The 144179-nt window shown below is 38.9% G+C and overlaps 1 protein-coding gene and 3 pseudogenes across 1 annotated transcript; 2 read left to right on the top strand and 2 right to left on the bottom strand.

Annotated features, from left to right (window-relative positions):
- Positions 1 to 39100: 39100 nt before the first annotated feature.
- Positions 39101 to 39398, top strand: LOC101596278 (annotated as a pseudogene).
- Positions 39399 to 65589: 26191 nt separating this feature from the next.
- LOC101595991 lies at positions 65590 to 66226 on the top strand (annotated as a pseudogene).
- A 3832-nt stretch (positions 66227 to 70058) lies between these two features.
- On the bottom strand, positions 70059 to 134602 carry Klhl6 (kelch like family member 6). Its single transcript, XM_004670146.2, is given in 8 exon segments — positions 70059 to 70866; positions 72135 to 72348; positions 73566 to 73768; positions 74705 to 74942; positions 77551 to 78000; positions 96860 to 97025; positions 134317 to 134581; positions 134584 to 134602. Coding segments are annotated over 8 exon segments (1857 nt in total). The 3' UTR covers positions 70059 to 70564.
- LOC101606147 lies at positions 109642 to 110757 on the bottom strand (annotated as a pseudogene).
- Positions 134603 to 144179: the final 9577 nt, after the last annotated feature.

Raw genomic sequence — 144179 nt, 5'->3', positions numbered from 1 at the left:
TGCCACAATGGGGCATGGGACAAGACATGGCAGCAGGGAACCCAGCTATTTGGTGGAATGGGTGTTCTACTCGCCTGCAAGGGGATCCGGGATTCCCTGTTTTCTCCCCCTCTGAGCCCTCCCACTGACAAGAAGACCCAGAAAAACCTTAATGTCTTGTCTATCTTTCCCTGGGATTTGCAGCAAGACTAGGCAGTTGCCATCTTGGCCCAGCTCCTTGTATCTTGATGGGCCTTTCTATTGAAAGAGTGAGAAAGTTTTCTTCGATTATTTTGTTAAATAAGTTCTCATTGTCTTTGGTCTGAACTTCTTAGACAAGAAGGAGTTCATCAATGGAATCAGTGACCAGCAAAGAAATATGTCCCCAAGAAATTTTACATGCTACTAGATTTTGAGGTTCCTAGCCCGTTCACCCTTGGATGCTACTTATTGCTAATGGTGAGAGCAGCTCAGCCACAGCATAGAGAAGAGAGGATATCGGCTTATAGGCTTTAGGGTGGGACCACTTGTTCAGTTATCAGCAAGTTTTTTCACCTCTGTAACCCTTAATTTCCTTCTTTGAAAAACAGAAGATGTATATATATATATATATATATATATATATATATAATTTAAAGAGATTTAAGAAATTTATAGTGTATTCTCCAATGTCAATCAATGGCCAAGAAAACTTTATTGTGGCCATTTCCTGGGCGTGCAGCCCTGTATTCCACTTTGGATAGCATCTTGAGATGGAAGCCTACTAAAGAAAAAGAAAACTAAGAGTTTGTACTTGTTGCACCAACTGTCTTGCCCCACAAACTAAGCTCTTGGTCTGTTGATTGATTTGGGTTCACATCAAGTAAAGTATTTGTCATGCCATTTTGGCCCTGATCACGTGTTCTACCAGGAAGATTGAAGCTGGCAGCATTCCAAGGCAGAAGCCAGACAAGTGCTTATTGAAGGATAATTGTTACCAGCTCTCTAGGTATTTTTATCTTGACAAGTAAACTGTCTTCCTCAAAGAATTTAGACATACACAGCTAAACATTGAATACCCAGATGGCCCTTCACAATGAAAAGGTGATAAATTTGAAAAGTCCAGGATAATCAATGTTACTGTCTTCTAAACTACAAAGAGGAAAATTCCAGTCAATATTTGGGATAGTCAGCTCTTTTGCACTCAAGGAATGCTGAGAAAGACGGACTACTCCTTACCAAAAATAATAATAATAATAATAATAATATGAAGAGACCTTTATTCTAATATAAAATGTTTTCACTTTTGCAATCCATGGGATTTTTTTCTCTGTAGCAGAATAGGGAAATTATTGCCCATAAGCTCTCTCTGTTCTGAATAAAATTTTGCAATGTTATTTTGTGTATAGAAAAACAAGGGAAAATAATAGCTAAAAAATAAAGAGAGGGACTTCCGGTTAAGATGGCGGCGTAGATACCACGCCAAAGCAGCCTAGGGGGGGAAAAAGACCAAAAAACTCAGCAAAATACACACTTTTACTAAAAAGTGAGGTGTATAGGAAATTGAAGTGGCAGCGGAGAAGTAGAAGAGTTATAGAGGATCCAAAGCCTGCACAGGTGGGAAAAGCGGCTCCGGCAGCTCGGCCAACCGCCGCGGCCGCAGCGCGGCAAAAAACCGCCAGACTTGGCTCGAGCCGCAGGAAAAGCCAGGTGCGGGATTTTCCCCTCACACCGCGCTCTCCGCAACTCGGAAACGTGAGGGGAGAGCGGCAGTGAGCAGCGGAGGAGTAGACCGCGAGGTAGAAGAACACGTGGAACAGCGAGACAACCAGAGCAGCCGCGGCTCCCTCTCCTCCCCCACCGCCCGAACCCAGCTCCAGCGAACAGAGCAGCAGCCTGGGACCCGGCCACGCCAGCTTGGGCTGACAACGGGACCCAAGCAGGAGCAGAGTACGGCAGCAACATCAGCAGCAACAGCACAGGTACCAGCAGCCCCAGCAGCAGCAGACCCAGGAGCGGCAGCAGCAGCAGATCCCGCAGCAGCAGCTTCAGGGGGAGCAGCGGCAGTGGACACAGCAGCAGCAGCTTCAGCAGCAGTGGCAGCTACAGCAGCAGCAGAGGCAGCAGCAGCGGCTCAGTTTGCCCCATAGGAAAAGAAAGTGCCCAGCTCCAGAAATCAGAACAGCAGCCCGACGACCCAGGCAGCAACTTGTCTGAGACCAAAATCACCCAAGGTAACTGGGATTGCACCAGGGAAGGGTCTCACTTGGACACAAGCTGACTTGGACCCCTCAACAGACCAGAAATCTAAATCTCTTTGTTGATAGAGGATCTGGTCATTATAATAACTACTCTTGAATACATACTCGGGGCTGTTTTTGATTGAATGTGTACAGTGTTTAGTTAAATTTTAGAATCTACCTGTATTTTATTCTACTCAGCCTGCTTGAATACTCCTATAGCAGGGAAACTCAACACCTAAGAACATCTTTGTAGATACTCTGAGAGTCTTAAGAGCCACACCTAATACCTTAAGGTCCTACCCTGAAAATATATTACATCAAATCAATTGCTACAGCTAAGAATACACAGCTAGCTAGAAAATCCAAGCATTAACTTAATCCAAGATGCAAAAATATATACATTATCACACAAGAAACACTAAAAAGCAAGACGATATAAATCCACCTAAAAGTATTAATGCATCAGAAATGTCCTCCAGTGAGAAAGAGTTAGAGGAAATGCCTGAGAAAGAGTTCAAAAGAATGATTATAAATATGTTCAGAGAGGTCAAAGAACACATGAAAACAATCAAAGAAGAAATCAAAGAGGAAATCAAAGAGGAAATCAAAAGAATCAAAGAAGAGGCAGGACACCAATTTAATGAAATAAAGAAGGCAATACAAGACATAAATAGGGAAATAGAAATAATAAAGAAAAACCAGTCAGAATTACTAGCAATGAAGAACACAGTTAATGAAATAAAAAACTCTGTAGAAAATCTCACCAGTAGGATGGATGAGGGAGAGGACAGAATATCTAAGCTAGAAGACCAGGTGGCAGACCTAATGCATTCCAACAAAGAGAAAGACAAACTTATAGAAAAGTATGAGTGGGAATTTCAAGATATTCAGGACACTATGAAAAGATCCAATATAAGAATTCAGGGCATAGTAGAAGGAGAAGAACTCCACTACAGAGGCATAGTAGGCATCTTCAACAAAATCATAGAGGAAAATTTCCCCCAAATTGGGAAAAAGGTGCCAATACAGATACAGGAAGCCTTTAGAACCCCAGCCAGACAAAACCCAGAAAGAACTCTCCTCGCCATATTATAATCAAACTTCCAATCACACACACCAAAGAAAAAATATTGAAAGCAGTTAGAGAGAAAAATCAAGTTACATACAAAAGCAAGCCCATCAGGATTACAGCAGATTATTCAACACAAACTTTTAAAGCCAGAAGGGCTTGGAGTGATATATTCCAAGTTCTGAAAGATAACAACTGCAAAGTTATCCATTCAAATAGATGGAGAAATAAAGACATTCCATGACAAAAGCAGGTTAAAGGAGTATTTGAAGACAAAACCAGCTCTACAGAAAATACTTGATAGAATCCTCCATGCTGAACAAAAGGAAAAGCACACATATAAGGATCCTAGAAAAAACAAGCTATACTCAAATACCAGTTAACAGAAGAGAGCACAGGTAGAACCAGAAACACACACACACACAAAAATGGCAAACATAAATACACACCTTTCAATAATATCTCTTAATATCAACGGTCTCAATGCCCCAACGAAAAGACATAGGTTTGCAGACTGGGTTAAAAAGCAGGATCCTACAATTTGTTGTCTCCAAGAAACTCACCTTTCTACAAAGGATAGACATTATCTTAGGGTGAAAGGTTGGAACACGGTGTTTCAAGCAAATGGGCCTAGAAAACAAGCAGGGGTTGCTATCCTAATATGAGACAGGGTAGACTTTAGGCCGACGTTAGTCAAGAAAGATAAGGAAGGTCACTTTATATTGATTAAGGGCACACTCCAACAGGAGGACATTACAATCCTAAACATATATGCACCTAACATGGGGGCTCCCAAATTCGTCAAACAAACACTATTAGAACTAAGGTCAAAGATAACACCAAACACAGTGGTGGTGGGTGACTTTAATACCCCACTCTCATCAATTGACAGGTCATCCAGGGAAAGAATAAACAGAGAGGCATCTGGACTAAATGAGGTCATAGAAGGAATGGACCTAACAGATATATACAGGACATTTCATCCAAAGGCTGCAGAATATACATTCTTTTCAGCAGCACATGGAACATTCTCTAAATAGACCATATATTAGGACACAAAGCAAATCTTAACAAATTCAGGAAAATTGAAATAATTCCATGCATTCTATCTGACCACAATGGAATTAAACTACAAATCAGTAGCAAGAAAGGCTATAGAGCATACACAAAATCATGGAAACTAAACCATACACTACTAAATGATGAGTGGGTCAATGAAGAAATCAAAAAGGAAATCGAAAAATTTATAGAGTCAAATGATAATGAGAACACAACATGCCAAAATCTCTGGGACACAATGAAGGCAGTTATAAGAGGTAAATTTATAGCCTTAAGTGCCTATATTAAGAAATTAGAAAGGTCGCAAGTAAACGACCTAATGCTTCGCCTTAAGCCTTGGAAAAAGAAGAACAAGGCAAACCAAAAATCAGTAGATGGGAAGAAATAATAAAGATTGGGGCAGAAATTAATGAAATAGAAACAAAAAGAACAATCCAAAGAATTAATGAAACAAAGAGTTGGTTCTTTGAAAGGATAAATAAGATTGATAAACCCTTAGCAAATCTGACCAAAAGAAAGAGAGAAGAGACACAAATTAATAAAATCAGAGATGAACAAGGTAACATCACAACAGATTCCAGAGAAATTCAAAAAATCATAGGGACATACTATAAAAGCATATACTCCACAAAGTATGAAAATCTGAAAGAAATGGATGATTTCCTTGATCTATATGACCTACCTTAATTAAATCAAAATGAGATTAATCACTTAAATAGACCTATAACAAATATGGAGATCCGAACAGTTATCAATAATCTCCCAACTAAAAAAAGCCCAGGCCCGGATGGATTCACTGCTGAATTTTACCAGACTTTTAAGGAAGAGCTAACACCATTGCTTCTTAAGGCTTTCCAGGAAATAGAAAAAGAAGGAATTCTACCAAACTCCTTCTATGAGGCCAGCATCACCCTGATACCAAAACCAGGCAAAGACAGAACAAAAAAAGAAAATTACAGACCAATCTCCCTCATGAACATAGATGCAAAAATTCTCAACAACATACTGGCAAACAGAATACAAGAATATATCAAAAAGATCATTCACCCTGACCAAGTAGGCTTTATCCCAGAGATGCAGGGATGGTTCAACATACGCAAATCTATAAATGTAATACATTACATTTACATATTTATATACATTTATACATTATAATACATTACATTACATTACATTATTATAATACATTACATTATTATAATTATTATATTATTAATAAATATTAATAAATATTAATAAATATTATATTATTATAATACATTACATTATAATACATTACATTTATATATTTATATACATTTATATATTTTATATATTTATATATTTTATATATTTATATACATTTATATATTTATATGTAGCAGGATACAAAATAAATACACAGAAATCAGTAGCCTTCATATATGCTAACAACAAACACACAGAGGATGAAATCAGAGAATCACTCCCATTCACAATTGCATCAAAAAAAAATAAAATACCTTGGAATAAACCTAACCAAGGAAGTCAAGAATCTATACAATGAGGACTTTAAAACACTCAAGTGAGAAATTGCAGAAGACACTAGAAAGTGGAGAAACATCCCTTGTACCTGGATTGGATGAATCAATATCGTGAAAATGGCAATCTTACCTAAAGCAATCTACACATTTAATGCAATCCCTATCAAAATTCCAAAGGCTTTCTTCATGTAAATAGAAAAAACAATCCAAAAATTCATTTGGAATCACAAAAAAACCTCAAATATCTAAAATAATACTGAGCAACAAAAAAGAGGCTGGTGGTATCACCATACCTGATTTTAACCTATACTACAAAGCCATAGTAACAAAAACAGCATGGTACTGGCACAAAAACAGACATGTAGATCAGTGGAACAGAATAGAGGACCCAGATGTAAGCCCAAGTAGCTATAGCCACCTGATATTCGATAAAAATGCCAAAAATACTCATTGGAGAAGAGACAGCCTCTTCAGCAAATGGTGTTTTGAAAACTGGATATATATCTGCAGAAGGATGAAAATAGATTCTTCTCTCTCTCCATGCACAAGAATTAAGTCCAAATGGATTAAAGACCTTAACATCAGACCTGAAACTCTGAAAGTGCTAGAGGAAAAAGTAGGGGAAACCCTTCAACATATTGGTCTTGGCAAAGACTTTCTGAATACAACCCCAATTGCTCAGGCAATAAAACCACAGATTAACCACTGGGACCTAATGAAATTACAAAGATTTTGCACCGCAAAGGACACAGTGAAAAAAGCAAAGAGGCAACCTACAGAATGGGAAAAATTCTTCGCCAGCTATATATCTGATAGAGGATTAATATCTAGGATATACAAAGAACTCAAAAAGTTAAATAATAAGGAATCAAACAAGCCAATCAAAAAATGGGCTATGGAGGTAAATAGAGAGTTCTCAAAGGAAGAAATACGAATGGCATATAAGCATCTAAAAAAATGTTCTACGTCACTAGTCATCAGGGAGATGCAGATTAAAACTACATTGAGATTCCATCTCACTCCTGTCAGATTGGCCACCATCATGAAAACAAATGATCATAAATGTTGGCGGGGATGTGGAAAAAAAGGAACCCTTCTGCAATGCTGGTGGGAATGCAATCTGGTCCAGCCATTGTGGAAAACAGTGTGGAGGTTCCTAAAACACTAGAGATTGATCTACCATATGACCTAGCTATAGCACTCCTAGGCATATATCCAAAGGACTCATCTCATTTCCTTAGAAGTACATGCTCAACCATGTTTATTGCTGCTCAATTTATAATAGCTGGGAAATGGAACCAGCCTAGATGTCCCTCAACAGATGAGTGGATAATGAAGATGTGGTACATTTATACAATGGAGTTCTACTCAGCAGTAAAGAAAAATAAAGTTATGAAATTTGTAGAAAAATGGATGGAGCTGGAAAGTATTATACTAAGTGAGGTAACCCAGGCCCAGAAAGCCAAGCGCCACATGTTCTCTCTCATATGTGGATCCTAGCTACAGATGACGGGGCTTCTGCGTGAGTATGAAAATACTTAGTAGCAGAGGCCAGTAAGTTGAAAAGGAGACATAAAGGGTGGAGAAAGGAAGGGAGGAGGATACTTAATAGGTTGATATTGTATATATGTAATTACAATGATTGTAATGGGGAGGTAATATGATGGATAATGGAATTTCAAATGGGAAAGTGTGGGGGTGGGGAGGGAGGGAATTACCATGGGATATATTTTATAATCATGGAAAATGTTAATAAAAATTAAAAAAAAAGAGAGAGAAATAAGAAGCCTCTGTTTGAGGAAATTGGCTCTGCAAATGCATTGTTAAAATTAAAAAAAAAATGCCTCAATTGACTGTTTTAGAAAGACAGTAGAATATTCTATTTTTTTTTAAAAAAAAGCTTTCTGGAATCTATAGATACTTACTTTAAATCACATTGGTTAAAAGACCTTTAATTTGCTGTACAACTCACTGACTAAATGTAAACACACTCATTAAACAGGCTACTTTCTTTTTTATGATCTGTTTTTTTTTTTTTTTTCTTTTGGATAAGGAAATTGTCTTCTTTCTGGTTAAGCTTCATTGAGTCAGAATATTGAATAAATATTTATTGAGTGTGTGTATTGTTTGACCCATGCTTGCCCACTGTTTAGACCTTACTTCTGATGTGTGTGTGTTTCCTGCTGATTTTGAATAAGCTCAAAGAATAATTTTTCTTTGCATCTCACAGTGTCCCTGGTCATATCTGCCTTTTTCACTATGTGTGGCGTACTTCAGTTATTTAGGTCTCCCAATTCCCTACTCCATTGTCTTTGCCCCCTGTTCCAGTATTGTTCTGTTCTACACCATCTGATCAGAGCTGAGTGAGGACTCAGGACATAGCTCAAGGGATAGCTTCATTACTCCTTCCTTTTCTGAATATGTAGGTGCTCAGTGGGCACTGTTCTATGCATTGTGAAGATAGAAAGTAATGTTTAGAAAAAAATGCTATATAATCTCACTTATATGCGGTGTCTAAAAAATGTTAAACCCATAGAACAGGAAGTAGTATTGATTTTCCTGGGCTAGTGAGAGAATGGTTCAGGGAGATGATAGTCAAAGGATAGCAAGGGACAGTTTTGCCTACAGGTGTCATGTATGATATCATAATCATAGTTACTATTAATAAATATCAGTAGTTAACTATTAGTTAATACATATTTTAAGTATGATTTGTGTTAAATTTTCTAGGAGAGGAGATTTGAGAGACTCCCCTCTTTTCCTCATAGTAACTGTGTGAGGAGATGGCTATGTTAATTAACTTGACTATAGTCATGAGTTCATATATCCTGTTGTGTACCTTAAATAAATAATTTTTATTTAAAAAGTAATGCATAAGCAATAAATAATAACAAATATGATTTCAGAGATAATGAGTGGTATGAAGTTGGGACAAGAGGTTTATAAAAGTTGAGGTTTTGCAAAAGGTCAATCTGAATATTCAAGAGAGCACTTTATGAAGATCTGAAGACAGAGGACATTAAGCACCAAGGTACTTAAAGTAAAAAGGCCCTAACTGGGCCTGCCATAGAGGATTTTTCCCAGCTACTTGGGAAGTTGAATCAGGGGAGCAAGTACAATACAAATACAAGTTAAAGGTCAGACTGATCTACAGAGTAAGATCATCTTAGCAGGAAGGTGAAATGTGGCAGTTTGAATGTGTAATGAACCTTGTAGGTTTAAGTGTTTTGAATACTTTGTCCCTAGCTATTGGCAATTTTGGAGGTGAAGAATTGCTGGATGAGGTGTGGTGCTAGAGGTGGACTTAGGAGAGTTATAGCTACCACTCACTTCTCAGACATAAGCTAACTCTTTTGCAAGAAGCAGTGTCCACTCTCTTCTCTACTATCCTTTCCCTGTCATGATGGAACTTCCCCGTTGAGATTGTAAGCCAAAATAAATGCTTTCCTCCCATCAACTGCTTTTGGTTTGAGCACTTTGTCCCAGAAAGAGTAATATAAAAGGTAACTACAATAGCAGGAGAAAGGGTCTGGATATTCAACTGAAAAATCATAGCTCCACACAGCTTTTTAAAATAAAATATTTAGTTAATTTATTTATCTGATAGAGATACAGAAATAAGTAGAGAGAGAAAGAGAGAGAGAGAGTGAGTGGGCATGAAAACAAACACCAGATGCATGCGCTCCCTTTTGCATCTGGCTTACATGGGTCCTAGGGAGTTGAACCTGGGTCCTTTAACCACTAAGCCATCACTCCAGCCCTCTGCACAGCTTTTTACCTTTCAGTCTTCAGATAATGATGGTGTCAATAAAAATAAAGACACAAAGAGATTCCTCAATGACTAATGTCTATTGGGAAATAGCATTTCAATGAAAATACACATGTGTATACTTGACAAGAAGACTGAAGCAAAGGGGAGTTAATAGTCATTTTGAATTAATAGTCTTTGGCTATAAGGATCAATAACAAAACTTTAGGCAGTCCATGTTTGGACAGACATCCTTGCAAAAGCATTTCCTGTGGAAGATTATGGTGCTTTTTGCATAATATGTGGATCTGGTAAAGTCTTTGGTAGTAGCTCCTGTTATCAAACATTTATGCATGAGATGTCCTCATTGATAACCTGGGTTTAGTGTTCTTCATTTGGTTGGGATTGCTGTAATTTAAGTGTGATTTGTTTCCTTGAATGAATGTATTTTGAAATTTAATCCTTATTGTGTTATATTAAGGAGTAGGCCAGCTGGGACTTTTAAGATATGATTAGGTTGATCCCCATGATGGACTAATTTATTCATGCAATTCATAATGAGTTATCTTGAGAATTGGATCTACTACAAGAGCCAGTTTGTTCTCACCTCATGCTACGTGATGATATCTACCACCTGAACTATCTTGAGACTCTGCCATATGTGGTATCTCAAAATTGGACCAAAACCATGAACCATAATAACTGTCTTTACTGTATAACTTAGCCTGTGGTATTGTATTATTAGCAACAGAAAACATATTAGGAAAGGGTTTGACAAAGAAAATGATTTCACTCTGACAACATCCATAGTAGCCACGCCTTTCCCAGTCTGAACTTTTACCTGCACTCCACGGTTATTAGCTCTGGAGACTCCACTATGCCTGTACTTTCACAGTTACCTTCCTGTACTTTCAAAAAGACTTCCATGCTCAATTTACAATTTACCCAATCTGACTACAATGCCTGTTTCTTGTGGCATGTGGTCTCATACAATTATATCAGTTGTGGAGACAGGAATGGATTTTAAGTACAGAGGAAAAACTACCAGAGATTTCAATTTTTAAAATCTTGAGTTATGGCCTGGAGAGATGGCTTAGTGGTTAAGCACTTGCCTGTGAAGCCTAAGGATCCCAGTTCAAGGCTCGACTCCCCAGGACCCATGTTAGCCAGATGCATAAGGGGGCGCATGCGTCTGGAGTTCGTTTGCAGTGGCTGGAGGCCCTGGCGTGCCCATTCTCTCTCCCTCTCCCTATCTGCCTCTTTCTGTCTCTCTATGTCTCTCTCAAATAAATAAACAAAAATAACAAAAAAAATTTAAATCTTGAGTTATCTTTATTGAGGTATAATTCAGATACAGTAAATTGCACTTGTTTCAGTTATATGGATTTATGAATTTTGGCAAAATCATATGGTTATATGATCACTGACATACTCAAGATGTAGAACATCTTCAACCATTGGATGGTTTTCAAAGGGAAGCAGGGTTACCTGACATATCTCTACTGTTAAAAAAATAACTTACTCAAGTTTAAAGAAGGATTGCAGGATGGCAAGAGAACAGTCTACTGAGGCACTCTATGACAAGATCATGGGATGATCCCTTGCTCTTCTGAAAAAAAGATAAAACTGGAGCAGGAAAAACCAATGGGGAAGCAAAATATTGCAATCAGTGTGATATCTGGGTTATGTGTTGTTGTGTTGGGACATCTGGGAAGGAAACACCATAGAGGATGATATCCATACATATTATGCTTCTGGTGACCTTGCTGGTCTAAGGAATCATGTTGACTTGGGCTAATATTTTCTAGAACAGACCAGATTCTGATACTACTGTCAGAAGGTATCAAAATTTTGGATTTATTCTAAATCCTAGTAGTTTGAGATATTAATCCACTCATTTGAATGTAGGACAGAAATTTGAGTACAACAATTTATAGATAACATGGATTAGCACCTCCTGACATTTTTCTTGTTTCAATAATTTATTTAATTATTGGAGATAAAGAGGCAGTTAGATAAAGAGAATAGATGTGCTAGGGCCACTAGGCACTGCAAACAAACTCCAGACACATGTGGCACTTTGTGGATCTGGCTTCCCATGGATACTGAAGAATTGAACTCAGGTCCTTCAGCTTGGCAGGCAAACACCTTAAATGCTGAGTCATCTCTCCAGCTCCTCCTGACATGTTTCACAGCAGCACATGGGGATGAGACTGGAGCAGCTTACTGCTGAGAGTGGTCTAACCAGCACATCTGGTTACATAGTTCCCATGTAGCCACCTTGAGAAGCATATATATGTTAGAAGCTATTGAGTGTGAAATGCTAACTTGTCTCCCACCTAACTGGTAAGTTGTCATAGGACAGTGGAAAGGCCTTTGGAATCTGGAATCATAAAAGCAAGTTGAAGACACAATATTGAACCAGCTTTATGGACCTCTCTGAGCCTTGGTTACCTCATCTGGAAAACGCTATTAATTTCTTCCTAGCTTGTAATATATGCAACACCTCCTCAAGTATCAGGGTAAAAGCTTCGGTGCTAGGAAGCACATGGAATCCTCAGGATTAATCATGGAGCTCTGTTTGCTGTCTGTACCTGGGAAGGTACATGTTGATTCTGACTGTCCTGGGAAAACATCTCATGAAAGGGCTGTAGAGAGGATCAGCAAATTCCTCAGCAGCTCTGCACCACTGATGCCCTGCTGTCCTTACTCATCACAGTTCCCTCTACCCATCGATTTCAACACCACCTATGCTAAGCACCTCAACTACAAAGTTTTTGAAGGGTACATGCTAGGGGAAAGTAAGAAAATGTTTCTATAAGTGCCATCCAGAATGATTTTAGGACATTAAGTAATAGTCTTGAAGAGAAGTTTCCATCCTTCTATTATATATTCAACTTTAGGTTATTCATTTCCTAGACTTACAGAGTTATGTGAAATACAATGTTAAAAGTATAGAGTACCTATTAAAATGTTATAGTCTTAATGAAATATATTCTTTTATGTGTTTCTAAGAAGATGGTATGCTAGGGCTACAGACACCTGAGATAGCATCTTGCATTTTACATGGGTTTTGGGGATCCAATATCAGGTATTCATACTTATGTGGCAACACTTTACACAGTGAGCTATCTTCCATCTCCAACCCCAAATATTTCTTTTCTATGGCAAAATAATGTGCTATTGTGCATAATAACCATATTTTCTTTATCCATTCATCAGTCAGTGAACACTTTGCTTGATGTAATATCTTGCCCAAAGTGAATTATGGTACAATAAATATGAGATTACAATTGCCTCTTTGATATGGTAATGGAATTTTGTATCTGACAGGATACATAATAGACATGTGTCTTGAATCTTACAAGATAATATATGATAATATATTATATGCAAGGTAATATGTGAGGGGAAAATTAAGTCAGGGAGAAGGCACAAGTGGCAATACCAAAAGCTGAGTGTGGCTATAATGGTAAACTCACTATCAAAAATATAGCACATGCACACGCACGCACACAAACACACACATACACACAACATTCACATGCAAGAATATGTGCGCATACACGTGTGTGTGTGTGTATGATGTATAATTTAGGCATGAAAATAGCCAATTGTTTCAATATTGCTTGCCCAAAAGGTTATTTTTTATTTAATTTAATTACTCTGAGAAGAGAGATACAGATAGAGAAAAAGAGAGAGAATGAGTATACCAGGACTGTAGCCATTGCAAACAAACATCAGATGCATATACTACCTCATGCATCTGGTTGGTGAATCAAACTGGGTCCTTAGGCTTTCCAATCAAGTGCCCTAACTACTAAGCCATCACTTCAGTCTCCATCCCCCATGAAGACTACTCTTTTCACATCAAAATATCATGGCCAAATGCGTGCGGGTCTATTGCTTTACTACAGTTCCATAACTCCCAGCTGAGTCAAGCTTTAACATACATCTTGAAATCAGAATAGTGCTCACTTTATCTTTCTTTATCAGCATTGTTATAGCTATTCTCGGTTATTTTTCTGGAGTTTGAATAGAATCATCTTTTTATTAAATACAACATATTGGGATTTTATTGGAATTCTGTTAAATATAGATCCACTTGGGAGAGAATCCATATTTTTTTACATTAGTGAGTTTTCCAATCTATGAGAATTAGAAATTTACTTCATTTATTAGTTTTATACATTTTCTGTATTCTGTGTTTTATAGTTTGATACATAGCAATCAATTTGCTTTTGTTGAATTTATTTCTATTTAATATTTATTTATTTTGGATAATTGGATAGTTTTATTATGCATAATGCATAATACATTATGCATTATACATAATATATTTTGTCATAATCACCTCTTATTACTTTCTTTTATTCCACCTCCCTCACACCCCTTCCACTAAATACCATCTCCTTTCCAAACTAGTCTCTCTTCCATATTTATGTCTTCTTTTTCTTTTTGACCCTCTCCATCATTCATGACAACCTGTTGTTGGGGCCAATCTTATGCAGATATCAATAGCTACTGTGAAGTCATTGAATGCAATGAACATTTTGTGTCCAGAAGCGATCCAAGGACACCTTCCCATTGTTTGGCTCTTACATTCATTCTTCTTGTCACCTCTTCTTCAGTGCTCCTTGAGCCTTGGCTGATGTGACAGAGATATCTCATGTAATTCCAATCATTTGGGCCATTCTTCTGATTCCTTTGACTCACTTTGAGTCTCCCCAGTAGTCACTTCCATCTGCAAAATCAAGGTTAACTGACCAAAAGTGAGAGAATCACTAATCTATAGTTATAAACATATATATTTAGAGGGCAATATGATGTGGACACCATATATATTTAGCCAAACAACCCCATTTTGGTTTATGAGGGTCACCTACTTTTTGAGGAGTCAAGTTTGTTTCCTTCTTTTGTCTTTATGCACTTGAGAAATCTCTTCTCAGCATAATATCTAGGTAATTCTACTAAACATATGTCATGCCATGCCCTTTGTGCCCTTGAACCTCCCAATAACATCTATCCTCTCCCAGCATAATTTCAAAACCCCACAAGGCCTTACATGGTGTTATATAATGAGGAACAGAGCAGAATCTGCCATAGAATATTCCCTGCCTTTGGTCCCCAGTGTCTGTATGTCCATTAAAGTTGGAGAAAATCCCTTCTTTTATGTGTTTCTAAGAAAATGGTATGCTAGGGTTACAGACACCTTAGACAGCACCTTGCATTTTACATGGGTTTTGGGGATCCAATATTAGGTATTCACATTTATGTGGCAACACTTTACCCAGTGAGCTATCTTCCATCTCCAACCACAAATATTTCATTCTTTATGGCAAAATAATGTGCTATTGTGCATAATAGCCATATTTTCTTTATCTACTCATCAGTCAGTGAACACTTTGCTTTATATAATATCTTGTCCAATGTGAATTATTGTACAATAAATATGAGAGTACAATCGCCTCTTTAATATGGTAATTTCCTTTAGTTATACACCTAGCAGTGGGATGGCTGTAACATATGGTAGAGATGTTTAGTTTTTCAGGAACCTGAACACTGTCCTCCAGAATGGTTGCACTAATTTACATCCCCACATTCCCACCAGCAGTGTATGAATTGCCTTTTTAATTTTTGACTCATATTTATCATCTTTCCTTTTTTGGTAATAGCCAACTGTGCTGAGATGGAATCTCATTGCAATTTTAATGTGCCTTTCCCTGGCAGTGAGGGACTGTTGAACGTTTTTATCATTTATCTGCTTGCCATTTGAATTTCTTTGTTTTGATTTTTTAATGACATCTTCCATAATTATAGAAAATAAACCATTGTAATTCCATCCCCCCACTTTGCCCTTGCAACTCCACTCTCCATAATACCCCCCCCCCCAACCACTCTGTCTGTTATTTTGGTGTCATGGTCTTTTCTTCATATTACAATGGTCTTGTGTCAGTAGTGTCAGGCCCTGCAAGGTCATAGATATCCAAGTCATTTTATGTCTGGAAGAGTGCATTGTAAGCAGTCCTACCCTTCCTTTGGCACTTACATTCTTTCTGGCACTTATTCTGCAAAGGACCATGAGCCTAAGAAGATGTGATAGAGATGTTTCAGTGTTAAACCTTCCTCTGCCACTTTATTTCAGCACTCTGGTGCCTTCTGAGTCATCCCAAGGTCACCACCATCTGAAAAGAGAATATTCTCTAACCAAAAGTGAGAGTACCATTAAGACATGAGTATGAGCATTAAGAGAATTGCTTACCAGGCAGTTCGGTGAATATAATATATACATTTAGCCAGACACCAGAAGTCACTACACACCCTAGGGATCATGACATCCCCTGTCATAGATTTTCAGTATCAGGCACATATTCCCTCCTGTGGAGCAGACCTCCAGTCAAATTAGAGAGCAGTTAGTTTCCCCATAACATGCCATTATTGCACCCATTGGCTCATTTGGACTGGCTGGGAAAATTTAATGCTTGCAGTACCTACTGTTTATTTATTTATTTTATTATCTCCACTGGTGAATTCCCTCTCCCCCATGGAATAGCATGCAGTGTGTTTTTTTCCAGCATTCTGTCAGCTGGTCTATAAGGCAGAGGTTTTCAGCTCAGATCCAGTAGGATTTCAGTGACCTTGCAGCCCAAGTATGTGTTGTCTTCACCAATAGGGTCTTACCATCTATTTCTGGTGGGAAACCAAATTTTGGGAGCATCAGGGACCTTCCTGGCCAACAACTCACTGGAAGGTATCCTATCTCTGGCACTGAAAATTTCCTAGGCACAATCTGTGGCTTCTTAGAGCATGAAGTAAGAGAGGTCAACTCTGTCAAAGAGAGTCAAGGAAAGTCTCTGAGAGAAAAAGCCTTTAGCCTGAGTCATAAAAACTGAGCAGTACTTCACTCTGATAGGCTAGGTGAAAAGAGCACAAGGAAATTCCATTGAGACAAAGACTGCCCCCCCCCAAAAAAAAACAAAAAAAAAACATGGTTTCAAAAGGGGATACAATTTCACCAGTATTCATCTATTAACCCAGATCCATTACTTCCCTATGGCCAGTTTTTCAGGAACACTGAGGCATAACTTGTTCATACTTGAGTAGAAATGTAGTCACATAAATTCTTGTCTAGATAGGCTCTAAAAGTGAGCTAGAAATTAATATTTCAAATATCAGAGTAATTAAATGTGCCTCCAAGTGAGAAATTGTGCTAATATAAGGTGTATTTATTTGGAGGGCATTTCTTTTTTTTTTTTATTTGGGTCTCTAATTCTTTTTATTTTATTTTATTTTTAAATTTAATTTATTAGTTTTCTTTTCAGCAAATACAGGCAGTTTGGTACGATTGTTTAGGTTCATCTGTGATCTACCCCCTCCCATTAGACCCTCCTTGTTGATGTAAATGGGTCGTGCATTGTGGAGTTAGCCCCCAGTTATTGGTATGATAAATGTCTCTGCAAATCATGACCCAACATTTGACTCTGACATTCTTTCCGCCCCCTCTTCCGCAAAATTTCCCTGAGCCACGTTGGGTTCATTTTTGGTCTGCTTCAGTGCTGAGGTGTTGGGGGCCTCTGAAGCTTTGGCTCTCTGATTTGGTAGGAGTTGATTTTTCTCTGCGTTGGTCTCCTTCCCCTTTGTGCTGGTATCTGGTTCACAGGAAAACATCACCCTTGCTTGTTTCGCCAGTTGTCCTTAGTTTCAGTTGGGCCCCTTTTGAGGTATGTTGGGGCAGCTCTCTCCTTAGGATCTGCATCTATCTGAAAAAGTGAAGCAGATTCTCCAAGGGAGAGTAAGTTAGCACCCAGAAAATTGAGATAACACTTACTTTTTTGATAGACAGTTTGATAGGTGTAGGCCGTCTTATACCCCGTGATTGATGGTAGCTTGATATTGTAGAGTGGGCTTGTGTTTGGGTATGGTTCTGACTTGTTTCCCAGATCCAGCTATGGGTCTAGTACCACTGAGTGGATCAGTTAGCCAAATCAAGAGCAGTTGGTTCCTCACCATGGCTGTGTACCACTATTGCATTTGTGTGGGTATCACATCAGGTTATTTGTTGCTAATTAGGTTAAACAATGAGTTGCTTGGACAGATCTTTGTCTTTTCCCCCAGTCGCCTATGTAGCACCTTCTGGCACTAGACACGCTGACTGTCTGGGGACTGACTCTCTCCTGGCTTCCAGCCATGTCATTCCATTTTACATGTCAGCTGTGTATGGAGTCTTCAGCAATAGGGTCTTACCACTGGCCTTTGGTGGGTCATCAAGTACTCTGACAGAAGTCTGTCATTGTTTTGGGAAACCTTGTAGATTTCACTGATCAAAAGCTCATTGTGGATGGTAGGCCCAAGCTTCAAGTGGGGGTTACAGGTCAGTGTCCACTTAGAAATTGAGGAAGAACATAACTAATATGCAAGAGTTAGAGAGGAGAGAGATAGAGGGGAGAAGGGGAGAGGGAGGGAGGGAAGATGTAGAAGATTTAGGTTAGTCTTGAACCTACCCTCTCCAGTGTCTTGTGGTTCAGGTGTCTACACAATGGAATTCTATACAGCATTAAGAAAAAACAACATAAAGAAATTTGAGGAAAAATGGTTGAACCTGGAATAGATCATTCTCAGTGAACTTACCCAATCACAGAAAAAAAAAATCGACACATAGTCTCACTCATCTACAACACCTAACCTGAATCTACCCAAGATACCTTACATACCCAGCAAGCACCTCATGGACTAGACAATAGGATGGATGGGAGGGCGGGGAGGGCATCAAAGGGTGGAACACAGTAATCCAGCCCCAAACGACAATGGTACCATAAAATTCTACTTCCTAAAAGACAGACCAAATGGCTGAACCTTCACTAGACCCTTGCTACTGAGTTTTATCTCAACTCACATAGAAGTCCAATCATTTGTAGCTAGGATCCACATATGAAAGAGAATATGTGACATTTAGCTTGCTGGGCCTGGGTTACCTTGGTAAATATAATCCTTTCCAGATCCATCCTTTTCCCTGCAAATTTTAAAATTGTGTTTTTCTCTATCACTGAGTAGAACTCCAATGTATAAATGTGCCACATCTTCATTATCCACTCATCTGTTGAGAGACATCTAGGGTCGTTCCATTTCCTAGCTATTGTGAATAGAGTGACAATAAACATGTTTTAGCAAGTAACTCTAAGATAGTAAAACAAGTTAAGATATATGCCTAGGTGTGGTATAGCTGGGACATATGGTAAAATTATTTTTAACTATCTCAGAAACCTCCACACTGATTTCCACAATGGCTGGATGAGATTAGATTCCCACTAACATTGTAGAAGAGTTCCTCCTTTTCTATAACCTTGCTAGCATTTATTGTCATTTTTTTTCCCCATGATGGTAGTCATTCTGACAGGAGTGAGATAGAATCACAAAGCAGTTTTAATTTGCATTTCCCTAATGGCTAAGGATGTAGAACAATTTTTTTAGATGTTTATATGCCATCTGAAAACTCTCTGTTTAGTTCCATAGCCCATTTTTTATATATTGTTTTTCTTTAATTAGTTTTGTACTCAGTGAATACAGTCACGTTGGTACCATTGTTAGCCTCCTCCATGTCCTCATGTACTCCCTGTACTCCCCGTTCCCGCTGGCCCTTCCTTGTTGAGGTATATGGGTCATGCATTGTGGATTAGCCCTAAGTTATGGACAGGAGGAAATGTCTCTGTGTATCATGACCCAATGTGTGGCTCTGACATTCTTCCCACCCCCACTTCTCAAAAATTTCCCTGAGCCATATTGGGTTCATTTTATGTCTGCTTTAGTGATGAGGTTTTGGAAGCCTCTGTGTTTCTGGATATCTGATTTGGGAGGAGTTGATTATTTTCTGTGTTGATATCCTTCACCCTTGTGCTGGTACCATGTTCACCAAGAAAACAGCACCTTTGCTTATTTCACCAATTATTGTTAGTTTCAGCTGGGGCCATTTTGAGGTATGATGGGGTGGTTCTTTCCTTAGGATCTGCATCTATATGAAAAGAGAAGCAGATTCTCCAAATGGAGAGTAATGGTATAACCAGATAAGTAAGATAACTCTTATTTTTTTAGAGATAACTTAAGAGGTATAGGCCCTCTTGTAGTACACAATTGGTGGTAGCTTGATAATGGAGAGGAGTCTCATTTTTGGATAATGTTCTGACTTGTTTCCCAGCTCCAGCTATGGTTCCATTACACTGAGTGGATCAGTTAGTCAAATCAAGAGTATTGCACTTGTGTGAGCATTACAACAAGTAATTTGTTTTAAGTAGGTTAGACCATGAGTTGCTTGGACAGATATTGGTCATTATTCCCCAGTCACTCATGTAGCACCTTCCAGCACTAGACATGCTGTCTAAGGACTGATTCTCTTCCACCTTCCAGCCATGTCACTCCATGTTAAATGTCAACTACATATGGTGTTTTCAGTAGCAGGGTCTTACCACTAACATTTGGTGGCTCATAAAGTACTCTGACAAAAACCTGTCTTTCTTTTAGGAAACCTTGTAGGTCTCTCTGATCAAAAGCTCATTGTGGATGATAGCCACCTACTGATACTAGGAGTTACAGATCAGTGCCCACAATGAGAAGGAAGAAAAAGAAAAACATAAGTAATATAAAAGGGTTAGAGAGAAGAGAGAGAGAGAGAGAGAGAAGCTGTAGAAGATTAAGGTCATTCTTCATTGTAACCTCTCCAGTGGTCTGCCATTTAGGATGTAGAATTTTATGGTACCCTTGCCATTTGGTTCTAGATTTGTGTTCCCCATTCTCTCCCTTCCCCTTCCCACCACCATATTGTCCAGTCCTCGAGATGCTTCCTAGATATGTTGGCATCTTGGGTAGATTCAGGTTAGTTGCTGTAGATGAATGAGACTATGTGGCGATTATCTTTCTGTGATTGGGTAAATGATCCATTCCTGGTTCAACCATTTTTCTTCTTCATTTTTTCTTACTGCTGTGTAGAATTCCATTGTGTACATATACCACATCGTAGTTTTCCATTCTTCTAGTGATGGACATCTGGGTTGACTCCAGCTCCTAGTATTATGAATTGAGCCACTATAAACATGGTTGAGCAAATCTCTATGAACTGAGGCTTGAAGGTTTTAGGGTACATGCTCAGTAAGGGAATAACTTGGTCTGTTGGTAACTCTATACTCAAGTTTTTCAGGAGTCTCCATATTGCTTTCCAAAGTGGTTGTATCATCTTACATTACCACCAACAGTGGATGAGAGTTCTTCTTTCTCCACATCCTTGCCAGCATTTAGGTTCATTTGATATTTTCATGTTTGCTATCCTTATTGGGGTAAGGTGTAATCTCATAGTTGTTTTAATTTGCATTTCCCTGATGATTAGGGATGATGAACATTTTTTTAAGTGTGTGTTTGCCATTTGTATTTCTTCCTCTGTGAACTGCCTGTCCAGCTCCTTGCCCCATTTTGTGAGGGGGTTGTTTGACTTTTTATTGTTAAGTTTTTGAGTTGTTTGTAGATTCTAGAGATTAGGCCTCTGTCAGTTGGGTATTCATCAAATATTTTCTCCCATTCTGTGGGTAATCTATTGGCTTTGCTTATTGTCTATTTGTCTGTGAAGAAACTCTTCAGATTCATATGATCCTTTTGTTTATTTTTTAAGATCCTATGCTGCTGGGGTTTTGTTCAGGAAGTCTTTTTCCATTCCTATATCATGGAAAGTTCCTCTCATATTTTCTTCCAGTAGTAGCTGAATTTCCAGTCTTATATTGAAGTCTTTGATCCATTTGTACTTGTGTTGTGCATGGCAAGATGTGTAGATCAAGTTTCAATTACCTACATATGGTTATCCAGATTTTCCAGCACCATTTATTGAAAATGCAATCTTTTTTCCAACCTATATTATGAGGGCCTCTGTCAAATATCAAGTAGCTATAGTTACTTGACCCAAAGTCTAGTTCATCAATACTATTCCATTGTTCTATGCTCCTGTTTTTATACCAGTAACTGTGCTGCTTTTGTTACTATGGATTTGTAATATAACTTTAGGTCAGGTATGGTGATGCTTCCAGAGGTATTTCTTTTGCTGAGGATATGCTTGAATATATGCGACCTTCTACCTTTCCATATAAATTTTTATTTTATTTATTTATTTATTTTTAAATTTAACTTATTAATTTTCTTTTCAACAAATACAGGCAGTTTGGTACCATTGTTTAGGCTCATCCATGATCTACCCCCTCCCAATTGACCCTCCTTGTTGATGTAAATGGGTCGTGCATTGTGGAGTTAACCCACAGTTATTGGTACAATAAATGTCTCTGCATATCATGACCCAACATGTGACTCTGACATTCTTTCTGCCCCCTCTTCTGCAAAATTTCCCTGAGCCATGTTGGGTTCATTTTTGGTCTGCTTCAGTGCTGAGGTTTTGGGGGCCTCTGAGGCTCTGGCTCTCTGATTTGGTAGGAGTTGATTTTTCTCTCTGTTGTTCTCCTTCCCCTTTATGCTGGTATCTGGTTCATCAGGAAAATATCACCCTTGTTTGTTTTGCCAATTTTTCTTAGTTTTAGTCGGGCCCCTTTTGAGGTATGTTGGGGCAGCTCTTTCCTTAGGATCTGCATCTATCTGAAAAAGAGAAGCAGATTCTCCAAGGGAGAGTAAGTTAGCACCCGGAATATTGAGATAACACTTATTTTTTTTGATAGAGAGTTTAATAGGTGTAGGCCCTCTTGTACCCCATGATTGATGGTAGCTTGATATTGGAGAGTGGGCTTATGTTTGGATATGGGTCTGACTTGTTTCCCAGATCCAACTATGGGTCTCCTACCACTGAGCAGATCAGTTAGCCAAATCAAGAGCAGTTGGTTCCCCCCCATAGCTGTGTGCCACTATTGCACTTGTGTGGGCATCACAACAGGTTATTTGTTGTTAAATAGGTTAGACCATGAGTTGCTTGGACAGATATTGGTCATTTCCCCCAGTCACCTTTCTGGCATTAGACATGCTGACTGTCTGGGGACTGGGACTGACTCTCTCCTGGCTTCCAGCCATGCCATTCCATTTTACGTGTCAGCTGCATATGGAGTCTTCAGTAATAGGGTCTTACCACTGACCTTTGGTGGGTCATCCAGTACTCTGACAGAAGTCTGTCATTGTTTTAGGAAACCTTGTAGGTTTCTCTGGTCAAAAGCTCATTGTGGATGATAGCCCCATGCTGGTAGTGGGGGTTACAGGTCAGTGCCCACTAAGAAAATGAGGAAAAACATAACTGATATAGAAGAGTTAGAAAGGAGCGAGGGAGTGAGGGGGAGAGGAAGGGAGGGAAGATGCAGCAGATTTAGGTTAGACTTGATCCTACCCCCTCCAATGTCTTGTGGTTCAGGTGTTTTCTGTAAGGGTCTAGTGAAGTTTCAGCCATTTGGTCTGCATTTTAGGAAGTAGAATTTTATGATACCATTGCCATTTTGAGATCACTTTTTTCTATCTCTGTGAAGAAAAATGTTGGGATTTTAATTGGAATTGCATTAAATCTGTATATTGCCTTTGGTAGCATTACAATTTTCACAATGTTAATTCTGCCTATCCAGGAGCATGGGAGGTCTTTCCATTTTCTCAAGTCCTCCTCAATTTCATTTTGAGTGTTTTTATGTTTTCATTGTATAGATTTGTCACTTCCTTGGTTAACATTATTCCAAGGTAATTTTTGGTGGTGTTATTGCTATTGAAAATGGGACCATGACCCTTATTTCTTTCTGTTTATCTTTGTCATTTGCATATAAAAGGCTAGTGATTTTTGTGCAATGATTTCATATTCTGCTACTTTGCTATAGGAGTTAATCACCTCCAGGAGTTTTGGGATGGAGTCTCTAGGGGTCTCTTATGTATAGAATCATGTCATCAGTGATAAGACCTAACTTAACTTCTTCCTTTACAAATTGTATCCCTTTTATTTCTTTTTCCTGTCTTATTGCTTGAGCTAGGACTTCCAGTACTATATTGAAGAGCAGAGGTGAGAGTGGACACCCCTGTTTTGTTCCTGATCTCAATGGAAATTCCTCCAGTCTCTCTTCATTAAGTATTTTTTGGGTTTTAGTTGTTTTGTAGATAGCCTTTATTATGTTAAGATATGAACTGACCATGCCAATTCTCTCCAATGTTTTGATCTTGAAGTGATGTTGTATTTTGTTAAAGGCCTTTTATGCATCTATCAAAATGATCATGTGGTTTTTGTGTTTAACCTTGTTTATATGGTGTATTATACTGACAGATTTCCATATGTTGAACTACCCCTGCATTCCTGGAATGAATCCTACTTGATCAAGGTGGATAATGCTTTTGATGTATTGTTGGATTTCGGGTTGCAAGTATTTTGTTCAGGATCTTTGTGTCTTAAGTTCATCAGAGAAATAGTCGAGTAGTTTTCTTTTCTTGTGGCATCTCTGCCTTGTTTTGGAATTAGGGTCATACTAGCTTCATAAAAGGAGTTGGGGAGCTTTCCCTGTTCTCCAATTGTGTGGCACAGTTTGAGAAAGGTTGGCTTGACTTCTTCCATGAAGGTTTGATAGAATTCAGCTGAGAAACCTTATGGTCCTGGACTCTTGTTTTGGGGGAGGCTTTTCATCACCTTTTCAATCTCAATGAGTGTGATAGGTTTGTTTAGGAAATTAATCTGCTCTGAATTTAGCTTTGGTAGATGGTTGTGTCCAGGAATTTATCCAATTCCTCCCTATTATCCAGTTTTGTGGAGTAGAGGTTTTTGAAATAAGTCCTGATGATTCTCCCAATTTCACTTATGTCTGTTGTGTTCTTTTCTTTTTCATTTTGAATTTTGCTAATTTGAGTGATCTCTCTCTCTCTCTCTCTCTCTCTCTCTCTCTCTCTTTTCCTTCATCAAATTGGCAAGGAGTTTGTCAATCACGTTTATTTTTTCAAAGAACCAGCTCTTTGTTATGTCAATTTTCTTAATTGTTTTCTTAGTTTCCAATTCATTAATTTCTGCTCTGATATTAATTATTTCTTTCTGTTTGGGGCTTTTTGGGTTAGATTTTTCTTGCTTTTCCAGTGCCTTTAAGTGGATGGTTAGGTTATTGATTTGGGATCTCTTTGTCTTTGTTAGGGAGGCAGTAAGTTCTATGAAATTTCCCCTGAGGACTACCTTCATTATGTCCCATACATTTTGTTATGATGTGTTCTTGTCATCATTCATTTCTAGATATTTCACAATTTCATTTCTTATTTCGTCCACTACCCATTTATTGTTTAGAAGTGTGATGTTCAGTTTCCAAGCACAGATGGCAATCTTGGTGAGTCTTTTGTTGTTAATTTCTAGCAATATAGCATTGTGATCTGATGTCATGCAGAGAATTATGTCAATCTTCCTAAATATATGGAGGCAGGCTATGTAACCTAGTATATGATCTATTTTAGAGAATGTTCCATGGGCTGCTGAGAAGAATGTGTATTCTGTGGATTGGGGATGGAATGTTCTGTAGATGTCAGTTGGGTCTAAGTGATCTATGGTTTTGTTGAGCTGTCTTACTTCCCTATTGAGTTTCTGTTTGGATGATCTCTCTATTACTTATAATGGTGTATTGAAGTCCTCAAGTATGATGGTGGTGTTATTTTTCTGTTTTACTGTCAAGTAGATTTTATTTTATGAACTGTGGTGCCCCTGTTTTTGGTGCATAAAGATTTATGATTGTGATATTCTCTTGATAGATCATTCCCTTGATAAGTAGGAAGTGGCCTTGTCTTTTTTGATCATTTTTGGTTTGAAGTCTATTTTATCCAATATTAATATAGCTACACCTGCTTGTTTCTTATTCCCATTTGCTTGGAATATTGTTTTCCACCCTTTCACCCTGAGGAGGTGACTGTCTTTAGTGGTGAGCTGGGTTTCTTGAAGACAACAGATTGAGAGGTCTAATTTTTTGATCCACCCTGTTAACTTGTGTTTTTTAATGGGTGAACTAAGGTCATTAATATTTAGGGTAATGACTGTGAGGTTTGATTTGATCTCTGCCATATTATGTTGTTATACGTGGTTTGGTGTTTTCATGGACTTTTAAGTTTGCTGTGCCTTCTTTGAGTTTGGTTGTTGCCCATTTTTAAATTGGGTTGTTTGATTTCTTATTATTTAGTTTTTTGAGTTATTTGTTTTTCCTGGATATTAATCCTCTGCCAGATGTATGGGTGGCAAAGATTGTCTCCCATTCTGTAGGTTGCCTCTTTGCTCTGTACACAGTGTCCTTTGCTGTACAAAAGCTTTGAAATTTCATGAAGCCCCAGTGGTTGCTCAGTTATTTTATTTCATTAGTAACTGGGGTTATATTCAGAAAGTCTTTGCCTATAACATTTATGTTGAAGGGTTTACTCTAATTTTTTCTGCTAGCAGTTTCAGAGTTTCTGGATGATATTTATGTCTTTCATCCATTTGGACTTAATTCTTGTCCATGGCGAGAAATAAGCATCTATTTTCTTCCTTCTACAAATACATATCCAGTTTTCTCAGCACTATTTGTTGATGAGACTGTCTTTTCTCTAATGAGTATTTTTATCACTTTTGTCAAAAATCAGGGGGCTGTATCTACCTGGACTTATCTCTGGGTCCTCTATTCTGTTCCATTGATCTATGTGTCTGCTTTTGTGCCTGTAGAATGCTGTTTTTGTTATTATGGCTCTGTAATATAGGTTAAAAGCAGGTATGGAGATACCACCAGCCTTAGTTTTGTTGCTCAAAATTGTTTTAGATATTTGAGGATTTTTATGATTCCAAATGAAATTTTGATGGAGATTGCATTAAATGTGTAGATGGTTTTTGGTAAGATTACTATTTTCATAATACTGATTCTTCCAATCTAAGAATATGGGATGTCTTTCCATTTCCTAGTGTCTTGTACAGTTTATGTCTTAAACAGTTGATTTTAGAGATCCATCACTTCCAAGGTTACGTTTATTCCAAGGTACTTTATTTATTTTATTGATGCAATTGTGAATGGGAGTGATTCTCTGTCATCCTCAGCATATTTGTGGTTAGATATAGAAAGGCTACTGATTTCTGTGTATTTATTTTGTATACGGCTACATTTCCATAAGTGTTTATCAGCTTAAGCAGTTTTCTGGTAGAGGCTTTAGGGTCCTGTATATATAGAATCATATCATCTGCAAATTGATCTCTTCCTTTCCAATTTGTGTCCCTTTTTATGTGTTTCTCTTGTCTTATTGCAATGGCTAAGACTTCAGTACTATACTAAATAAAATTGGGGACAGTGGACCCTCTTGTCTGGTTCCTGATTTTAGTGGAAAACCTTCAAGTTTTTCTCCATTTAGTACTATGTTGGCTGTAATTTTTGTCTTTTACTCCACTTATGTACTATATTACATTTATTGATTTGCATATGTTGAACCATCCCTCCATCTCTGGGAAAAAGCCTACTTGTTCAGGTGAATGAGCTTTCTTTTATAGTCTTATATTCTGTTTGCCAATATTTTGTTGAGAATTTTTATATATGTGTTCATGAGGGAGTTTTGTCTGAAATTTTCTTTTCTTCTTCTGTCTTTGTCTGGTTTTGGTATCAGGCTGATGCTGGCTTCATAGGAATTTGGTAGGATTTCTTCCTTTTCTATTTTATGTAAATGCTTGAGAAGCTTTGGTATTAGTTCATCCATGAAGGTCTTGTAAAATTTATCAGTGAATGCATCTGGTCCTGGAATTTTCTTATATTGGGAGACTTTTTATAACTGCTTGAATTTGCATACTTGTTATAGGTCTATTTAAGTGGTTAATCTTATCTTGATTTCATTTTGGTAGGTCATATAAGTTAAAAGAATGCTGACTCAAGTAATTTGTATATCATAAAAGCAAACTGGTTAAGTTGAGTTATTTTTCAGTTCCTTATATATTCTGGATATTATTTATCAGATAAATAGTTGGCTAATATTTTCTTTCATTCTGTAAGTTATCTTTTCATTCTGTTAGTTGTTGTCTTCATGATAAATATGACCCTTAATTTCATATAGATATATAAGTATTCTACATACTCAATGATGTCTGTGCTTATCCTATTAATTACTGAAAATGTGTGAAGATTGTCAACTTTTGCATACTTCTTTGTTTTTCTCCTTGGTTCTCTTGGTTTTGCTTAATGATTTTTGAACTCTGGCATTGAGTGCATATATAAATTTAATACTGAATTGGGGAGATTTCTCAGTAGTTAAAGGCACTGGCTTGCACAGCCTGATAGCTCAGGTTCAGTTCCCCAGTACCAAGTACAGACAAATGCACAAAGAAGAGCATGTGTCTGAAATTCATTTGCATTGGCACAAGGCCATGGTGCATACATTTTCTCTGTCCCTCTCTGCTCATAAGTAAATAAAAATAAATTTTAAAAAATTAATATTGTTATATATATTTGTGAACTATAGTGTGTCTCTCCCCTGCACAATTACATTCATTCCTATATTTAAATTCTAACTGCATATAATTTAGAACGTGATTGTACTTTGAAAAAGCATGTTTAAAAGAGACAAGTGCATAAAAATAGTTTATTAATGTGGGCTCTTGTCTAGTATGACTGGCATCCTTATAAGGAGAGGTCAGGACACAGACACATGCAGAGGGAAGGAAGACCATGCAAGAGTCAGGAAGAAAGTATCCAAGGTGAGAATCATCAGAATAAGCCAATTATGCTGACAATTTGATATTGGAGTTCTACACTTCAGAACTGTGAGAAAATAAACCATTTAAGCTATTTAGTACTTGGTTATGGTTACTCTAGGAAATATATACTGATGTTTTGATGAAACTTATTACAGAAAGCCTCTTTTTATTTATTTTTCTCATGCTGAATTTCCTCTGTCTTAATATGGTAATTTATTTTAATTAGTACATTTATTACATGTATTTTATATCATCTTTCTTTAATATATTTTCATTTAAAATGTATTCATATCTTTCTTCCTTCTGCTCATACCTTCTTCTATCTTCTTTAAATTTTTCTTTTTATTGTTTTTATGATACACAGTCTAATATAGCACAGACTGGCTTTGAACTCACTTTGTATTGGAGGACAAATGTGAACTTCTGATCCTTCTGTCTCTACTGGGCAAGTGCTGGGATGACATTGTGTGTCACCATGCTTGGCTTCCTCTAACTTGATCATATAGAGTATATTTATAATGGTAAGTATAATGCTTTATTGTTCTAATTCCATTGTCCAACTTATTTCTTGACTATTTCTATTTATTTAATTTTGGCTTCTTTGTATGCGTTATCATGTGCAGTTAGGTCTCTGATATTGTTGATGGATGGATTCTGTCATTTTCATTTTAAGAGTGCTGGATTTCATTGTCATGTGTAATTATGTCATTTGAAATCAGTTATATCTCTTTGGAATTTCTTTCAGGCATAGATGACCCCAGATCATCCTAGTCAAGCATCCAGTTAGTTTCCCTTCCATAGCAAAACTTTCCTATAAGATGTGCTTATGCTACATCTTTCTTTTTCAACCGTTAGAAACAAAAACTATTCCAACCTCTATACAAATAGTGGATTTTCCCTTGCTATGTTGATTCTGCTCTTTACACACATGTGCTTATTGACTTTTCCAAAAGCTCTAGGCTCTGGACTGTGTTATGTTCTTTCTCCATGTAACGAGGCTTGAAGCTGCTCCCAAACTGTTGGCTAGTACCATTGTAGGATTCATGCTATTTCCTTCTCTTCTCATGGGGAACACTTCTGTTCTTATATATATTTTTCATTTAATATCTGAAAGCCGTGCCTTTATCCATTTTTTGCTTTTTTTAAAATTTAAGATGTGAGAATAAATGCAGTTCTTACCCATTTTGACACACTTACTTTACTCCTACTAAAAACTAGCTTCTTTTCCAAAGGTTAACCCTATTCTATGAGGAAATTAAATATCTCTTAAAATATGCTTATAGTATTTCCTTCTAATTTGTTCTTACTTGGCTCAGTGCAAGCTCTATGGCCTTCCTGGTATCTGACTTATACAAGAATCTCTTCAATAGCTATGGCTTGAAGAGCTGTTAAGGAAAATAGCACCATTCTTGGACACAGCCAATAGTTTCCTTTTACGTCACATATTCCTAAAGCTCCAAGGAATCATCTTTCACAGAAATCTACCAAACTAAATATTGACACTTTAAGTACAAATTGTCTTACATGGATATACTTCCCAAGCAAAACAATATTTTCAGTGCTAAACACATATACAAGAACTTAGTATCATTTTTTGTTATTAACCACACACTAATACAGAAATATAGAAACAGAAAGACAAGAGAGAGAGAGAGAAGGGGGAGAAGAAGAAGAGTAGGAGAATAATTTGTTTCATCATAGGGCCAGGGTAAATGAAACCCATTTTCTCATCTACCATTTAAATACTCATGTTAAAAAAATTCAAGTAGAATAGGGAATTTTACAAAAATATCCTTACACTATGATTATATAATGCAGAGTGAGAGAAGAGGGGAAGATAATATGTACAACTCTTAAATATTCCCTTCTTTTAGTATAATTTCTAACTATGAGATGATGTAACATTCTCCAAGTCTTTTCTTTGATTTAATGTCCAAAATACATATTTTGAATTTATGAAGGAGGGAACTGAAATGTTTTCTATCCCCTCTGGGCTCCATACACTTGCAGCTTATCTCTAGAATCAATGCATTGAGTTAAGGCATGTCTCTTGTCATTCCATCATACTGTCAGGACCAAAGTGCACTTCACTATGTGAGCTGACCCTGGTCTTCTGTAAAAAGCTTTCCAATTAAAACTAAATCATGTTGTTTCAAGTGAGATCAGATGCATAATTGCTATTAAAATTTATACATGAGAATTTAACTTGCCTTAGACCTTTAAGATGAAACTTTATATACACTGAAGTGACTTTCTGAATCAGTTATTGAGAACATCTCCCAACACTGGACATATTTTTCTATCAATTCAAAACTCCTATGTGAAGCAAGCCTTCTCTGCAAATTTGATGTCTATGACTGATCCTATTTCCCATTTCAGCACCAATTTATAAACACACACTTCCACATGTTTTACTGGCATGGGTTGAAGCTAGGAAATTTAATAGTGATTGTGCCGACCTTTGATCAAAGGACACAATTACATGTGAAAACATGTGGGAGAGAGCAAAGGTGAGTGGCATAGCATTTTCTTTGCTATGACAAACACCTGACATAAACAACTTAAATTGATGAATTATTTTGATTCCTGATTCCAGAAGTTTTAGTTAATCATGGTGAAAGGTATTGTGGAGAAGAATGGATCACAAGCTGGTAGCCAGGAAAGAGAGGATGGTGGGGAAGGGGAGGCATACAAGAATGGAGGGAAGAAGGGGGAGAGAGAGAAAGGAAACCCATGCTCACACATATTCCTCATTTTCCCACTTTAATTCCATATGGTTCTGCCTCCACTAAAGCCATATGTTCCTCCTTATTTAATCGTCTCTAGAGCCAGTCTCACAAGTGTACTTACAGGTTTGCTACTCTAATCTTCTCAACATGATCAAGTTGATAATCAAGATTGAACTTCACAATAGGTATAAGCACCACATGTTCTTAACAATGACTTATTAATAACTAGATTTACCTAATGACTTATTAATAACTAGATCTTTGACACACACTTAAATGATCTCTTGTTTGGTGCACTGGTTGAAATGGGAAGTGAAAGTCAAAGATTACCCCTGGAGCTTCTGCTATACAGCCCAGCCTTGTCTTCTGGCCTCTGAGACATACTGGTTTCTTGCTAGTAAAAAGAGAATTGAGGTTATTCTTTTTAGATTAGTGACATGAAGTAAGCTTGAAGAGAATGAAGCAATCTCAAAAAAAAAAAAAAAAGTGCTAAAAGATCCTCACACATGGAATACGAGTTGATCTTTTCCCCATAGAAAATCCCACCTCTGGTTTGAAATGCTGCCAATCGTGCTGATTACATGAAGTTATGTTTCCCCTTGAGGTTATGGGTGAATCTATATTCTTTTTTCTAAGTCTAAACACTAACTGTCATTCAAAGAACCCCAAAATGGCTGAGGGAAAAAGTAAGCCAAAACAGAAAATCCAGTTACTTGCAGCCATTTTGAGCAAGCACAGAACCTGTTACCAGTTGGGCATACTCCTTTGTTGATACAAAGAAACACTGCATGGAAGGACTGTGCTGTAGGATGCATGGATGAGCTGATGTTTCAAAAGTAAGCATGAGACTAGAAGGAATATGGCTATTAAAACAAAAAATGAAGCAAAGGGACTATTGAAAGAATAGTTTATGAGTCATCAGTCTGGGGTTTTCACATGATAAGAATTTTGAATAAGAGAGTAAATAAAGGAATATAACAAAAAGAGAAGGTGGAGGAGAGACAGTGTGGATTAAAGGACACAATTGCATGTGACAACATGTGGGAGAGAGCAAAGGCCAGTGGTGTACGTCAGGAAAGGTCACAAGCCTGTGGACCATATGTGGCCTTGTACCTATACTTATGTACTTAGTTTACTGATGCACAGTCAGACTCATTTGTGTACATACTAGTTGTGGATGCTGTAGTAATAAGTTACCAGGATTAAATGGTTGTGACAATAATATTATGGAGTGGAGAGATGGTTTAGTAGCTAAGGAACTTGCTGGCAAAGCCAAGGAACCCAGATTTGATTTCTCAGAACCCTTGTAAACACAGAAGCACAAGGTGGAACATGCATGTAGAGTTTGTTGTAGTGGCTGGAGGCCCTTGAACATCCATTTTCTCTCTTGGTCTCACTTGGAAAAAAAATAAATAATGATAATGTGATCTGCAAAGTCTAAAATATAAATTTCAAATATGCTGTTGATATCTGGAGTAAAAGAGGGTAAAGTAGAAGAAAGCAATTAATTAATGAATTAGTCACAAACTGTCAGTTGCTGATGAAGGTGTCAGTGGTGGTACTGGTGCCCTGCTCAGATGCCCCAGATACTGTGAGTAATGCCAACCATCACAGATGTCCCCTGCTAAAAATTGACCATAGATAGTGGCAAGTGTGTGCTGCATCGTTCTGTTCTCTTCCCTCAAAGTGCCACTAACTCTATGGTGTGACTTTCTCCAATTTTCATAGGGGTCTTACTAAAGCTGGACTATAGCTGACAGCAAAGGATTGCCTTGGCTTTGTTCCCTAGCCCCATGCTAATTCCTTCCTACTCCTTCTCCTGAAGTCCCCCAAGCCCTAAAACAAATTTAACATATCTGGGTCCCTTTCTTGGGCTGTGCTTCTGTAGAACCTAATGCAAGACAGAACAATTTAATGCCAAAATGCATACTTAGCAAAAGTTTTAATAGAAATAAATGCAAACCCTGAAATACCACACTGAATTCTATAATTTATATAGACAAATATGATCATTAAGTGTTTCATTAATAATTTTAAATTATTGATTATTATCAGAGAAACATGGAAAAGCAATTTACTACCTTATACTTATCTTTGCCACAAGTGCTAGATTTGCTTGACCAGCCATTGGTGAACACAGCCATGACTGAAGCCTCGGCTAGTGACATAAGAGCTGTTCTGGGCAGCTCTTATTGTGATTGTGCAAGGGGCCTTGTTAAGTAACATGGCCACTGCAGATCATCAAAATGTCTTCTATGGCATGAAATACATGAAATAATTTGTGTCCTGACACAACAGGTAAAAAATGCTTCGGGCTCTGAACCAGCCAAAAGATTGTATCTTGTCATCAATATATTAATTTTCTGCTATTCCTTTTCATCTTCCTAAATATACCAGAAAACTAAGTAAACGACCTATCTTGCTCATGGCTCTATCTGCTGTGGAGGCCTAACATTATTAGGAATACACTCAAAAATCACAGCAGCAGTTTTTCAGCTCATTGAAGATTTTTCTCTTTCTTTTCTCTCACTGGCATGTCCTAAGGTATCTGATGTACACAACTCACATAGCCAAGAGACAGTGATGCATAAAGTTAATATGAAGTGACCTTTTTACACTATTAATAAGTATCCATAGGATCGTTGGCAGAAGCAGCAGGCACTAAAATTAAAAACATTTTCTTCAGGGTTGCTCAGTCTGAAATGCTATCTTGTGTTTATGATCAACTTGTTTATAAAAATCTTCTATTACTCCGTCAAAGATAAGTTTTAGTCCCATTTTTGATAGCCACACACCCACACAAAATCAAATACCTTGGAATAACACTAACCAAGTGGGATCTTGTGAAGCTAAAAGCTTTTGCACAGAAATATACCATAATCAGAATCAATAGACTTCCCACATAATCTGTATTTCTTTTTCAGAAGGTAGCAAGACCCAAGGAGATAAACTACCCACAGGCTTCAGCCAAGGCCCAGGTGAAACCACAAGGGAATCCGGAAGATGAGCAAGGGTGCAGGTTCTATGGTGGGCCTGACAATCAGCATCAGGTGAAGGGTACAGACACTGAGGATATTCAACACCTACCAAAACAGAAACCCAGAGGCTACTGAGAGCTTATCACTGAAGTAGACTTAAAACACATCCAGCACAGCTCAGGGAATTTTGTGGAAGAGAGGGTGGAAAGATTATATGAGCCACAGGTTGGGACATAATACCCACAGACATTCCCCCACACCCCTGCCACTAACTGACTGCTGATCTCACAATGCATAATCCACAACCCCATGGAGAATACCAGAAACCCCACTGAGCAGGGCCCTCAGCAGGTTAGGTGAAAAGAGGAGGGAAAGATGGTACCAACACATGATGTAGCCATGGAAAATTTGTTCTTAAAAAAATGTCAGAATGAATGATGCCTAAATTACTGGGTGCCAACTTTAAAAATAAATAAATATATTTTAATTAAAAAAAGCTGTTGGGCGTGGTTGCATGTGCCTTTAATCCCGGCACTCAGGATGCAGACGTAGGAGGATTGCAATGAGTTCGAGGCCACCCTGAGACTACATAGTGAATTCCAGGTCAGCCTAGGCTAGAGTGAGACCCTACCTCGAAAAACAAAGAAACAAACAAACAAAAAAATTATCATGCTCCTAATCAGCATCATTGAGTGGTCACTTAAACCAGTGTCTGTTCACCAAGTTTTACCTTAGCCCACAGTCATTTCTCTCAAATCATCTTTACCCACTTTTTCCCTTGAATGACCCAGTTTACATTTTTTGTCCTTGGCATGAACTTTTCAGGTTTTGGCAGGCATATTTTAATGTTATACAATTTTCAATTACTTACATTTTAAAAAAACATAATAGCAACTACTATTATAGCTTAGTTACTGAATTCTGGTACTTGGTGCATACAAATTCCCTGGTATGTATGACCATATATGATAAGCATTTAAAGAATTCCATTTGGTTGAATTCACTTCAGATCCAAGCCTGTTTGGCTGAGCAGTAGGTTTAACCAATATTTTTTTTTTTTGTAGTATCATGCCACATTTGTTTAAAATTATATAAAAGTATTTCTTGTCCTATGAATATCTGACAATCTTCATCTTAATTATAGAAAGGACATACATAAAATTATACATTCTTCAGAAAGATCTGAAAATATGTGCTAATTGATTTTTATAGTTCATGCAGATAATACTTAAGTAAATAAACTAGAATCTCATTTACACATACTGACTCATGATTTGGTTTGAGACTTATACTTTATCAAGATTCTTGAACCTGTGAAACCCTGGGTAGGTGTCTGTTTATTTACTTCATGGGTTCTGTCAAGCTGAAAGACAAGAATAATTCTTAAATGAAATCAATCTATACTTAATCCTAAAGTATTTGTAGCCAGTTTTCAATTGTTAAATGGAGCAAGTTTACCATGATTTTTGAAATTTCAGTGAGTGGTTAAATGGTTAGTGGTCAAATGACTCATCAAAGACAAGACAGTTTTAGTAGCTGAACAAGTTACCTTAGTAGTTCGGGAAAGGCTCAGAAAACTCAGTAATGAATTTCTATGAAAACACAGCTCTATGTCAGAAGACTGGACAAGCATTTAATAGAACTGCTAGAAGTTAAAGCCTTTTTTGCAGTATGGGACCCTATTTTGTAGAGTGGATGTTATGTAATATGATTTATCATATACTGAAAATTAGGCCAAACTAGCAAAACTTAAGTATTATGCTACTTCTTTAGAAATGAGGTAGGTTAAATGAAAGAGGAAAATCTTTGATCATTTTTAGCATATTTAAACAGCCATTAGTGCTGTTTTTTTCCAGCATGAATAAGAAGTCTCTCCTACTCCAATATACTTCATTTAAAAGAGATTTCTTATACATATCAGTTGCAAGGTTAGTGTTAGAGCTACACTTATGATTAGGATAAAAGATAGTGTAGGAGTAAGGGCAAGGTTAGAAGGGAACCTTTGTGCAATGATGGTAGATGGAGAGAATTATTAAAGACAATGTTCTTGGAGAACAAATTATGCTGAGTTACATAAGAGATTTTCCTTATACCTGGTACTACTTACCAGGAATGAATGAGAAAAGTATAAACATAGACTACTGACAACATTATTTTTATGATCCTAGGAAGTCTTTTCTTTAGCCAAGAACACTATTTTTTAACACTAAGAAATTCTTGCTTAGGAAACAAGCAATGGAGATTCTGGTGGAATGAATTATCTCCCATCATTTTTCTTATATAAAAGAAAGTTGATCTTTTGTGTCTGATAGTGGTATCTTGCAAATTTCTAAAAAGATATATTAATATCATGGATATCACAGGAATATACTATAAAAATGGGTGACAGAGAAAATAGAGTGGCAAAATCTCCCTGAAAGTTACAAGACAAACTAAGTTTTCTGAAGGAATGATAGAAATAAACACTTGTCATAGGCTTCCAAATTTACTGGCCTCAATATGCTTATTTAAAATGTCAGAAATACCATTTTAATACCTTAAGGGATGTTTTATTATGAAATAAAATGTTAATCCTGAAAATAAAATTCACTTTAGAATGCTTTCTTATTGGGTACAATAAGTTATAAAATCTTAAGCTGCTGAGACTGTAACTTGTCTAGGCTCAACACAGGCCTGTTTTCTATCAGACAACACATTGGACTAAAGCATATGAAGGTAAAATAAAAAAACACCTGAAGGAAAAGAAAATCAAGACAAGCTGAGTATGGTCCTCAGGACCTCCAAACAGCCTCCTAACCCTGATAAGTCACCACTGGGAATGCACTAGAGATTACAGGAAGCCAAGGGATCCTATTTACCACCCCCGGCACCCAGAACAGCTAATGGGAACCACTGATCATCAATTTAGCCAGCTGAGACAAGCCCATAATAAACCAAAGAATGATCCTGCCTTAAAACTCAACATAAAGGAGAAATAAATTCACCACAAAAGGTAATTGGGCTGATTTACAATAGGGCCATACATGCCACAAATCTGGGCATATAGATTTGACCTGGAAGTGATGATTGCACCACCATATCAGGGCAGGTAGCCAAAAACAGCCCAAGGAGGGAAATATTTCACAATCTATAATATCAAGGTAGAAATACTGACTTGTTAGATCCCCTGTGAATTTAGTACAATGCCATTTTTTTAGTAATTTTTATGTTAGGGATAACTTTTTTCAGTTTGGATATATTTTTATCTTTTAGTGCCTTTTTTAAAAGCAGAATCTCACTGTAATCCAGGCTGACATGGAACTAATTCTATAGTCAGGCTGGCTTCAAACTCATGATAGTCCTCCTGCATCAGCTTCTTTGGTGCTTGGATTAAAGGCATGAGATACCATGCCTAGCTTAGTAACTTTACCAAAAAAAGAAAAACTCCACTCATGCATATATAGTCCATGCTGTTTTGTTCATTTTTGTGTATTTAACAGTTAGATTTTAGATTTGTTCTGCATTTTTCTCCACCCAGTCTACTATTAGGATCTATTACTCTTCCCATGTACAACTTATATACTTTCCCTCTCTTTCCACTCACTTTCATGTATTCTCTGCTCCTTATTCCCTCTGTGTTATTCTCTATAACAATAACTTTCTACAGCCTGAATGACCTCTAGAGTCTGTGGAACTTTTGCCTCCCATATACTTGTACAAATTGTTCAAAGTTACTTCTAGTCCTCATCCTAATACATCATATATCCATCCCACTTTAACCAAATTTTTAGCACACTTCATATCAGCCTTTTTCATTAACCATAGAAATTATTTCAGTCCAAGACTATTGTTAATTCTCGATTAGGATGTTCAATTGCAAGTATATTTACCAGTTTGAGTTACTCCTTCTGTTAGTACACTACCCTACTCTACACTGGCAGCTTGAGCTCCTACCCTGAAGCTATAATTTCTGATTTACATGTATAAGAATACAGCTGATAAGAAACAGACAAGCCAAGAAATGAAATAACCTGAGATGCAAAAATACCAGTGCAGTAATAAAAAACACAGAAAAATCAATGCAAAATTACTCCTATAAAATTTATGACTCCCATAGGAATGATCTCCAATGAGACTGAATTAGATAAAATGCAACAAAAGACTTCAAATGAACCAGACAAAGAATTGAAATGAACTAGAGAAAAAAAATCCAAAGAAATATGAAAAGAGCATAGGAAATTGGCTAAATAAAATTAGGAGGTCAATACAAGATATGAATAAGGAAGTGGAAGCACTAAAGACAAATTAATAGGAAGTAAAAAATACAGTAAATCAAATAAAAAAAGAGAAACTTGTAGAGTGTCTCATCAAAAGAGGTATCAAGCAGTTTGAAGACAACCTCCATATTTGGAGGGATATTCTAACAAAAAGAATGATAAATTAGTAAATTATGATCATGAATATTAAGATATCCAGGACACAATCAAGAGATCAAATGTAAGAATTCTGGGCCTAGAAAAAAGAATGTATATCAAGTTCATGAAATAGTAATGATTTTCAGAAAAAAAGAAAAGAAAAAAAAGAAGAAAAAAATTTCCCAAAGTTGGGGAAAGTGATGTCAATGCAGGTGCAGGAGATATTAGAAGACCAACAAGACAAGACCTGCAAAGATCCGCTCTTCATCATATTATAATTAAATTCCTAAATATCTGGAATAGAGATTATACATGTATTCTTTAATAATAAAGAACTATATATATTGACAGTAGCATGAAAGAAAAACAAAGTCACATTTAAAGGTAGGCACTTCTGAATAATGACTGATATCTCAACAGAAAGTTTAAAATCCAGAAGAGCATAGAATGATATATTTCAAGCTCTGATAAACAAGAAATACCAACCCAGACTCCTATATCCAGGAAATATATCAGTCCTAAGTGAAGGAGAAAGAACATTTCACTATTAAAAAAAAAAAAAAAAAAGGCTAAAGGAACACATGAAACTAATCCAGCTCTACAGAGTATATGTAAATGAATTCTTCAGACTGAAGAGAACAAGCACATATATGAGACCACAGAAAAGAATAAAGAGTCTTATGGGTGTTCCCTCAGTCTGGACAGTCTGCAGTTCTCTCTTTCTCCTGTGGCAACAGCGAGACAGCAGTCTGAGCTGCAGCAGTGAGAGTCATGGTGGAACAAGCATTTAAAAAGTTCCTTCTGCTCTTTGGCAGAGTGTTGGTTAAAAGGTGTGCCACTGAAACTGTAACCAAAGGTGGCATTATGCTTCAAGGAAAATCTCAAGGAAAAGTGTTGCAAGCAACAGTAGCAGCTATGGGATCAGACTCTAAAGGAAAGAGTGGAGAGATTCAACCAGTTAGTGTGAAATTTGGAGATAAATTCTTCTCCCAGAATCTAGAGGAACCAAAGTAGTTATCGACAACAAGGATTATTTCTTATTTAGAGATTTGACATTCTTGGCAACTAAGTAGACTGAAATCACCATTAAAATGGTACCATATGAAGCTGCTCATTCTACTGAAGTTCTGCAATGTCTCAACATGTAAATAATTTTGATGTCTTCTTTTTCTAATAAACTAGTGATATCTAAACTACTGACATCCATTGTCTCAAATTTAGTGTTGCTGTACTGTTATAAATATATCCAAGTAACATAATGTAAATGAAAAAAGAATAAACAATCTATGAATAATAGCTAACATAATAGAGGAACAGAAAAACATCAAGCACTATACAATCAACAAAAATGATAGGAATTAAGATACATCTTTCAATAATATATGAACATCATCAGTCTCAATTCCCCAGACAGAAATGAAAGGCTAGAATAAGGGCTTAAAAGGCAGGGTATTTCTTGTAGGGTATTTCCAAGAAACTCACAACTTCATAAAAACCATATATTTATCTTAGGGTGAAAAGATTAAGAATGGTATTTAAACAGATAGGCCTAGGAAATAAGCAAGTGTTGATGTCTTAATATATGACAGAATAGACTTCAAACAAACATTAGGAGAGATAAAAAGGTCACATTCTATTGATTAAAGGAACCATCAGATGAGAAGACATTACAATTTTAAACATATGAACTAAACATGGGTGTCCACAGTTTCACTAAAAAAACACTACTAGATGTAAAATCACAAATTAACCCATGCACATAGTAGTGGATGACTTCAATATCCCACTGTCACCAATTGACAAGTCATCTAGGAAAAAATGAACAGAAAAGCATCTGTATTAATGACATCATAAAACAAGTGGACCTAACAGACATCTACAGACCATTCTATTCAAATATGAAAGAATACACATTGTTTTCAGTCCCACCTTGAACTGTCTCTAAAGTTTATCATTTATTAGGACACAAAGCAAATCTTAACAAATACTGGAAAATTGTAACAATTTCTTGTATTCCATATGAGCACAATGAGATAAAACTACAAGTCAACAGCAAGAAAGACACACAAGAAGCATATACAAATTTAAAGAAGTTAAACAATTAAAAATTATACTATTGAATGATGAGTAGGTCATTGAAGAAAATTCTAGAATCAAATTAAAATACCAATGAAATCCAGAAAATATAAAGCATATATACTAAATTGGAAAATCTAAAAGCAAGGGATGGATTTCTGAATTACCTGCCAAAATTAAAGAAAGATAAGATAAAACATTAAAACAGATTCTATAACATTTAATGAGATTAAAATGTTTATTTAAAAAATCTCCCAAATAAGAAAGCAGCACCCTTGCTTGTTTTGCAATTGTTCTTAGTTTTAGCCAGGGCCATTTTGCAGTATGATGAGGTGGCTCTCTCCTTAGGATCTACATCTATCTGAAAAATAAGAAGCTGCTTCTACAATGGAGAGTAAAGTTAGCACCTGAAAAATGAGATAACCCTTACTTTTTTTTAATAAAGAATTTAATAGGCCCTCTTTTAGCCCACGATTGGTGGTAGCTTGATAATGGAGAGTGGGCTTATGTTTGGATATGATTCTGACTTGTTTCCCGCTCCAGCTATGGGTCCCATACCACTGAGGTGATCAGTTAGCCAAATCAAGAGCAGTTGGTTTCCCACCTTGGCTGTGCACCATTATTGCACTTGTGTGAATATCACCACAAGTTATTTGCTACTAAGTAGGTTAGACCATGAGTTGCTTGGACAGATATTGGTCATTTTCCCCCAGTTGCCAATGTAGCACCTTCTGGCACTAGACACACTGACTGGGGACTGACCCTCTTCCAGCTTCCAGCCATGCCATTCCATTTCACATGTCAATTGCATATCATGTCTTCAGCAGTAGGGTCTTACTACTATACTTTGTTGGGTCATCAAGTAATCGGGCAGAAATCTGTCTTTCTTTTAGGAAATCTTGTAGGTCTCTCTGACGAAAAGCTCATTGTGGATGATAGCCACATGCTGGTACTGGGAGTTACAGGTCAGTGCCCACTAAGAAAAGGAAGAAAAAGATAACTAATATAAAGGAGTTAGAGAGGAGAGAGAATGAAAGAGAGAGAGAGAGGAGAGAAAGAGAGAGAGAGAGAGAGAGAGAGAGAGAGAGAGAGAGAGAGAGAGAGAGAGAGAGAGGCTGCAGGACATTAAGGTCAGTCTTCGTCAAACCATCTCCAGTATCTTGTGGCTCAGGTGTTCCCTCTAAGGGCCTGGTGAATGTTCAGCCATTTGGTCTGCCTTTTAGGATGCAGAATTTTATGGTACCATTGCCATTTGGGTATAGATTTGTGTTTCCCACCCCCTCCCTTACCATCCCTTTCCTCCCCCCCAACCCTATTGTCTAGTCCTCGAGATGCTTGCTGGGTATGTAAGGCATCTTGGGTAGATTCAGGTTAGGTACTGTAAATGAGTGAGACTATGTGGCAATTTTCTTTCTGTGATTGGGTAAGTTCACTGAGAATGATCTGTCACAGGTTCGACCATTTTCCTCAAATTTCATTTTGTGTCATTTTTTTCTTAGTGCTGTGTAGAATTCCATTGTGTAGATATACCACATCTTAGTTACCCATTCTTCTAGAGCCTAACAATGATACCAAATTGACTGTATTCACTGAGTACAGAACTAATTAATAATAAAAAAAAGCCAGATGCACAAGTTGTTGTATGATTCTGGAGGTCATTTGCAGTGTCTGGAGGCCCTGACATGCTCATTTTCTACCCATCTTCCTTTTATTCTTGCTCTCTCAACATAAATAAATAAAATATTTGTTTAAATGTTAGAGAAAAAAATCTCCCAAATAAAATAAGTTAAGGCCAAGTTACAATCACTGGTGAATCTTATCAGACCTTTATATAGGAACTAACACCAGTGTTTCCAAACTATTTTATAAAATAGAAAATAAAGGAACACTGTCAAACTCTATTTATTAACACTGATACCAAAAACAGATACCAAAACCAGATAAAGACACTACAAAAATGAAAATTACAAACTAATCTTTTCATGAACATGATACAAAAATCTCACTAAAAATACTTGCAAACAGAATACAGGAACAAATAAAAGACCATTCACCAAGATCAACCAGGGTTTAGTCTATAGATACAGTGATATTTCACCATTTGAAAATCAATAAATACAATACACCATATAAAAAGACTCAAGAACAAAAATCACATGACTATGTAAAAGGACTCCATAGCAAAATCACATGATCATCTCAATAGATACAGAAATTTGAAAAAGAAATCAACATCACTGAATTATAAAATTTCTGAAGAAACGGAATAGAAGGAACATAGGAACATAGCTCAACATACTAAAGGCTATATATGACAAACCACTAACCAGCATTATATTGATTAAGGAAAAAACTCAAAACATTTCCACTAAAAATAAAACGAGAAGGGTATCCACTTTCTCTACTTCTCTTCAGCATCTTAGGGTAACTCTTAGGGTAATGAGACAAAAGACACAAATAAAAAGTATAGAGGGAAAGGAAAAAGCCATATTTCTTTGCAGATGACATAATATTATCATATAATAATACTATAGTATTATGATAAGAAAAGATAACATAAGTAATCCTAAAGATTCTACCAAAAATATTTTATTTATTTATTTGAGAGTGACAGGGAGAGTAAGAGGCAGATAGAGATCGAGAGAGAGAATGGGCACACCAGGGCTTCCAGCCACTGCAAATGAACTCCAGATGTGTGCGACCCCTCATGCATCAGGCTAATGTGGGTCCTGGGGAATCAAGCCTTGAACCGGGGTCCTTAGGCTTCACAGGCAAGTGCTTAACCACTACACCATCTCTCCAGCCCTACCAAAAATATTTTTCAGAGTTTGTAAACATGTTCTGCACAGTAGTAGTAATAAAACTAGCACACAGAAATCAATTACCTTTCTATAGAACAATAACAAATATACTGAGGACAAAATAGGGAAAAAATCTTATTCACAATTTCCTCAAATATATATCTTGGAACAAATCTAACTAAAGATGCGAAAGATGTCTATAATGTAAATGTTAAAACATCTAAGACAGAAATTGAAGAAGACATTGAAAAAGAAAATGCAAAGGCATCCTATGTTCATGGAATGGAAGAATCAATATTGTAAAAATGGCTACTTTACCAAAAGAAATACACAGATATAATGCAATCTCCATCAAAATTTCAGTGTTAATATTTACTGAAAATGTCCTAAAATTCGTTTGAAGTCACAATAATATCAGAGAGCTTGAGCAATAAAAATAAAGCTAAAATAAAACAACAATTGCTTTCAAGAGCCAATCACAGAAAGAGCATGTTATTGGCTCCAAAACAAAAATGTAGACTGATAGAAGAGAAGATCCAGATATAAATTAGTATAGCCATCTGATCACTAACCAATTTAAAAGGCAAAAATAATTACTGTAGAAAACGTTACCTATTTAACAAATGATGTTGAGAAAGCTGGATACATAAATATAGAAGAAAAAAAAAAAAACTAGTTCCTTTTGTTTTTCCATGCACAAGAATCAAGTCTTAATGGATCACAGACACTTATGTCTGACCTAAAACCCTAAAACTGGTAGAGGAAAAAATACAGAAACACTTCAACACATAGAAATAGGCAAGGACATTCTCAATAGAATTCTGGAGCATAAGTCCAAAACCAACCTATGGGACTTCATAAAATTAAAAAGGTGTTGTACAGCAAAGCCTGCAATTCATTGAGCAAAGAGGCAGTCTAAAGACTGGGAGAAAATCTTTACCAGCTATGCATCTGACAGAATTATTATTTAGGATATACAAAGAATTCAAATAGCTAAGTAGTCATAAATCAAATAGGCTATTCACTATAGAACTGAATAGAATTCCCAAAAGAAGAAATACAAGTATACAATAATTAAAAATGATAAACATCTTTATCTATCAGGAAAATTTAAGTTACTTTGAGATGCCATCTCACTCTTGTGAAAATGGCCATCATCAAGTAGTCAAAGGAAGGCTGGTATAGTTGGGGTGTACTTTTAAACCTAGCACTCTGGAGGCAGAGATAGGTATATTGCTATTAGTTCATGGTCAGCCTGGGAATAGAGGGTAAGTACCACATCAGTCTAGAATAGAGTGAGAGCCAGCCTTGGCAAAACAAAAATAAAAACAAAATGAAATGAATGCTCATGAGGATGTGGGGAAACTGCCCAGTGTTGGTGGAAATGTAAACTGGTGGAACCATTATGGGAATCAGTATGGAGGCTTCTGAGATAGCTAATAATCAATTTACAAAATGAAATGGCTATACCAGTTTTTGTCACACATTTAAGACTCTACACTTTTGGACTTCTGGTTAAGATGGTGGCATAGGTACCATGCCAAAGCAGCATAGGGAGGAAAAAGCCAAAAACAAAACAAAACAAAACAAAACAAAAAACCCAAACAACAACAACAACAACAACAACAACAAAAACCCAGCAAAATACACACTTTTACTAAAAAATGAGGTGTATGGGAAATTGAAACAGAAGCAGAGAAGTAGGAGGGAACCAGAGCCTGCATGGGCCAACAGAAGCTGCGGAACAGGTCCACACATGAGACCACGGTGGTGCATGCCAGCCAGCCACCAGGCTTGGCTTGAGCCACAGGAAAAGCCAGGCAAGGGGATTTTCCACTTACACTGGAGCTCTCCACAAACTCAAGAAATATAAAGGGAGAACAGCAGTGAACAACAGAGGAGCAGATCTCAAGGTAGAAGAACACATGGAACAGTGGGCAAACTAAAGCAGCATTGGCTCCCTTCCCTTTCTCACTGCCAGTGTCCAGCCCTCAGGCACAGAGCTGCGGTCCAGGGACCTAGCAGTGCCCACTTGAACTGACAGAGCACCAAAGAGGGACCCAATCAAGAGTGCAGCTGAGATGAAAATCATCCCAAAAGGTAACTGGGATTACACCAGGTCAGTACACACCTAATACACCTGGTATATATTCCTGAACCAGACGTGCTAATTGCACCTTCTATATAAGGATAAATTATGTGTTAAATTGGATGGATGGTCACATTTGCCTTTTTAAATAAGCTGTAGTTGGGGCTTATTATGTGTTGCTTCTTGAGTTATAGTGGTTTTGTTTACTCTTCAATTATACATTAGGGAAGGGTTTCACCTGGTCACAAGCTGACTGGAACCCTCTACAGACCACAAATCTTAACTGTCTTGTTGTCAGGATTAAGTCAGTGGGTGAGGCAACACACAGCCTAAGGGACAGATAGAGGATCTGGTTGTCATAATACCTACTCTTGGATAAATACTCTGTGCTCTTTTTAATTGAAAGTGTATATTGTTTAGTTAAATTTTAGAATCTGCCTATATTTAGTTCCACTTAGCCTACTTGAATACTCTCATAGCAGGCACATCCAACACCTAGAGTCACTTTTCTAGGTACTCTGGGAGTCTTCAAAGCCACACCTAGAGCCTTAAGCTCCTACCCTGAAGATATATAACATCAGATTGATTGTTACATCTCATAATACCCAGTGAACTGTAAAATCCAATCACTGATTAATCCAAGATGCAAAAATATATACATTATAACACAAGAAAAACCAAAAATCAAGACAATATAAATTCACAAAAAAGTATTAATACATCAGAAATGACCTCCAGTGAGAACGAGTTAGAGGAAATGCCTGAGAAAGATTTCAAAAGAAAGCTTATAAATATGTACAAAGATTTCAAAGAAGAAATCAATGGAAGCAAAGAAGACACAGCATGCAATTTAATGAAATAGAGGTCAATACTACTCATAAATAAGTAAATAGAAATAATAAAGAAAAACCAGTTATAATTACTAATAATAAAGAACACAGTTAATGAAATAAAAAACTCTGTAGAAAATCTTACCAGTAGAATGGATGAAGGAGAGGACAAAATATCTAAACTAGAAGACCAGGTGGCAGATCTAATACAATCCAACAAAGAGAAAGACAAACATTGAAAAGTATGAGTGGGAATTTCAATATATTCAGGACAATATGAAAATATCAAACATAAGAATTCAGGGCATAGTAGAAGGAGAAGAATTTCATTCCAAAGGCATAGTAGGCATCTTCCACAAAAGCATAGAAAAAAACTTCCCCAAATTGTGAAAGAGGAGCAAATGCAAATACAGGAATCCTTTAGAACACCAGCCAGACAAAACATGGAAAGAACCTCTCCTTGCCATATTAAAATCAAACTATCAAACATACAAACCAAAGAAAAAATATTGAAAGCAGTCAGAGAGAAAAATCAAGTTAACTACAAAGGCAAGCCTATCAGGATTACAGCAGATTACTCAACTTTAAAAGCCAGAAGCACGTGGAGTGATGTATTCCAAGTTCTGAAAGATAACAACTGTCAACCAAGGTTATTTTATCCTGCAAAGCTATCCATTCAAATAGACAGATAAATAAGTACATTCCATGTCAATAGCATGCTAAAGGAATATTTGAAGACAAAACCAGCTCTACAGAAAATACTTGAAAGAATCGTACGTGCTGAAGAAAAAGGAAAGAACACATATAAGGAACTTGGAAAAAAAAAAACAAACAATACTCTAATACTAGTTAACACAAGAGAGCAAAGGAAAAACTGGAAGAACTACAAAAAATGACAAAAATGAATACACATCTTTCAAAAATATCTCTTATTATCAATGGCCTCAATGCCCCAACCAAAAGACATAGGTTTTCAGACTCGGTTAAAAAGCTGGATCCTTAAATTTGTTGCCTCCAAGAAACCCACCTTTCTACAAAAGATGGCCACTATTTTAGGGTGAATGGTGGGAAAACAGTGTTTCAAGCAAATGGACCTAGAAAAAAAGCAGGGGTTGCTATCCTAATATCTAACAAAATAGACTTCAGTCCAACATTAGTTAAGAAAGATAAGGAAGGCCACTTTATATTGATTAAAGGCACCCTCCAAAAGGAGGACATTACAATACTAAACATATATGCACCTAACATCGGGCCCCCAAATTCAACACACAAATACTAGTAGAACTAAGGTCACAGATGACAACAAACACAGTGGTCGTGGGTGACTTTAACACCGCACTCTCATCAATTGACAGGTCATCCCAGGAAAAAATAAACAGAGAGGCATTTGGACTGAATGAGGCCATAGAAGGAATGGACCTAACAGATATATACAGGACATTTCATCCAAATGCTGCAGAATATAAATTCTTTTCAGCAGCACGTGGAACATTTTCTAAAATAGACCATATATTAGGACACACAGCAAATCTTAACAAATACAGGAAAATTGACATAATTCATTGCATTCTATATGACCATAATGGAATCAAACTACAAATCAATAGTAAAAAAGCCTATAGAAGATAAAAAAATCATGGAAATTAAACAAAACATTACTAAATGATGAATGGGTCAATGAGGAAATCAAGAGGGGTATCAAAAAATTTATAGAGTCAAATGATAATTAGAACACAACATACAAAAATCTCTGGGACACAATGAAGGCAGTTCTAAGAGGAAAGTTTATAGCTTTAAGTGCCTATATTTAGAAATTAGAAAGGTCACAAGTAAATGACCTAATGTTTCATCTTAAAGCCTTAGAAAAAGAAGAACAAGGAAAACCCAAAATCAGCAGATGGGAAGAAATAATAAAGAATAGGGCAGAAATTAATGAAATAGAACCTAAAAAATAATTCCAAAATCAATGAAATAATTGGTTCTTTGAAAAGATAAACAAGATTGATAAACCCTTAGTAAAACTGACCAAAAAGAAGAGAGAAAAGACACAAATTAATAAAATTAGAGATGAGAAAGGTAACATCACAACAGATGCCAGAGAAATTAAAAAAATCATAGGGACACACTATAAAAGTATATACTCCAGGGCTGGAGAGATGGTTTAGCGGTTAAGCGCTTGCCTGTGAAGCCTAAGGACCCCGGTTAGAGGCTCGGTTCCCCAGGTCCCACGTTAGCCAGATGCACAAGGGGGCGCACGCGTCTGAAGTTCGTTTGCAGTGGCTGGAAGCCCTGGCACGCCCATTCTCTCTCTCTCCCTCTCTCTGTCTTTCTCTCTGTGTCTGTTGCTCTCAAATAAATAAATAAAAAATGACCAAAAAGTATATACTCCACAAAGTATGAAAATCTGAAAAAAATGAATGATTTCCTTGATTTATATGACCTACCTATATTAAATCAAGATGATATCAATCACTTAAATAGACCTATAACAAGCATAGAGATCTGAACAGATATCAAAAATCTTCCAACTAAAAAAAGTTCAGGCCCTGATGGATTCACTGCTGAATTTTACCAGACCTTCAAGGAAGAGCTAACACCATTGCTTCTTAAGCTTTTCCATAAAATAGAAAAAGAAGAGATTCTACCAAATTCCTTCTATGAAGCCAGCATCAACCTGATACCAAAACCAGGAATAAATAGAACAAAAAAAGAAAAAGAAAATTACAGACCAATCTCCCTCATGAATATAGATGCCGAATTCTCAACAAAATATTGACAAACAGAATGCAAGTATATATCAGAAACATCATTCACCCTGACCAAGTAGGCTTTATACCAGAGATGCAGGGATGGTTCAATATATGGAAATCTATAAATGTAATACATTATATAAATGAATTGAAGGACAAAAATCATAGGATCATATCATTAGACACAGAGAAAATGTTTGACAAAATCCAGCATCCCTTCATGATAAAAGTCCTACAGAGACTGGGAATGGAAGGAACATATCTCAATATAATAAAGGCTATTTATGACAAGCCTACAGCCAACATATTACCAAATGGAGAAAACTGGAAGCCTTTCCACTAAAATCAGGAACAAGAGAAGGGTGTCCACTGTCCCCACTTTTATTTAATATAGTCCTGAAAGTCTTAGCCATAGCAATAAGGCAAGAGGCACACATAAAAGAGATACAAATTGGAAAGTAAGAGGCAAAGTTATCATTATTTACAGATGACATAATTCTATATATAAAGGACCCTAAATACTCTACTAACCAACTGTTAGAGCTGATCAAAACCTACAGCCATGTAGCAGGATACAAAATAAATACACAGAAATCAGTAGCCTTCATATATGCTAACAACAAACACACAGAGGATAAAATCAGAGAATCATTCCCATTCCCAATTGCATCAAAGAAAATAAAATACCTTGGTGTAAGCCTAAGTGAGGAACTAAAGGATCTCTACAGTGAAAACTTTAAAACATTCAAATGAGAAATTGAAGAAGACACTAGGAAGTGGAAAAACATCCCTTGTTCCTGGATTGGAAGAATCAATATTGTGAAAATGGCAGTCTTACCAAAAGCAATCTAACCTTTTAATGCAATCCCCATCAAAATTCCAAAGGTAGCTGGGCGTGGTGGCACACGCCTTTAATCCCAGCACTCGGGAGGCAGACGTAGGAGGATTGCCGTGAGTTCTAGGCCACCCTGAGACTCCATAGTGAATTCCAGGTCAGCCTGGGCTAGAGTGAGACCCTACCTCAAAAAAACAACAACAACAAAAAAAAAAATTCCAAAGTTATTCTTCAAGAAAATAGAAAAAACAATCCAAAAATTCATTTGGAATCACAAAAGACCTCAAATATCGAAAATAATTCCGAGCAACAAAAATAAGGCTGGTGGTATCACCATACCTGATTTTAACCTATACTACAGAGCCATAGTAACAAAAACAGCATGGTACTGGCACAAAAGCAGACATGTAGATCAGTGGAACAGAATAGAGGACCCAGATATAAGTCCAGGTAGCTATAGCCACCTGATATTTGATAAAAATGCCAAAAATACTCATTGGAGGAAAGACAGCCTCTTCAGCAAATGGTGTTGGGAAAACAGGATATGTATCTGTAGAAAGATGAAAATAGATTCTTCTCTCTCTCCATACACAAGAATTAAGACAAAATGGATTAAAGATCTTAACATCAGACCAGAAACTCTGAAACTGCTAGAGGAAAAAGTAGGGGAAACCCTTTAATATATTGGTCTTGGCAAAGACTTTCTGAATACAACCCCAATTGCTCAGGCAATGAAACCACAGATTAACCCCCGGGACCTCATGAAATTACAAAAATTTTGTACTGCAAAGGACACTTTGAATAAAGCAAAGAGGCAACCTACAGAATGGGAAAAAATCTTTGCCAGCTATATATCTAATAGAGGATTAATATCTAGGATATACAAAGAACTCAAAAAGTTAAATAATAAATTAAACAAGCCAATTAAAAATGGGCTATGGACGTAAATAGAGAGTTCTCAAAGGAAGAAATGCAGATGGCGTATAAACTTCTAAACAAATGTTCTACATCTCTAGTCATCAGGGAAATGCAGATTGAAACTACATTGAGATTCTATCTCACTCCTATCAGATTGGCTACCATCATTAAAACGAATGATCATAAATGCTGGCAGCATTGAGGAAAATGAGGAACCCTTCTACACTGTTGCTGGGAATGCAATCTGGTCCAGCCATTGTGGAAATCAGTGTGGAGGTTCCTAAAACAGCTATAGATTGGTCTACAATATGACCCAGCTATATCACTCCTAGGCATATATCCTAAGGACTCATCTCATTTCCTTAGATGTACATTCTCAACCATGTTTATTGCTGCTCAATTTATAATAGATGGGTAATGGAACCAGCCTAGATGTCCCTCAACTGATAAGTGGAAAATGAAGATGTGGCACATTTATACAATGGAGTTCTACTCAGCAGTAAAGAAAAATGAAGTTATAAAATTTGCAGAAAAATGGATGTATCTGGAAAGGATTATACTAAGTGAGGTAACCCAGGCCCAGAAACCCCAGCGTCTCATGTTCTCTCTCATATGTGGATCAAAGCTATAGTGATTGGACCCAACATGAGGTCAGGGGAAGAGATTGAGTAAAGGAAAGGTGGAGGGAGGGATAATCAAAATCTAAGGGGATACAAATAAATCATATGGAATCCTCCAGTTTTGGACAATGGAACACTCAGGAGCTATAGATCATTGTTAGAAATTTTCAGTGCCAAGAATGGGATACCTTCAGTGAGTTGTTGGCCAGGGAGGTTTCTGATGCCCCCAAAACATTATAGGCCATTTTCTAGGCCCTTGGTTTCCCACCAGGAAAAGATGGTAAGATCTTATTGCTGAAGCCTCCACATACTTGGGCTGCAAGACCACTAGAAATCCTGCTGGAACTGAGCTGATAACCTCCTCCATGTAGACCAGCTGACAGAAAGCTAAAAGAAGCCATTCTACATGCAGTTCAATGGGAAAAAGAGATACCACCAGTGATAATACTCAACAGTGGACACTACAAGTCTTATAATTGGCCAGACAGGCCAAATGAGCCAGTGGGTGCAATCATGGCAAGTCTGTCATGGTGGAAACCAACTACACTCCAACTGGACTGGAGGGCCTCTCCATGGGAGGGAATACATCTCTGATACTGAAAACTTATAACAGGGGTAGTCATGAGCCCTAGGGGGTGTAACATTTGCTGATGCCTGGATAAATGTATGTACTATGCTTATCAAACTGCCCAGTAAGCACTTCTCTTAATATTCATACCCTTATATTAATGCTACTGTCACTTTGGGTAGGGAATCTTCTCAGTACTAAGTAATCTCTTGATCACACCTTCCAAGGCTCAGAGTCTAATGCAGAAGAGGTGGTAGAAAGAATGTAAGAGCCAAAGGAAGGGTAGAACTCCTTCCAATATGTTCTGTCCAGGCATAAAATGTCCTGGATATCCATGACCTCATAGTGCCTGACACTACCTACACAAGACCATCACAAGAGGAGGGAAAGATCATGACATCAAAATAAAGAGAGACTTATTGATATGGGGAGGGATTATGATGGGTAATGGAATTTCAATGGGGAAAAGGGTGGAGGGAGGGCATCGCCATGGGATAGTTTTTATAATCATGGGAAATGTTTTAAAAAATTGTGAAAAATAAAAATTAAATTAAATTTTAAAAAAGACTCTACACTTTTATTAGAGATACTATTCATTTTTGTGTATATTGCTCTATTCACAATAGCTCGGAAATGGAATCAGCCTGGATGTTCTTCAAGTAATGAATACAAAATGAGGATGAGGTACATGTTGTACACAAAGTAGTTGTATTCAACTGCAGGAAGAAATGCAATTATAGAAGTCACAGGAAAATTGATAAATCTGGAAAATATTATACTAAGTGAGGTAACCCAGGCTTAAATAAACAGTTGTTGTGTGTTCTTTTTCAAATGTGGTCCTAACATTGAAATTTTAGATTTGTATGTGTGTTGGAGTAAGCCAGTAATAGAGGCCAGGGAGCTAGTAAGGGGCCATGTGTGAGTAGAGGATTTAGTGGAAAGTAAAATATATATATAAGTAAAATGGTGACATACTGAGGGTGGAATGGTCTAAGTAGTGTCTAGAGGGGAGGATAGAGTAGAGCAGGGGATGGGAAGATGGTTGTGGTAGTTTGAATAGATGGCCCTCAATATATTCAGTGTTTTATTGGTTCATAATTTGGATCTGCAGGCACCTGGCAAGAGAAGGCGTCACTGGGCAGGTTAAATCTTAAGGCATGGTGGTGGGTTTGAAATTCCAATCTAAAGATATGCAAAGTGCCTAGTTCAATGTGTAATGTTTGGCTTTTGGTCTTGTGACTTCTTTCTCTCTGCTTAGACCTGTGAAAGCAGGGTCAGCTTCTTTGCCATTATGGAACTTCCCCTGGATCTGTAAGCTTCATTAAATATCCCTTCCTTCCACTTGGCTGCCAGAGCTGCTTGCTGTTTTCCAGCGTGGATTCAAGACCAGCATCAATTAAAGACCCATGTAGACTGAAAACCAGTGGCTCTACAGGAAGTCTACAGGCCTTTAGTGATGGATAGGGACTGCTGAGGCATCTAGCCATGTGGACAGAGCAGTTGCCAGTTTTTTTGATTCTTGAGCTTGTATCTACTATTGGACTACCAGAAGATGATCCAATAAATCTCCTCCCCCCACCTTTTTTTCATATAATTCATTTAGTGGTCCTATTCCTCTAGAGAACCCTGACTAATAAAAGGATTAATCAGAAATGAAATGTTTATTTTTGTTTTTTTCAAATATTTTATTTATTTGTTTATGAGAGAGAAAGAAACAAACTCTAGACACATAAGCCACCTTGTGCATTTGGCTTACATGGGTACTGGGGAATCAAATCCAGGTACTTAGGCTTTGCAGGAAAGTGCCTTAACTGCTAAGTCATCTCTACAGCTCCATAAATAAGATGTTTTAAATAAGCAATATGGGAAAATTACTTCTTTGTTAGCAAATTTAAATTACAATGTTTATATATTTGAAAACAGAGGTAGATAGGAGACAGACAGAAAGGGAGCACTAGGGACTCCAGCTACTGCAAATGAGCTCCAGATATACGTGCTGCTTTGTGCATCTGTGCTGAGGAATCAAACCCAGTTCATTAGACGTTTCAGGCAAGCACCTTAACTGCTGAACCACCTCTCCAGCCCTAAAAATATAATATTTTTAAAAAGAGCAAGTTTGGGCCCAGCAGGGGTATATAATCCTGTGTCTAGAAGTCACATGTTGTTACAGAAAAATCCCAGTGATATGGATATCTTTCAGTGACTTGTTGGTTAGAGCTCTTGCCAATGCTCTTTGTTGCCCACCAAATCTCGATGGTACAAACCAATTACTGAAGACATTATATGCTTTGGTAATAGTACACTGTAGAATCAAACTGGAACTGTGAAGAAAATCTCCTCTCTGCTAACTAGCTTTCATAATGCTGGAAAGTGTCATTCAGTTTGTTAGGGGAGAAAAGTGATTAATAGTCTTAACCAATGGTAGACCCTGAAGACCACACAAATGGTCAGAAAGGCAGGATATGCCCACTATTGCAATGGCGATACATCTGTTATGGGGGTAACCAACTGCTCTCATTCAATTTGAGGCTGGTTCCACAGGGGGAAAATCCATGCATGTTATTAAAAACCTAGTCGAAAGCCTATGGCTAGATATATATTATGCCCACCAAGTTGTCCTCTAAACATTTATGTTTATGCCCATATATTAGGGCTACTTTCACTTTTACATAGAGAAAATTCTCTTTTCAGATGGTGCTGACCAGTGGAGTGACTCAAAATTCATCAAAGTGCTGGAAAGAAGTGACAGCTGAAAATACAGCAGTAAATGACACATTCATATCACACCCTTCAAAGGGTACCATTGCTGAAGATAAGGAGGAATGCTTTGGAATGCTGTCTTCCAGACATAATGTGATTGGTGCATTCATGATCTCACAGCAGCTGTTGTTACCTACACAAGACTTGTACACTATTGGGACCATCAACATGCTGTCATGGATGATGGAGCAGGGCAAAAATATGACATCAAAATAGGAAAGGAACTAGTTGGAAAGAAGGTGTCAGTGGAAATGGCATGGGGAATGGATACAAAAAGAAGCATTAGGAAGGGTTTATGATTAAAATATATTATATATAGGTTTGAAAGTTGTCAATAAAATGTTTTTTATAGCACATAAATTTCTCTAATTGACTCAGAGAATGGAAGTCAACATTAGCTTTATCACTGCATTTCCTAAGGGCCTAAAATATTTTTTTTTTCCTTTGCAACGATGGTGACTTAGGAAGAAGTGATTCTACTCATGCAGATTTTAAAACAAATTACCATCTCTCAAGGATTGCAAGAGATTAACTCAATGACTTTGACTCTAACATACATAGAGTTAGGATTAGGATTAGGTTTAGGGATAGAGTTAGAGTTAGGTTTAAGGTTAGTTAGAGCTAGGTTTAAGGTTACAGTTAGGGCTAGATTTAAGGTTATTTTTAGGGCTATGGCAAGAGTTTAGATTAGGTATTGGGTTAGGGTTAGAAGAGAACCTTTGTTCAATGATGGGCAAATGGGAAGAAACACTAAGGTCAGTTTCCATGAGGAACAGTATGTGATAAGATTCAATGAAAGATTCTTCATATACTTAGGGTTATGGTTACTGTTAGGGGTAGGTTTAGGAATAGCATTAGAATGAGGTTTAGTGATAGGGTTGGGGTAGAGTTCAGATAAGGGTTAGGGTTATAATGGAGCCTGAGAGCCTTTCTATAAAGATGGTACCTTGAGGATAAACTCTAAAGACAGCTAGCATAGAGAGAAGTATGTGCTGAGGTTAAATAAAAGATTTCTTAGGTACTTTGTTCTTGACAAGAATGAAAGAGACAAATAAAATCACAGGCAACTGAATTCATAGATTCTCTAATCCCTTAATATGTTTTCATCAGCCAAAACCAGCACTTTTCAACACCAAGGGTTTTTGCTTACAGAACAAAAGGTGGCAAATCTGGTGGAATGTCTCAGATCACAACACCTTCTCTCATGAAGGAGAAAGATGACTTTATGCTTCTGAGAGTGTTATATTGTAAAATTAACTTAAAAACTCTTTTAATACCATGGCTATCATGGGATGCTCTAAATATGGGGATTCACCAAGATTAGAACTGTTGAATCACATGGAAAGTTTCATTGCTAATTTTTCTCAAGGGATAATAAAAAATAAACATTTTTAAGGCTTCCATAACCCACTGCTTGTAATACGCTTCTTTACCATGCCAGAAACAACACTTCAAAACACTAAGGAATATTTACTTAGAAAACAAAATGTGTTGATTCTGAAAGTAAAATTCACATTACATTGTTTTCTCACTGGGTGCAATAAGCAAAGAAAATCTTAGACCTCTGAGACTATTACCTTGTATGAGCTTAGCACAAATCTGTTTTCTGATAGAGAACATGTTGAAAAGAAGTACATTAATTTCTCTGGCAGACTCTGAGAAGAAAGTCAAATTTTAGCTTTATGATGGTCTTATTGCTTCTGTGTGTGTGTGTGTGTGTGTGTGTGTGTGTGTGTGTGTGTGTGTGTGTTTGGTGGATGTACTCTTGTAATGGCCTCTGAACCCACCAGTGGTATGTTGTACTAGTGCAAGATAACTGAGGTAGAAAGTCAAGTATGCCACCTGGTACATTGATCTTCTGCCCATTCTTGTTTAAGCTGAGATCTCTTACTGATCCTGGAGCTTGCTGGGTTTTTAAAAATTTTTTTCTCTTATGAGAGCTCCAGTGAATCCCAGATCTCTACTCTCCTGCAGTAGACGTCATGTGTGTCGTTGCCCAGTTGTGAGATTAGGGTTACAGGCACTCATTACCATACCCAGGTTTTTATGTGGGTTCTGAAGATTCAAACTCTCATTGGTCTCAGGGCTCCTTGGGCTTTCAGGAAGCACATATTACCCCTAAATCACCTCTCCAGCCCAAGGCCTCTTAAAAATTGTTGATTTACTTAATTTAATGTGTGTGTGTTGTGACATGTGACTGCCCTGGCACAGAGTAAGGTTCAACGGAGTTGTCTGTGCTCTACAATCTCTAAGACAGCGTCTCTTGTTGCTGCAATGTGATCTGGCCCAGGAGTTTGTATTCTCCTGGCTCTGCCTCCCATTCTTCTAGAAGCACTGGGAACACAGGTGCATGTACCACTTTGTATCTAGCTTTATGTGGGTGCTGGAAAGTTTAAACCAGGCTGGCAGACTTTCCAAGCAAATGTCTTCAATCACTGAACTTTATTCCCAGTCCCTAAAATATAATCTTTTTTTTTTAATGTTGGTGAATTGGGAGAAGCAATATTCCACGGAAGATAAAAATCATGGGCTTTAGCTCTAATATACATATAAGGATAGGATTAGCATTAGGGCTAGAGTTAGGGTTGGGGTATCAGGGCTAGCATTAATGTAAGGGATAGAACTAGCATGAGTCATAGGGCAGGAAATAGGGTTAAGGTTAGTGTTAGGAAACTTTAGGGATGTTTATTGAGTTGAACAAGATTTATCATTTCAGTGTAAATCTTCATAAATGTTATTAGCATTTGTGAGTAATAGTGAGTTCTACATATCTATAATATTCTTCTACTATCTTATATTTCATGGCCAAAATCTGAACTATCATGCTTACTGACAAGGTAAGGCACAAAGCATTTCACATTCAAATACAAATATGCATTTCTGTTTATTCTAAATAATCTGCACAGAAATGCTTGTGATTTTCCAAGGTTTAAACATCTGTTTTCTTCAATTAGTTTTTCTTTTTTTTAATTGGTCTTGTACTCAGTGAATACAGTCAAGTTGTTACCATTGTTAGCCTCCTCACTGTCCTTCCCCCTTCACAGAGACCCTCCTTGTTGGGGTATGTGGGTCTTGCATTGTGGGGTTACCAATCAGTTATGGGTAGGAGGAAATGTCTCTGTGTATAATGACCCAACATGTGGCTCTGACATTCTTTCCAGCCTCTTTTCAGCAAATTTCCTTGAGCCATGTTCATTTCAGATTGGCCTCAGTGATGAAGTCTTGGGAGTCTCAATGTCTCTGGATATCTAGTTTGATAGGAGTTGATTGTTCTCTGTGTCTACCTCCTTCACCCTTGTACTGGTACCAGGTTTGCAAAGAAAACAGTACCCTTAATTGTTTCTACAATTGTTCTTAGCTTCATCTGGGGACCTTTTAGGGTATGATGGGGTGGTTCTCTCCTTAAAATCTGCATCTAAGCCAGGTGTGGTGGTGCACGCCTTTAATCCCAGCATTTGGGAGGCAGAGGTAGGAGGATTGCCATGAGTTCAAGGCCACCCTGAGACTCCATAGTGAATTCCAGGTCTGCCTGGACCAGAGTGAGACCCCACCTCAAAAAAAAAAAAAATCTGCATCTATCTGAAAAAGAGAAGAAGATTCTTTGACAGAGAGTAAAGTTAGCACCAGATAAATGGGATAACCACTATGTTTTAGAGAGAATTTAATAGATGTAAGCCCACTTGTAGGCCATTATTGGTGGGAGCTTGATAATGGAGAGTGGGCTCATTTTTGAATATGGTTCTGACATGTTTCCCAGATCCAGCTATGGGTTCCATTCTAATGAGTTGAGTAGTTAGCCAAATCAAGGGCAGTTGGTTTCCCACCTTGGCTTTGTGCCATTATTGCACTTGTGTGAGCATCAAGTTAGGTTGCTTGCTGCTAGGTGGGTTAGAACTAGTTGTTTGGACAGATATTGGTCATTTTCCCCCAGTTTCTCATGTAGCAACTAATGGCACTAGACATACTGTCTGGGGACTGACTCTCTTCCAACTTCCAGCTGTGTAACTTTATATTGCATGCCAAAAAGCATAGGATGACTTCAGCAGTAAGGTCTTACCACTAACCTTTGGTAGGTCATGAAGTACTCTGACAGAAATCTGTCTTCTTTTGGGAAAGCTTATAGGTCTGTCTGATCAAAAGTTCATTGTGGAATATGGCCACCTGCTAGTACTGGGATTTGCAGGTCAGTGCCCAAGAAGAAAAGGAAGAAAAACCATAAGTAATATAAAAGAGATAGAGAGGACTGGAGTGAAGGCTTGGCAGTTAAGCGCTTGCCTGTGAAGGCTAAGGACTCCAGTTCAAGGGTCAATTCTCCAGGACCCACGTTAGCCAGATGCACAAGGGGGTGCAAGGGTCTGGAGTTCATTTTCTCTGGCTGAAGGTCCTAGCACACACATTCTCTCTCTCTCTGTCTCTCTCTCTGTCTCTGTCTCTCTCTCTCTCTGTCTTTCTCTATCTGTCACTCTCGAATGAATAAATAAAAATTAACAGAAAAATCTATAAAAATAAAAGAGATAGATTAGAGAGAAATGGGGGAATAGAAATAGGAGAAGATTAATGTCAGTTTTCATTGTACAATCTCCAGGGCCTTGTGATTCACATGTTCCCTCTAAGGGCCTGGTGAATGTTCAACCATTTGGTCTGTCTTTTAGGATGTAGAGTTTTAAAATACAATTGCAGTTTGGTTCCCCACCCTGTGTCCTCCCATCCCTCACCACCCACCCTATTGTCTGGTCCTCAAGATGCTTTCTAGGTATGTCAGCATCTTGGGTCAGTTCAGGTTAGGAGCTGCAGATGAGTGAGACTATGTGGTGATTATCTTTTTGTGATTGGGTAAGTTCACTGGGAACAATCTGTTCCAGGTTCGATGATTTTACTTCAACTTTCATTGTGTCATTATTCCTTACTGCTGTGTAGAATTCCATCATGTAGATATACCACATCTTAGTTATACATTTGTCTAATGATGGACATCTGGGTTGATTCCAGCTCTTAGCTATTATGAATTGAGCAGCTATAAACATGGTTGAGAAAATATCTCTGAACTGAGGCATGGGATTTTTAGAGTACATGCCTAGTAAGGGAATAACTGCTTCTTTTGGTAACTCTATAGTTTTAGGAAGCTCCATATTTCTTTCCAAAGTGGTTGTATCATTTTACATTCCCACCATCATTGGATGAGGGTCCTATTTTTCCACATTCTGACCAGCATTTATTTTCATTTGATTTTTTAAAGTTTGCTATACTTACTGGTGTAAGGGGGATCTCATAGTTGTTTTAATTTTCATTTCCTTGATGATTAGGGATGATAAACATTTTCTTAAGTGTGTTTTCCATTTATATTTCTTTCTCTAAGGACTGTCTGTCCAGTTTTTTGCCCTATTTTGTGAGTGGGTTTTGTTTTATGAATTGTGGTGCACCTGTGTTTGGTGCATACAGATTTATGATTGTGATCTCCTCTTGATGGATTGTTCCCTTGATAAGTAGGAAGTGGCCTTCTTTCTCTTTTTTGATTAATTTTTGTTTGAAGTCTATCCATGCTTGTTTTTTATTCCCATTTTCTTGGAATATCATTTTCTACCCTTTCACCCTGAGGAGGTATCTGTCTTTATTGGTGAGGTGAGTTTCTTGAAGACAACATATTGAGGGATCTAATTTTCTGACCTATCCTGTTAGTTTGTGTCTCTTGATGGATGAACTAGGGCCATTAATATTTAGGGTAATATCTGTGAGATTTGATTTGATCCCTGCAATGTTGTGTTGGTTTATATGGTTTGGTGTTTTCATGGACTTTGAAGTTTTTGGTGACTTCTCTGAGTTTTGTTATTGTGATCTGCTTCTTGTAGGCACTTGAGTTTGATTATTTGATTCTTCTGTGTGGAGAATTTCCTGAAATACTCTCTGTAGGTTTGGTTTTGTGTTCATATAATTATAAAGCTTAGTTTTATCATAGAAAGTTTTTCTTTCACAATCAATTATGAGGGATGCTTTTGCTGGTTTGGTTGGAACCCATAGATTCTTAGAGTTTGCAGTGTTCTATTTCTCACCTTTCTGGCTTTCAGGGTTTCCATTGAGAAGTCTGAAGTGTTTCTGATGGATTATCTTTAAAAGTGATGTGTTGTTTTTCCCTAGCTGCTTTTAGGATGTTCTTTTTGGTGTCACCAATGTTTAGAGTCTTAATGACAATATGTCTTGGAGAGTTTCTCCTTTGGTCCAATCTATTTGGTGTTCTGTTAGCTTCTTGTATCTTGATGGGCCTTTCTTTTGCGAGAGTGGGAAAGTTTTCTTCGATTATTTTGTTAAATAAATTTTCCATGCCTTTGGTGTTAATTTCTTCCCCTTCTGGTATTCCCATGATCTTAATGTTAGGATGATTAAGAGTATCCCATGATTCCCTCAAGTTCTGCTCACAGAAATTTTTGAACTTATTGAAACTTTTGAACTCTCAAACTATTTCTTCTGTTTTGTCTTCCAGATTTGAGTTTCTATCCTCCACATGGCTGACTCTATTATTGAGAGCTTCTAAAGAGTTTTTTTTTAACTTTTTTTTTTTTATATTTATTTGAGAGCGACAGACACAGAAAGAAAGACAGATAGAGGGAGAGAGAGAGAATGGGTGCGCCAGGGCTTCCAGCCTCTGCAAACGAACTCCAGACACGTGCGCCCCCTTGTGCATCTGGCTAACGTGGGACCTGGGGAACCGAGCCTTGAACCGCGGTCCTTAGGCTTCACAGGTAAGCGCTTAACCACTAAGCCATCTCTCCAGCCCATAGAGAGTTTTTTGCATGTTCAATTATGTTTGCATTTTCTACTACTTTTCTATGTATCGTTTCCATCCCTCTGTCAAGTTCCATTTTTACATCATCTTCTGATTTTCTTGGAATTCATCCTTGCTTTTCTTTTTTATCTTCGTTTACAAAGGCCAGCTGGTTTTTGAGGTCCTCTTTTTTTGCTCTCCTTCATATCCTTTAACTGTGTTGGGACCCCTTCCATTTTCTTATTAGGTCTAGTCTTGTGATGGCAGCATCCACATGATTATCTGTCCTTTGTTGCTTTTCTGCAAGTTCTACCAGTAGCTTGGTCAGGGTTGCATTGCTCATAGCTTCATATTTGGGGTTCTGATCCTAATGTCTCTTCTATGTTTTGATTAGAGATGCATTGTAGGACTAGATGATATTCTTGGATTTACTTGCATTTGATTTTTTTATTCCTTTCACATTGTAGTCTGCCCGTCACACTGTAGGGGCAGGGAGAGTGGGACTGTGGTCACAATGGGTGGGGAAAGTGATGAAGCTTGGGGGGTCAGTGTGGGTCTTATGTCACACAAGGGCAGGGTGGAGCAGTTCTGAAGGCCCCCTTGGATGGGGCAGACCAGAGCTGGTCTGATTTTGTGTGGGTAAACTGTGTAGGGGCTGTGGGGCACAGAGCAGAGTGGAACATTTCTGAGGTCAAGCCAGATCAGGGCAGTGTGGAAGGGTCTGAGGTTGCTGGCAGAGCTGGATGTGTCTGAGGTCCAGTGGGGGTTGAGTGTGTCTGAGGTCACATGGGGGTGGGGCGGGGTGAGTCTGAGGTTATACAGGGGTGGGGGGCGGGGAATACTGGGTCTGAGGTCACACAGCAGTGGGGTGGAGTGGAGCATGTCTGAGAACATGTGGGGCTGAGAAAGTTTGAGGTCATGCAGGGGCGTGCAGAGCAGGGCATGTCTGAGGTGGTGCCAGGACAGGATGGAGTGGAGCAGGTCTGAGGTCAAGGGAGTGGGTGAGGATATCCAGGAGGTTGCCTTTGCACAGCAGGCCAGGTAGAACTATGCTGGCTTGAGTCCCCTTGCCTGCAGTTTGTGCAGGAGTAATCTGCGGCTGAGATTGTGGCTAGAATGGCTGCTTGGGGGATTGGGTAATTTGTGGGCTACCTGAGAGTGTGGGAATCAGCTGATTATTTTCTTTTGTCTTTCCATGCCCTCCCACTGGTGGTTTGTTATAGACTGCTCTCCCCTCAAAGACCCACTGAATCCTTAATGTGTTGCCTTTCCTTCCTCAGGAGGTGTTGCATGGTTAGGTAGATGCCATCTTGACCAGAAGTCAATTGGTTCTTCTTATTTAACAATCTTAATAGCATGCAAAGAACTCCTTCTTTCCCCCTGCCCTTCCCTCCATACCCTCTCCTCACCTTAGATTTGCTTTAGCTTTCATATAATGAGCTCTTTTGTCACGTTACACCCTTTGTTAATACCTCTGGCCCTATTTTTTGTTCTTATGTCTAGTTTCATAGCCTATTTACACTCTTAAATCCCTTAATTACATACATGGAAATATCAAAAGTAAAGATCCTCATGTGAGAGCAAACATGCCATTTTTGTCTTTCTGAGTCTGTGTTACCTCACTTTCCAGTTCTACCCATTTTCTTGAAAGTTTCATTTTTCTTTACAGCTGAAGAATATTCCTTTCTGTCATTTTCAAGTCATCCATTGATGGATATCTAGGTTGATTCCATTTCCTAGCTACTGTGAATAGAGTAATGATGAACATGGATGTTCAAGTGTTTCTTTATATAGAGGCCTTTGGGTATATTCTGGGAAGTGGTATAGATGGGTCATACAGTAGATTGATTTTTAGCTTCTGGAGAAACCATCACCTTGATATTCATAGTGGCTGTAACAACTCAAATTCCCATCAAAAATAAATAAGGGTCCCCTTTTCCCCACAATCTCTCCAGAATTTGTTTTCATTTGTTTCCTTGGTGTATAGGCATGTTGACTAGGTCTAAGATATCATGTCAAAGTAATCTTAATTTGAATTTCTTTGATAACTAAGGCTGGTGAACATTTAAAAAGAAGTATTTGCTGACCATACTTTTTTTTAAAATTAAATACTACTCCTGCTACGTCCACGGCGACCTCGCCTGTGTAGCAAGCAGAGATGCTTCTGCACTGGAAGAGAGCTGAGGACAGAGGGCCAGCACTCCTCGGAGGGATGCCCCCGGTGACCCCTTGGCAGTCGGTTACTGTAAAGGTTCCTGCTGCCCATGAAGTCATGACGACCTAATTGCTGGTGCCAATGAGCTGTGTTCTGCGCTCTGTTTCTCTCCTGCTTCCTTCTAGTTGTTTGTCAAAGAACAGCTAGTTTCTACGCTACACTTACTATTAATCTTGCACGCAATCAGAGTACAAAAAACAATTTGAGTATTGAATGTGCCCCTCCTATGATTAGGGCAATGGAGGATATGTATAACTCTACTAGGAATAAAAGATTAACTCTAAAACAGTTTTTAGATGGTGTAGAGTAGAAACAGCTTATGATGTTTTAGAACAATACTGATCCTGAGAAAGTGAAAGTAGAAATGTTAATAGGTAATGTTCATTAGAAGCATGACAATTCTACAGATAAGGAGTTGTAAAACTTAGGCATTCCCACCAGGAAACTTCCTGGGGGGTATGTTCAGTACTTGATCAAGGGCTGATAGTAGACTCCCAGAGCTGGGAACTACCTAGATCCACTCCCCTATGAGGGAGGATATGATAAATTCGGTAATAGATGAATAAATTATAAAGGAAAAAGGAGGCTATGGCATTCTCTTCCATTTATGAAATGCTTAACAAAGACACATAAGCCTTGGTGCTTATACTCTAGACAAGTAAGAAAAGAATTCCTGGAAAACATTAAACCAGCCTTAAAATATTGGTGGTCTTTTGGATAGAAACACTTTTATAATAAATATGAGGATTATATAAATAATCTAATAAGTGAAAAGAGATGGCTCTTTGCTCAGTTTATAAAAAATAAATAACCTATTGTTCACCTTACATCCCTTACCCCAAGCTTCTATTCATGTAAAGCTATGGTCAATGATGCAAGGCGTCCTTCTTAAAAAATGGGTACATTCCTGCCTGATAAATATTACATGTATGCTTACAATAGAACAATACTTAAGATTGTTTAGATTAATGATTTCTGAGATCACTTGTTGGCTTGCTAAGTTTCCCTGTTCAATCTGTATAAAACCTTCATGAAACCTTCAGTAAATTGCAGCAGCATATTCTACCTAGAGTGTGTCTGTCTGTCATTTCCTCGCCGAATCCCGTGTTCTCCTTGAGCCTTCGCCCTTGTTCTCCCTCGGTCCTGATCTCCCCGAGAGTCAGTCCGCGGCATACTCCAACTTCCCAAATAACCAGAAAATACAAGATGAACTTTGAAAAATAAAATTATTTAAAGAAAACTAAATTATGTGAACATGAAGTATCCTGAGTTATACAGTCATTATGTTCTTAATTATAGCACAAGTGTGAAACTAGATCTCTGTTGCAGTCAAATCGGCATTGATGGCAGAAGACATCTGACCATGAGCAGCTTGTGGGGGAAAAGGGGTTTATTTGGGCTTACAGACTTGAGGGGAAGCTACATAATGGCAGGGGAAAATGATGGCATGAGCAGAGAATGGACCAGCTCCTTACCAACATCAGATGGGTAACAGCAACAGAAGAATGCACCAAACACTGGCAAGAAGAACTGGCTATAATACCCATAAGCCCTCCCCCAACAATACTATGCATCCAAAAGGCTTTTAATCCCAAATCACCATCAGATTGGAACCTAGCATTCAGAATAGCTACATTTTGGGGGGAGGGAGACACCTGAATCAAACCACCACAATCTCCTAACCCATTTCTACACCTCAAGGATTAGGATGCATTTCCAATGTGCTCAATTGAAAGCTCTTTGCTTTGAGTAAAGGGAAGATTCTGTCCTTTGGGTCGAAACTAAGGCAAATGGATGTAAAACTCACATAAAAAGGATTAAGAGGATCCTGAAGTCTAAGCGCCCTTGAGATGTGGTCCCAGGAATGTGCACCCAAATCCCTGAATATGATGCAGAAGCATCCATCAATTTTGACGTATCCAACAGTGATAAGATATTTTCATTAAAACAAAACCATAGGTGTTATTTTTTTTTATATATTCTGCCACTCCTTCAAGTGTAAACTTGAGCTACTTTCCTGCCAGGCTACCATCTCTTTGCCATGGCTAACACACAGAAGCAGATTAAGTACATGATAGCTTTCATAGAACAAGAAGCCAACGAGAAAGAAAAAAACCAGATGCAATGGCAGAAGAAGAGTTCAACATTGAGGAAGGTTATCTTGTACAAGTCCAAAGAGTAAAGATGATGGAATACTAAGAGAAGAAAGCAAAGCAGGCTTAGCCAAAGAAGAAAATTCAAATGCTAAATGTGATGAATTAAAGAATATTCAAGGTTCTCAACAGAGAGTTGATCTTGTCACTGACCTACTGAATGAGGTAAATCATAGGGTCACATAGGGTTAAAGATATACAACCAGGTACCAAATGCTATGTAATACTGGCCCTCAAGCATTTATACCAGTTGTTGGAACCCCAAATAATATGAGGAAAATGTAATTTCCTTCTGGTGAAGGATACTGTGCAAAAAAACAAAAATTATGTAAAAAATTGTCACCTAAAAAGACATTGATGCCCAAAATGATCAAAGGGTCTACCTGCCTGAGTTAATAATAGCTGGTGGAGTTGAGATTTATCAAGTTTTCCAACACCCTGGAAAACCACATGGCTGCCACAGCTGAGTTGGTGCTGCTGGAAGTACAGGGAGCCTCCTTTGATGTGACAATGGGAAGTTTTTGACCCTATCTTTGGGAAGTTCTGTTCATTAACGAAAAGCAAGATTATGTAGCTTCCTCTTTGTTCTAATGATGTTCTGTGATAATCAGTGAACACCCTCTGGCAGTAATTTCCTTGACCTAATGTAAACAGCGGGAGAAGGACCAATTGATGTAGTCCCAAACCCAGCCTGAGACCTGAATCTGCAACAGGATGGTGAGTGGCCCAAACATGATGCTGAACAGCCTTCATGGACCTCTTTTACTATTGTAGCTTAGAATTTATCCTTAACTGGAAATGTGATTTAAAATCCAAGCCATGAATATTCTTCATTAAACCAAAAGGTCTGTGTAAAAGAACAGAAAACAAAGATGGATGTTATGAGGCCAAGATACCAGACCATGGGGAGGAAATGTAATTCTGTCTGGTTGTGACAGTTCTAGTCCAAAATGGTCCATCCTGTGATTAAAAAAAAAAAAAAAAAGTTTTAATGAAGGAAAAAAGTAGGATATGATTTTTCTGTTTCAAAGTAAACAGGACTTTTATTTATTTATATTTTGGTTAGACTAAGTAATGGCTACATTTTTATTTTATTATTGTTTTTTTATTAGTTTTCTATTCTGCAAGTTCAGGCAGTTTGGCACCATTATTAGGCTCATCCATGACCTACCCCCTCCCCATTGGCCCCTCCATGTTGAGGTATATAGGTCGTGCATTGTGGAGTTAGCCCACAGTTATTGGTACAATAAATGTCTCTGTATATCATGACCCAACGTGTGGCTCTGACATTCTTTCCACCCCTCTTCCACAAAATTTCCCTGAGCCATGTTGGGTTCATTTTTGGTCTGCTTCAGTGATGAGATGTTGGGAGCCTCTGGGGCTCTGGCTCTCTGATTTGGTAAGTGTTGATTTTCCTCTGTGTTGGTCTCCTTCCCCCTTGTGCTGATATCTGGTTCATCAGGAAAACAGCACCCTTGCTTGTTTCGCCAATTTTCCTTAGTTTCAGCCAGGGCCCTTTTTAGGTATGATGGCAAAGTAGCAGGATAAAAAATCAATGCACAAAAATCAGTAGCATTTCTATATGCAAATGACAAAGATATAGAGAAAGAAATAAGGGACATTGTCCCATTTTCAATAGCAACAAAAAAATAAAATACCTTGGAATAACATTAACCAAGGAAGTGAAAGATCCATACAATGAAAATATAAAAACACTCAAAAACGAAATTGAGGAGGAATTGAGAAAATGGAAAGACCTCCCATGCTCCTGGATAGGCAGAATTAACATTGTGAAGATGACAATCCTACCAAAGGCAATATATAGATTTACTGCATTTCCAAATAAAATCCCTACAGTGTTCTTCACAGAGATAGAAAAAGTGATCTCAAATTTCATATGGAAATGCAGAAGGCCTCACATATCCAAACATATCCTCAGCAATAGAAATACCTCTGGTGGCATCACCATACCTGATCTAAAGCTATATTACAAAGCCATAGTAATAAAAACAGCATGGCACTGGCATAAAATCAGGAGTATACACCAATGGAATAGACTTGGAGACCCAGAATTTGGGTCAAGCAACTATGGCTACTTGATATTCGACAAAGGTCTGAACAATATTGGCTGGAAAAAAGATAGCATCTTCAACAAATGGTGCTGGACAAACTGGATAACCATATGCAGGAAACTGAAACTTGATCCACACATTTCACCATGCACTACAGTCAATTCCAAATGGATGAAAGACCTCAATATAAGACCAGAAACTCGAATACTACTGGAAGAAAATTTAGGAAGTACTTTCCATAATATAAGAATGGAAAAAGACATCCTGAACCAAACCCCAGTAGCTCACAATCTTAAGCAGCCACTAAACCAATGGGATCACATGAAGCTGAAGAGTTTCTTTACAGACAAGCATACAATAAGCAAAGCCAATAGATTACCCACACAATGGGAGAAAATAGTTGTGGGTTATCCAACTGATAGAGGCCTAATCTCTAGAATCTACAAAGAACTCAAAAATCTAAACAGTAAGAAGTCAAACACCCCACTCACAAAATGGGGTAAGGAGCTGAATAGGCAGTTCACAGAGGCAGAACTACAAATGGCAAACACACACTTAAGAAAATGTTCATTATCCCTAATCATCAGAGAAATGCAAATTAAAACAACTATGAGATCCCACCTTACCACGATAAGGATAGCAAACATTAAAAAAGTCAAATGAAAATAAATGCTGGAGAGGATGTGGAGAAGCAGGAACACTCATCCAGTTTTGGTAGGAATGTAGGATGGTACAACCACTTTGGAAAGCAATATGGAGACTGCTGAAAAAGCTGACTATAGAAATACCATCAGACCCAGTTATTCCCTTACTGGGCATCTACCCTAACACCTTCAAACCACAGGCCAGAGAGATTTGCTCAACCATGTTTGTAGTGGCTCAATTCATAATAGCTAAGACCTGGAATCAACCCAGATGTCCATCACTTGAAGAATGGATAACTAAGATGTGGTATATCTACACAATAGAATTCTATACAGCAGTTAGAAAAAATGACACAATGAAACCTGAGGAAAAATGGCTGAACCTGGAACAGATCATTCTTAGTGAACTTACCCAATCACAGAAAAAAAATCGCCACATAGTCTCCCTCATCTACAGCACCTAACCTGAATCTACCCAAGATACCTTACACACCCAGCAAGCATCTTATAGACTAGACACTAGGAGGGATGGGGAGGGAGGGGAGGGCATCTAAGGGGTGGAAAACACTAATCTAGACCCAAACGGCAATGGTACCATAAAATTCTACTTCCTAAAAGGCAGACCAAATGGCTGAACCTTCACCAGGCCCTCACAGGAAACACCTGAACCACAAGACACTGGAGAGGGTAGGATCAAGTCTAACCTAAATCCTCTACATCTTCCTTCCTTCCCTCTCCCTCTTCCTCCCCTCTCTAATTCCTATATATTAGTTACCTTTTTTCCTCATTTTCTTAGGGGACACTGACCTGTAACTCCTAGTACCAGCATGGGGCTATCACCCACTATAAGCTTTTGATCAGAGAAACCTACAATATTTTCTAAAAGAATTACAGATTTCTGTCAGAGTACTTGATGACCCACCAAAGGTTAGTGGTAAGACCCTATTGCTGAAGACACCATAGGCAGCTGACACGTAAAATGGAATGGCATGGCTGGAAGCCAGGAGAGAGTCAGTCCCCAGACAGTCAGTGTGTCTAGTGCCAGAAAGTGCTATATGGGCAACTGGGGGACACGACCAACATCTGCCCAAGCAACTCATGGTCCAACCTACTTAGCAGCAAATAACCTGGTATGGTGCCCACACAAGTGCAATAGTGGCACACAGCCATGGTAGCGAACCAACTGCTCTTGATTCGGTTAACTGATCCCCTCAGTTGTATGGGACCCCATAGCTGGAGGTGGGAAACAAGTCAGAACCATATCCAAACATAAGCCCACTCTTCAATATCAAGCTACCATCAATCATGGGCTACAAGTGGGCCTACACCTATTAAACTCTCTATATAAAAAGTAAGGGCTATCTCAGTTGTCCTGGTGCTAACTTACTCTCTGTTGGAGAATCTGCTTCTCTTTTTCAGATAGATGCAGATCCTAAGGAGAGAGCCACCCCATAATACCCCATCATACCTCAAGCAGGCCTTTTAAACCTTTCCAGACAGCCCTGCAGATGTCACCAGTGGAAGAGCCTATGAAATGCCCTTGACAAGGGGCTACAAAGTCTTTAAGACAAGCTTCCTTATGGTTTATATACAAAGGATAACAATAATAATGGAAAAATAAACACCTTTTTTCCTCTGTCCTACTGAGAGGATCTTTTAGCAGGTTCAGTGGATAATGAAACCTTCCAGGCTTGGGGTTTGTTTTTGTTTTTCCTTCATTGGAGCAAGGCAGCATGATGGGGAAGACTCTGACTTTGAAATGGAAAGACCTTGATTTAGACTCCTGACTTAGGTAGAGGCTTTCTGAATGATCTGGGACAAGTGTGTGAGCCTGTGTAAAATTTCATTTCCTCACTTATGAGACTGGAATAGTAATAGCTGACGTCAGTTCATTACCATGGTTAAATTAACTAACATGGCAAAGCACCTGGCATAAGACAGGAGAGATAGGTGTATCATAAATGTTAAACATTACCCTTCTTTCTGCCTTCCCTGCTTTGTGGGACACACAAATATTCCTGATTGGTTTCATATATCACAAACCTGTAACTTTCTAGGGAACCTAGAGTGAGTCATAGGCCTTGGACCCAGGTTGAACCTGGGGAGGCTCAGGAACTCCAAGAGTATCTTACAGGGTCCCCCTATAGTCACATAGACACTGCTCCAGGCACGATCCTCCGGATATGAGTGTATGACTTCCTGATAGTGACACTACCATGGTGCGATACTCCCCGGGGCAGGACACACTCCTCTGTCAGCTTCTGGGCCTCAGGGTCCCAACACAACACAGTGGCGATGACTTCATTTTTCTCATCCCGTCCACCAGTGATATAGAGCTTGTTGTTGCAGGGTGCGATGCCACAGCTGGCTCGCTCTTGGCTCAGTTGTGTCACCAAACACCAGCTGTCTTCCAGGGGGCTGTAAGCATAGAGTGCCCTCATAGCGCCACCTGCAGAGGAAGAGGGTACACAGTGGCATGCCACCATCTTCTGGGTTTCCCCATTAACCACAATAATTCCATTTCTCATTAGGTCAAATCTGTCATCTCATCAGAGAAAGAGAAGACTGGTGATTTTCTTCCCATAAAGCCACAGTGAATCCCCAGCGGTAGCAAATAGCCATTATGGAGATATGTCACAGCACCTCTTAAACACAGTATCCAGGTATGAATTTGGTTATAACAAATACTTGGGTTACCAATACTGAAAAATTAACCTTAAGACTACCTGGCTAGAAAAAAAAAATAAAACAAAATCTAGTTGATGCCTCAGTAACCTGCCCCAGATCTCAGCTCTGCCACTTTAAGATTGATACTCTAAGAACAAAGACCACAGCAGGAATAACGTACGCAAAGCACCATGGATATCAAGCACTGGTCAGAGGAGGCTTTTAGCAGCCATGCATCTCCATCACTAAGTGTATCTAGGGTTGGTATCTCTTGGTAGACTGAGCAAGATCTGGGACACCAGCTCACGCTGCCATCTCGACATTAAATTAGAAGCAATCCCTGACCATAAATACATGCATGGATGCACACATGCACAAACACACACATAGACACAGACAGACACACACACACAAACACATACACACACACACACAGACACACACACACACATCCTGAAACAGAGGAGAAAAATGTTTTCATTACTATGTTCCAGTGTTTTACCTCCAAATGCCTTCTGTGACTAGTTTTAATTAATCATTGAAGGTTCTTATTTTCTTGGCATCTCTTTAATCAGAAGTACTATACTCTAACTGTACATTAAAATTGCCTGAACTTTGAAATAATAAATTTGGACTATTCTCTGACATCCTTTACTCCACTGGTCTGGGAATAAGACACAGGTTCTTTGGTGATTGTAATGAGTAGTCAGGACTGACCATTACCATTCCTCACAATTATATACAACCTGGTAAGACTTTCCTTCTGACCAAACACAATTTTTCAGATCCCTGAAAGCAAGAGGAAGAGAGATATTCCCATGATCCCAAACAATACAGCTTTGTTCCTGAAATGACTTCTGGATTCTCTCCTGAACCTTAACATCCACATGCTCTCAGTAGCTGTTTCTGCTAAAGCCCAAACCATCACCTCTTCCTTTTCAACCCCATCCATATCACCCATGTGTTCTCATGAGGAAGATGTTATCTTATCTCCCACCAGGCCACATGGGTAAGGGACTGCAGATAGCGAGACAAGAGGCTATCACTCACCAACAACATAGATGCAGTCCCGGAAACTCACTGCATTGATACATTTCGCCTCTACTGGCATGGCTGACTTTAAAGTCCATTTATTGATTGAAGGGTCATAACACTGAGTCTTATCTGTAGCCAGTTTTCCATTAGGACCTCCCCCAATTACATAGAGCTTCTTCTTGTGGCTAGCAGCTGCAAAAGAACTGACATGGACAAGGAGGGGTGCAGCCTGTAGAAACATAGGCACAAGAAATCAACCATTCCACTCAGATTACTTGAGAGACTCACAAGACATATTTATACACTTGGGAATGCTTTGAATAAAATGGCAACACCCATAGTCTTGGGTGTTAATCCTGACAACACCATGATTCCCTATGAGATGCAGAGAGAGAATCAAAGCCCACCATCCCTGTAGGCTCCAGGCAAGCCAGGGCAACCTGTGTGTTGGGCTATCCCCACCAGTTTATCTGACTCTATCTGTCAGGAAGGAGGGATATAAATATGATGGAGAATGGAATTTCAAATGGGAAAGTGTGGGGGTGGGGAGGGAGGGAATTACCATGGGATATATTTTATAATCATGGAAAATGTTAATAAAAATTAAAAAAAAATAAAAAATAAAAAAAATAAATTAAACCACCAATTTTGGAAGGAAATTATTTATCAAGTATGTGTACCCATGTTCATTAACTCAAAAGTACTCATTTAGGGCCTACTAAGTGCCATGTTGACTATTCTTGTTATATCAAGGAAGCTGGCCTAAGAGTTGAAGTTATATAGAAGCTGACATTCTGGGACAACTGCAGATTTTGGACTTATCTCAGAAGTGTTATTATGAAACCTAAAATGATGAGCCTCAGGACACTGAAATGGACTTCTAAGAGTCTCTCGTCCATTTAGAAAACTGCTTGTGCCATGGGACAACTCTGTGATAGGACTTGATGATAAGAGAAGATCTTGAGCACATGCTCTAAAGATGTTAACTGCTCCTGGAGAGCATTTTTCAGCATCACAGATCTTGCCTGGATGTCATGGTAACCTGATGATCTTTACTTGTGCTTACAATGACTATGCTTTACTGTTTACAAAGGCAGAATATATTTTGATAATGGGAAAGAAATTACGAATTTAAGAATAACTTTGAAATTCAGGCAGAGAGGTCTCTTTACCATTTTATGGAAGTTTCATGCCCCCATTCCATGGCTGGGCCACTGGCCAGTACAGGACAGTGCCCACACAAAGTCTTAACACCTGGAAGTGCAATGATACTGAGACTGCCTCAGATATGCTGAGGCCAGTAATGCTTCTAGGAGAAGGAAGTTCAGAGCCACCAAGTTACCTTCTGTGAGGGCTTAGTTGTCAGTCAGATAGACAAGTGCTTGCTTTGTTAGACTGTGAAATAAGAATACCAATGGAGTTACTCACAGCAATCATCTCCCATACCTCAGACCAGCAGTTGTGGAAGGGATCATAGGTCTCTACATTATTGATTCTCTGTAAGCCATCAAAACCTCCAATTACATAGACCTTGCCACCCAACACCACCATCTTGTGTCTCCAGCGGCCTATGTCTAAATACTCAATCTGAATCCACTTGTTGATTGAAGAATTATATTTCCAAACATCATGCCGAGTTTCTTTGCCACCTATAAAATATAGAAAGCATTTAAAATACTACCATGTTCCAGATACACAGCTTTCTCTCTCATTTCCCCAAGTTCCCAAAGTCCTCAGTCAAACTTTCATTAAGGTGAGACATGAGAAATACTGAAGGTGTGTGTGGTCTGATGGTTTGGGGATAAAGCAAGCACAGGGGAACAAGAAGGGGCAGAGAAAGGTTCGGGATAATGTACCAGGCTGTGTGCTGTGCCACTTCAGTTCTTCCAGAGTGCAAAACAAGAGGCATCTAAGAGGACAGTGTTCAGAGAAGGTTTTTGTGAGCTTGGATGGGTGGGAGACAGTGGCAGCCTGATTCAGTGTCTGTGCCCACAGGAACCAGAGAGTGAGGCCAGACAAGGGTGCTAGATCCTTAACCAGCTGGAAAATTAGAAGGTAATTTTAATTAAATTAATAAGAAAATGTGTGTGTGTGTGTGTGTGTGTGTGTGTGTGTGTGTGAGACAGAGAGAGAGTATGGGCATAGCAGTGCAATTTGATGCTGCAATTGACATATATCTTTATGCATTTGTCTTTGTATGGTACTAGGGAATTAAACCCAAGCTGGAAGGCTTTGCAAGCATGCATCCTTAACTGTTGAGCCATCTCCAGAATGATATATGTGACTGATTATGATTATCATCTTGTGTTTCCCTCCTTGTGGTCCTGCCAGGCTGAAAGTTTTTATAGAGAAGATGTATGTTCTCACTCTGTTTCTTTCCTCTATAGGAAGGACATGTGTGGTAAATGGTAATATCACAAAATAGAAGGAGCCTGGGTCCCTGAATGCCTATATGGAACAGATGGACCCTCGACCCCATCCCCACCACCACATAGTATCACGTATAGAACTTGTTCCTGCAGTTAACATTCATTCAGAAAAATGCAGAGCACTATACTTTAGCTCCTCACCAGTCTCCTACTTACCTGAGATGTAGACTTCATTTTTCAATGTTACACATGCAAACTCCACCCACTTTTTATTCTCACTCTCTAGTTCATGCTCTGTCAGTGGGAGCTTGGCTACCTCCAGCCGGCTGCGTCTCAGGGGGTCCAGGCAGGTTACCTCTGACACAAATCGTTCATCCTTCGTACATCCACCAATGATCATGAACACTTCAGACTGGAACTCATGCATTCTGGGCTTTGTGCGCTCTGAAATAATCTGGAAAGTGGAGGATGGAGGGCAAGTAGGCAGTGAGAAATCAACATGATGGTGCATTGTTCAAGTTGAGAAGTCACACAGGAGGCAATCCCAGTTCCTAAATCTGAAATTGTATGATCATGTGACTTTACCTCCTTGAATCTCTATTTTATTACCTATGCAATCTACAGAGTGAGTATTTTGTTCTTTTGTGTGTTTATGGAGTTTGTTTAGCCTAGGGTCTGCTGTATGATAAGTACAAAATCAATGTTACCTGCCATTTTCGTTGCTATTGTAAGAAGACAAGGTCTACTTTACTTGGTGCTTCTCTTTTGCCGGGTCTGAAGCCTTAAATCCTGGGATTTCATTTCTTCATGATCTCTTAGATTTTGCTTATCACCAGTTGTTTTTGTCTTTTTTTGTTGTTGTTGTTGTTTATTTTTATTTTTTGAAGAGAAAGTGCCCATGAGAGAGAGAGAGAGAGAATTGGCATGCAAGGGGCTCAGCCACTGCAATCAAATTCCACATGCTTGTGCCACCTAGCAGGCATGTTCAACCTTGTGTTTGCCTCACCTATGTGTGTCTGACTTGCATGGGATCTAGATAGAGAGAGAATCATGTGGCCTTAGGCTTCACAGGCAAGCACTTATCTCCAGCCCTTATCACCAAATTTTTTAAGGAAGAAAATTTCTTAACAGGACTCCTAAGGAGTTCTGTACATACAGTATTCATAGAATTCGGAAAAAAGAGCTCAGGGTGAGGAGACTGGTGCTTAGATAAGCTACATAACTTTTTCAAGATTATACTATTCATATACTATTAGTATACTATGTGTCCCACCACTTACTCCAGGCCCTGAAAACAGAAGGGAAGATGTTTTACTATAGCAATTTTGCACAAGACATCTCAGTTCAGTGTTTAGAGACTTGATCAATTGTATATGCAATGTTCTAAACTTCCTAAATACTAGGTATTTTTTGTTTCTGCTTCTTACGTCCCTAATATTAAAGTAGTAAAATATTTTCTTAGTCACCGTATGTCCCTACTCAATAATTTGCAGATATTTGGCCCTGTCTGCAGTTGTCTGAAGATTATTATACCCAGTGTCTAAGGTCCACATCGCTAGTATGGAATATACCTAATGTAATTTCACAGGCTTCCTACATCAGTCCACCTATCATCTTTTATTTGAAGGCTGTCCCTAAAGGTTTAAAAATGTTTTATTATAAGGCATAGATTGTGTGATGGTTAATCTCTGATTATCAACTTGACAGGATTTAGAACCACCATGGAAACAAAACTCTGGTCAGGGGCTGCACAGATGGCATAGTAGTTGAGGTGCTTGCCTTCAAAGCCAAAGGACCCAAGTTTGATTCCTCAGGACCCATGTTAGCCAGATGTACATGGTGGCACATGTGCCTGGAGTTCATTTGCAACATCTGGAAGACCTGGCATGCCCATTCTATTTCTCCATACCTGACTCTCCTTCTCTCTCAAATGAATAAATAAATAAAAGATTTTTAAAAATTGATGGTCGTATCTGTGAGGGATCTTTCTAGACTAGGCGGGTAGACCCACCTAACTGTGAGTGGCACCATCCCACAGGCTGTGTTCCTATATTGTATAAAAAGGAAAAAGCAAATCATTAAACACTCATTGCTTTTTCTACTTCCTCCATGCTAATGTGATGATGTGATGACAGATGTCTGCTTCAGTCATATTTTCCCCTCCATAATAGATTTTTCCAAACTTTGTTGAAAATAGACTTTTTTCTTCCTTAAGCTGCTTCTGGTGGGTATTTTCCTCTGACATGAGACAGTAATAGATTCAGATTGTTTGTGCAATGAGCTTAAGTTTAGCTATGGTTTCAGTTTGTCCCTTAACTTTCATGTGCTGGAAGCTTAGGCCCCAGAAGTAAGACAATTAGATGATGATAGCACCACCTTCAACAAGGTCTGTTGTAGCCATTGCAAAAGCAAGTTGTTGTAAACCAAAGCCACCTACATGTTTTATGACTCTTCTGCTTGTAGCCACTTTCCCTTTCTGCTTCTCAGTGAGCCATTGACATGACAGGTCCTTTGTACCTTTAAGGTACCATAATCACAGACAGTGTAGGGAAGGTAGGGAAGTAGAATTCCTATAGAAGGTGACTGACAAGGCATCATGTCCAATAAGCCTCTTTTTCTTAACCAATTGGAAAAAGGTAGGATAGGAAAGTCATTGTGGTAAGGGTTTCCATTTCTAACAATCTTCTCAGCAGCTATCTGAAAATGCAGCATCAACCTCTCTCTCTCTCCATATATATATATGCTTTGTATAATTCTACCATTGTTTCCTGCTTCTAATATGAGGAAACATTTTTTCAGCCAGGGATTTTTCATCAACCTGGGTTCTGGAATGAAGAACCTTATGAAGGACAATGAAGGTAAAACACTATTTTATATATATATATATGTACATATATATATATAAAATCAGGAATACAAAGCCTTTGAAACTATTTGACTCAAACTATGAACAGTATAGAATGTTCTACTCAGTGTCATATGATTTGTAAGCCAGCTTCACCTGCATCTTTGAGAATCCCTGATGAACTCCTTACCTTGCTCATTTCTTACCTACAACTCACCTCATTACCAGAAAGGTGATACATCCTGGCTTCCTGAAGTAGTGGGAAGACCTCATGACACTTTCTGATGAGAGGATCTGCTTCAACCATCTCCACAAAGTACCATGGGTCCAGAAGTGGTAAGCGCACATTCTCAAGCACACAAGGAAGCAAGCAGAGTCGTTCAGACTGTTTGTGCCGGACCCAGCTCATTACAGTCTCAAATACTTGAGCCTCTTCAGTGACATAAAGGTCATCACTCTTCAAGATATAATATAGGGTGTCTACAGGAAGTTCAAGAAACTCCTCAGAGTTCATAATTTGCACAAAGTTTTTAATGATGTAATTTTGAACTTGCTTTTTTAATCTTTCCAAGGAGTGTGTGTCTGCCAGCCTCAGTATTCCTACACAGTTTTCTGGATTCAAGGCATCAGTGAGGAAACTTGCACAAGCATCTACCATCCTCAGGAACTAACAAAACAGAAAGTGATTAGCCCATAAGGATGATTATCAGTAGGTTGCATGGACTAGAAAATCAAGTTAGAAACCAGGAAAATGCCCCCAAACTAGGAAATAAGCTTAACAAAATGATAGATTTGACACAGTCAAGAGCTGTATAGTCATATAAAAAACATAAAATGATATTCAATCATATGGTAAATGTTTACAGTGTACTGAGTTTAAAAATCTATTTGGACAGAAGAGATGACATAGTAGTTAAGGAAATTGTCTATATAGCCTAAAGACACAGGTTTGATTCCCCAGTAGCCACATAAGCCAGATACACATGTTGGCTCATGCATCTGGAGTTCATTTCAGTGGCTAAAGGCCCTGGTACACCCATTCTCTCTCTCTCCTATCTCTATCTCTGTCTTCCTCTTTCTCTTTCTCAAAGAAATAAATAAAATTAAAATATTTTTTAAAAATCTGTTCATTGAATCTGATCCAATCTCTAGATTTTCATTTCTTGTGAGTGCTGGGATAGAAATCAGGGCACAGCATGTGCCTGACAAGTGCTGCTTGACCACCAACCTCTATCTCTAGGTAAAGCCTCTAGATGTAGTCAGCAGTTTATGAGAAAGAGATTACAGCATGTTAAATGATGTCATGAAAATACAGTCATGGGGCCATAGAGATGGCTTAGTGGTTAAGATATTTTCCTGCAAAGCCAAAGGACCAGGTTAGATTCCCTAGGAAATGAGACAGATGCACAAGGGAATACATGAGTCTGGAATTCATTTGCAGTGGCTAGAGGCCCTTGTATGCCCATTCTCTACCTGCCTCTTCCTTTCTCTCTCTCTCTCTCAAAAATAAATAAATAAAATAAAAATATTTTACAAATACGATAATGGGGCTGTGAATATAGCTCTGTTGGTAGAGTGCTTCCTGGCATTCCTGAAGCCATGGGTTCCATCCTTTGAACTAATAAGCCAGGTATGGTGATATACCCTTGTAATCCTAGAACTGGCTGGAAAGATTAAGGCAGAGAAACCAGAAGTTTAAAGTCATTGTCAGCTACACAGTGAGCTCAAAGTCAACCTGGTTTACGTGAGACCTTGCCTCAACACACAAACACACACACACACACTCCAATCAGCAAAATACAGGCTATAGGAAACCATAATACCAAACAACTGATTATATTTCTTCTTAAATATACTGCTAAGTATATTTAAGAGAAAGAATGGAAGAGCTTGAAAATGAGATTTTAGACTTGGCAACACTAAGCAAGTATAGACTATATTTGGGTTCCTGATTGAAACAGCAAAATTAAGTCACTAAGTCATTAAGAAATGTCCACATTGACTAATATTAGGTGACAGGAAGTAATGATTAACTTGGTTAAAATGGGCATAGTGATTTTTAATTTGTAAGGTGCCATCCAAACCTATGTGTTTCATATTCTCATGAGGAATAAGACAGCCATGATCTCAAAGATCATTCACTTTTGTCAGTTAAGTGTGATGGGAACGTGCATGAGAACCACCTTGGAAGACATCAGAGGCTTTGTATAATTCTACCATTGTTTCCTGCTTCTAATATGAGGAAACATTTTTTCAGCCAGGGATTTTTCATCAACCTGCATTCTGGAATGAAGAACCTTATGAAGGACAATGAAGGTAAAAACACTATTGTAAGGCCCTACCGTTTGGGGCATGTGTTCTGCAATAGCATAATTTGCCCTAAGATCCATGACACAAGTGAGATAAGAAATGTTAATATTTTGGTCTTTATCTTTTAGTTCTTTCTGTGATTATATTCTATAGTTTTTCTTTGAAAATGGGCTCATGATATCTACATATTCCTGAAAAATATTCAAGACGTGATTCTAAGACTATGCAAACGTTTTCTATCTTTTGATTTTCTACTTATACTTCCAAAATTAGTAGCACTTATGGAATTAAAACATTAATTTGTAAAAAGCATTGAATAGGTCTCATACCCCATGTTGCAATCAGCTCCATGGTGCTGGGACAAACATTCAACCAGACACAACTTATAGGAAGAAAGGGATTTATTTCAGCCTTAGATTGTGCAGAAGTTCCATCAATGGGATAATAAGCTGGCTCATTACATCATATATCAGCATAAAGAGAGAGAGAGAGAAACAAAAAACAATGACAACAAAAGCAAAAACAAAAACAAAATGCAAGCAAGCACAAACAGCCAGAACCCAAACTGCTATGAACATATCTGTAGGGCTGGACTCATGCTAGGAGCTCAAATAGGTAGTTTAATCAAAAATTATTGAAGCTAAGGGACCACATATTTAAACTATCACATTCAAACTACCACATTCTGTATCTGTCCCCCACAGACTCATGACTATTTCACACTGATAATTGTATTCAGTTCAACTTCAAAGACCCCCATAAGCTTCACCAATTTTAAAACTGTTCAAGTACCAAGTTTCATCTGAGATTTAAGCTTGACACTTAACTTAAATAAGGGTTACATATATCAAATTATCCTTAAATTAATGATTCTTATTCCATTTAAACTATGATGACTTCACTCTCCATTGGAGAATCTTTTCTTTTACTTTAGAAGGTAGCAAGACTGAAGGAGATAAACTACCCCTCCCACTTCAGCCAAGCCACAGCTGAATCCAGAGAAATTGGAGAGATGAGCAAGAGGACTGTTTCCATGCTGTTCCTGATCATGAGCACAAGGTTGTAGGAGACAGACACTGAAGATACCCAACATCTACCAAAGCAGAGATCCAGAGGCTCCTAAGGGCTCATTACTGAAGCAGACTTAAAACTCACCTACAATGGCTGATGGAATTTTTTGGAAAGAGGGGGTGGAAAGCCATCTCTCCAGCCCCAATTCATTACTTTTAAATCCAACCTGGCCAAACTCTTTGGGTATGGGAGGAATAATGCAACCAACATTTATGCCAGTAGCCAAGTTCCAACAAAATCCTCTGCTGTTTTTCTTTCCACTTTGAAAGTTCATAAGCCAAGCCTCCAAACAGAATTCTCACTGCATTTAGCATTTTAGAACTTTCACCAAAATAGCCCATAAAATTTGTCTTACCATAGTGTAAGGCTTCTATAGTCTAAAGTAGCAAGCCCTTCCATATTCTTCCATCACACAAGTTCCCAAACCCCAAAAGCCACATGGTCAGATTCATCTCAGCAACAACCCCACTCTTCTGGTATCAAATTGCTGTTGAAGTCAGATCCACATTGCTGGGACAAACAATCAATCAAAAAGGGATTTATATCATGTGTACAGCATCCAGGGGAAGTTCCATCAATGGCATAAGAAGCTGGCTCACTCCATCATCTATTAGCATAGCAAGGTGAGAAAAACCATCACCATCAAGCACAAACAGCCAGAGTTCAAACTGCTCTGAACACACCTAGTAGGGCTGGATTCAGATATATCCCCAACACACTTTAGGGCTGTACTCCAAGACTGGTCCCCCGTGACATACCACTGCACAGGGATTTTCCTGCTAGAGGCTCAAGTACTTTAATAAAAAATGACTGAGTCTATGGACCTATACATTCAAACTATCATATTCAAACTACCACAACCTACTTCTATATCATCATCCTCATGAGACTATGAGAACTTCATGATTGAATAACACTTTATGCATTTGAAATCATTGTTACAGTAGACAGCTTTAGGATGCTGGGATGAACATCATACCAAACAATGTTTATGGGAGTATCTATTTCAATTTTACAGAACCAAGGGAAGTTTCAGCTGTGGCTGAAGAAGCTAGCTACCTTTTACAGTTCCATGCAGAAAGGAAAACTACCACCAACCCGCAAACACCAAAAAAAGAGCAGGCACAAAAATCTAATAGAGCTAAGATCTCTCTGCATGCCTTACCAGGAAAGAGACTTCAAGGTAAGATGTTGGATTAGAACTCTTACCAAGGAAACCCAAAGAAAGAAAAGTCAAGATAATACATAACAAGTTCTTTTTTTGCAAGAGAAAAGATTTGAAAATGAACTTATTAAGCCAAGTGAGACCTCCCACAGGAAGCAAGTGGGAGCCATGAAAATCAACCAGATCTGAATGTGCAGCTCAAATGAGTGTATTTAAGTGCTAGAAAGAGCTTTCCACCACCCCACCCCCCAAACATACACACTGGCCTTGCAGGATCAAGAAAAGCTGAAGAAGATATTGGAACCACCAGGCCATGTCTCACATTCTTTCCTCCCCATGCATTAGCACCAGAAACAACGAGAGTGCAGCTGAAGCCAGTCTCCTACTCACCTTCCCACACCCAGCACTAAACCAGCCAAGTCTGGCCAAGAGTGCACAAAAGCAGGAACTAACTCAAATCAGCACAAGTGGGCTAAAAATTCATTTCACAAGGCCATCAGTCTGAATTCTCCTGGGGCATTAGATACTCTAAGTCTGGTTTTATAGATTTTGAACTGGAAGTGCAAATTATATCTTTGCTCAGTGCAAATTGCTAAGTGAAACTTCATGAGGAGTTAAAAATTTAAAACCCATCCTATCATGGAAAAATTCTGACTGATGCATTTATTTTATTGAGTGTACTTGTAGTACACTTTGCCTTCTTTTATTGTTTGCTGGTACACTATGGTTCACTTTTGTCATTTTTAGTATTTCCCCCTTTTCAGTACTCAGTACCTGTTTTAAAGCTCCACTATTTCATATGTGTCTCTTTGTAGATTTATCAGTTATGTTTTGAGATTGTTCTATATGTTTCTCCACCTACATTAAAATTGATCTTTTTCTACCATCCTTCTCATATATAACTAATATGCTTTCCTTCTCATTCAACATCCTTTTCCTGTTTCTTTCTTCCTTATGCCCTCCCCTTAAACTTGATTATCTGATTGATTTTACACAGTGATTTCCCTCAGACTTCTAGGTCACATACTCATAAGTACAATATTCAATAACTTTAATAACCTCTATAATCTGTAGACCCAAACATTATGCCAAATTTCCCCTTCCAGATACTTTTTCCGCATCAAGGTATTTAAAAGTTGATAGTCATTAGTCACTATCCTCACCCAAACCTTCCCTCCGCTTCTAATCTCAGAAACTAAAATCCCAGTACTACATACAGTCCTTGTTTGTTTATACTTCAATAGTTATTGAAGTTAAAGGTAACACTTTTGTTAATTGGCTCATAGGTCATTTGCATAATGGACATATCTAGCAGTTATAGTGCCACAGGAAACTTTTTGCCTGGGGAGACAAAAATAAAAACTACTCACACAGGACACAGATGACAGAACCAAGCAAAATTGCAACAAAACTAATTTTAGTAAAACAGTGAATTTATTGGGATTATTTACAGAGCAAAATGAAGGGTTGCTTTAAAGTGTGGGTGACTCAAAGGCAGGTGCATCACCAGAAAATCCACCCAGTATAGGTGACGCTTTATAAAAGTTGAGTTTCTGGAGCTCCTGTACAACCTGTAGGCAGATTGGCAATGCAGGTAGGAGAGTCTCCCTTCAAGTAATTGCTTACTCTTTTTATAACCTGAGGAGGGGATATTTTAAGTTTTAGCCTTTTCAGACTCCTTGACCCCTTGAATCCTTCCACTCCTCAAGAGGGAATGTTTTATTCAGAGAAAATTACCACAGAAACATTAGTAAATCTGTCCTTTAATAGTTGCTTACTGCTTTGGGGGATAGAGCCTTGCTGGAGGAGGTGTCATTGGAGGTGGAATTTGGGATGATATAATCCAGCTCCAAATCCAGTATTTATGGAGATGTAATGTCCAGATGGCTGGCTGCTAGTACCATGCTTTTGCACCATCCTGAAAATTTCCTTGAAAGTGTAAGCCAAAATGAACTCTGTTGTGTTGCTAAATGGACATGTTGAACTTCATTCTAAGGATGCTTATATCCATAGACTACTGGTGCTCTCAGATTTGGTCAGAAAAACTTATTTTATTTGAAGTAGAGGGCAGTTGGTGCAGAGACTCTTAACTGATCAAAGTGCGTCCCATACATTAAGGAAACATTTGTATCGCCACCTCAAGGACCCAAGGGACCTCATGGAAGAAAGAAAAGAAAGAGCAGAGGATGAGGAAGAAAGCCATAAAATACTGTCTTCTGGACATGTGGCTGCTGCAATCATGAACACACAGCAGCTATGGTTACCATAAAACCTGGAGAATATTGGGCCATAAACAGTCCATCAAGGATATGAGAGAAACTCAGGGGCTCCAGTTTCCTCATGGAACTGTTGGCAGTTAATTGTTTACTAAGTCATTTTCCTCAGTAGTGTACTCACTAATAAATTACTCATGCTCCAGTAAATAATCCCCAAAGGTGTTAATGCAAGCAACACTACTTAAACTCAGTGAATCACAAAAAGAGTTTGTGAAAGCAGGAGATAGACTAGTTGGGAATAAGAAGGGGTTCAGGAGGACTAGGAGGGGAACAAAAGAAGGTAATAAGTGGTAAGTATGATCAAAACATATACATATGTGTAATTTTAAATATATATATACAAACATCCAAAAAGTTAACCAGGAAGGAAGAGCTGTTACAGTTAATGGTGGACTCTAGAATTTCTGTGAGCCAGGACCAGTGAATAAAAAGCTTTGTCCATGTGGCATTTTCTTCTGCAACTTGAATTTGGAGGAAAAATTGAGTGACTTCCTGGTATCCATCCAACTGCGGACAAAGCCAACTCAAGAGAACCAAAGACAAATAGAGCTGAGACTGGACCGGGAAACTTTTCCATCTCTAGGAATTTTAAATTCTGGATAATAACTCTATCTGAAGAAAGGAGGAGATGCAAAGGTGTAGAGAAATCCCATCTCTCTATGAAGTTCTTTCTTAAAGACCATTTCTCCTGTCAGCATTTCTAACAACACAGAATCAAGTCCATCCCTCCTGGGCTCCACAGTGCAACTCACTTGCCCCTTACAGGCAGTGCCAATAACATTGTTTTGGGCTCTTGTCAGTTTAGTATATTACCTCAAAGGCAGGTTCTATGTCCTGTTTTTATTTCCAGAAATATCTACTACAGAAGTCTTATGAAAGAAGAGAAAGAGAAGTAGAGGATTAAAATACTTGCCAGATACTTAAATGTACTAAGACCTGTGTATTTTTATATGCTCCTGCATTTAATAAATATTATTTTTTGGAGACAAACCCAATATACTGGCCTTTTTTAATGCAAGAGTAAGCATGAACAAGAGAGAGAGAGAGTGAGAGTAGAGAGAATTTGTACACTAGGGCCTCAGCCATGGGAATCAAACTCTGGATGCATGATTGCATTAGTTTGTGCATCTGGCCTACATGGGATCTGGAGAGTCAAACATAGGTCTTTGGGCTTTGCACACATGTGCTTTAACCACAAAGACTTCTCCTCAACCCATAAATATTATTTGTATAAACTGTATTTAAAGTAGTTGAGAATTTAGCTCAGTGGAAGAGAATATGCCTAGCAAGAACAAATGCCTGGGTTTAGTCCTCAGCACAGGGGAAAGTTGTATTTAACAAATAAAAACAGGAACCATTCACATTAACATTTGTAGAGAAGAAGGATAGGGAATTCAGATTTAAGGGCATTTTCCAAGCCATTCAACTAGCAAATGTGAGAAATTATCTGAGATTCCTGCTTGCTAACTCTTCAACTAAGGTTGTAACCTATACTGTGGAGCTATCAAAATGTCAGGAGAATCTGAAGAGGTCTTATAAATTCAGGTGTAGACAGGGTTCTCTAACTTACCTAAATTCTTCAACAATATGCCACAATAGTCATTTTTAAGTTTGAGAGGTATAGGGTCGCATCCTGTGATTCCCACTCTGTGACTAGGAATCTACTGATATACAGGGAAATCACGAGAACAAAAAAATGGTTATTTTTTTAAAAAAGAAGAAGATCTCAGATATTCAGGATCCATACACTTAGTGATCTTTTCCTCCTTTCAGTCTTGGCAACTTAGTGAACATTTTGATGGTTCCTGGAAGCCATATGAACAAGACAGAACAGGAAGGAGCTAAGATCTGTCAAAGTCCTACTTACTACAGTGGGGCAGGTGTGAGATGCCAGGCACCTGCAGAGGGAGACTGACCTCACAGGGGGAGTAGAGGAAAAAGGCCAAGGCTTTGGTATATTTAGAAAACATTCAACCCAGGTGTGGTGGCACACGCCTTTAATCCCAGCACTTGGGAGGCAGAGGTAGGAAGATTGCCATGAGTTCAAGGCCACCCTGAGACTCCACATTGAATTGAATCAGCCTGGGCTAGAGTGAGACCCTACCTTGAAAAACCAAAAAAAAAAAAAAAAAAAAAAAGAAAAGAAAGAAAACATTCAGGTAACCAACAGTACTTTCTTCCCCCCAGAGATATGGTGGCAGCTATAGCAGACTAGCTAGACACAGTAAAAGATACAGGTGGTCTACAAATTAAGAGGGTATGGAGTGCAACTGTGGCAAGAGATTCAGCTCAGGCAAGGGCAAGGGCAAGGCAGAATATTATTGTTCTGTCAGCTATTTGGTGACAGCATTGTAAAAGTAACTATAGTAGACAGCCTTACATCATTGAGATAGACTTCCAGACCAAGCATAGTTATGGAGGAAAGGATTTATAGAAGGTAGTGGGAAGTTCCATAATGGCAGAAGAAACTGCCTCACTTTCACAGGTTCAAACAGAAAAGCCATAAGCCACCACCAAAAACCAAGCAAGCACATTACAAGAACTCCAGCACTTTTCATGTCTTTAGACTAGAATTCCAAATCCACCACCACACCTTAAGGCTGAACCCTAAGATCCACCCAGTGACACTTCCTCCTACCAGGTGGTTGCAGATCTAAATTACAAACTTTAATAAGATTCTGACTAAATTGGGGGCCATCTATTCAAACTGCCACAGTAGCTAATACAAAAACAATGAAAGTTAGACTCTGGTTATAACTTGGGTTTTCATTACAATGAAAACCTCACACACCACTTCACTTTCTGTATCCATATCCCACAGCCTTTAAGTATTTCCTAAGCATAGGCTGGCTCAGGATGAAAGAGGCAGTTCTTGGATTCTGAATTTCTAAATTGTTATTGAGACATTACACTAAGACAATAATTTTGGAAGAAATACCAAGAATCCATTCCGCCAAGCTTCAAAATCTAGAATCATAAGGCATCTAGGTATAAAGTTTATGTCAAAAAATAGACAGGAAACTGGATAACAATATGAATCAGCTTTACTTAGGCCAGAACGAGAGAGAGAGGGAAGGGAATCTTTATAAGAAAGTAAGAGGCAACCATGGGTTCCTGAGGTAATGCCTTCCTTCCAATTCAAACCCAAATTCTAGCCTGAGAAGAATGGGGATGGTAATAGCCACTTCAGGTGTAGATGTGACAGCAGGAGAATTTGTGCCTGTACTGCTGAGCTGAGACCAAAGAAAAGCAGCTCAGCTCAGCATCAGCAGGAGAGATTCTGGAAAGGGCTGTTTCTAGACAAGGGGTTTGTGGCAGTTGCTCCATATTTCCTGTGTCTGGTTCTAGATTTGTGTAGGAGAACATAGGAAAGGGCCCTGTGTGCTCATGAAAGGAGGAGTGTGAAAGCTGCTGAGAGTATTGGTGGACCTAGATAGTTCTTGTGCATGAGACAAGAAGGATGAAAATTGATCTTCAAGGAATGATGAGCAGAAGCAGAGAACACTGGGGACTTTGGTTGATGCCACTGGGGATAGAATCACTGACCAGAGACAGACTGGCAGAAACACTAATATTCCATCAGGCACTGCCATGGTTCACTAATGTATGGATCATGGTAAGACCAGGCTGTATGCCTCTTTCCGTGATGTCCTGCACTGTACAAATGCTCCCTAGGACTATAAACACTGCATAGTCCTGAACTGATTTTTAAAGAAAGGTGTTATTAAATGCACTGTGACATCTGCCATTCATAGAAAATGAGACCTGAGGGCTGGAGAAATGGCTTAAGGTTTATGGTACTTGCCTGTAAATTCTATTGACTTGGATTCAATTTCCCAGAACCATAAAGCCAGAAACAGTGGTACATGCATCTGAAATTCATTTGCAGTGGCTGCAGGCCCTGGTGTACCCATTATCTCTCTCACATTCTCTCTCTCTCTCTCTCTCTCTCTCTCTCTCTCTCTCTCTCTCTCTCTCTTCCTCTCTCTGCTTGCACATAAGTAAATAAAAATATTTTAAAACAAAGAAAAAGGTTGAGATAAAGAGTAATTCAGTGAAAAATAATAGGACAATAAAAATTTCACACACTTGATATTGGAATTCAAGATATAGACCCTCTATATTACATAGATTTCAAAAGGAACATAAAATCCAGGCAAAACTAACACATAGTGACAGATACTGATAACTTACCCTGGGAGGGGGATAGGGAATGTTCTGAGATAAAAGGAGATTTTTATATCTAAGACTTAATCTGAGAGGGGGTGGTAGTTATAAAGAGCCACCAAGATATGTCTATTTTAGTGAATGTAAGCTATTGATAAACATGAAAATGAGTGAACATTGAAATCAAATACTGACAAAAATAAATAAAGATGAAATGGGTACTATTTTGGCAACAAAAGTTTACTGTGAGGGTACCTGATGACTCCAAATGTCCAGGTTTCTAAAAAGGATGTTGGACTATATGGATGGCAGCTATGTTAGACACCCTTGACACCTCATGTTGACATAATGTCAGTTCTAGGGATTTTCCATTGTGGAGTCTCCATGAAGCCTCCACTTACTTGAAAATAAGGGTGTTACAGTCAGCTTCACATTGGTGGCAGAAAACACCTGGCCAAGAGCAGTTTATGGAAAGAATGGGTGAACAGTGGGTGGACATCCCCTCCTGGCCAACTCAAGTGAACAACAGCAGCAGGAAAGTGTGCTACACACTGGCAAGGGGGAACTAGCCATAGCACCCAAAAGTCTGCCCCCAACAATGCATATATTTCCTTCAAAATGCTCCATTTTCTGAATCGCCACCAGCTGGTGACACATGAGTTTACGGGGGACAGTTGAATTAAACCACCACAAAGGCTTATTTTAGGACCAACTCTGAGGGTTTGGAGAAGGCACAAGAGATAGGAGTTTAACTCTATCCCTATTCTTACTATCTGTTAAGCCTTAAGATATTACTTAATGGCACCGAATCATATATCCTTGTAGTGTACATTAAAAACACCTCATTTAATAAACATACAATAGGCAAATAGCCATGAAGGTTCTGAAAAGAAGAATTGTTCCTGCCATATGGACTTAGAAAATGAACCTGTGGGCTGGAGAGACGGCTTAGTGGGTTAAGGTGTTTGCCTGCAAAGCCAAAGGACCCAGGTTCAATTCCCCAGGACCCACATAAGCCAGATGCACATGGGGGAACATGGGTCTGGAGTTCATTTGCAGTGGCTGGAAGCCTTTGCATGCTTATTCTCTCTTTCTATGTTCCTCTTTCTCTATATAATTAATTAATTAATTAAAGTAAAAAAAGAAAACCCTTGTTTTATAACATACAGTAACAACACAGTTACTGTAGTTGATCAAAAGCGTTTGGGAAGGAGTGCAGCAGATAGTAAGATGGCTTTATCTACATAACAGTTTAAAAATAACTGAACAGGTTTTCTTGCTTGGAATAACTGGCTCTGTTGGAGCTCAACAAATATGATCTGTTGGTCCTTATCAATAATAACTAATTGTCACTAGTAGGTATTTTAAAATGAAGCAATTGTTGTTATTAATCTGTAGAATCTTTTCCTCTCTATTAAGATCAGGCCTTTGAGTATCTCTTAAAGGAGGACAGATACTTTATATTGAAGGTCTTCCCTATTGCTGAAAAGACCATCACACTTACCTAGTAACAAACAAGAGTGACACACTCATTAATACATTCATTCCCATTCATTTTTTTAACTAATAATTTTTAAGATTTGGTAAATCAAAAGCCAACTAAGGCCATCAGGCTGGCCACTGATCACATGGTTAACTCAGTCACACTGGTCTTATGATCATCCATCTTGTTTAAGCAAAAGACACAACAGGAAAGTAAGAAATATCTGTATCTTTACCAAAGTCTCTTCAAATTTCACCATGAAAAGTTACATTACTTCCCCAGGGGATACTGTAGAAGGACTACACAGGCTCTTCTCAAGCCAGGTGAGATGACAAACCGCCTCCTCCAGCATTCCACAACCTAAATTATTTCTTCTTCTTCTCATCTGGTGCTTATAGAAAACTGTCTTATATTTTATGAATGCTTCTACTCCAAAACTAAATGATATTAGGTGTGGTCACCCTGATCTGACATTTTATTGCCCTGATGATAAAATACCAAAGTGCATTAACTTTTCCTGAGAAGACATAAGCAAATACCTATTCACTGCTGATAGGGCAACAGCAGACCAAAGAAAAGAATATAACCAAAGCCACTTTAGTGAAGCTAGTTGATATTGCAGGGTTATGACAGGAGCACGAACAATTCAATGCATCATCAAAGGCGCATGCGACTCCTCACAGAAGCGGCACCTCTGGAGCTCACTAAACCACTTGCAAGGAGCTTGGCTGGTAGGAGAACATCCCCTCTAAAACAGTTCTCTTTATATAACATTGGGGAGGGGTCTTGTGTATCGTACAAATTTTAGTAACTTTCTAAGACTTGTGAGGTATATATCTTGAGCCTTGTTTATTTCCTGAGCCTTAATGAGCTCCTGAATGTTCCCAGGCTTAATGAGCCTATGTTTCAGTTGGGAACATTCTAAAGTCTCCCTCCAGGATGAAACACTTCAATCAAGAAGAAGTGACTAGCCAATACCAGTCTTTATTCTTTCATGATAATCAAAAATAAAAGCAAATAAATAAAGCTGAAAACAACAAACAAACAAGGTGAAATTTTCTACAATTTAGAACTTCCATTAAATTCTTATAGTGCTTGTCCCAGGTCTGCACTTTCTCACTGGCAACTCACAAGCCTGGAAGTCTAGTTAAGGTAAAAATAGTCATTTACTTCCATGAAGATCCTTTTGGGTGGCTGTCATCCCTAAGACCTCATCTTTCATGATCATTTTCTTTCACATACTTCTATTTACTTTTCCAAAAACTGAGATATTTGTTTATCCCCATAATGGGCCAATAAGTTCTAGCCAAGTTACTGCAAAGTTCTTACAATGGAAAGGTCAATCAGTACCTGCTACACTGTTCCTTCTAGCAGAAACTGCCTCATGCCAGTCCAGAGCTGACTGATGTAAGGAGTCCTTGACACAAGTGTCCCTCTCATGTAAACTGACCAGCTGCTCATGCAGTTGTCTGCCATGAAATCTTTGCCCGAACAGCAACAGTAGTGGTGGGCTTAGCCAACAAAGTTTCTCTTTCTGAAATGAAAAATCCTGGGGAATAAGTAACTGGTAGGTATGAAGCAGAGATAAAAAAAAAAAAAAAAGACCTAATGTGATAGACAGATGAATCACAACAGTGGTGTAAGCTTCTAGGTAGGTTTATTCCAAAATAGTACAGAAAACACAAGATAATCTAACACTCATTGTCTACAGTTCCACAAAGGAGGTATCAACCTATGTGGATGTCCTAAAATGACCAGGTAAAATAACAATTCTAGGACACTTTTCTGATCTATAACTCTTAAGTTCATTGAAATATGACAGCTGCTCACTTCATTATTTTAATAATGTATCACATGACATGATATTTAAAGCCATCTTTTAAACATGGTCTTTTATAAACTTTATCAAAGAAGAGACAAACATAAAATGCAGGGTTAGTTTAGGAAATGTTCTCAAGGCCCAATGTTAACAGTTTATCCAAGGGACAAACTGTTTGAATTAAAAATTAATTCAAAAATGATGGGGATAAGCTTTCATTTGACATCAATTATGTGTGAGGTACTTTACAAACACCATCTCATTTAATCCTCATAATAATTCTCCTTAAGAAGGCAGGATGTATTATTATGCAAATTTTATAAATTAGAAGGCTGAGTCTCAAAAAGCTTAAGTACCATGTTTGTAGCCACACAACAAGCAAATGACTGAGCCAGCGTTTAACTCCAAATATGCCTGATTCCAAAGCCTATGTTCTTCAGACTCTATCTCCATTGCATTATATGGGGCCATCATAGATCATAGGGCACATTTCACATCTAAAGAGACTCCAGCAATATCATGAGGCTACCAAAAAAACACACAACTCCGGACACATTGAACTATAAAAATCTCCAAAAGAAACTATGAAACAAAACTTCAGGATGCAAAAATATAGTGTATTTTTAAATGAAAGGAATGAATAAGAGCTATATATACACACTTGTACATGTATAAAAGAAAAAAAAAAACAGCAACATAATGTTAATAATGATGGTGGCAAATGTCATTGCTTTCCTTTCTGTATTCTTGAATTTGTGATGTGGACAAATTTTGGTCATTAATGATTTGGTAAAAACAAAAAGTGATTTCTATAACCTAGAAATTCTGTTCTCTTTAGTGCCTTAAAGCATGAAAATAGTCCCAGTTTCCTACATCTGAAACTGCGTTATCAATAGTCCAAAAAACCTGGAAATCAGTAAGATAAATAGGTTTCTAGGAGCCCATAATACTTACTCTTATTTTGATATTCATTAGAACTCATAGGAAGAACGAAGTAAAATAGTCACAGAGAGAAACCTACATTTTTTTTGGCTTAGGAAATGAAAGAGACTTGGAAAATATTACGAGATTATAGAAAGAAAATCAGAAATAAGCAAAGTTTGCTCTATATCTCTATTAAAGCCTATATTTGGAGATGAAAGATTGTGTAGGAGGAAGAAAAGGAAGAACAGAGAAGAAAATATTTATGACAAAATAATTTGAGATGTACTAAATATTTAAATATCAAAGCTATAAATGTGATGACATAAAATATCAAATAATCAAACAATATCAAATTTTAAAGCTGTGAATATGAGTTAAATGAAATTCTAAATGAGTATAAGCAATGGAAGGCTTTTCTAAAATGCACGTCAAGGTAAAACTAATCTGGGAAAGGGCCAAAATATCTGACAAAACATGGTACATGTTTGGTACATGAAATAGAGTTATGCTTAAAAGTTATAAGTTGCATGACCTACGGAAAGAATTTTCAACATGATTAGAAAAGATTACAGTTTGTAATATATAAAATCACTCCAAACTTAAAGGAGAACAACAACAACAACAAAAATATAGAACACCAGAAATGAAATACCTTCAGTGTAGCTGGGAAACACCATATTCCAAGCCTCAGGATACAAAACCTGGCAAACTGAATAAAATAACTTTGCTAAGTGGAAGAAAGTCAGACCAATTCCTGAAGAGGAAATTTGTGCATCAGAACCATAAAGAAAAGGCACAATGAGGGCGAGAGTGGAGGGATAATAATACTGAACAGGTTTAAGACATTTTCAGCTCCCCTGTCTTTTTCAATCACCCACCTCTTGCAGTATAGTAGCTATTCCATCTGGAATAGATTTATTTTCTGAATAAACCACAATGGAGAATTTTCAGACCCAGGCACACCAGAAACTGAGGAAGTAACTTACAGGTGCTATACAAAAAATGAAGAAATTTTAAAAAGATATGCATCTTTGGCCAGCTCCTAATATACACAAGTTGCTTTATAATTCTGGGGAAGAGACTGAAGATCCTTATCTGGAAAAACTGACAATTTTTAGGAACATCCTAATTACAATCATGTGGTAATTCCCAATAGAAAGGAAACCAACAGGTGACTTAATAATCCTGGTGAAACTCTCCAGTCCACTGGAGTTCCCATTCTATTCTGTGCATGCTGTATTAGTTTCTTTTATTGTTGCTATGCCAAAATACTTGACAAGAATCAGCAACTTAATGAAAGAAGGTTTCATTTTGGCTTTCAGTTTGAGGGGGTACAGTCCATCATGGAAGGGAATACTTGGAGGCAAGTGCATGAGACAGTCAGAAATTCACCAATAACAGATGACAGTATGACTCCACCAATGTCCAACTTGGTGACCCAATGAGTCTACTGAGGTTACTCACAGACCCTGGGTGAAGAATTACTTTAGGAGCATGGGTTACACCAAGTCAGTTGCATCACTGCAAAATTCCACTCAAGCATAGATGATGACCTTGTGGAAGCTGTATTGTGGAGTCTTCATGTTGGTTAACCTGCCATTTACTATATGTTTATCATCTACCAAGGTCACTGACAGCTGGGGGAGAACAGGAAGGAATCCCTATTAAAGCTGGGCCCCTCCCTTCCTCCTTCTATATAGTGACTGTCAATAGATTCATTTTAATTACCACAGACCTGGATATCACTGTGATGCCCTGGGTTTAGTTGCCATGGCTAACAGGCCAAGATTTTATCTGTTCCAGGGTAGTATGTTATTCCTGGAGGAAATATGATACCCATCGTCATCTTTACTTTTTATGGTTTGGGTACTAGATATTGAACCCAGGGTCTTGTGCATGCTGGGCAAGCACTATACCACTGAGCTATATCCCTAATTTTACCTTTTATTTTGAAGCATGACCTAACTAAGTTGCCTGGACTATTTCATAGTCAATTTTCTTATCTCCCTTCCATGTTCCCTTCTTTGCCAGACCTTAAAAATCTTTTCCAAACTCAAGCCACAGCAAAGCAAATCCCACTGAAATGGGATAGAAATGAAACTGGCATTGTGGACAGAAAAAGATGTGAGAAGAAGGAGACTGTTTCTGGGATCTGACCTACTTTTTGTACTGGGAAAGGCAGGAAACTTCAGATGCCACTTGTAATCCTAAGAGGCCTACAGAAACAATGTGTATTTTCTTAAAGGCATCTTATCAAAGACAATAAATAAACTGTGATTGCTTAGGTCCAAAATGCTCTATAACCTTGAATCTTTAGCACTCTATTATCATTTCTAATTTTGAACAGTGATCCTCATCAGTCTACCTTAAAACTTTGTTTACTAAGGAAAATTATTTAATTTGTTATAAATATCCTTTTTAGGGAAAGGGGGATGTTTATTAATAGCCTTTAGAGATAAAATGAGAGGCATCAGATTCATATATATATATATTTTTCACAACAAAACACTAAATCACTCTCCATCTACTGATTGTTAAAGGGCTGCATTCATCAAAATATTACTAAATTAACATTTATTGAATTTAACCTATGCTGACTTCACTGACTGTTTTAGAATCTTTTTTTTTTTTTTTTTCCCCTTTGGCAGAAGGTAGTGATATCTGAGGAGATAGATCACCCCTCACATTTGAGCCAAGACCCAGGTGAAACCACAGATGAATTGAAGAGACAAGCAAGAGTGTTACTTCCATAGTGAGCTTGACAACCAGTGCCAGGGTGAAGGAGACAGATGCTGAGGATATTCAACACACACCAAAGCAGAAATACAGAAGCTCCTAACAGCTTGTAACTGAAGTAGACATAAAACACACACACATACACACACACACACACACCAAGGCTCAAGCAATTTTGTGCAAGAGGGGCAGAAAGATTGCAATAGACATAAATTTGGACATCATACCCAGAGACATAGTCTCCCTCCAATAACTGACTGCTGCTCTCACAATGCATAACCCACAAACCCATGGGAAATACCAGCAACCCCACTGAGAGGGGACAGTGGAATGGGGACAGGGAGAAGGAAAAAGGTGGTACAAACCCATGATGTATCCATACAAAACATGTTCATAATAAAAAAATAAATAAATAAAACAAGCTCACAGTTGTCCTATTGAATGTGACTGTCTCTCCTTCCTTCTTTCTCAAAACCTTTCTTTCTGATTTAGTAAATCCAACTTTGCTTCATATTTGGTTGTCTGAAAATTCATTTCTTCACTGAAGCCACAAACTTCTGTTTTGCCTCAGTGAAGTTCTCTGGAAAGAACTTCTCATATAGCTGCTAATGTGGCATGAAGCTATCTCCTTATCACTAGTGACCACTGCCAATAGTCTTGGACTCTAAAACCCTTAAGGATCTTTATCTTCCTGGACTTTAGCTTTCTGTTCTCTTTAACTGCAAGCCACTGATGAACCAAGTAAAAATCACTACCCAAAGTGCCAACTTGTGCACCAGATCTGGTTCTTATCTCTGACCCCTGGAAATGGCCTATTTGACTTGTCCTTGGACTGTTTCTCATCAGTCTCAATATATAGGCAATGATGTCCTTAAACAGTGGAATCAAATTCAATGATGTGATCTCCTAGACCTGGGCAAAGACGGTAACTTGAATGGGACCCTTGTTATAACTGGATGCAACTGATGTCATACATGTGTCTAATTATTTTATGAAATTAATGTAATCATTATAACTGGATTAAAGCAAAGATCAAATGTAAATAATATGTTATTTTAAGCACAAGTTAATTCTGAAGATCCTCTCCTTCATCTTTTATAATACTTCTAACTTCTTTGTGATTTTTCCCAGCCATTGCATCACAGCCTTAGTCATCCTCTGTCTGATTGTACTTTCACCACACAAAACTGGGAAAACTAATCCATATCCCTCCCTCTTATGCTAAGACCCCAAAATTGTATGTAGGAGGAGGTAGATGCAGCCATAGCTTCTGGAGATGTTACTGCATTTGCAATCAATGCTCTGGAGTCAAGAGCCATGTGTAGGACCTGGGCACCAACTCCCTATTTTCTCCTTATAAGGAAATCAATGCTCTATCCCATTACCTCTCAGAAAATGTCCTAATGAGCATCTTCTGACCTTGAGGAAAGCACAGGACCAGTGTGTGTGTGGTGGTGGGGGGTTATATACATGTCCATCTCAGGTATAGGCCTTGGATACAACCAAAGCATGTCTTTGAGGACTTGATGCTTTTACCTGCTTTAAGAATAACACAAAGCTGGTTTATCCACACACCTGAAATAGGTTGGCAGCTTCCAGAACCCGCTGAACATTATGCTTGGTGATCAGTGCCTTGCTGGTATATGTGTAGTCCAAGAGTGTGTGCATGGTCTCAGCATCAACCCCTTTAATTATGATCCTCTTCTCATACTTTTCCTTTAAGTCATTGCAGAACATGGCCCTGGAAGACAGACATGTAATATGAATCCTACCAGGACCTTTGGTCCTAGTCCTGAAAAGATCCCTTTTAGAACTCATCTGTCCTGTTGGAGCAGTGAGGTCCCCAAGGTCAGGACCTAGGCTGTTGTGCAACACATAAGGAGACAGAGAAAACAAATTGGCTTGCTTGCTGACTTCTTATACCTTTGGCTTTATCCAAAGAACTTCAATCTCTGCTCTTCTTCTGTCCTTGCCACTTTAATTAACAATAATCCTCCTACTCCTTCATTCTCTCTTTCCTCTGCTAGTGCATTTCTCCTTTGGAGACTCTGACAGGATGAAAGGAAGAATGAATGTGAAGTCCAGGGCTGCAAAGTTAATAAATCCCACCCTGGTACTAGATAATCAGTGATGTCATATGGACAGGTGACCAATTTACAATCCTTTTTCTTCAAACATAAATCAGCGCAGAGCTTTCTGTAGAATCACAATCACATGCTCTTAAAAGTGACATCATATAGGGCTTGCCTTGCTGACTCTTGACTCCATAGAGCCCTATCTTACAACAACCTTACAATTTCTTTTCAGCTTAGTGGACAAACTCATTGTGAGCCTCTCTCACTTTGCTGGAGGGCAAGTCTACTCAATACGTATATGCCTGTCATTAGATTTCAGATTGTCTGGTAACAACATGTTTAAAGCAATATCCAGAGAGCTGGGAAGATTGCTACGTGGTTAAAGGTACCTGATTTCAAAGCTTGACAGCCTGGATTCAATTTCTAAGTCACCCACATAAGCTAAGCACATAATTTGGTGTTTATTTGTAGCAGCCAGAGGTCCTGATGACCCCATACACATACATGTAAATAAATAAATATTTTTAAACTATTTTTTACAAAGCCAGGTGAAGATTAATTTTAATGATGTATTTCACTTAATATATACACTTAAAGTATTGCCACTTCAATATGTGAGAAATATTTGAAAATTACTGCTCCCCTTGTCTGTCACTCATTAAAGTAAAGTTTTAAACTAAAACACACACACACACACCACAAATCATTTGACTCAGTGGCTCTATCTGAACCCAAAACCTAACAAAAGATGCCATGACTTGGAGGTATTGGCAGGAAAACTTCTTTGTTGCCCTACTTCTCTCCTTTTTCCTTCTGTCTGTGCTGAAGACTCAGCCCCTTTCCCACCCTGCAGGGGCTGGCAAATTTAACAGCTCTTCATGGCTTCTTCAGCACTGAGTCAGGTGATGTATACTCAGGCATGGTGTCCAGGACCTTCCATTTCCCAAGCCTAGTTGAAGTACACAAATATTTGTTCTCCACCCTGTGGGTATTTTTTCCATATGACCTTGAATCACAAACTTAAGAGATGCAAAGAAATGTGAAGAAGTCTGTAGTCCTTATTTCTGTATACTCCTTTGATTGCCAGACCCATCTACAGAGTATCTTAACCTCCTAGGGCTAAAATCTGGATCGATTCTAGATTTCAGACCCATAGTGGATCTGCAGTTCCTTCTCAAGCAGAACAACAACAAATGACAAGTCTCCCTTTCTCCACCCCTTTGGGAGACTTTCTATCCCCCTTCTACTATTATACCATGATTCTTCTACTGCTCAAAACCATAATTCCAGTGTTTTCTTCTATCCTTCTTCTGAAATCTCAGCTTCCACATTTCATAATGCAATTTCTCTGGTGCAGAAGATAGTTGCAGCCTGGTACAACTTTCACTCTTCTCTAACCAGATTTCCAGCAACACCAGAGCAAGGCATGACACCCTGCCCTTAAGCAGGATTACCAACAAATCACAGCTTTGTCTTTTCCAAATTCCCACATTACTCAACATAACAGTATCAGACACATGAACTGACTCACCAAATAATTTCATGGGTGGGGAGTTGGGGGCGGGGGAAGGAGAAGGACTCCAGCAGCCATTCTGGCCAGCTCCTTGGGAGTCCGCCCACATTACAATTGTCATGTAATGTGTTCATGTTCTTTTCCTGTATTCTGTCTGTAAGCGGTTTTATGTCCAAAAAACACATAACTAAATCTATGGACAATAAATGCTTTGACTTTAAAATATACATATATGTATTGTAAACCAGTGAACACGTTTACAATGCATTTAAATTAGTTCATCTCTGTGTTTTCAGCATTAAAAGAAAAATACTTGTTTATGCTCACTGCAATGGTAGACAGATGTCTTAATGGTGAACAAAAAAAGCAAGCTTTAATCATTTGTTTTCTAAATTAGCTTACAAGTTCAATTAAAGTTCAAGATTTTTAGATGGTTCCAAAAGTTTTCTTATAATGACTTGAATCCCTAACAAATTAATTAATTTGGATTTACTAATAAGATACAAGGCTACTGATATATTTTGTCTATATTTATAACTACTAAGATACCATAATCATGCTTTCTTTCAGATACAACATCTTAAATTTTCACTTAAAAAGTGTTACATGGGCTGGAGAGATGGCTTAGCGGTTAAGCACTTGCCTCTGAAGCTTAAGGACCCTGGTTCGAGGCTCGACTCCCCAGGACCCACGTTAGCCAGATGCACAAGGGGGCGCACATGTCTGGAGTTCATTTGCAGTAGCTGCAGGCCCTGGCACCCCCATTCTCTCTCTCTCTCTCTCTCTCTCTGCCTCTTTCTCTCTATGCCTGTTGCTCTCAAATAAATAAATAAAAATAAACAAAAATAAACAAAATGAATTAAAAAAAGTGTTACGAATTACAGCTTTCAGAGTTTTCATTTAATAAGAAAGATAAAAGATAAACTATGTACTTCTGATCAAAAGGTTATAGTAAGTATTATTTACTTTCTGATTAAGGCACTTTTTTACAGGATTAGGTTATGAGATATAAACTGAGAAAAGGTGACATGAATACAACTAAGTTGGTAATATTAAAGACCATCAAATTTCTCAGGTCAAAATTTTAATATTCTGTCACCTGGTTCTCTGTACACATCAGTAAAGTTCCTTAAATATTGTTATGATACTAACAATGCTTTCAAAAATGACTTATAAGAAAGGATTTTATGTTTTGACCTATTACTAAATGAAACATTTAAAACTAATGATTAAATTCCATCCAAAATTAAAGTTTATGTGTTTTCAATTGATAAAACCTTTATTAGTTTGCTGTAACAACTGATTCTCTACTTAGAAAAATATTGTTCTGCTATTACTGATATTCAAAAATTGTTTAAAATAATGAAAAAAATAAAATAATTTTATTAAATGATATATTTAGAAGCTATCATTAAATTATATTCAGAGATTAAACTTTATCCAAATATTTGTACTTTTTGCCACTGGGTAAAGCCTTCATTTATTAGGCAGAAAATTTATTTGAATAGATTAAAAATAGCCAAAGTATACAAAATTTCATTGTGTCTATGGCCTTTTGACCTCTGAAATGGTTAAACAATTGACAATAACAAATTAAAATTAATCAAAGCTTTTAGCTTTTGTCAGCCTGACATCCTTTAATTAATTCTAACTCTAAAATATCCATAGATCTCTGTAACAAGTAAATACAAACCATGAGCTGTCTTTTATGATTATTATAAGGAATTTTTAAAAAATTGAAAACTAAAAACTTCAAAATTAGTTAATTTTTTAGTCATGTTAAATAATTTGAAACTTTTTAGTCATTTTATATATCACTTGATATATCCTTAAAATGCTGTGTCACGTGTAAATGTCAGGTCAGATAGGAGTTTATATATATATATGATTATAATGGCTAAGTAGATCAGAGTGATCCAGGAGTTTCTTTTAGAACAGCTCTATAGATTAAGTTATATCTCTCAAGAGCTGCCTTCCTTTTTATTCAGCCTCATATGGCAGAGCCTAGGATTAAGCCTCTTAGCAACTTGGAACAATAACAATGTTTGCCAAATGCACAAAGTGCAAGGTGATACTTGATCAGAAAGGAACCAAAAACTGAGGTTCCTAGACACCACACTTGGATCATTACAACTTTATAAACTGGCTCCAGCAATTGTTGAGTTGTGTTTCAGGTCCAGGGCCAAAATTATATTGGCCTATATTAAGCCTTTTAAAATAGCCAAATGAGCCAGACATGGTAGCCCAGGCACTTGGGAGGCAGAGGTAGGAGGATTTCTCTGAGTTTGAGGCTAGCCTGGCATCTCAGAGTGAGTTACAGGTCAGCCTGGGCTACATTGGAACTCTACCTCTAAGTAAATAAATAAATAAGCCAAATTATCTTTTTCTGTGTATGACTTATGTTTGTGACCAGCTGAAGTTATATTTCTGGGTTACATTTCTTCTATATATATATCCCTTTTCCGTTGTTTTATTTTTATTTATTTATTTGAGAGCAACAGACAGAGCGAAAGAGGCAGAGAGAGAAAGAGAATGGGCATGCTAGGGCCTCCAGCCACTGCAAATGAACTCCAGACACATGTGCCCCCTTGTGCATCTGGTTAACATGAATCCTGGGGAATAGAGCCTTGAACCCAGGTCCTTAGGCTTCACAGGCAAGTGCTTAACCCCTAAGCCATTTCTCCAGCCATTCTTTTTTTTTTTTTTTTTTTTAATAGCTAGACCTATGCATGAGAGATCTTGTTTATTTCCTTTGAGGTGAAATTATTTTGTATGCTAAGGCTCACATTTACTGAGATTTTTCTGTTTTCCAAAATCATGAGTATGGACATTCCTCTGACTGCCAGTCCAGTCTTTAATTTGCCTATTTAATTTACACAGTTCATTTCAGCAGATCCAATGTAAAGTGATTGAGAGAGTCAGGTAGCTTTGTTAGGCAACTGTGGTGACTGGGCCCCTGAAAACAACAGCAGGAATATACTTAGGCTTTGCTAAAGATTAGAGAGGAAGTTGGCTTCTCCTTGTCTCTTGCCTAAAGGAGTTCCCAAGATTTGATTGTTCCACAGACAATCTGCATTCCTACTGGGAGGGAGATCCCCTTTCCTAGAAATCTTGCCATCTTGTGGGTGAAGTTCAGCCTCTAGAACTTGGCAGCACAGCCTCTAGCCCAGACCAGTCAGCTGGCTCTGTGGCTCACCTGATCCGGAAGGTAAAGCTCACTATAGTAAGGTTATAAATATGCTTATGAAGGGAGGGAAAGCTCTCTAGGCTGCCTGACCACTTGTGAACCTCCAGGTTCTGGTGAGTTTCCCATCATCTTGGACCAGCTGGGCTGAGACACCAGCAAATACCAATGGCCCCTACTCCCACATTGGCTCTCTACCTTCTTCTACCCTCCAGGAGCTCTTTGCATTTTCTTTTCTGTTCTCTCTAACTCTCTTTTTATGGATTTTCCAGGCCCACCATGCGGGCTATCAGGCCACATGAGTGTAACCATTTTCCTTCCCTTAGTTCTGTACTTCCCTTAGTAAATATAATGATTTAATAATGGTCCTTCTCGATTTGCCCAATTCTTTTTATTTGTTTTTTTTTTTTTCTTTTTTTGTGGCCAACTAAAGAAAGACCTAAAGAGAAGAAACAAAAAGATTTTTTACCTTTCCTGCTTTGGTAGGACTGGAATTTAGTATCTGATTCAGTCTCATCCCTCAGTGACATCCTTGATTTCTTCCCCCATCTGACATACTTAGATATGTTGACTCCTTTTGGATCAACCCCTTGAGTCAAAATCAGTCAGCTCTCTCTAAGACTAACCTTTGGCTGATGGGAAAGCCGAACCCAGTAAGTTTGAAGAGGGGCTTACCAGGGGGCAAGACATTCTTAGCTATTCATTTCTCCTTGCCTGAAACTTTGGGGCCCCTGCTCCAGTAAGTCTTTACCCCATTCCAGCAGCCTGTTTGCTGTGATGGCAGGAAGGAACTTTTTTCTTCTTGTGTCATTACTCTAAGTTATGAGTCCTTTAATGACGACCTTTTAGCTTCTTTTCTTCCTAATGTGAAGGAGAGAGCCTCTACTCCATTTTGCTCTACTCCCCGTGTGTGTGTGTGTGTGTGTGTGTGTGTGCGTGTGTGTGTGTGTGACTTTCTTTAAGCTCTGGCCCTTTTCAATCTCTGTGGAACCCCCTTAGCAGTTTCACTCCATAAGCTCTCAGGTTCTGCCTCCATGTGGGCATATATAACTGTCCCAGCCTTCTCCCTGGATCCATAATTTCCTCCTAAATAAATTTAGTGGTTCATAATTTATCCTTCTCAGTCTTTTTTCAATTATTTCATAAAGTTTTTATTATTTATTTTGAGAGAGAGAAAGAGGAAGAGGGAAGGAGAGAGAGAGAGAATGGGCACACCAGGGCCTTCAGCTGCTGCAAACAAACTCCAAACTCATGCTCCTCTTTGTGCACATGTGCAACATTGTGCACTTGTGTCACTGTATGTGTAGCTATGTGGAGACCTGGAGATTTAAACATAGGTTCGTAGGCTTCACAGGCAAGTGCCTTAACTGCTAAGCTATTTTTCAAACCCTCAATTATTTTTAAAAGTAGGCAGGAGGGCTTGAAAAATGGCTTAGTGGTTAAGGCATTTGCCTGCAAAGCCAAAGAACACAGGTACAATTCCCCAGGACCCATACAAGTCAGATGCACAAGGGGCACATCCATCTGGAGTTCATTTGCAGTGGTTCTCTCTCTCTTTCTCGCTCTGTCTCTCTCTGATTGCAAATAAATAAAATTTAAAAAAATAGAGTAGACAGAACCCCAAAATTTAGGGTTCATAAGCCCTCTCCAAACTCCAAAAGTCCTGTATCACTGTTATGATAATTGAGGGCACCTCTGGGCAGAGAAGAGAAAATACTGTGCCCCTCACCCAAGTCCTAATTCAGCATACTGCCTGCGGCTCCTCCCTCACAGAGCAGTTTCTATCCTCTTCCCATAATCCATAAAACCCTCTCTCAAAGCCACTTAATCTCTTGAGCTCCCTTGCTTTTTCTCTGGTGCATGTACTCTCTCTCTTTCTCATTTTCTCTATCTTTATTTTTCATCTTTCTTTCCTCTTCACCTGTTAAAGTATTAGACTCAAGAAACCATTTGCCTGTGTGTCTCTATCTTGAACCCAAAGCATGCCAATATTTTCAAAGGAAAGGTGACATTTTCTTTGATTACTGAAACAATAAGTCCCAAGAAAATGGAATTTCCCTAAGAATCTCATGCTGTGATAAAAAGAAAATGTATAAGCCTGGTTCCAGTCTAGTTCCTGTCAGAGGGGAAGCTTGTTTTCCCTGGAAGGAATTTCACTCAGTGCTGGAAAATTGTCAGACCACCATCCAAGAGACACAGGAGCCCAGACAATAATAGTTGGGTCCATATTTTGACCAGGAAGTACTGTTTAGATATGTATAAATCTGGCCCTCTACTCAACCCTAAACATTATGTCAGGACCCTGAAGATGGATTTAAGGGTGTTAGTAGAAATCCTCCTTCTTTCCAAAGTAGCCTCCTTGAATAAATCAATTTTTTCTGCTGTGTTAATTGGTTTATTGAGGACAGATAGCTGAGCCAGTTTCTTCAGGTTGCTGGGTAACAAACTAACAGTTATACTCCAGTAACCACTTTATGTGTCTGATCAAATGTCACCTTGTAAAGACACTCTCCTTCATGCTGGGCCCAATCTAAAATAATCACTCCCTCACACCTTTACCTCTCTTCATAGTCACAACTCCAAATTACACAATACATCTATTTGTTCACTTGTTTAATGGCATGCATGGTCTTCTCTAACAGCCCACTTAACACTTTGATGAATTCTACAGGCTCATATAGATCCTAAACTTCATTAACAGAAATTCTTATCCAGACCAACTGTGACTTTTCCTCTCCTATGACCTCCCTGCCTACAAATTTCCTGCCGATTGTGCCTCCATATTCATCATAGACCCCATAAATAAAACACCGTTATCCCCACTATCTTAGGCCAATGTAGTCCCTGTCTGCCCCATACTTCCCACTCTGTTCTGCATCTGCTCTTACCATGATTAGGAGTTAGGGTCAGAGACTATGCCCTGACACCCATAGCAAACCAGGCTCAGCCACGAACCCTCCACAAGGCAAGGTAAAGTGGCAAGTTATTAAAGACAGGTAGAAAAAGAAGGCAATAGGTATGTACAGCTAAGCATTTCTAGGTAAGGTGTGGGCTCACCCTCACCACTTTCTCAAACCCAGTCTCTCTCCAGGAAGATCTTCAAACTTTTTCCTGAGGGAAGTTGCTCCTAGGGAGGCACAAGGCTTCAGCTTTTTTCTTTTCCCAACACGAGATGCCTGGAAGAATCCTCATTTTCTTGGGATTATTATTGAATAATCTGAGAGTCAAATGAAAGGACTGAAATATTCCTTCAGAATCTCTTGGCACCTGCCAGACCATTTATACCATTTTTTCCATTTGTATGAGGAATTAAGGTCCCTGTTTCACTGAGATAGTCTGTGTTTTAATGACTTTATCATTAGTTACAAATTGATTTAAAAATCTGTAAAATATAAAATCTACTCAGTGTACAAGTTTCTGGGAGTGGATAAAATTTAGGCAAGAAGGTTTTGAGTACAAGGCCTGCCTGGGCTAACAAAGCCCTGTTTCAATGTGTGTGTGTGTGTGTGTGTGTGTGTGTGTGTGTGTGTGTGTTTGCATGTCTACAGAAAAAAAAAAAGCTTAAGAATTATTTTACTGAGTCATCATAGTAATACAGGGATTTTGGAGTTCCTTGTATGTCAATACGCAGAAAAGTTGGGGGTGTTCCTGTATCCTTGTCTTATGAATTTAAAAAATGAAACCCATAAACCAGAGGATGAGGTTCAGAAAGTTTTACTATAACTTGAAGCTTCAGGGGAGGGAAGAGAAGGGAGGGCTTAAGCCCAAATGTAAGAGAAGGGAGCAAGGAAGAGCTCTAGCTGAAGGAGAGTAGAGGGCTTTCGAAGCCCCATGAGAGAGGAAGGCAGAGCTCTGGCCCAAGAAGGCAGTAGGGAGTTTGATAAGCTCACCTGAGGGGACAGGCTCAGGCTGTGAAATTTTGGAGAATGGCCCAGATCACATATTGGGTTCACAGATATTTGTAAGGAAGATAAGGTTTCACTTGTCTCTGTAAAATGGGGCAATATTCTCAGAAAGTGAATTCTCTAGGAAGGGACTTTTCAGTAGAGAGTGGAAAGACTTGCTAAGAGCAGAAGTCAGGAAAGGTCAGATCTTTCTGACATTTCTGACCTGTAGTAAAGTATAACCACACATTTTTCCCTACAGGCCCAAGGATAATTTCTGTACCTGGCCAAAAGTAAACCATTCACTTTAGGTGGGCACCCCTAAGCTGTCCAGGCAATTTCTGTCTCCTATCATTCATGCCCGTAGGTTAGTGCTACTCTCACCTTTGGTTAGAGGAGTTTCTTTTTGCAGTTGGCAGTGACTATGAGGGAGACTTAAAACTGATCAAAGTGCTGAGAATAAGTGATTGTTGAATGCTCAGGACTAAATGACACATCTCTATCATGCCCTCAAAAGCTCAGGGAATGATGCAGGAGGGGCGGAAAGAATGCAAGAGCCAAACGAAAAGGAAGAGTGCTTTTCAATGTCACTATGCTTGTGTCCTCACAGTGCCATTACTGTTAGGAGTCGCTGAACACTTTTCCATCTCTCTTTGTCTCCCTTCCCATCGAGCCAAAACAACACGAGATCCAACCAACCTGGCTCCTATCTTGAGTACCTCCACACCTTCAGAAGCCCTCCTCCCTTCACTGGGAAGCTGCTCCTATCCCAAAAACATAGATACAAAAATTTCCAAAGATATATTTCTCTCTATGTATCAGACGTTAGGGGAAAACCTCCTGACGCTAGGGGAAAACCTCCTAGCTACATGGGACAGCAGTCTGCCATGTGTACTAAGTGCAACATGATGTTTTCCAAACAGGGAACCAAAAGCTTCGGCTCCCAAAAGCCACATATGTGACTAGATGCTGAATAATGAACTGCAGCAATTGTGGAGAGTTAAATATTAGAGGTACAGAGCCATTACCTTTGGACTACATTAGCATTTGAAAATTGCCAGCTTATTATCTGTGCCCTGAGCTATAATCTACCTTGTTCTACTCCCTTTAAGTTAGACCTATGGATGACCTTTTATATTTCCTCTGAGGTATAACTCATGCTCTTGTGTGCCAGGGAGCCTTTTTTTTTTTTTTTTTTTTTTTTTTTTTACTATTTTTCAGCTTTCCAATGTCATAACGAAGGAGACTCAGAAGATAGCTAGCTTCTTTTAGGCAGTTTCAGTTAGGGACAGGAGCCCAAAAGAGAACCAGAAGATGCCCCCTCACCTTGGTAGGAATATAGCCTGTCTCTGATCCAAGTTTCATTTACAGCCGCTGCAGCGGCCCCTGCTGCCTCCAGTCCAGCACGCTACCTGGGTGGGCTGGCCTTGGGGATCAGCCCCTTGAATATACAAACCAACTGTGTCTTTCCCTTACATTCCTGAATCTCACAACAGAATCCATTTCAATTGACTATAAAGGCTTGTCAGTGAGGTTTCACTTCTTTGCCATCATTCTGCCCTGTGATCTCTGCTTGGATACAAGTGAGTCTGGCTTCCACCCCCTGCCCAACCCACCCAGCGTGGTGGGTCTTGGAAGAGCAGAGTACTCTTTCTCACAAATACTTTGAGCTGTTACAAAATAAGCCAAGAATGTTAGAAACCAAGTTACAGAACAGTAGGTCAAAACCAGATCAAAACCAGGTGTGATGGTGCACACCTTTAATCCCAGTACTTGGGACGCAGAGGTAGAGGATTGCTGAGTTTGAGGCCAACCTGAGACTAAACAGCAAATTCCAGGTTAGCATGCATTAGGTCCATGGACACCCTAGTCTACATAATTCAAGGATACCAAGAGACCCTGCCTCCAGCATGGTGGCGTATGCCTTTAATCCCAGCCCTCAGGAGGCAGAGGTAAAAGGATCGCTGTGAGTTTGAGCCCAGCCTGAGTCTACAGTGAATTCCAGGTCAGACTGCGGCAGAGAGAGACCCTACTTCAAAAAAAAAAAAAAAAAAAATGGAGACCTTGCCTCCAAACATCCAAAATGGCAGGGCACACCAGGTCTGCCACACGACTCTAAACTTTAAAAAGCTATCCCCCCACTGGAAAAAAAAAAAAAAAAAAGAAGAAGAAGAAGAAGTCTGAGCTTATTTTGCCTATAAACAAAACATTCCCTTCTTTTTGGGTACAAGAATGAAATAGTTTTTTTAAGCCACAAAGAAACACGACAGAAGAGATCTTATAAATGTTAGGGTGATTTATAAGCCCTGCTCTGGGCAGTTCCAGTTTGTTTACAATGACGAGTTATCTAACTCTGAACATACTGCACATGGCAATTAGAAGTCATCTCGGGAAGAGAAAACCCACAGCAGGCAAGCCACAGAGAACAGCGAGGGACACAGAGAACAGGGCGGGGCGTGTTTATTATGATAGGAAAGACTACTCCCTAGGAATTTTAACAGACAAGAACATTTTGCTGGGAGAACAAGACACTAGAATACAAAATTACAAGTGTTTTAACTCCAGGTCTGTCCCCAGCTCCACCAAGAAGCAAGTGGAAAGACAGTTGAAGCAAACAGGCAATTCTGTAAAACTAGACTTAGAAACCCTACAAATCTGATTAAAATCTAAAACTTGTTTTGCTTTAAAAAATTTAATACATCAAAAGGCCTGCTTTAGTGACATGCTAAAATCCCACCAAAAAATAACCCCAACAGCCCCTTGTCAGTAACAAAGTTGACCAGCCAACTCATACTTCTAAACCCACGTGTGGACAAGTGCGTGTGTGTCTTCTAGAGTTAGACACGGGGCTCAGAGACTGCAAGTAATGTGTACCTATCGCCTGCAAAAACTGGGCAGGGAAATCCTGGTAAAATGAGGAACAGTCCCAAATAACCAATTTTTCTAGTACTATGTTCCCCACTGCTACTTCCTTTACTTACAAAGGGGACCCTTGAACCAAATAATTTACCTCACATTTGGCACGCAGTGACCAGGATGTTTGTTTTCTTTAGAAAAACACACATATCCACAACCCTTGTATAATTTTTTTGTTTTTACATTTAAATATAAAAATACTACTTTTGCTTTGTGTATAAATGGAGGACCAAGCAGTAAATAACTTTTCTTCTCTTAAGGTAGGACAGCCATCTGTTGTCACTGAGCTGCTGTTTGTGAAGGGTGTGGGTGGCTCCAAGCAAGAGAAACACAAGAGGTAAACTAACCCCCAGTTCTTGCTCTTCTCCTAACCTCCACTAGTGAGAGTTGGTTTAATCTTAAGAATTGAAGGAGACATGCCATCCTAAGTAGTCAGGCCTGCCCTTCCAGCTGTCCTTTAGAGGAAGTTCTTCCCTCCTTCACACGCTGCTTTGTGTGGAGGTGACATCTACCAGACAAGCTCACCTCCAGAGAGAAGCAGTCACCACCTTTCCCTGCGCCCACCCACACATCAGAAAGGAAGAAAACGGGGGCTGGGTACATGGAGATTGAGAACTTGACCCCTCTATCCTGACCAAGCAAAGCAAGGTTCACTGGACATGAGGAATAAAAAGACCTTGAAATCCCACTTTTGAGTAATGAGGATAATTAAGACACCAGGGAGAGGGAGAGTTGCAGTGGGATGAAGAGCTGGGAAGGGCTCAGTCGCTGGAAGCATCATCTCCTCAGTTTTTGGACTGGAAGGGCTCGTCGCCAGTCTCGTTGAGAAGACACGTGCGGATGATGGCCTCTGTCACTGCAAAGGGGTCGCAGTTGGCAGAAGGGTCTTCGAAATAACCCCTCTTTTCCTGGCCAACAGACCAGGGAATGCAGATGCTGGCGCTGCGGTTGGCAACACCGGCGGAAAAGTCGTTGATGTTGGAGATCTTGTGGAAGCCAGTCAGGTGGCGGGCATTGTCCAGACCTCCCTTGGGATCTTAGGCACGGATGTGGTACTGGTGCCACTTGCTGAGTTTCTGAATGGCCTCCTCAATGTACTTCAGGCTATTCTCCTCCCGCATGGCCTTTGTGTTGAAGTTGGTATGGCAGCCTGAGCCATTCCAGTTCCCAGGAATGGGCTTAGGGTCAAAGGTTGCAGTCACGCCAAAGTCTTCACATACACGATGCAAGAAAAAGCGGGCCACCCACAGGTGATCTCCCATGAGGATTCCTTCACAGGGTCCAATTTGGAATTCCCACTGGCCAGGCATGACCTTGGCATTTGTTCCCGTGATCTTGACTCCAGCATACAAGCAGGCCTGGTAGTGAGCCTCCACGATGTCTCTGCTGTAGGCTTTGTCAGCTCCCACGCCACAGTAATACAGGCCTTGGGGCCCAGGGAAGCCATTGGAAGGCCAACCAAAGGGGTGCCCATCCGTCCCCATGAGAGTGTATTCCTGCTCCATTCCAAACCAGGGGTGCTGGTTGCTGACCATGTCCATGATCCGCTTACAGGTGTGCCTTAAATTGGTTTCGGCAGGCTTCCGATTATACTTGAAAACTTCACAGAACACCAGCTTGTTGGGATCCTTGCAGAAAGGGTCATGGAACATGGCAACTGGGAGGAGGTACATGTCACTATTGGAGCCTTCAGACTAGAAAGTGCTAGAGCCATCAAAATTCCATTCCGGCAACTCTTGTACACACTTGGGCTCACAGTCCAGGGTGTGGGTCTTGCAGCGTAGCCCTTCTCCGGTACCATCGATCCAGACATACATGGCTTGGACTTTCTCACCCTGAGGCAGGGCCATGTACATCTGCTTGATGCCTTTGTTCAGGTTGGAACTTGCTGAGGTGGCCATGGTGGAAGGCGTTCTGGGTGGCCACTGTCCGGCGGGAAGAAAGGTGGGCAGGCGGTGAGAGCTTTGGAGACAGAGCGCAGAGAGGAGATTGGTGTACGGTTCAGAAGCTGCGCTCGGCTCCCATTCTCTGCTCTGCCTTTATTCTTGCTTTTGCTTTATGTTTTGGGGTTACTTCTGGCTTTCATTACATGTACAATTTTCCTCTGATATATCTGAATTTCTCATGTGTGTACTTTCTTCACACTCTGGATCTACCACATGGGTATTTCCTCTAAACTTTGGGCCTGAAACCTGTATAATTTCTCTAAATTCAGGTGATCATGTATATAACTTTCTTTATTACCCATTTCTTACTGCCTTGGCACTTTCTCCCCTATTCTCAAACTGTCACCACTAACTCATAACTTTCTTTCATGGGGACCCAGCTCAAGATAGATACACATAAGAGCATGTTTCTTCTAATCTCCCTACATAAACCCGTAGGTCCTATCTTCCACATGCTTTGCATCTGCTCCAGCCTCTTTCTAGACCTCCATTTCTCTTAAATGAATAAAATGATCTATGCTGTGCTTTCCACATTACTGAATGTTTCTTATCTTCAACATATTTATCACTGTGCTCCAGACTTTTCATAAACCCCGATTTCCTTGAAATGAATCCAACAATTAGTGATTTCTCCTAAAACTCAGTAATTCATAATTTATCCTTCTTGAATCCATTTTTATCAATTCTCTGTTAAATTAGGGTGAGGAACCAAAATCAGGTTTTGTAAGTTTGGCATACCTCTATTGACTCCCAAAATTCTGTATCAATAAGTTCAAATACCTCTAATGATGCCAATTCAGCTTCTTAACTGTCTGTGTAATTACATGAGTCCTTTCAGCAGGTCCAGGTGTTGCTTTCTTAATAACCATTTTGATTCTCATATTCATGGGCTATTTTTAGTCCTCTACTAAATTCATTTGTCCAGAACATCCATTAGGCCAAGTGGACTTCCTTATCCCCTTATGAAAGAAGACAGATATGATCCTGACAACATTTAATGGAGAAGCCTTCAGCATAACTCCACCCAATTTCCAGCTTGAAGAGTTAAAGATATATCATTATGCCCCTGAGCCCATGGTCTTCTCTGAAATGTGTGTGTGTGTGTGTGTGTGTGTGTGTGTGTGTACATACATGTATATATGTACACAAAGATGCTGGAGTCTTAGAATCTGTGAGCTCATTATCATTCCCCACTCTCTCTTCTCTACCATCCAGCTAAAACTCAACAGGAGATCAAGCCAACTTGGTTCCTTCCATGAGCACCTCCACAAGGCCCTCTCCTCACTGAGAAGACATCCCTCCCCCAAGAGCATGGGCATAAATTCTCCTCCAATTCCACTTTTTCTTGTCAGGAGCCATAGAGCAAAAGCCTCTCCATTTTGCCTGGGCCTGCTCATAAGCTGACTCATTACTCAGAAAGCTGGTCCAACCAGCTTTCTGTTAGGTACTTCTGGAACCAGTCAGCAGGCTGCTTACAGAATCTTATCTTTTGTAAAAGGCCCGTTTATGATCAGGATGTGAAGCCTGGTGCAGTCAGGATGTTAAGCCAGTGAGGCAAGATTAGATGAACACCTAATTACGTCCCCTCTAGGTTTCCTGACAACTCCTTGCCCTGGCCATATCCCTTTTCCTCTACAATTCCTTGCCCTGACCACGTCCCCTTCCCCCTACAACCATATATAAACCTACATGTAAGAATAAACTCTCGAGACCGTGACAAACACCTAGCATGGTCTCCTTCTTGTGTCTGTTTGCCTTTTTTCAATCAGGTTAACTTTACCCTCGCTTCCTTGTTTGACTCCCCGCGCTGGCTGGGGCATTTTCTTTCTCTCTCTGTCCTGAAGGTCTGTGTCTCTTTATCACTAGTTGTATCTGCATCTTTCCCTCTGTCTATCACCACCTGAATCTCCCATCTGTCTTTCTCCCTTCTATCTCTATCCTTCTATTTTATCTTGTTCTCTCCTCTGTCTTAGATTTTACTCATTCCATGCCCAATCCCAGCCACCACCATATGCACAAATATAAACTTGCCTACACCCTAAGCCACCCCAGCATCTCATTAACAGCAGTGATCTGTGTTCAGTGATCTGTGTCTTCTATAATTTCTGTAGAGGCAGCTCATGTTTCCGAGCATCTGTGCTACCTCACCCACTGCTCACTTCCCCTTCCTTCTCTGGCACCAATCTGTCTTCTGAAAGCCTTTCAAAAGAAAAAGAGAAAGAAATAAAGAAGGGAAGGAAGGAAAGTTTAGTTGTCCCCCTAGAGAGAGATGAACTCTAAACCCCAACACAGACCACTTGTCTCAGCTCTGACAAGGTGACAAGGAGACTGAATGAGGATCACGGTCAACCAAACAACTGTCTGAGGTCAAGTCAGACATACCCCTGGAAATTTCTCCTGTGCTGTAGATGCTCCCCCTCATCTCCTGAGACCCAACAGTCTCAGAATTGCGTGAGACCTAGGGCTACTTCTCAAAGTGATGAGTCTGTGGGACTCAGATGATAGTAGGCCTCTTAGGTCTTTTTCTAGCTCAGATGTACAGAAAGAGTACCACATCTTATACTCAAGTAGCACAGTTCATTGGAACTAGGAATTTCAATAAGCAGCTGACCATGAAAGCCCTGTTAATCTTAAATAATTTGCAAGCCCTATTAATAACAAGAGAAAATTTGCTCTTGTTTGTTGGCACATGCAAATCTCTGCACATGTGAGAGAGCCTTCTGCTGTGGTTTGGGACACTGCTTAGTTCTCCCATGAGGGCTGTTTATAAAAGCAATACTGTTCCCTTGTAATAGCTCTGTGGATTTCTGTCTTACTATGGGATCACACCCTCTCCCACATACCCCCTCCCCACCATGACACTGATAGTTATATAGGAATTGATATGCATGTATTATGTCCTCAATGGTAACCATATTAATGTTTGGACTTCATATAAATTTATTACTTCTCATTTACAGTAGTTCAAACCTCAGGCATTCTTACAACAATCAAACTTCATCTATTTGGGAACTCTTTGATCATTCTTTGGGGTTTAAAAGTCAGTAAGAGTGGAGAAACTAAAATCTTTTCTATGTCCTACTTCATCCTGAAGTAGCTAGATCAAGTTGTCACCAATCTCCTAAAGGAAATCAACTCTTACAAGAGGGGAAGATTAAGTGTCTAAGCAGACAATAGTCTTGAAGGACAAATTCAACATATTTTCCTGGTAGCAGTAGTAAAGAAAAAAATCACAGTTGTTCCTCTAGGACTTAAAAATGCCATATGAAAGGAAGGAGAGAGAAGTATCAGGGCTTTAGCTGAGAGAAAGGTAATTTGAATTTAACTCTGACTCTGGATGGGAACACAACATTCTAAGTGATCCAAGATGTAAAATTATGGTCCCCATCCACAAGAATTCATACAACTGAGCCTCTTGACCACCTGATGAAAAGACCACCCTTCACCTGTCGACATGCTGAGGAGGTGGGAGGAATACTTTTCCCTTTAATGAGATAATGTATTTGAACCTGAAATGTCTCTCCCTTGATGTAGTTGCTGACAGACTATCTACCGCACCTGCCTCTTTTCTGAGTTCTATCTTTAAAACGTGTAGCTTTTCTTTTCTTCCTCTTCTTTGGATATCAGTTGAAATCCTAACCATGCCTCCCTGGATACTTTGAGGCTTTTCCACCTTTTTATCAACAAATCACCTTTGCCTTACTCACACCTTGTTGTCAGTATTCCTACTTGCCCTGGTCATGAGACAAAGAACCCAACAGTGTAAAACTCTGTAGTATTTTGTCAATTCCACTGAGATATTGTGAGGTCAGGTGGGTCAGAAAGCCTAGTTCACGCATGTGCTGTGTTTCTGAATTGATCACAATCGGGTTTCAGTGTCTCCACTTGTTTCTTGGCCCTTCTTTTCTGTCTGCCTGAGCTTCATTCTCAGCTCCTAATTCAAATCTTTTGTGCATTTTTTCCCCACACTACACTTCTAATGCCTTTCTTTATTGCTTAATTCTCCCTGCCTACACGGAAACCAGTAATTTTCTTTTCCTAGTTTCTGTCATTCATTCAGAGTGAGAAAGTCCTCAACCAAAATCTAAGCAAAATGAAGACAGACTAACTAAAGCCTGCTCACATTAGTGCTAGCAAGCTAATGCAGGCCCCTGAACAAAATGGCTATCATGGGACCTTATGCTGACTTTTAATTCAGGGCATGTCATAAAACTGCTACACAAGGCTATTGAGACTTTAAGCAAGTGTTGATTTGATTTAACAGCTTGCATATGCCTGAGGCTGCCAGACAATACTGTGAAAATGAACTGATAGGACTCAAGGGGTGAGAAGACAATAGCCATTCTGCTAACATGCAAATTGTCCAGAGCTACCTGGCACAGGTGGAGGCAATGGGACAACAAAATAAGGACTGTCTGAGGGCAGTTGGCATAACTGCTGTGGCTTCTTCCTCTGTAAGCCCCACTGGCCAAATCACCCCTCCTCCAGGGGCATGCCAGGCTGCCAATCAGATTCATTCCCGTCCTCCCCCTGGGACACCAGGGACACTGGACTGCTTTGGTGCTTTCATTTTCAGCCACTTGAGGATGTGGAAACAATTTTTTAAAAGTGGGGCATCTTTCTTGCTCTCTATTTCTGAAGGTTCTGGTTTTTCATGTTTTTTGTACCTAAAATTTGCTTTCATGACTTAACAAGTTGTTTTAGTTAAATGCTATAAACTTCTCAGGGAGAATATTGTTCAGAAACTTACATGTCAGTCTATATATGTCCATTGGGTACACACTACTGGCTGGCATTTTCTTGGCCTACCATTAAAAATATATCAAAGTCAGGCATGGTGGCATACACCTTTAATCCTAGCACTCGGGAGGCAGAGGTAGGAGGATTGCCATGAGTTCAAGGCCATCCTGAGACTACAGAGTGATTTCCAGGTCAGCCTGAGCTAGAGTGAGACCCTACTTCAAGAAAGCAAAACAACAACAACAACAAAAAGGATAAAAATTTTTACAATACTTCAATACTTTTAAAAGGGTTTTTTGGGGAAAAGCTGGCCTCTCCTGGGTAGACTGATGGGAAATTTATTCAAAATTGTTCTCTTGTGCTATCTCCCAGAAGACAGATTAATTTCTTTCATCCTTCCCCTCTAAGTAAAACACAAGACCATTTCTTTAAAGGAGGCTCTTGATGACATAAACATGGTAGTGAAAGAGGAACAAAAGCAAGATACCCTTTTTATAGGTACTCAGCCAAGGGTAAAGGTCCTAGGAAAGTAAGGATGCTACCTTGCATGCCCTGGCAGGACTAGAACCTGCATGTGATCTGGTCTCACCCATGATGTCCACGAGCAATAGTCCCTGGCAGCAGATTCATGTTTCTCCCTTAGTTTAGCATATCTGAGTGGCCTGGTCCTTCTTGAGTCAGCCTCTTGAGTCCATAAACCAAGCAGGTCTCTCCCTTACACATCTGAGTCTGATGATAAGTCTCATTTTAATTGGATATTTAATGCAAAAATGGACCTGACAACTGTATATAATTCTGTTGGCCATTTATTCTAGTGGCACCTGACTCTCCTGGTTCTTACTGTGGTAAAATAGGCTGGGAAGGGGGAGGAGTTCTGTGCTAGGGCATTCTTTCTGCTTGCTATGGAGACATGCGTCTTGTTCTGGGGGCTTTCTTGCCTGACCACATGTGTAAAATTCTTCTTCCCTCTTGGCTCCCATCATCCTGTGGTTCCATCTGAACACAGGTATATAAATCTCCATCTTCCCATTTACAGCCACAATTTCCTTTTGCCTGGGCGTTTTCCTGCTCGCTTTCTGGCAGTTTATTTCTGGATGCTTTCCTGATTTACTGCATGTGTGATCTCTCTTTAAGCCCCAAGTCCATTATTATCATAGTCTTTCTGAATCCCATTGGGGTGTGAAGAGGGAAGGGATTTTGTGGCCTTGGCTCCATGCTTTGATTTGCACAAGTGGCTTCTCCAGAGGCTTTTCTGTGGTGATTTCTCTGTAAAATCTCCTCTCCTTTCTAGCTAAGCAAGGAGGAGAATTCCTTTCTGGCTTGTGCCTTTCAGCTAACTCCACCCTGAATTTTAATTCTCCTTAAAGTAAACTCCATAGTTCATAAATTACCATTCGTGGAGTCTATGTTTTTCAATTCTTTGCTAATTTGGATAAGAACCCAAAAGTTGTGGTCCATGGGCCTGGGAATCTCCTGAATCTTTGTGGAATTTAGTCCCTCCCCAGACCCCAAATCCTGTATCAACAGAAATAAAAAGTTAAATGCTAAGCAATTGTAAAATTTTGTAGGAAAAGAAAAAAAAATATTTGAAGTAAATGAACACTGCTTTAAAAAGATACAAACATGAAGATATATGCCTCTAAGAGAACATTTTTAGATGGTGTGATTTTGTCCTAAAATAAAAGGGCTTAATGTTTCCAACACAGGAAAAAAAAAAAAAAAATGACCAGGAGACTTCAAGAAATCTTCAGCATGTTGCAGAAAGTCAGATTAAGAGGTACAATGTTTGTGAAAAAGGAAGACTATATATAGATGATTCCAGAGAGTAAATGGGATATTTACAAAAAAAGAATTTAAACAATGACACTCGATCTAAAAAGAGAACAGAGTGCTAAAGAGAAACCATAAATGCTAAAGTGGCAAAAGGCAATGCAGCTGAGGTGGCGGGGGGGGGGGGTATCCTATAAAAGGGAGGTCAATATGGCATGGATGCCAGTTTTAAAAAGAAGATGAAAACAGAAGGTGTTAATATATTTTCAGTAAACCAGTAAATGTGATAAATGACATAAAGGTCAAAGCAATTTGGGATCAGCTTCTTTTGGGAAAGGTCTAAAGAAAGATAAGGAGATTATATATTGGATATAGATAAACGGAAATAAACCCTGCCACCTTGAGGTAGTAGGGTGGAAAGCCCAAGCAAGGTTGACTACTATCCACCCAGTGTCTCTTCTCCTTTACCTGGCATCCCATTCAAGAAGAAAAGATAGGCACATGGGTTGATTACTTCTATCATTTTGGCTTTTTCTCTTTGCTCTGGGCAAGTAATTTGAAATGCTCTTCAAGAACATAGACAGAGACTAAAGGGTTTAGATTAGGCATCATATTTCCTCAGGCATTATTGTTCCTTAACTATCACCACCTGATAAGCTTGTGACAATTTCTCTGGCTACATCCTGGGAAGTGGTTCTTGGGCAAAGGAATGCAACTTCACCACTCTTAAAGGGTTTCCTGTCTAGTTTTTCTAATCACTAAAAGTGGATGAAAATGTTCCTTCCCAAATTTATTTACCATCTCTTCAGGCATTGCAGTTATTCCATGGCCAAATACTATGTTAGGCACCCCAGTGTCAACAGACTAATCATAGGGCATCAGCCTTAGAAAAGGAGAAAGGGAGCTGGAGAGATGGCTTAGTGGTTAAGTGCTTGCCTGTGAAGCCTAAGGACCCCTGTTCAAGGCTTGATTCCCCAGGACGCACTTTAGCCAGATGCACAAGGGGGCACAGCATCTGGAGTTAATTTGCACTGTCTGGAAGTCCTGGCATGCCCATTCTCTCTCTCTCTCTCTCTCTGCCTCTTTCTCTCTCTCTCTGTCACTCTCAAATGAATAAATAAAAATGAACAAAAAAATTTAAAAAAAAAGAAAAGGAGAAAGGAAGTTTCAGGACAATGAGGTAAAGTGACAGGCATTTGTGAGTATAGCCAGGTTTTCTTGCTAGGCCTTGGTAATGGCCAAAGAAGTTGACCAGGCTGGGTAGAGCACTCCAAAGGATGACCATGGCAGGGATTACAGAGAATACATCCTGAAAAATTAAGATTGATCCCCAGAGCCTAAAGCAAAAACATCTAATCTTTACTCCACCATTAAGCAGGCCTACAAAACTATACAATAGAGTTAAAAACTAAAATGTAACCATTTACCACATCTTCCAGTATTTCAGAACCAATGATGTTTGTGTTCAAGCCTGAAGTTATAGGGTTAATACACTGAGATTGTTGGCTCACTGTTTTATCTTGCATTTTATTGCTCACTGGAATGTAAGTTATATTAATAAATTGTCACGTGTTGTTTCTATTGGTTGAGAGCTGGATCTCAGAACAGGATCATCACTCCTCTATCTCAGATCAAAGCAGGTTTATAGCATGTGTCCTCCATGACCCCTGTCCTGGCTCTCTGACAAGGGTTAAAATCAGTGTGCCCTCAAAAACAGGTGGAAGATAAAATATTTCTCCAGACTTCCTAACAACAGAGATCATTATTATTTATCCCATAATATTAAAATGTCAAAAATGCCTGTGGCCAAAAAGTTACCACATGAATTATTTTGGTTCTCTGTGTATTTCCTCTCTTGCCTCTAATTACTTATAAGATACATCACTACTCAAGGTCAGTCACTAAAGTTCTGTAATAGCTTGCTATAATGTAGTTCTCAGACTTTTTTAGACAGAGAAAACCTGCACAAAATAGCCCTTAAAGTCTGAGACTTAAACAAGATGAAAAATTTATACTTTAGCATGTATATAGGCAATCTGAATTTGTCACATAAAGTCATGAATATAATCCAGATTCAACTCTTTTTAATAGGTTGGCAAATTTGTTTGTGTTGCTATGCCTCTTGATGACAAGGTTAAGATTCTATTAAAAGATACTGACCTGCTCATGATCACATATTCAGTAATAATGTGTGTCTCCTATACTTGTCAGCCTTTTAACTACTGGAGAAACTAAGTCTTAACTAAATCAGATTTTATTGAAATTGAATTCTTGTTCAAGCTTTGTCTAAATATTACATAAAGCCCAAACAGGATTAATTTCATTTTTAAATTTTTAATTAATTTCATTTTTAAATGGTTATAGGTAACAAAAATAAATCATGCAATTACTTTATGTTAATCAAAATACCTTCTAATGATTTACATTAAATTAATTACTACAGATTTGTTTTCCAGGAGTACTACAGAGAACTCAAATGTTACATTTTTATTTTATATGCAATAATCTTCAAAATTGGAGTAAGCCTATTTGTTTGTAATAAAAATGGCTGGAGTATTAAGTCTTAATATAATATCTTACATTTTTAGTTAATTTTTACCTTGTAAATACATGGCTTGTCTAGTTGTGCTCTCTTCTTTCAAAACAAATCTACTAAGGATCCTATATTGTCCAATTTAGACACAAAAAGGAGTATTATTTTAAAGCCAACCTGTTTGTTTTTATCAATGACCTGGTCTGGCTATACTTCTACTAAAATAATGCCTTTGAATATATGTAATTAAGCAGTCTTAATCAAAATTTTATTACATAAATCATTGTCTCTGTTCTGATATCACAAGAAGTCCCCATTACTTATAAAAATAAATTGGCTTTCAAGGTGTGATTCCTAAACTCCAAAGACTGAGGCAACAACTTAACTCTGCTTTCAGCTTTCCTTGAACAAATAATATGGTTACATACAAAAATACACATATTAACCAAAAATGTTTAAAATAGGCATGCCAGGATTTTTTTCTATTTTGGTTGCTTACTTTTAAACAACAATAATTTCCCAGTGTTTGTTAAATCATGTCAAATTGATTAACTTCAATTTGTACAGGCAGACCATGTTAACAGTCATTTAAGACCTCAATTCCTCAGCTTCCTAGGGTCTGTTGTATTCTAGTCCTTCCTGTGACTTCAGAATGTGACCAAACCAAATGCTTTGTTCCTTACTGTTGGGCCTTGAGAGGTCCCGTCGTGAGGCCTAGCGGAACTTCCTGAGGCTAGCTAAAGTTTGGTGATCTGCCTCGGACTCCGCAAGATGCCTAATGGCTTCTTGCCTGCTACTTTTGCGCAGGAGTTGGAATTATCATTTCAATAGTCACAGTTTACTATTGGTCCTTACCTTTCCCCCCATCCTAAAATCCCCACCTTCGTTCCCAACATTATATAGGCAACTGCTTGTAACAATAAAGCGAGTTCCTGCTTCGACAAGACTCCAACTCAGTGTGGTTTTTCTCCGGTGACTTGGAGAGGTTCTGAGTCGTCCCAACATTCATTCCTTCTTCTCGACCCTCTGGGAGGAACCAGTGGGCCTGGTCCTTCCTCAGCACTACCTACCCACTGGGGAGGAGCCCGGCACCTTTCCTCCACTGATTTGATTTGAATTTCTATCGCTTTCAACAACAAAGTTTGTCAGTGTGAGAACATTGAACAAGGTGATAGATGGGAACACCAGGGCATTTATAAAAGGCACAGATGTTCTGCATACAGCCAGGTCATCCTGTGAATCTGTGTGTTTACCAGTCCAGTACTCAGTGCTGTAGAAGCACTTTCAAGGAAGGCCAAGCACAGATCCATGAGTTTGATGCAGTACAAGCTGACAACTTTAGGGATCTTATATAGAAGTACTTTTCTCTATTGTATTTTGAGAAACTTCATGGAGGATACTCAAGAAACCACAGGTACAAAGCAAAAACACACTCTGGACACCAGGTGTGGAGATGACAGAAAGGACATTTTAATTAAAAAAAATCAAAGGAACTGCTTTCGCTTCTACTCTACCCTCTACCTTCCAAATTAAACAAGGACTACAAGAATCGCAGTATAGGCCTTGCACACCTGTGTATACATGGCCACACGAGTGATCTAGTAATTCTACAACATTCTGAAATATTTTAGATGCTTTTCTTAAACATTTTAATTATCTATAAGCAGACAGAAAGAGAGAGAGAGGGAGAGATAGGTGTGGCAGGGCCTTCAGCTGCTGTAAACAAACTCCAAGTGACTCCAGATGCATGTGCCACTACATTTGGCTTTTGGTGGTTACTAAGGAACCAAACTCCAGTCTAGGCTTTGCAGATAAGTGCCTTAACTGCTCATCCATCTCTCCTGCCCACATTTTAGATTTTAACTGCTCTCCAGTTTTTCCTGAGATGACCAAACTGTATCATGTTATTTAACCAATGACTTAAGCTGCAGGGTGAATATCAATATTTCATTATGGGGTATCTGCTAAATTCTAGCCATTGTGAGTGGTACCAAGGACAAAGGCATGGAAAAGGTAATCACTGATTTCTTATAGCTCACATTTTCAACCTGTTTTGAATCCAATCATGTTGGATGACACTTTCATGTCACACACCTCCTTAAAAGAGGACCCAGGCCTTTCAAAGTTTGGAGGGGACCAGAAAAGTGGAAACACTAAAAACTATTTTTCCTGCTGGTGTTTTAGGCTCAATATCTCTGATGCCTATGAGAAAAGAATCACAGAATTATGTAATACCTATACAGTTGTCCAGACACTGTAACACCCACTCTGCACCTTCTGTATCTTGGGTCACAGTAGACAAACAACAAACATATCATTTTTGCATTGTGCAGCATCTGGACCCTTAGGTCTGGCATATTATTGCTCTGACTAGGACACAGTGAGTGGTAGAAGCTGTTGCCCACTGGGTAGCTGCAGAGACTGGGTGTCACTCTACAGATGTTAACCCAGCCAAGTGTCAACATGTCTAATTCACCCTTGACTAATTAATTAGTAGAATGAACCCCAGGCTTTGACATGGGAGCTAGAGAGGCAGAGAAGCAGAGATCGAGGACAGCCTGTTTGGGTGGGATCAAGGAAACACTAGCAACTTTCAGCTTCCAGAAACAGCCATGGGACAGTGTAGGCGACTACAATTAAGTAGGTGTGGCCTCCGGGATTCTACAGCAGCTGGACACCTCTCACAAGTTTAGTGTGTCTTTTGGCTGATGTCTTGGCACGGCCTTATCTCCCTTGCACCTCTCTGTTTTCTCAATTTATCTCGCTAAATTGGGAGTGGGGGGAGTTTCTAAGTCACCACCATCATTTAAATAAATTCCTCTTCTCAAATAAACCAGAGTCAATTACTGGTCAATGAAACTAAAAGAGCTGACTTGTTACCACACATGAAGTAATTTTAGGCAAAAAAAATTCATAAGCTGATCTGTTTTTCATTTGAATTTCATGTCAATTCACTGGAGTAGATATGCCCAGAAATCCGTGGCTATAGATTTGGGTGCAAGCCTCAAAGAAGCCAAGCCATTCCTCTCAGATTGAATTCATCCACTATTTCCATAGTTTCTGGAACCAGCTGACTGATGTCCTTAAGGCACTGTCCTTTCACAGCATACCATCTCTTTACCTCACATACACTGATGGTCTTACTTACTAATTATTTAAACATTGGCACACACTGGTGTTTTAGGGTATAGTGGATGTTTGTTACCATGCTGCCTATCCATATCACAGATAAATTCGAACAAGTGTTCTAATAGTATCCTATTTGAGCATACATACTTGTGTTCATGGAGGCAACAACTGATACTTTCTTCATTTTCAGCCTATATAGCCCACACCGGTACATGGAGGGCTGGGGGTTTATGGAGTTGCACAAGAAATGTCCTGTCAGAGACATTTGTGTACTCCATGAGAGGCACATATTCCATTTAGATACTAATGAGAAAACATTTTTTTCCCATCAAAGTTAGTTTCTTCCAAGGCAAAATCATATTATATTCTTGCTGTATCCAGCCGATGAAAGTGTTGTGAAGATCAAATGAAATAAAAGGGAACCAAAAGGTGCCTGATATATTAAAAAATGTTGATATTCTCATATTTCAAACTGCAAAACTACTTAAAGGTCACCACATTATTTATAAAAACAAAATGTTGGAAGCATGCTGGGTGTGGTGGCACATGCCTTTAATCCCAGCACTCGGGAGGCAGAAGTAGGAGGATTGCCATGAGTTCAAGGCCACCCTGAGGTTCCATAGTGAATTCCAGGACAGCCAGGACTAGAGTGAGACCCTACCTTGAAAAGCAAAAAAAAAAAAAAAAAGTTGGAAGCTAATGAAATGTAAATGGTAGAGGAATGTTTTATATTATATGGTTATTAAATCTGCTATCAAAATATGTTTGTTTGTTTGTTTGTTTGTTTGTTTGTTTGTTTGTTTCAAATAGAAATCAGCTGGGTGTGGTGGCTCATACCATTAATGCCAACACTCAGGAGGCTAAAGTAGGAGGATCATTGTGAGTTTGAGGCCAGCTTGAGATACAGAGAGATTCCATGTCAGCCTGGGCTAGACGGAGACTCTGCTTCAAAATATCAAAAAATAGGGCTGGAGAGATGGCTTAGCAGTTAAGCGCTTGCCTGTGAAGCCTAAGGACCCCAGTTCGAGGCTCGGTTCCCCAGGTCCCACGTTAGCCAGATGCACAAGGGGGCGCACGCGTCTGGAGTTCGTTTGCAGAGGCTGGAAGCCCTGACGCACCCATTCTCTCTCTCTCCCTCTATCTGTCTTTCTCTCTGTGTCTGTCGCTCTCAAATAAATAAATAAAAAATTAAAAAAATATATCAAAAAATAATTGCATATATCCCACTTAATGTTGGGCTCATCAACATATTGTCATAGATGGTGAAAGAGGGGAAAAAAGACATCAACATGGAAAATGAACTGGCTGGAAAAAAGGTGTTCAATACAAAGGGAATAGGTGACAGGGGACAAAAGAAAGTAATGAGAGGGCATTATGGTCAAATATACATATATACATATACATATATATACATACATGTATATATATGAAAATTATCAATAAAATGACAAAAATAAATAAATTTAAACAGAAATTATTAATATGGAGCACCGGTGAGGAAAAGATTATGAGGAAAAGGGGCAAAGAGGATACAAAATTTTATGTGAACTACACTTACAAGTATATAGAAATATGTAGGTAAAATGAACAGGTAACACCAAATTTAAACCTGTGCACATCATCATAAAGTCCCCAGATTATTTAGATATTAGTATATCTTGACTGTTACATAGCACCTCCAGCATTATTTAATGCAATTAGCATTCAAGTGGTATAAAATAACCTCTATTCAGTTCAAAACAAGTGTCTCCACCAGATGAGTGCAGATCAGTTTGTATTTAGCCAGCAAATAAGTTATGAAAAAAAATATCAGTTCTGAGAATTTTGGGATTATAAACCTAAAATACTTGCACTGCAATCTAGGAAATATACAACATGGAAAACACAGGATATGACACAGGTTGTGCAACAATTCACTTTGTGTGAGTTCAACAAGTGTATATGCCTAGTGGTCTCTGCAGTTTTTAAACTTTCACCATTTGCTAGATTTTAATCTGGGACTGAATGGTCTTAACTCATTCTTATTTTCCTTTTTTAAAATACTTTATTTATTATTTAAGAGAAAGAGGAAGAGGCAGAGAGAGAGAAAGGTTGCCCCAGGGCCTCTAGCCACTGCAAATGAACTGCAGATGCATGCACCCCCTTGTGCATTTGGCTTATGTGGGTCTTGGGGAATCAAACCGAGATCCTTAGGCTTCACAGGCAAACACCTTAATGGCTAAGCCATTTCTCCAGCCTTCATTCTTATTTTTCTTGGCACTTGATCTATTACCTGGATTTGCTGGCTCTTTTCTAGACATTTTATACCATTATTGAGGGGAAAGCAAAGTATTACAACATCTAAACATGGCACATGAATAGCCTCTGACCCTACAGCTTGTTATCCAACAATTAATTAAAACAATAATAGTAATTAATGTATCCATTGTTTCCATAATACCCTCTCAGTCCTGGCTTCACACTTGATATTTAGAGCTAGTAAGCAAAGTTCTTATGATTTAGTCTCAGGAAGCCAAGCCCACAGACTGAGGTATAAGGCATAAGTCAGAAGCCAGACAAAAATTTCAGATATTAGCAGCAACAAAGAAGCTTACTATGGACTCCACTTGAATCTTGATATTCGTGGAAAACAGGCCAGGTGTCAGAGAAGTCTAAGAGAAGCCTCCAGAGCAACCAACACCTGCTTCACCAGTACTTTCTTCCCTCTGCCAACTCTGATAATCACAGGTCACCATCACTTAGAGTATGCCATATTTTGCAGTGAATTGAACTCAAATGACAGATATCACTGGATAAATTATTTTTTTTTAACCTATAAGTCAATTTGGGTGAAGTTTAAAAACAATAAAGCCCTGTTTGGAAAGGTACATATGTGGTATAGAAAACTTCCTCCAGGTCTTAATTGCTATAAGCTATCTCTGCAGACCCTCCATTCTTTTGAGGAGTCTCCTCAAGGTCTACTGCCTCAAACAGACACGGTCCTCTGGCTAGAATGGAGCTCCAAACTCATAGGCAATGTCTCAAGTCCCGTGTAAGATCTTCATGTCCCATGCAGATATGAGCAGCAGAAAGAGAAAGAAGAAGAAATACAGAAAAAGAGAGAATGGGCAAATCAGGCCCTCTATCAAGTGAAAATGAACTGCACACACATATACTCCTTGAGCATCTGGCTTGTGGGGTTCCCCGAAATGGCCATGAGCAGTGTGAAGCAGGTTTCTTGGATACCTGCATGGAGACTGGACAGAGGCATGAGGATGGACCATGGATTGCAGTGGAGGACCAGTGGAGATGCTAGGATGATAAAATGGCTGCTAAGGAGAGCTGCTGGCACCAGATGAAGTTTTTCAGTACTGTGAGTAGCTTAGATAAAAAGTGGAGTTAATACTCGAGAGACTTGGTGGTAGTTATAATTATCAGATTTGGAGACTTTTCACTGACTAGAGTTGTTGGACATGGAGCTAAAGAGTTTGATTTTGTCCTGTTTAAATCTTGTTTGGGTTAAATATTTCTTTGCTATGCTCAATGCCATCTTTTCAGTGTTAATGTTTATTTTGTGCCATTATGTTTTGTTTTGTTTTTTTTTTTTTCCTGTTGATATTATGGCTCAGTTAAAATATCTTGGGTTATGGGAATGTTTGCTTATCATTGTGATTGACTAAAAAGAAACTATGGGGACTCTTTAAGTTGGAAGGATGCATTGTATTTTATATCATGTATGGTTATCAGTTATTGGGGGCCACAGGTTGAATGTGGTGGTTTGATTCAGGTGTCCCCCATGAACTTAGATGTTGTGAATGCTAGGTCAGCAGCTGATGGCAATTTGGACATTAATTCCTCCTGAAGGTGGTGTATTATTAGGGGTGGGATTATTGGTGTTATAACCAGCTTCCTTGTGCCAGTATTTTGCACACTCTCCTGTTGCTGTTGTCCATCTGATGTTGGCCACAAGGTAATATATATATCCTCTATTCTTGCCATTGATTTCCCGTGCCCTCAAGGAGCTTCCCTTTGAGTCTGTAAGCAAAAAATAAACTCTTTTTCCTAAAAAAAAAAAAAAAAAAAAAAGGAAAAAGAAAACTTCCTCCAAAAAAGAAGAATTGATGAAAAATTCAGTGTAGTATTTTTCTCAGGAGACCCTGGTGGTTGCTTTGCCTGACTGCGGAGTACATAGGTGCTTCTGCTACTGGAGTTTTTGTTTGTTTTATTTCTGTGTAAGGGTCTCTTGCCACTGCAAGTAGAATGCCAGACATGTGCACTACTTTGTGTGTCAGGCTTCGCGTGAGTGGCTTGGGAATTGAACCTGATCCCACAAGCTTTGCAGCAAGTGCCTTTGACTGCTGAGCCATTTGTCCTCAAGCCCACTACAATGCTTTTGTTTCCTTTTGTTTTCCAGAGCGGGATTTCATCCTAGCCCAGGCTGACCTGGAATTCAGTATGTGATCTTAGGGTGCCCTCGAACTCAGACATCCTTGTATCTCTGCCTCCCAAGTGCTGGAATTAAAGGCATGTACCGCAATGCCCAGTTCCCAATAATCTTTTTATGTTATATAGTTTAAGTACATATAATTGACTATATATATATATATATATATATATATAATCATAATCCCCATCCATTATTTTCATGCCTCCCTCCTATCTGACTCCTAATGAACTCCTTCTTTTTCCCAAATAGCCCTCCTTCTACTTTGGTTTTTCTCTTATGTGTTTGTGTAACCTTTTGAGTTTAGTAGGGTTGAGTTTAGTAGCATGAGCATTGATGAGTAAATATTTACCAGTGCAAGCACAATTTACCAGTGGCTACATGACTACAGAAAATGTCTTCTGCTCCCTCAGCAATCATTAAATGACAATAACACCTCAGGGAGATATGGAGCCTTATGCCTTCTTCTTCTAGATGGCAATTTAAAAAAAATGGTTAATTTTTATTTATTTATTTGAGAGTGACACACAGAGAGAGAGAGAGGCAGATAGAGAGACAGAGAGAGAATGGGTGCGCCAGGGTTTCCAGCCACTGCAAATGAACTCCAGATGTGTGCACCCCCTTGTGCATCTGTTTAACGTGGGTCCTGGGGAATCGAGCCTTGAACTGGGGTCCTTAGGCTTCACAGGCAAGCACTTAACCACTAAGCCATCTCTCCAGCCCTAGATGGGAAATTTTTGTAGGTAGGATTTTTCCAATTTTTTTTCCATTTAGGGACCTGTCCAAAGGATATAATACCTATGGTTGCTTTATTATTAAATTTATAATCTCATAAAATAAAAAAATAACAGTAAGTTGTACATGGTTGCTTGTGGCTTTAATTCACTCAGGAGGCTAAGGTAGGAAGATTGCCTGGAGTTTGAAGCCAGATTATGTTAGAGTAAGAAACTGACCAAAAAGTGTTATGACTGTTCCATCCATGATTTCTCCTTTTTAATTTTTTAAAATTATTTTTATTTATTTATTTGAAAGCAACAGACAGAGAGAGAAAGAGGGAGACAGAGAGAGAGAGAATGGACACACCAGGGCCTCCAGCCACTACAAACAAACTCCAGATGCGTGCACCCCCTTGTGCATTTAGCTAACATGGGTCCTGGGGGATCAGGCCTCAAACCAGGGTCCTCAGGCTTCACAGGCAAGCATTTAACTGCTAAACCATCTCTCCAGCCCTAATTTTTTTTTTTTTTTTTTTTTTTTTTGATGTAGGCTCTTGCTGGAGCTCAGGCTGACTAGGAATTCACTCTGTAGTCTCAGGGTGGCCTTGAACTCATGGTGATCCTCCTACCTCTGCCTCTCATTGCTAGGATTAAAAGCATACACCACCACACCCAGCTTGTTCCTCCAATTTTTATGCCATGAGAATAACTGGGCACCTTGATATTTGGCTGTTTGACATTGAAATGTATGATATAGTCTACTTTTTAAATTTTATTCTTTTACCCTTCCCTCAGTCTCAACTAAACAGCTTTTTGTTTTTCTCTAGCTTCCTCATTCCTCCCCAGACTTTAAAATAGACCTACTAAAGGAAATACATGGTCTGAGTGACTAATAATGTCTGTTTGCCTGACACAGAATGCCCCACCCCACCAAAGTTCTGGCACCAAAAATAAATTCTTGAAACTGCTTTTCTGTGTGTAGGGTTAAGGTTTGGAGATAGATGTAGCAATAACAAGGGCTAAACAGGTTCTTTCTCTGATATAGATCGTGGCACAAGATGTTGGTTTCATAAATTCTTTAGCTAACCAAAATCTAAATAGTCACAGGGCAAAAACAGCTATTGCTATGGGCCTTCTCTGCATTTTGCTTGGATTTTAGGGGAGTCAGGTCTCTATAAAAATTAAGTGTTATCATATATGAAAGGTCACCTACCAAACTGATAAAGATCCAACAATTTGGGTGTGGTTGCACACACTTTTTATCACAGCATTTGGGAGACAGAGGTAGGAGGATCACTGAGAGTTTGAGGCTACCCTGAGACTACATAGTGAATTCCAGGTCAGCCTGGGCTAAAGTGAAACCCTACATTGAAAAAAAAAAAAAAAGAAATCCAACAATTTGATAAAAAGACAAATATTACATGTTATCTCTCATAGATAGCAAAGGCCAGTGGCTAGTGGTATAGGGATAAAGTTGAAAGCACAAAGCCTTAAGTATGAGTATTTAGTTTGCCTTCTGTTCTTTTTCTTTTTTTCTTTAGAGGTCTACTACACAGATCATGAACATAGCTAATAGGAGTACTGTGCATTTCAATACCACTGGGAAGGGAAATTCTAAAGGCTTGAATGATAGAAATTCAAAATTTGAGGTAGAAGATGGGTTATTTGAATTGATTTGATCATTCTTCATTGATTTAAAAGAATAATAACATCCTATGTGCCCAATAAGCAGATAGAGCTATAATTTATCACTACATAATTAAAAAAAATAGTTTTAGGGCTGGAGAGATGGCTTAGAGGTTAAGCGCTTGCCTGTGAAGCCTAAGGACCCCGGTTTGAGGCTCGGTTCCCCAGGTCCCACTTAGACAGATGCACAAGGGGGCACACGCGTCTGGAGTTCGTTTGCAGAGGCTGGAAGCCCTGGCGCACCCATTCTCTCTCTCTCCCTCTATCTGTCTTTCTCTCTGTGTCTGTCACTCTCAAATAAATAAATAAATAATTATATATATATATATGTGTGTGTGTGTGTGTGTGTGTGTGCCACCATGCCCTGCTCAAAATAATATATTTAAAAAAAAATAGTTTTAGGGCTAGAGAGATAGCTTAGTGATTAAGGCACTTGCTTGAGAAGCCTAAGCACCCAGGTTCTATTCCCCAAATCCCATGTAAGTCAGATGCACATGGTGGTGCATGCATTTGGAATTTGTTTGCAGTGGCTAGAGGCCCTGGCATGCCCTCTCTCTCTCTCTCTCTCTCTCTCTCTCTCTCTAATAAACAAATTAAAAATTAGTTTCAATATCACCTTTGTGGTGGTTTGATTCAGGTGTCCCCCATAAACATAGGTGTTGTGAATGCTAGGTTCCTAGCTGATGGAGATTTAGGAATTAATGCCTTCTGGAGGGAGTGTATTATTGGGGCAGGCTTATAGGTATTATAGTCAGTTTCCCCTTGCCAGTGTTTGGCATACCCTCCTGTTCCTGTGGTCCACCTTATGTTGGCCAGGGGGTGATGTCCACCCTCTCTCTGTTCATGCCATCGTTTTCCCCTGCCATCGTGGAGCTTCCCCTTGAGCCTATAAGCCAAAATAAACCTCTTTTTCCCAGAAGCTGCTCTTGGTTGGGTGATTTCTACCAGTAATGCATACTGGACTGCAACAACCTTCTTCTAGTAAAGTCTTAAAGAATTCAAAATGGTTTAAGGAAAAGCTGATCATATTCTCGAATGTATATTCGACTCAACAAGTACTATACTAGAAATGTCTGTTCAGCCACTACTATATATGATATTCCTACATGCATATGAAATGACTTGATGTATAAGGTTATTTCTCTCAACATTATTTACAATAGCAAGAAATGAAAGCAATCTCAACATCTGTCAATAAGAAAGTGATTAAATAAATGGTGGTCATTCATTTAGCAGTAAGTATTTTCTCAGTAAATAAACCAACATATTTTACAAGCAGCTTCCAGGCTCTCCAAAGTACAGACAGCTACCCTAGAATGCCTTTTGAAAAGCTCCCCTAGCTCTCAAATCCTCAGAAACAAAACAAATAAACAGTTAGGCAATGTCAGCCAGTATGTCAGTCCTTGGTCCAAAATCCAAGTTGCTATTTTTAATTAACTATAGCATTGTGGAATTCAGCTCTTCCACCTCTTAGAATTATTGCATATGTTAAATGGGCTAATGTATGCAACACAGCATGCTTCACATAAATGCTCAAGAAATAGACATCATTACTAATAACATCAGAAAGTAGAATCCTGTCTGCTCATTAAAAAGAAACACTACATTGGAAATCCCTTGATGTGAATCTAAAGTAACATCTCCGAAGAAAACAACTGGAGGAATTTTCTTTCAAGACCAGACAGTTTGGCAAGAAACTCTTTATCCACAGTCAGACATGCCTCCACATGTCTCTAACTTCTTACTAGTACCAAAATCAGATGTCCCAGATTTAGCAATGTGTGGAAGCTACCTGCCCCACGAAATTGCTGGTCCTGCTCTTTGTGGCTTTGATTAAATTATTTATTTATTTATTTATTTATTTATTTATTTATTTATTTATTTATCATTTTTGAGACAGAATCATATGTAGTCCAGGGTATATAGCTGAGGATAACTTGAACTTCTGTTCTTCCTGGCTCCAATTCTATGTACTGAGATTATAGGCATGTGCCACCAGATCAGGTTCAGGAAATTATTTTTATTGCTCTTGTTTGTTTTTGTTTTATTTTCATTACATATTTGATTGTATTTATTTGTTTTGCATGTGCATGTGAGTGTATAGAGGGTGTGATATGAGAGTAGTATATTCGTGTGGTGTGTGCACATGTGTGTATAGATATGGAGCCCTGTGTGTGCATGCAGATGCCACAGGAGAATATCAAATGTCCCCCTCCATTGTTTATCCATTTGTTTCACTGAGGTGGAATTTCTTCACTGATTCCAAAAAGTTTGGCAATTTCTTGAGCCCTAGAAACTCCCTGGTCTCTACTCCTCTTAGGTCTTGGGTTACAAAAGAGTGTGGTCATGTCCAGGTACTTACATGGATTCGGATTTAATTCAACTCAGTGGTCTCAAGCCTGCTCTGGATCTCATACTTGTGCAGGAAGAGTTCTTAGCCACTGAGCCATCTCTCTATCCCAATTGTATTTTTTTTCAAAAATTATTTATTTGTGTGTGTGTGGACACATGTAAATGTCAAAGGACAGCTTTGAGTTGTCCTTGCTCCACCTCCTTTGAGACAGTGTCTTTTGCCACTGCAAATGAACAGCCAGATTTTAAATGAATTTAAGTGGATGATAGGGAATTGAACCCAGTCAGCAGGCTTTGCAAACCAAACACCTTTAACCACTGAGCATTCTCCCCAGCTCCCAGTGTTTATTTTTATTTCACTGCAAGGCATTGTTTTAAAGCATATTAATTGGAGTAACTCATTTCTTAGGTCTATAACTTTGTTCTGCCATCATCCCTAAACTAACATAAAACTCAGAAGCTGAACATTCTTTGAATGCAAACATTTGGGAGACAGAAGCAAGAGAATCTGAAGTTCATGGCCAGCCTAGGCTAAATAGCGAGTTGAGACCAACTGGGGCTATATGAGAACAAAAGTTTAAAAAAAAAAAAAAAAAAGGCAAGAGACGATGGCCATGTGATCAGAGGAACTTTCTCCATAAGCTTAAGGACCTGAGTTCAATCTCTAGTACCCATGAAAAGAGGTGCAAAGTCTATAATCCCAACATCCCAACATTCCTATGGTAATAGAAGAACCCAAAGCTCTCAAGCCAGCTAGACTGACTTTCCCAGTGTGTGTGTGTGTGGGGGGGGTGTGTGGAGGGGAGGAAGACAACAGAGTTTGTCTCAAATAAGGTGAGAGACCAAAACTTTGTTATTGCTTGTGATACATGCATGTCAACATACACACATAGGCACCCCCAACATGTGCGCGCACAAGCTAAATAAAATTAAAAAGAAACAGTAATAACAAAAACAGGAACTGGGGAGTGGCTCAGTGGTAGAGTGTATGTTTAGAATACATGAGGTCCTGGGCTCTTCTGTCTCTAGCACAACAAAGTTAGGGGTGAGGAAGGAGAGGCTACCCTGCTCTCTGAATTCCAAAGAACAATTTTCCCCTAGTAACATTAAAAAATAAAATGCTTTCCAGGGCATGTGCTTAACACTCTCAATCAGAACTGAGAGATACAAAGAATCTCATTAAAAAGAATGTAAAATTTTATTTTTCAAGTTTCTCAATGAAACTTCATAGGCATTGCCCTCACAGACTAGCTGGTTCCCTGCCATGTCCACACTGATGTTCACAATGTTGAACCAGCCACATTCATGGGGTTCCTGATTCTCCTGTACTCTGAACCCAGGAATTTGCTGTGGAAAATACCCCATATATGCTTCTGAGCTGAATCAAGGGAATCAAGTGAAAATTTTCAACAAAGAGGACTGAGCAGAGCTACCTGCTGGGCATTGTGCAAGATCCTTGCCCTCTCAGGTTTGATTTAATTATTACTGCTCTCATAGTTGACAAAACAGAAATCCAGAGCACTAAAATGCTTGCTAAAATTTCATGGCTAAGAGACCAAGCAAAACGAAACCCAGGTTTCTTGTCTCCAGGTCATCCCATTGTGAAATCCCAGGTTTGCTGTAACTAGGAGCTTTTCACATTGGAACTCCTTTTGCAATTGTTCTTCCTTTCTAACCACCCTTGCACAACAGAAACCTTTAACTTTTAGCAACCAATTTGATAACTCGAGGAGAGAGGCTATGTCCTTTTCTCTCTCGTGCTGACCATGAAGAAAGCCATCACAGGGCCAACGTTAAGGAAAGGGAAAATAATCCTCATGATTTAAGTAAATTTAAATCATCACAAACTAGAGCATACAAATACATGGAAATTTTCCTATAATATATAAATATCATTTTAAATGATCCTGGTTTCCTTTGTAATGTGGCCTAAATCAAAAATATAATGTTTGATAGTTCCCTTTCTTGAATTTAAGTTGACATACAAACTTGAAGCAACACACACACACACACACACACACACACACACACACACTATGTATGTGTGTGTGTGTGTGTGTGTACATAGATGCAAAACATCAGGCAAGTTAGTTTGATCTCTTATATCAACAGAGATTTTCCTTACAACTTGTCCCCAATTTGACTCTGGTTCAAGGCATACTGACCTGAAATAGTTGCTGGCTGCAGCTAGCACCACGCGGTGGCAGGAAAATTCCTGGATGTCCACGCACAAAATGACATCTGTCAGAGCATTTTCCATGCGAAGGGTCTCCAGGCCATTCTGAAGAATTATGGAGAGTCCTGTGTCATCAAACTTCACTTTATCTTCACTTAAGATTTCTACCAAGTCTTCCCTTTTCTGGGAGGACTCATTCATGGCTGGTACCACAGGTTCTTCCAAACTTCTCTCTACCATGTCGCTCATGATCAGACACCTCTTCGTCCTGCCATCAACACCCACACTGAAGGAGCTCCCAAGGTTCACTCAGGTCGCGTTGCAGAAGCTGAGCGGATTTCCTGTGAAGGGCCCTCAATTTATCACACACACACACACACACACACACACACACACACACACAGAGAGAGAGAGAGAGAGGCATAACAGGAAGTCTCATACTTTCTTATCCTGTTGCTACAAATGACAGCAACTCCCATTCTTCTGCTTTCTGTGAATTATGATGGTTTACAAATTCCTTTAAGTGAGTGTGTAGGACAGAGCTCTATAAAGAAGGCAAGACTTCCCTGTCTCCTGGAGGTGTTGTTTGGTTATTTTAGTTTATCTTCCATTTCCCATCCATTAGCAGGAAGCCTCTGGTTCTGGTTACTACATCTCTGCTCCCATGATAAAGTAACTCAATGTGTCAATGGGGTCTCACTGTCTGATACCCCCATGATGAGCCCACACCCTGTCCCTTGGGAGCCTTGTAAAACCTGTTTGTCCCTGATATTCTCATATTGGTTAGTACTGAATATCTGCCATCTTCCTTCCTGCTCAGTGGGAGAACAATGTCATTGATGTCCTCCTCCACCAATAATGTCTGTTGTGTTGAATGTTCCCCTAGATGAAGAAAAGTCATAGATCCCAGGAACTCCCTATTCAGGGCCTTATGTCTTTGAAGACCAAACAGGAAGGTCAGCAGCTGATTGCCCAAGTAAGTCTCTTCCATTTGGCTTAATCTTACCCAGAATTTATTAACAATGCATTTAATAGTATAGCATGGAGTATTTTCATTATCTTTGCAGGTCTCCATTTTTTAGTAATAATTATAACATCAAATTCCTACTAGATCCTCTGAGCTTTAAAGAATTTGATGCATTTTTTATCCTTATAGGAATCCAATGCAGGTAGATAGGAATTTGCTGATAAGGAATTTCCAGATAAGGAAACTGGCTCAAATGAATGATAGATCTCAGTTCTGTTTGACTCCAAAGCCCCTGTTTCTTCCACAACAATAGGCTACTAAGGCTGAAATACCATGCTGTCCCCAGGTCTATGACTGTCATAGAAAGAACTGCAAGGCTGTCATCCCCCTTCTCCCAGCCCCATGTATATACCAATACCCAGCACCTCATCAAAATAGTCCGCTGTGTTGCTGCTGCTCTCCTGCACTTTCTAACACTGAAGGCACTGCATGTCCTGTGATAGATCCATCTATTCTTTCCTCTGTCCTGTTCAGTACTTTTTGTCTTTCATGGACTCCTGCTACTAAAAATACTTTGATATTTTTCCAAATTTGTTTCTTTTAAATCTACTTTGTTACCCTTAACATGTAGAAATGTCTCCTTGTGTTACATACAGCTTCCAGTGTACCAAATACCATGTCTTCACATAAACCCAGTCCAAAACCTGACAGACCTTGTCTCCTCCATCTCTCTATTTTGACTAGATAGAAAAGATTTCCTAAGATTTTCATCAGACTTCTGGCTATGTAGCTACTCCAGACAAATCACCAGAAAATATAAATGAATAGCCTTAATTGGCTTAGACTAAATTTGAGTCATCCTCTGATACTAAGTTATCTTCCTTAAGATCAAGAAATAGCCAGCTATAGCCAGGCATGGTGACATATACCTTTAATAACAGCACTTGGGAGGCAGAGGTAGGAGGATCACCATGAGTTTGAGGCCACCCTGAGACTATATAGTGAATTCTAGGTCAGCCTGAACTAGAGTGAGACCCTACCTCGGGGGGGGGGGGGAATCATCTGAGAGTTGAACAAAATCAGATCGAATAACTCACAACAGAAGAGAGGACTGTTGCATACCTAATTTCCTGTTCCTGCTACAAGAGAACTTACTGCTCATGTTCCCTAAAAGTACTGCTTGGGAGACTTGACTTCTACCTACATAATGGCATTAGCCACTTTTGCTTCACTCTGAACATAACTCCTGGCAAAAACAAATTATCGGAAGTTTAAATTGGCTCATTGTTCAGAGGGGTTTTAGTTCACCATGGCAGAGGAGGAATGAGAGGGTTCATTGTAGTGGGAGCATGTGGCAGACTCCAAACATTACAGTGGGACAAGAAACAGTAAAAAAGGCCACAGCCCAGGGCCAAGTTAAAACTGTCAAAGATCTGCCCCTAGGGTCTCATTTCAGCCTTCTAGGTCCCATCCCCTACATGCTCCATAGCCTTGCAAAATAGTGCCACTACTAGGGAACAAGTATTTATAATGTAAACTTGTGAAGGGTATTTCATATTTGAAATATAATATTCAACCCTAAGCCTCCAAAGGCTCATGGCCATTTCATAATGCAAAGTGCATTTAGTCCAACTTTAAGAGTCTCCACAGTCTTGGCATTCCAAAAAAAAGTCCAAGCCTAAAATTTCTTCTGAGACTAAAGATAGTCTCATATTTTAGCCTCTGTAAATTGAAAAAGAAAGTTACATAATTCTAATATACAATGTCAATATTTCCATTCCAACATAGAGGAACAGAAAAGCAAAGAAAGACCAGATAAAAGCCAAGCCAAAATCTAACAGGGCAAACATTAAATCCTACAACTCTATTTCTAGTATTCAGGGCACATATTGGCATAATCTTAGCTTCAGTTGGCTTGGGTAGACCCACCCTAAGGTCTTGCCATTTCCAGGACATATGACCTCTCCTGGGCTGGCTCCACTTTTTGCCTAAATGTGTTTTCAGCAAACATGCATATGTCTGGTACCTCCAATGTTCTGTATCCTCCATTGCAGCTTGGGTTTCAACTTCATAGTTTAAAGAATCAGCCTCTTGGGCTGGAGAGATGGCTCAGCAGTGAAGCACTTGCCTGTGAAGCCTAAGGACCCCAGTTCGAGGCTCAATTCCCCAGGTCCCATGTTAGCCAGATGCACAAGGGGGCACATGAGTCTGGAGTTCGTTTACAGTGGCTGGAAGCCCTGGCGCGCCCATTCTCTCTCTCACTCTATCTGCCTCTCTCTCTCTCTCTGTCACTCTCAAATAAATAAATAAAAATGAACAAAACAATTAAAAAAAAAAAAGAATCAGCCTCTTGTGAGTTCAGTTCAGTCTGGCTACCTATTACCTGGCCTCACAAGTTTTCCTTGAAACTCTGGATACAGCATCTATGATTCAAAGCTCTTAGGTTCTGAACGTTGTTGGTAAAGCCAGCACCACACGAATGACACTATATATTTCCTGCCAGCTGAAGCAGTATTCAGCCCCATGTTGGCATTGGCTGTTGAAGTTTATGGGTGCCTGGACATGTGAGAGTATTTCCCCAGTGGTTCTAATCAAAAAGAGCAGCCTAGCAACTCTTTAAAGAAACGTCTTTCAACTTCTTCTGTAGTTCTATAACTTGAGCCTGAATTGGATGGGAGTTTGACAGTTCTTTTCTTTTCAAATACTTTTGAATTATTTATTTAATTATTTTGAGAGAGAGTGTGTGTGACAGAGAGAATGGGCATAACAGGGCCTCTGTCAGCTGCAAATGAACTCCAGACAGATGTGCCACCTTGTACATCTGGCTTACATAGGTCCTCTGGGGAATCTAACCTGGGTCCTTTGGCTTTGCAGGCAAGGGCCTGAACCATTAAGCCATGTTTCTATATTTTTAAAATATTTTTATTTATTTATTTTAAGAGAGAGAGAAAGAGGCAAATCAAAAGAGAGAGTGAGAAAAGGTTTTGACAATTTTTGAAACACCCTCAAGGGCTCCTGGCCAGTAGTTACACTACTGAAGGGAATGTCTCTCCTGCCCCCAGTGATCATTCGATACTGTTCTTGCCCCAGCTACCATTAATCACCTATAAGTATTCAAGAAGGGGTGGGACCTCCTGGGTTCTTCACCCATGATAGGATATTGACAGGCCCAATCTTTTTCTTTAACATTTTTTTTTTTTTAATTTGAGAGCAACAGACAGAAAGAGAAAGAGGCAGATAGAGAGAGAATGGGTGTGCCAGGGCCTCCAGCCACTGCAAAGGAACTCCGGAGGCATGTACACCTTTGTGCTCCTAGCTAATGTGGGTCCTGGGGAATTGAGCCTTGAACTGGGGTTCTTAGGCTTCACAGGCAAGCACTTAAACACTAAGCTACCTCTCCAGCCCATTCTTTAACTTTTTATTGACAGTTTTCATACATGTATGAAATGTATTTTGCACATCTCCTTTCTTATGTCCTTTTTTCCCCATGTCCCTTCCACTGAATTCCTTCTTTCCAAAAAGTCCCTCTTCCACTTTGAATTTTTTTTTTTTTTGGCCTTTCTTCATCATCCATGGTAACATGCTAATGAGACCAACATTGGGCAGGTAATAGCACTGTGAGGTTATGAATGCAATGGTCACTTGTGTTCTGAAAACATCATTCAAAAGCCCTCTGCCCCATATTCTGAATTTTAAGTTCTTTTCATCATCTCTTCCAAAGAGTTCCCTGAATTTTGGAGTGTGTGAGATGTTTCATTTAGAGCCAGACACTTAACTGTCACTTCTTCTCAGTCATTTGATGACTTCTGAGTCACCCCAGTATTTACTATTATGTGCAAAAAGAAGCTTCTCTGACCAAAGGTGAGAGCAACATTAATATATGGCAGAGACATAAATATTTAAAGGGAAACTTGATAGGCACAAAATAACTATTTAGCCAAGTAGGAGTAGTCAGTACCTTTCCTCCTGTTGCCTATGGCGTTCCCAGACAAAAAATTTTGCTTACATTTTCAGTATCAGGCATGAATGCCCTCCCATGGAACAGGCCTCCCATCCAGTCAGAGAGCAGTTAGTTATTCCCATACATTCATGCAACTATTGCACCAGTGGGCACATCTTGCCTTGCTAGTTGGCTATGTAGTTTGTAGAGGCCACTGCTGATTGAGACTGTTGATGACTTTTCTGCCGCAGCAGCCTGCATAGCACTTTCCAGCACTATGACAAATAATCAGCAGGATGGAAGCCTCTAGCTCAGTTCCAACTTGGTTTTTCAGTGTTCTTCGACATGCATGTGGTGCATGTTTCAATAGGGTCTTACCCTCTAGTCCAGGTGAGGAACTAAGAGCATTTGCAAGAGGCTGCATTATTTTGGTGGCTTCATGAGCCTCTCTGAACAAAAGTCATAGGGAAGGCTCCCACTCTTGCATTTTCCTCTAACAACCTATGGCTTCTGGCTTCAGCACTCTCCATCCCTGCAAGGTCCTCCTGGATAGACCTACTCTTGTGATATCAAGATATCAAGTGCAATGGCGGTGGCATGCTTCAAAGATAATGTTCCACTTCACTCTACACTTTCTTTTGGCTCTTACATTCCTGCTATGTCATCTTCTGCAATGTTTCCTGAGCCCTGGTGGGATGATATAGATGACCAGTGTATGGATGAGCACTCAGCAGTTGTCAATTCTCAGTTCTATCACAAGTTATGAGTTGCTGCAGTTATTGTTGCTCACTGACAAAAAGTTTCTCTGACTAAAGTTTCTCTAAAACTGATGACAGCACTAATTTGTGGGTATGAACATAATTATATAGAAGGTGATTTGATGGATACACCATGTGCATTTATAAAAACAATAGCAGTAGCTACCTCATTGTGATGGTTTGAATTATGTACCTTCAATAAATTCATGTGTTCTGAATGTTAGATCTCTTACTGGTGGCAATTTGGGAATCAGAGCCTAGCTACAGGACGTGTGTTGCCAGGGGCAGGCTTATACATGTTATAGCCAATTCCCCCTTGCCAGAACTTGGCTTACTCACATGGGGCTGTGATAGAGGTGATCTTCAGCCTCTGTTCATGCCATCCTTTTCCATACCACCATGAAGGATCCCCTCAAGTCTGTAAGTCAAAATGAATCCCTTCCTCCCAGCAGGCTGCTGTTGATCTAGTGCTTTGTGCCAGAAACATGAAGGTAACTGCGCCATCTATTAAGGCCTATGACCTCCCTAGCCTGGGCTTTTGACCAGGTTTATAATATCAGAAATGGATTCCATGTCATGGAATGGGAAACAGTTGGTTACCCTCCTTACTGAATTGCCACTGTTGTACCAATGGGCATTTATGACCTGGCTAATCAGTAGTGTTGCACCAAGGAGCCAAAGCTGAGTAAAACTTCTGATGGCCCTTCTACTCCAGCAGTATAGCATAGTGTAGCATCTTCTAAGAGCTAGCCAGAAGTGAATAAGATTCCATTCAGGTTCAAGTTTGATTTCTCTATGTACTGCAAGCAGAGTATGTGCTGATAGGGTTCTACCATGTAGTTCTGGTGTGCTGGAAACAGATATGATGCCTCTATTGTTTTGTGGGAGTTCAAAGACTCTATAATTTCTCATGGGGAGAGAACCCATTCCTGGATTTGCTTTTAATAATTTATGGATTCTGGGACTGCTGGCTTCGTACTTTCATTTAATAATTATGGATGCTGGGAGCAGTTCTGTTTATATTTTTATTTTAATTTACTTTTAAAGTTAGCTTACTCATTATCAGGTTACCTCATGACTTTTAATCTCCCCTCCAACATCTCCTATCTCCATGCATTCCATCCTAACTTAAACCTTTGCCCCCTTAATATTTTATCTTCCACTTTCATTTGATTTGTGCTTTCCTATCCTTCACCTCCTCCTCTCCTCAATCTCCTTGTCCCCTTCCCTGAATAAGCTTTTTCCTATGCAATATCCCTTCCTCTACTTTCATCTCATGTGTTCTACTATCCTTCCCAAAAGCCTCTTTCTCCTTCTCATAGGCCTCTATCTGGTTCCCAATCCTATATATACTCATTTACACATAAACGCACATATGTGAAAATTAGCAGCTAGGATCACATATGAGAGAAAACAGGCAGTGTTTCTCATTCTGCCCCTGAGTTACCTCAAAATTTCCTCTATTTCCTGAAAATTAATTCATTATTTTACATGTGAATAAAATTTCTCTGTGTATATGCACCACATTTTCATTATCTATTCTTCAGTTGATGGACTTACAGGCTGATTCCACTTCCATTCTATTTGTGAAGAGGGCATTAATGAACATGGATGTGTCATTGTATGTATAGTAGGATATATAGTCTTGTTGGTAGATGCCCAGGTGTGCTATAGCTGGTCATAAAAATTCTATTTTTAGCTTTTTGAGAAACTTATACACTGATTTCCATAGTGGCTATGCCAGTTAATAGCCCACCAGGAATTCACAGTAGTAATAAGGGTTCCTCTTTCTGCAAATCTTTGGCAGCCTTTGTTGTCATTTTATTTTCTTGTGGAAAGTCATTAAAACTGGGCTGAGATGTTATTTCAAAGTAGGATGTGTGAGTGTGTGTGTGTGTGTGTGTGTGTGTGTGTGTGTGTGTAGTAAGTATGGTGGGTGTTTATGGCTTATGCACATATGTTTGCATGCCCCATGCACATATGTGAGGAGAGCAAAGGAATATGTCAGGTGTCCCCTGCCACATTTCCACCTTCTTTGCTTGAGATGAGTCTCTACTAAACTTGCATCTCACTAATTTTTAGTCAGACTACATGAAAAGTGATCTCTATTAATCCTCCTGTTCCCCTCCTCCCTCAGAGCTGGGATTACATGCCTGGCTTTTTTGTGTGCATTGAATTTGAACTCAGGTCCTCATGTTTGCACAACAAGCCCTCTTACTTATTGAACCATCTTCCTAATCCATCAAAAGTTTTAATTTGTATATTCCTCACAGATAGAAACACCTTTAAAAATATTTATTGGGGCTGGAGAGATAGCTTAGCAGTTAAGGCATTTGCATGCAAAGCCAAAGGATCCCAGTTCAATTCACCAGGGCCCACATAAGCCAGATGCACAAGGGGCACATGCATCTGGAGTTCGTTTGCAGACTGGGAGCCCTGGCACACCCATTCTCTCTCTCTCCCCCTCCTTCTCTCTCTCAAATAAATACATTTAATAAATTTTTAAAAATATTTATTGCTCATTAGTATTCCACTTTTGAGAACTGTTTGCTCAGTTCCTTCATCTACTTTTTGATTGGGTTATTTACTTTCTTATTGTTCAGGTTCTTTTTTATCTTAGATATTAATCCTCTGCTAGATGTATAACTAGGGAAGATTTTCTCCCATTTTTTTGTAGTCTGTCTCTTCACTTGATTAAGCTTTTTTTCTGAACTACATGAAAAGATTTTTTACGTATGATTTTGTATGATTTTATGAGGTAATATTTGTCAATTTTTGGTCTTATTTCCTATGTAACTGCCAATTCAGAAAAATAAGCCTTGTTTTGTCTGTAGCATTTTCGGAATTTCTGGTCTTGAGTTGATATTTTTGATCCATTTGGAGTTTATTTTTGTACAATCTGAGAGACTAATTCATCTACATGTAGACATCTTACTTTTGTAGCACCACTTATTGAACATGAGGTCTACATGTGAATGCAAACTTGCTCAACTTTATGAAAAAGGAATAATGTGACAAATTTTTTGTGAAAATATAATATGAAAGGTATCTAACCCAATTGTTATCAAGTTCTTGTCCAATCTAATACTTCATGCATACAGTTTTTAATGCCCACATTTCTACTAGCATTCTTGTTTTCTGACTTCTCACCCAGTAAAATCTGATGGGTACATTCTAGGGCTTCTCTAATCTACATCTTCAAGCATTTCTAACTCTTGCTGCAAACTAGCTCCAAAGTCCTAAATATGCATGCTCAGGTTCAGTAATAATAAAATAAATAAATAAAATGACCTGAGTCCTCATTCTAATTTTTTGTATTAGTTACATTTGCATCATTCTGATTATAGTAACTTATGGAAGGAAAGATGTATTTTAGTTCATGTTTTCAATATATCATGGCATGACCCAGTGTCTCAGTTCAGAATAGCTGAGTAGCTGATCATATAGCAGATGGTGTTCACGTGGTAGTACATCCATAAGCAGAGAGACCACCAGAATTAGCAGCTGGCTATAGTCTTCAAAGGCCTACCCTGGTGGTCTACTTCCACATCTTATGCTCCATCTCCTAAATGTTCCATAGCATCCAAAAAAGGCAGCACCAGCTAAGAAACAATATGTAAAAGGTGAACCTGGCTACTGGGGAAATAACACAATGGGTGACAGCCTTGCTATGCAATCATGAGGGCCTCAGTTTGATCCTCAACAACCATGTTTTTACAAAGGCTGGGTGTAGCCATGCATGCCTGCAACCACAGTCCTGGGGGTGGGGCAGAGACAGAATTGCTGGAGCTCACTGGTGAACCAGTCTGATTGAAAACAGTAGCTCTAGGCTCATTGAGAGACTCCATTTCAAGGAAATAGAGCAAAAGAATGATAGAGATAGCCAGCATTTTCTGGCTTCCTCATGCATATTCACAGGACGTATGTATCTCTACACATGCAAATGCACTCAATACACACGTGCACACACACACACACAAACACACACACGCACACACACACACACACACACACACACACAGTCACAGCACATAAGGCTGTAGGGGGAAATATTTCAGATTCAAACCATAACAATAATTCTAACTATACCCTCTAGTAATGTTGAGAGCACACAACTTCACCCAATTCCTCTCATGATACCTTGTGTTCTGAAATCTTTTAAGTATAAACAAGTTTATTCATATGCA

The sequence above is a fragment of the Jaculus jaculus genome, chromosome 8 (genome assembly GCF_020740685.1).
Source record: "Jaculus jaculus isolate mJacJac1 chromosome 8, mJacJac1.mat.Y.cur, whole genome shotgun sequence".
Classification (NCBI taxonomy): domain Eukaryota; kingdom Metazoa; phylum Chordata; class Mammalia; order Rodentia; family Dipodidae; genus Jaculus; species Jaculus jaculus.
Note: the sequence above shows the minus strand (reverse complement) of the source record. Positions and strands in the feature narration are given on the sequence as shown.